Source organism: Pieris rapae, chromosome 11, assembly GCF_905147795.1.
Source record: "Pieris rapae chromosome 11, ilPieRapa1.1, whole genome shotgun sequence".
NCBI classification, from domain to species: Eukaryota; Metazoa; Arthropoda; class Insecta; order Lepidoptera; family Pieridae; genus Pieris; species Pieris rapae.
This window is the reverse complement of record NC_059519.1, coordinates 964,937-1,088,329: the sequence shown is the minus strand read 5'-3', so window position 1 is coordinate 1,088,329 and position 123,393 is coordinate 964,937. Positions and strand designations below refer to the sequence as shown.

Below are 123,393 nucleotides of genomic sequence, written 5' to 3'. Positions count from 1 at the left end.
GATTATTACAGCCATGCGCGCATAGCTTATAGACTACTTTATACTAGTTTTTAATTTATTTACTTACAATTTTCGAAGAAATTGCATTAAAAGAAATGTATCTGTCGATAAACAGTAAGTGATGAAGTTAAATGAGGTAGGCACTTCTTATGTATATAACGAGTAACGATTTCTAATCTTATACATTTAAAAACCACGGATTTTATAGAAAAATTCAACGGAATTACTTAGCTAAGTGTCATACTAGGTACGAATAAATCAATCTTAACTATGATGCAGCTACGCCGTAGAACTTCGTAGCGGATATGTAAAACTTAAAATAAAATCCAAAAGTATATCCTCATTACATGATTATTCCAGTTCGCTAAAAAGTTAAGTTTGTAAACTAGCTTATGTCTAGATAATTCGAAGCGTTTTGCATCAAATTCATCACGCGATACAGCAATTTTGCAATAGAAACTATTTTTAACTGTGTTTCAACCTACTTTAAAGTTGTAGGTTATTTTGATAAAGTGTTCTCGAGTTTGTAGCTCACGTCGGGTTCAGCAGGCAGCAGGGTGGCATACGTAGGAGGGTATTTTTTTTCTTCTATTCTACGGTTACTGTGATAAATTCCGACGTCTTGTGATGATTTCTTTGATAATTGAAATGTTTGCCATTAGACAACCAACAAATATGGTTGTAGATTTATTTTGTAGGTTGTTTTTTATATAAAAACTAAATAAAATGTTTTTACGAATTTAATGTGACCCAAGAATATACGATAACATTTAATAGTTATTTTTGCCTTTGAATACATTTATTAAGTTATCTGGTATTATAATTACTATTAATTATAATCTATTATAGAAGAAAAAATATTAATGTTTTTACTATGTTAATAAAACTGATAGCTAATATTTTTTAAGTAGGCGTTAGGAGAAGGCCTCCTCCAACTTTTTCCACCCTAATTTATTTTGTGCCAACGTCATCCAATTTCTTCTAGCTACCCTCTCTCGATCCCGTCAGCCCATCGCTGTATTGGTCTTCCTTTGTTTCTTTTGGGCCAGTCCATTCGGTTCCTGCTTTAGACCATCCGTCATCTGTATAACGCGCTACGTGGCCTGGCCATCTCCATTATTTAAAAATAATTTTTATAACTATTTTTTGGTTTATCTCTTCGTGTTTATTGAAGTGAAACTGCTTAAGGCGTATGAGGGTAAAATTTTTACAGAACATCACGAAGATGTGCAGCATTTTGTCCAAGAAAAATGAGAAAGCGATCGAGATAGAAAACATGAAAGAAAAAAAAATGCTATTGCTTGATGTATTCGGTTAGTAGTTACATATTAGAACTTTAGATGGCAATTCTGTCGCATTTATTTACAACCTGACCCAGCGAACTTTGTTCCGCCTTAATGGCAATAAATAAGCAGTTGTTTTTTAATTGGAAAAAATACAAAAAAATTAAATACCTACATTAATCATTCATTATTATTTCTGTATTTTAGTACATAGGTTGCTCTTCACTTAAGTACCTTGTGATACACGACATTTTTTGTTTTAATATCAGGCGCAAAAACAAACAACGCAGATGGTCTTCCGACCGGTGAACATGCCACGTATAATTGACCATGGGAAAAACATGAATGTCCTAGTAAATCTAGAACCACAAACTTTTAAGGATTGGCCTTGTGATTTGTTGCTGGCCATGGCAAATGCAAGACGAATCGGAAATTGAAGTCTTTTAAATTCAAACGGCATATCGGTTGGGATCATCGGAATAAGATCTTTCTCACCTTTGAATTTTCCTACCATTATCGTAGCGTAAATTACATTGTTCATCAATTTTCTAAGCACCAAACGCGTACCGTTGCACAGTTGATTATCTATTGGGGCTTTAACCTTAGTAAGAATAAATAAATATGTAAATGAAAACGCACTTTTTTATAGGTTTTCTAAATAAAACAGTAGTGGCTTCAAGGTATAAGTAACTTGATTTCTGTTATTAGAAGTTCACCATGTGGTTGATATGAACGCAATTACAGGCCCAGAATCAAAAACAGTATTTGTTTAATTTCCCTTATAGTCAGCGTATTTGAAGGGGCAAGAAGACAAACCAAATAAAAATCATATTAAGCGTTTCTTGTCACGCAACATGCTTGCGTGTCCGTTTAGTTGGTACGGATTTAATAGCTCTTGGTTCACCTCAAAATTTTACATAGCTACCGAGTTAGTAATAGGTGATGAGTTTTTTTACATTTTACATTTCTAACTGGTATCTATATATTTACTAAGTATGGCTTACTAGTTAACGCATATAAGAGATTTCTATGCAAAAGGCTGATAATGTACTTGCACTTAAATGCATATACATAAAAATGGATCGCATATGTGGTTTAATTTATTTATTTTATAATTAAATATTTTTTTTAATTTATTCCTTGAACTCTGAAGTTGTTATGTAGAAAAAATCGCAGTATGAGTTATGTTCTAAGGAATTTAGGAATTGGGATTTTTCAGTCGACAAATAAAACACTGATGAATGGGTAATTTTTATAAACATAAATGTACTTTCACGGATACAACAGTTAGTAAATTCGATTTTAATGAGCTCTTTAAATCTAATGATTTTACGGCACTTTACGCCTTGACAATGGTTCTAACTATAATGGACTAACTGTTAACTCCATCTGTATTGATAGTGAACAGTTTATTATTTAGTAATATCTGTCTGTTAACTTAAACATTTTAGTTCACTTGCGATGTAAAAGGGCAACAATTTCAGTTTAAAATAATTTCTGACACTTGACACAAGTCAATGACTTTGAAGCTACATGACAATTAACACCATTGACATAACATTTTGCTTAATAATAAAGGGAATGTTACAACTACACCATAACCAATTAAAATAGCTATGCTATTATCACAAATATATAGATAAATAAGGTATTTGAAATATCTTTCAGATCTTGCCGAAAAATATCTCAGTAGACAATAGTGTTCAAAGTGCTGTTAAACCAAGTTTACTTAGGTGATATTATTGGCATTAAGTAATAATTATGTAAAACTTATTTATCGGAAAATAACGCGTCATTTGGAGTACTTTACAAACTACTGTTAAATTTTATAGGTATTGTTGGTTTAATAGAATTGATATACTTCATAAATGCGGCACGCTTGCATTAGTCTACCCTTAAAATCCTTATTTATCTAAACCGTGAAATATAACTGCTGTTTAACAATAACAATATCACTGATTAATGTGCATTGCACGAAATATTCAGATACAAACAAATAATACTGCTTATACAAGGTAATTCATATTTCAATTAAAAATCCTCTATGATGTTATTGCAAGATATATTCTAAAAGTGCTAGTTAGCGTAAGTATTATATATATTGGATAAAATGATATTATTTTTAGACAGTGAAGTATTCGTATCCCATTTTCTAAATCAAGCAAGCATGAGTAGACGATTTTTGACAGCTGTCATCAGTGATTGATCAATGATTACAATTTTATTATTTACAATTATTTGACAACTGCTATAAAATGCCTATTGAAATTTCAAACTAACGTTCTAATTTTACAACAAAAAATAATTAATAATAATGATAATCTATTTGTCTGAGGACTACCAGTGTCAGTTAAAATAAATAATTATTAAGTATCAATATAAAAAAAATATAACTTCATATAGAAAATAGGAGCTCTCCGCAATTTTACACACTAGAACTTTACGCTCTAGATTTATCAGATTTAATGTACTTATCTAAGTCGGCGTCGCTGTTAGGATCAACCTGGGACAGCTGACGGAAGCTCTCATCATCGACGAAGCAAATCTCGTGATCATCAGGGTCCGCCAGGATAATGACCCTGACAGTGGCTTTCCCGGGGGTATCCAGGGAAATTAAGGGTGTTAGAATCTTGCCCTTCGCTTCTTGAATCTTTTGATCGATGATTGGCTGCTCCTCAAATGGGCAGGAGAACGCAATACGGCCGTATGCCTTTGCGTGGTCTACTGGGGTACCTGTATAATTATTGTGTTATTAATTTTAGTCGATGATGATGATAGTGAGTGTTGGAAGTGACTAGCGGACTTTAAAACTGTATACTTCGATTTCAAAAGAAGAATTTAATAAATTATCAAATTTTCTTTGAGGGTCCCACTCGATCTGAAGTATAAGGTCAAGTGGTAGAGTCAAAAAATCGTCGTAGGTATAAAAACGCTGATATTCAAAATGTTTTATTACTCAGCGTGACATATCACCATAATAGTATTATCTCTGGTACAATTCCAAGTGCAATGGCTGATTGTTTATCTATGTCTGTCTCGACTGTCAATTTATTACAGTGCTTTATATATTATTATACATATTATATTTTATTAGGACAGGGCTCCCACACATATAATTTGTACATAGAATTAATCTTTACGGATAAATTCAGGTACTAAACAAACCTAACATTTAAATATATATTTTTTTACATTGACATGTTGCTATTTTCTTGATAGAATATAACCAACAACGAAGTATCTAAACAAAAATTGCTAACATAGAACCGTCAAAAAAAAGAATAATACATAACATTTTATCAATGTAACGTAGACTTCAGTTGTCAATGGAAAAATATCCTAAGCAAAATCGGTATATTAAATCGCGAGTGTTCAGATTTTAATTTATTCAATATTCAGGTGTACATTTTTGACATAAGCCACACGCCAGCGCTTTTGCTGTTAAATTATTATTATTACACATTTATTTTCACACATCTTTCTACGTTTATAGTTATTATTAACGCGATAGGAGTACATAATATATACCTACAACTGGAGAATATACCTATATCTAATTATGAAGCATTTGCTAGAAAGGGGAAAGCATATTCAGAAAACCGGCTTGCCTTAGACCCAAAAAAGTCGACGGCGTGCGTCAGACACAGGCTGATCACCTATGACAAGTGATCAAGAAATAAATACAGTAATCTGAAGCCCTGACCTAAAAAGCAGCGCCACTGATTTATTACTTATAATAAATCTAGTGCATTTGTGTACTCAGCCACAGGACAAGAAAATAAGTGTACCCAATTGAAACCTTATTAATAATATATAATATTGATCGATCATGCATAAGCTTAAGAAGTTGATTTCTGCCGGAAGGTTCAGTAGTCATTCAAAATAAGCCTCACGTCCGTCTTATCTGACATACTAAAAAATTCAGTCAGTCGAATTTTCATATCATAGGTATATCACGTGTTATACTAAAATTTTCCTTGCTTTGTTTGCAAATGAATAATATTTTTATGTTGGCGATTCTACCCTGGGACCCCTTTATATTTTATTCCGCAAACATCATCGATTTGATGATATGACAAACGCGTACAGACTAATGCATCTAGGCCCGCGTGAGTTTTGTCTACATTTACGATCTTTTCGGGCATTGTTGTTCTGTTGGGAACAGCGTGCGACTCTCACTCCTGAGGTCGTAGGTTCGATCCCCGGCTGTGCACCAATGGACTTTCTATATGCGCATTTATCATTCGCTCGAACGGTTATGGAAAATATATTGAGGAAACCAGCTTGCAAACATAAAAAGTCGATGGCGTGTGTCAGGCACAGAAGGATGACAAATGACCATCAAACAGAAATCTGAGGCCCAGAGCTAAAATAATAAAGCTGTAAAACTTTTAGGTTAGGTTTTGTTTCTCTAAGTGGCGTTTGTGTTTTGGTGAAGCTGAACACAAATGATACAAGAATCGCAATATGGTAAAAACCGTATAAAATGCGTACAGAGTACAGACGCGACCGGCGCGATACCTAAATATGCCTACCTACAGTTATAACACGGTACGTACCATACACTCATGCACACGTGATAACTATCAATAGGAATCATAGGATATTCTAATGATAACAAATCTTATCACATCTTGTTGATCACTAAATCATAATGTGATGTTCTTGTTTATCGTAACATATAAATTATGACTTCATTAGCAATGCATTAGGGAAAATTTTATTTATTAATAAACACATATACATTTTATGAAACCTGCCTTATTAGGAAGATGAACAGATTTAAAAGTTAAAGAATCATTAACTCACCAATATCAATCAATTCAAGTTTTGATTGATCGTCGCTGAAACCTAGAGTAGCAGATTTATCGGTTTTCTCAAAAATGTTCAATGTAAGCAAACCATTCCAGTAAGCTATTGACTTTGCTAAATTTGAACTTGCTAGTGATACTTTGACAACGGGATCTGAAATGAGGAAAAATTGTTTGAAAAATATTCCAAGGAAAACAAAATTTGGAGTATTTCACAATAATATTATCAGTCAATGATAATAATTATTTTATTGTACTACAACCATATATAGGACTTTATACAAAGTAGGTGATTAGGGTAGAATATAACCTGACATTTGGTGTAGATTTTTGGGTTCTAAAAGACTTCCGCAGAATATTTATTCTTTACCAAAGAAGCATGTGTTAATTGGTCCATTTATATCCCATTCCACAGCCCCTATTTGAACTCACACCCAACATTGCTCATGACAATAATTATGACAACATATAGCAATATTATGGTGCAATACACATTAATACAATTTTAAAAATTTATCATTTTTATGATTTTTTACATATTTGAAAGAATACTTAAGACTTTTCAGACCTTAGTAATATTGTCAACTCACCTTTGTCAACTGGCTGGGGCTTATCAATAATATAGAATTTGTATCCTCCGGGTGCTTCAACATACTTCAACCCATTTTGTTCCTTTACTGGCCAGTTTGTAGCTGCTGCCCTCTTTAGACTTTCACTGGACTGAATTGTAATACCAATGAAATCATTCCCCATTTCATAATGTGTAATACCATAGTTATATGTGAGCTCAACTACAAAGTGGTTGTCTTCTGGACCATATCCCACCATAGTCTTACTCCATCTGTTTGCATATGGTCTGAAATATTATAATTTATTAAAATTTATTCTCTTACAGAGGAAAGATCGAAGTAATATTGAAAATATTACTTCAATTTAAAACTAAAACGCTTCACAATTTAAAAGTTAAATTCATTTGCAGCCATTTAAAAAAGAAATATTTTTTATGAATTACCCATTACATGCTGCTTCACATCCTTCAGAGAATTCTTCATGGCGAAGAACCTGAAATAAAGTATTAGAAGTTACTAGAATTATTAAAATTCAGACTTCCATGGTCGGGACCGGTCATAAGACCTTGAAAATAATTACATTGCGATAAATGCAGGTGTAGTAAATTACAAGTTATTTATAATTGTGAACCACACCACACAAAATAAGAGAAAGTACACAATAAAACTATATTACCTTCATTCCCAGGACATCACGGTAAAATTTAGCAGTCAGTGTTCTATCGGCAACTTTAAAGACAAAATGTAATGCACGTCCGGAAACCATTTTAATTATATGTATTTCTCACAAAACCTAAAGGAAAACACTTAACTCACTTACAGCGTATATAATACACGATATCCAATTATTGAATAAACTAAGATCCCAACTATAATTTTATATACGTTACACAAACCTTTCACCGTAACGAAAGATGACAGACTGATTCATTAAAACTTACGACAACAAAACCGAACGATGTGACAGTTGTCATTTTAGTAATAATTATTGTAAACTACAAATTTTCCCGCTAGGAGTAGTTTTTTTTGTATCTCATCAACAATAAAGTTAACAAGTTAAAAATATTCAGCTTAATTGTTTAAATACTTAGCTGTACCTTCCCAAATTAAATAGGATCATTATCTGAGAATCTAATGATAAATCCACTTTGTGTTTATCATGATGCTATGGCCTTCAGGCCATAGCATTCACACATAATTTGTGCACGCTAGCTGCACGTGACATTCGATATTTATCATTTATTATGACAATAGTAAAGGATTAGTTTATTACATATAATATACAGTTTTTTTCACTATTTGAGAATTTGACTCCAACCTACTAATGCATATTGCTTCCTTAGGATTTTAACCTACTATAATTTCCCGAATAATCAAAAAATAATTATTGCTTCGCTGAAAATCGAATACAGGGTTCCTGGGTTGGTATATGACGCAACGCATACGTTAACAAGCTGCCTACAATGGCATTTCATTCGCATTTAGACTTCAAAGGGGTCGAAATAATAATTCTAAGGGCTTCACCTACCTAAGTGGCTAGACCTTAGGGAGATGTCCCTTGTAAGTATGCCTGTACCCCCGTGTCTGCGTGAAATTTCCTTCAATGCTTTCCAATCTATTTGATTTATACGTAAATGCACCGTGAGACGATAGACGATTCAGTCGGGTCTTCTTACCCACCTGCACCGGCAGTATGTGTAATAATTTGCTGTCAGCATACATTAAGATGTTTAAGGTTTATTTAAATTTTATTTATTTAGTTTCGGAACTTGTTTAGAAACGTAAATTTTACAATTGCAACGTACTATAGCCTAGTCCACATACGTAAAGCTAGGCTGAGTTTATTACTTTTTATTTCTGTATTTTATGGATGTGTAAGGGACGGGATTATAAGGATACTTGAAGTAACATTAACCCTAAAACATTTTAATAAACAAAACAATTATATCAATTGATTCACATAAAACTACATATAATTTCATACAGAAATACGATTAAATATATTTTCTCTTACATCTAAACTACATGGGTATGTTTTATTTTTTTTTACATTTTCTTAAAATATGCAATTAATATTAAACCTCTATAGATATACACAGATCGTTAGACGAATTTATTTTTGCATAGTGTGTAAATATTTTTTCTGATTATTTATTTCAGGTATTCAGTTATTTGGATATGATCATGGAAATATTTTGAATACATCGATTTCTATATAATAAATAACGGGTGAACGAAAATCTATACAACAATGCGGTTACGTAGAATATTTAGTTGAATATTCAGTTGAAGTAAAAAAATATTTTAAAGCTATGTATTAAGCCACAATTTAGTAGGTAGCAACGACAACAGAGTTTTATTGGCCAATTCTCTTGTATCCGGGTTATGTAAATACATTTAAAAAAGTTTTATATTCGTAATTAAAAGAATTATTCGAAAATATTTGGAATAGTGTCATCAATGGTCGTAATGCGGCTTAACACACATAAATGTAGATTATAGCTTTTGTAGCATAATAAAAAATAGTTATTGACTAGACCGCATCATAAGAGCTTAGTACCCATTTATCTAACATGTAAAATGGCTAAGTAAATTAATTTATTTAGTCCTTAGGCTTTTGGTCATATGAAAAATAATAACATGGTAGACACCCCAACAATTGACCGTGTAAAAATAGATTTTTCAAAATAAACTTTAGCAGAATTAACTTGAAAAATAAATATTTGAGATAAAAGCAGATAATCTATAAAATTACTACATTTACGTATATGTGATACTATAAAAAGTATCAATAAAATAATACACATATTAAAATGTCTGAGAATTTCGCGCCCAAATGTGTTTCGATATTTAAAATGTCTTTCAGTCTTGCCAACATGAAGAAACGAAAATTAGTGCCTTAATGTTGCCATAGCGAAATTCTCATCATTTGTAAATTTATTTAAAAAGCGTTAAATCGGTGCGTAATATTTCAGTTGTGTTTTTCCTTTTCAGAGCCGTCTTTGTCTTTTTCTTTGTCTTTTTTCTCTTGTAGTTGTTGTAAATGCGCCGGCAGAGCTTTCAGGATTGCATGGACCTTTGTAAAAAAAATTTTGGTTACCAGTTTATATATTTAGTATTATCTTTTATTAACATAACTTTTACATATTTAAGGAAAAACTGTTTTTTAACGGTTGAAGTTATGTATTATTGTTATTCAAATTATATTTAAATAATTATAAGTTTATATATTTAATTTTCATACTATCTGCAATATTTATTCAATTGTAAATTATGTATATTACTCTAGTAAGTATCTATCATGGCTTTATCATTATTATGTAATCTGAAGTTTGAAGTTTTGTTACTTTTAACATTTTATCAATGTCATTTATTATCTGTATCGCTCTAATTCAACATATTGATTATAAATTTAACAGAAGTCGGTGTCTAATCAATGTATACAATTCAATTTTGTTGTTGAAATTTTAATCGCGCTACTTTGAAACACCTCGTAAATATAGTTACAATGAAGCGTTCATTACAGTTACCATGAACTTTGATTTCTAAGAAAATAATATTGTTTCAATTTAAAGACATACATAGTTACTTGTGTATTTTGTCTTTATTGTAAAATAAATAATTAAATTTAAAAGGCAAAAAATGCTGAAATGAACACCCATATAGCAGATTAAGCCACATAAGGCATGGGACATTGTTACCTCTTCAGCAACGGCCATCAGCACAAACTCGAACTGTTGCTTCGTGGCGACCATGCGCGGGCGCTGATCGCGTATGTGTTCAAGAGTCGCCGCGATGTCAATCTCCTTCGCCCCTTTCGCCATACGATTTAGGACCATGTCGATCAAGCAGTAGGTACCGGATCGGCCGGCACCATCACTAATAAAAAATCGTTAAGTAAAAGATATTGCATGTTTTTTTTTAATCAATGGCATATAACTTTATGCCAGTTTCAATTAAATTTTAAAAGTAAAATAAAAATTGCTTCGTTTCGATTTAACAAACCTGCAGTGGACCACAATAGGGCAGGAGCGTCCCCTGTACGATTTGTTCACTTTCCTGAAATTAAATAAATTAAGTAAGTAAATTATGTTAACATCGCTGAAGTATTTGCTACAATCAATTAACTAAGACCGAAGAGCTATTTGGTAAAATGAGACGAAATCATAATAACATTCGACATCACAAGTAATATGTATTTACTTAAAAAGGGTCTGCCCATTGCATTGTTTAGTTCCATGGTATGAAATAAACAATTGTTCTATAAACTAATCCAGTTTGTGTCAAAAAATAGCCAAAATGCCCATGAACACGCAATCTTCAAATATAAAATTGAGGTAAACTGAAAGATAATACCTAAAGTAAATAATAAAAAATACTTTCGCTAAGATTTGGTTGATTTTGTAAAAAGGTTTAGAAATATTTGAATTGGTACCTTCTGAATTCCAGCAAAGCCTTAGTGGATGATGGTACACCGTTCTCTGGCCACGAAAGGAAGTGGAACTGTGTGACAGTGCGTGTCTCGCTTGTTCGTTGATTTTTCAAGTAGAAGCTGCGGACCAAGTAATCATCGCACCAGATGTGTTCACTCACTAAGTGGACCTGGTGACGAAAGTAAAATTATCCTTAATCAATATCGATCTTTAATTAACTGCCTAGAGATTCAATTTATTCTCTGATTTAACTACTTTACTGCGACATATACAAACAGCGTGAACCTATTATCACACTGTCCTGCTATTGCTCTTAGGGTCATCAACTTATTTATTTTTTTGTTTTCTTTGTACCGTCGTAGATAAAATGGTTTTATTTGTATCAATCCATTTAACTAAGTACTTATAGTTTATATGTGATTTTTTTATCGTACCAAGTTATATTTAGTAGCTGTAAATATTCTTGGCACGATAAAAAAATTCTTAATAAATAAAACGGAATATGTGAACAAAATGTTCGTACAAATCCTTTTGGCAGTAGTGTATCACGCCTGCCGTAAGAAGCGAGGGCGAGAGAGAAAGGGAGAGTGAGTGAGAGAGAGAGAGAAAGTCATATAGGTTCTATGATAACATTACCTCATAAATGTGATACAACTCCGAACCCTCTTCAGGCCAGTACCGATGGCACAACTGTTGCCCGTTCTCCGTAAGACGTGTCAGCATCACCATGACAACGCTGCCTTGCTCCCATACCATTTGCCAGAAGTCAGACGATGTGTGAGGCATAGGTCCGGATGCTGCGATGTACGCTGGGTTTCTAGGGTCATGATCGGTCTGAAATAAAAAGTATGATTTATTTTATTTATTTATTTATAAAAAACTCCTGCCCTAACAGGCAACCCTAAATTGACAAGAGTGAACAATAAGTGAATATAATTTAGGAAATTAAGAAAAAAGAAAATTACATAATAAAAAATACAAGAAATTAACCAACTTCTATAGGCACTAACAAATAATATAACATTTGCCAGTTCACTCAACAATGAAAAAGGTCCGGTAACCTAAGTATTTCGTCAAATGAATTAATACACCGAATCACATGTGCCCATTTCAGAAGGTGATTCCTAGCTTTGGGTACATGAAGTAACGGCGGAATGATATAACCGGCTTCTATTGGTAAGTACATGTTTAAGAGCGTGGAGACACGATGCGGTTACGGTGCCGCACCGCATCGTACCGTCACCGCATCGTGTGGCCGCGCTGTAATACATATTGATAATCAAACGAAATAATAATTACACAGGAGCAGAAGTTTGATAATGTGGGGATTTACACCCTGCGCCAACAATAGCACCACGATGTCATGACATGAAACGCGCCAAAAAAGTTCTCGATCTTTGCCACTGGACCATTTGTGTCGGCCAATCAGTGGTTAGACTAGTTAAGGGTAAAAAAAGCAGAACCTTCCTTTTATATAAGTATAACCTTACCTAATGTTAGGTGATACCGTGGACGCTTCATAGGGCTCGCGAGTGCGTTGGTGGCTTTTAAGAATCGGTACACTCTGTTCTTGATGGACCCTAAATGCTAGAGCCTGCAGAATTTACTTACAATAGTGGAAGCGTTGATGTAGTCGGATCCAAGATGGTTCGACAGCGGATTCAGAGTCACCCTTGAATGGTCATAGGGTAGGCAAAGTGGGTAACGGTTCTTTCCATTGTTGTCGGGTTTTACGGCGGCTGTTGTGGTGTTTGGCTCCGCTTCGTAAGCGACCAAGGCTTTCCATTCTTGCTCGAGACGATCTTTGTTACGTAAATGGTCTTCCATGTACGCCTAAAATAAATTCAGTATGATTTTATTTATTAGGTTACATGAAGGAAAAGAGCGCTTCTAATTTGGGTTCACCAGTCGTCAAAAAATCATCCATTTGTAGTATATGCCTCGAAAATGTCTTATAAAAATATTTAATTACGAGATAATTCTGAATATGGCAACTGTTTACAAAGTGGAAAAAATTAATAAACATTTCCAAGAGTTACAACATTAAACATTTTAGTACTTCATGTTTATAAATAAATAGTATACTCTTATTCTTAGTTTATATATGTGTGTTTAAAAGGCCTAAAACTGTTTGTAAAATATATTTTCAATGTTACTGTATATTATAAAAGATATATAAAAGAGGACATACCAAAACCATATGACCAGTAGATATATCCATGTTTGTCAAGGCAGGCTCTTCGCTCCTGTAATACATATTGCTTATGATGTTTTTTCAACACACAAAAATACAGTGTTTTGAATAAATGATATTAATAAACTCCATAGTAGTAATATTCTTCACCTATTTAGTAATATAAAAAGTTGATAAAAATATATATTGCACCATATTATAGACCAAAAACGAAGACGATAACGCAAAAGTTGGGAGGACGAAACTAAACTAAAAGCAGGCTACAGAACAGTGAAAAGGGTAAAAGCCTTTGTCAAGAGGCACATCGAGCTCCGAGTACTGAGATACTTTAGTAAAAATATATTAAAGACCACAGAGATTCGGAAAACAAAGGCTATCATAAATTATCATAAAAAAATAACACAAATTTATTGTTTGCCAAACCTTTTGTTGTTTACATACTTGTATTAGTAATGGAAACAATATCATACAAAATCTTACCAGGAGGAGGTACTGGATCGAGTAGAAGGCGAGTTCCCGTCAGGCTCTCGGGATAACGAGGTAATCCGTTGCGGGGCATCCGTAGGGTGAGCGGCCGTATTTTGACCTGTCATTTTGCCTGACATACGTGCACGACACAGCTCCTGAATACGTTAAAAATAAATCCCCGTTAACAAAGACACTATCAACATCTTCATATGTTCGCAGAGAGAGTTCACAGTAACGATATTATGTATATAATATTTTTTCGAGATTATTGTATTGTATTGTAACTTCCCTGTATTTTTTATAGGATAGACGAACGAGCAGGCAGGACACTGTAGATCCGGCAACACACCTACAATAAAAGGATTTGCAAGTGTGTTGCCGGCTTATCCGTACTCATCTTAGTGCCTATGGAAGGCCTAACCATAAAGTCGTACGTACGATGTTTCACAGAAAGTTATTTTTTATTATTTTTTAGGTTATTTTTCACCCTTACAATACTTACAATCGATTGTATGAATCGATCAAATGTATATGTAAGAAGATTGAAAAATCCGGCGGGATTTGTTAAGAAGAACTTGAATAAATAAACGCAGTTGCACTTTTATTTGAAACAAAAATATTTTTGTTTTTTTCCAAAAAATAAAATTAATGATATTTCACTGAAAGCTTAAGCATCGATAACCTAATGTTATTTTTTTTAGATGTTTTTAATCACAGTCATAGAATTCAATTGGTGGTGATAACAACTACCTGATAATCCCGAGTCGCTTCTGCATCGATCTCAGCCGCAGAGGAGAGTCCCTGCATCTTCCTCTTGGAACTCATATCACGCTTTAGAAGAACTGCAAATACTACGATGCCAGCTATAAAATTTGAAATTTGTTTATATTAAAACCCTCTGTGATTTCTTTAGCCTTGACTCCCGAATCAAGGAGAGTTCAAAAGACAACTGCTAATACAACATTTACTTATATGAGAAAATATACTTAATATAATACATTACACTAATTAATGAATTGTGCATATTACAGTTGAAAAAGTATAACAGGCAAGAGCAGAAGACTTATCAGATAATTATTTTTTAACTGTTACACAACACACGAAAAACAACATAATACAAAAAACCATAAACAGAAGTAATTTAACAAATAACATACAAATATCTAATTAGTATTCCCAAAAGATTATATAGTAATATTTATATTATGAAATATTTAATATTGTAATTGTGTTATTCAAGTGGATCGAATGATTGAATTAGGTAGCTAATTAATTTAATTTGCTTTTTGAAACTGATCCTAAAATATCTTACCAATTAGCACAGCAAGACTTCCCACCAATGCCAGGAGTACTGGCAACTCCAGTCCAAAGTATTGCGGTTCTCTTGTCATATCCTGACGCATTACATGATATTGAGTCTGAAATACGATGTAACTTTATCGTACCTACTTTATCATTGGCATATATAACCTTACAGTACCTGGATGGCCGAGCTTTGCTCGGTATTTTTTATTTTTTTATAAATTGTGTTTTTGGATATTATATATAAGCACGAATTACATACTAATAAAATGATGAAATATGAACAATATAGATTATATATGCTGGAATAGCTTTAGTGTTGTTGTGTCGTTAAAGCAATTTATTGCGAAAAAAAAATAGTATTATTATTCGCCGATAGATGTCAGGAAGATACATTTTTCAGTTTGAATTGGGGCTTCTCAAACACCACCTTTTTGTTATTTTCTATCATTTATTCCTAGCTAGATCGATTTATCGCCCCCGAAACCCTCCGAGATTCCAATTATATATATATATATATATATACAAGAATTGCTCGTTTAAAGATAGGAAAATTACCGTGGATAAGATTACAAACTAAACAAGGCAATGCTAGTTTTTCTTGTAAATAAATATTAATTATTGAATGACGTCATAAATAACTTAGTTAATGGTCTGTAATTTTTATTTTAAAAAGAGTGACCGGTGATTTTTATCTGTACGGCAATAACACAGGTTATTATTACTTTAGGCAAACTTCAATAAAAGATTAATGCCGTAAACACTCGATAGTAGGCTAAATTTAAATTTCACAGGCTTGAATGCTGAAGACAACTATTTTCACTTGCTAGGTATATTATACGTTGTTCCATTTAAAATGTACGTCATTTAAGTTAAATTTTTCCATGTTGTAGTCTATATATTAGAATAAAACGTTATTCTATGGAAGTTAGCATGGTAAGGGAAAAAACATTTTTTAGAAGTATGTCTTAGTAAATATAAATAATATTTATTTTAACTACTTACTCTATCCCCAATACCACTAGCAACTATTTGTGCACCTGTTTCTTTCCTCACTTTTTCCTTTATAGAACCTGTAATACAAAAGTCAGATACAAATCACTGCTGACATTTATTAGAGCAGTTGTTCAGAAGTTATTGTTTACATATATTAACGTCATATAACCTGAAGAAGGCTCAAGAAACTTTCAATTGGATTCTTACTTTTCTCGTATCACAAGAGCAGCCACAAAAGATTTCCAAGTATTTAAATAAACAAATTCATATTTATTATGTTATTAGATGTTTCGAGTGCTTTTCAGCAATTTTGTTTTGTATATCTAATTTCTAGTTGAAAACATTATTGAAATTATTCATTTGGTATTAATATAAGCTTTGTACAAAGTAAGTCAATCGATGATACTGCTTACTATGGATGATAACAAATATTCTTCTGATTCAAAAAATGGTAGAAAAATAACTATAGAATCTTTATGATAGGTTATGATTTATAATTTAGTAATTACCTATCTGTCGTGCAACTTCTTCAGCATCCCAACCTCTGTTATTCTTCTCCACTTTGAAAGTCACCTCAGTTGGATCAACACTAAAAATAAGAACGGGATTAAATCATTGTCACCCATTGATATTAATTAATTTAAAAGCAGGAAAATTACCGTGGATTAGTAAAAGTATCTTTGTCTAAGCCGAGCATTTCTTCAAGTCTTGCAATGAAAGAGATGCCTTTTTCCCAGTTTGTAAGGAATCTGAGGCAGAAAGCGAAAGATTTTTATTAGTATGAAAAAGCGAATATTGTAAATATAATAACATACCTATTTTGAAATTTGACGAAGGCGTACGATGGATCATATTGATATTCATTGTGGTTGTCAGCTTTACCGGCTGCCTCGTTTTCTGGAAGAAAAATGTATGTCTTACTAGGCCCTTCAACAAGATTAGATCAATTCAATACTCTTCAAACAATATATTCCACTGTAAGGCAAAAGATGTTTCTTTCTGTCAAATTCTGATGATACTGTGATAAAAAGTCTTATCATTGCTTTACTTGAAGGGATAGTTTTGTGGAATTTCTTCTCATTCGTATGTTTTAAGTAATTACAGATTTAAAGAAATACAAATAGTGATATTTTTAACCTATCGTCATAGTTTTACTAATCTGTATATTGTTTAAATTATATTGTGTCACAAAACGTGTCTAACACGCTTAACATCGATAACAACACGAACGGAATAAAAAGCAAAAATAACATGAAAACAAAATGTGTACACAAATCGGGTGTCCACTAGGGCACATCGTTGATGGCAAATTTCTTTATTGTAGTTTAGTCGTGCCGACGCCGTGGCTACCTAAATAAACGGGTGGGTCATGCGAATTATGTGAATTGAAAGCATGTGCTAAGGGTACAGTTAGTGCTATAAGACTTTGCGGTGCTCCATTCGTACAATATTTAACTGACGCAAACTTCGAAGCCCCACACACCGACGCTACAGGCCACGTGACACTAACCTGTCACTTTACCCGTATTGTTGTACAAAATCTTTAAGGCTTTCGCGTCCAGCCTCGGCCCGGGCTTTTTAACATCGTCCCTTTCCCTACGCTTAAATCCCAATTCTCTATCAAGTAAGTCTTGGAAGTCTTCAGATAGATAAAATTTGGAATTTTCACCTGAAACAGTGACGCAACCTATATGGCCTTTCGATGGTTTGTTTTCGAAATCAAAGAACTAAAAACATGGATAAAATAAGTGTAAATTATGGAATCCCGCTTGGCAACACAAATAGGAGACTTTCCAGTTTGAAATAATAAAAATTCCAACCTTGCAATTCATCGGGGCCTAGGGGTCCTCCTTCAGCTGCGATGGCATCTTGTGGCTTCAGTTTCGATCCAATAATCTCACGCCAATAATTCATTAAATATGCCATATTATTCTTGTCATATTTTGATTTAGATTTTCCTCCTAAAACATTAATTTTAAAATATACAAGTTGCAACTTTTACCAATATATATTAGAAAAAAAACCAACTTGCACCGCGGCAAACATTTTCAGAAGAACGTCTTTCACGTTCGGATATATGTAGTTCAAAACTAAAATATAATTTTGTTTATCTGTTTTAATTAAAAAAACATAGATCTGTATTGCATACTAGTATTTATCAATTAATGGGTAATTACCGTTAGAATTATAGGGACCTAAATCTCCACTTCCAGCATCAAGTAATTCATCTTCCGTACCATCTTCGAAATAAATCCTCGACTCAGGCATATCTTCCGGATTTTCATATTCAAAGGGGAACTGTTTTGCGGCAAAACTCTGTCTATACTTTTCTAAAGCGTTTGAATGTACTTCGGCATCCAAAAATCGATTGCCAGTCAAATATTCAGCAGTGTATGGTGGAGGTTTAGTTTTGTACTTCCTGAAATGAGCGCCAAGACGTTGTTCGTCGGTGAATTCATTAGTTTCAGTATTAGGTTCAAGTTTAGGTTTTAGTGATTTCTTCTCTTTTTCTATAAGATCAGGATTTTCCAATGTCTCGGTCCGAAGCCTTTCACGAAACCCTTGGAACGGTACTACTGGTGAGTCTTCGACTCCGTTCATTAAAATCAGGTCACGTACTTTATCGCTAGGTACTCCTAAATCCAGGTTATCTAATAAGAAAATAGGAACGATTAGTTAGTCTAGAGATAAAGTGTTCATAATTATAATAATTAATTATCCACGAGAAACTAAAAAGATGGTAGAACTTACCTTCGGATAAATATGGTATGGGCTCGTTATCTGGCGTCAGAGGAGGATTAAATACTTCATTTGCATAGTCCGAATCTCCTAATGGAGAGTTGGGCGTAAATCGAATGTAAGCTGTCTCGTCTGGTTCAACCTACGAGAATGTGTATTATTCTGTTAAATATCTGAACAGAATAATATCTAATAATCACCAAATGGATCTGTATGCATTTGTATTTTTCTTCCAGGAATTTTAATGGTTAGTCTAATTTTCCTGTAGTTTTAACCATAATTGTTCCATCTAATTTAAGACAGAACAATGTACCGTCTGTACGAAACGGTTTTAAATTATTAAAGTCTTTTAATGCTACTATTTTGACTGTTGTATGTATAAAGGCAAAATACAAAAGCCTACATTAAAAAAACTTACAATTTCGCTCATTTCATCGCCATCACTAATAGGCGCAGAATTTAATTTGGGGTCAGCAAATTGATCACACAATTTCGCATTTACATTCGCTGGATCACTGTAATCAAATTTTTATTTTAGGTTCGTTATGTTCAATCATAAAATATAGGTTTCCAAATCGTACTCTATTATGTTTATAAATTTGATTTTGAAGAAATTACTAAATAGACAAAGGTTTTTATAAATAGGATCATAGCTTTAGTGTAAAAAATAAATTTAACGCTATGTGCTAAAAATATTAAAACGGGTGTGATTGTGTGAGTGAACTGTGAACTTTGGGTGTGTTACTTACAGCCTTTGGCGTAATGCGTAAAGCATGCTTTGTAAGATACATTGGGTATAGGCATGCTCCCAGCGATATCCCTGCGTTGCAAGTCGTTGCAGTTCTCCCTCGAACCACTGCAGCTGACCGGAACTCATATCATACCTATGGAAAAAACGAACACAAATCAGTTTCAATTTGAATACAATTAAGACTTTTGAATCACCGTATGTGACCAACCTTTAAAGGTTCACGACTTGATACGCTATTGGACGACTTTAAATATCTACGATACTTCAGCCCATATAGACATAGTTAAAGAATTTGGTACGAGTATAATACATATTGATATTCTACAATTTTTTACTGAAGTATTCAGATGATCAAATGCCTCATAGCCTAGCGGTCTTATTAAGTGGCAGCTAGTTCTAGGGCAAGTTTTAAATTTGTTATCGGCCTTTGATAGGGGTTGTACTAAACGAGTGCTAAAGCCATACATGGAGGGCACGGTTAAATTTCTATACTATGCAGAGGGCATCGAACATCGAGATAGGAAACTGTAGGTTTAAAGGTAGCAATACGTTATAATATTGCTTAGGCAAAGGATGGAAATTACAAGAGGTTAGAAATTCAACGGTCAATTTGGTTGATTATTTTATATAACAAAGTCGGATAAGCAACTTACTGGTAAAGAGAACCTTCTTCCACGTCGCTTTCATAGATAGGAATGCATTTTCCGAAAGCGAAATCTGCACAAATAATTTAATCTATATATAATATACAATCTATATAAAAATTATCTGTAACACTTATTAAAAGGCATCGATTAACATCAGGTCCTCCAGCCCGTTTGCCCTCTGTTATATAAAGTGGGAATTCCCTTGACGCAATAAGCAGTTGCCATATTGGCAATGACGTCAAATCCAGTCCAGGCCTGTCACTGGTATGGAAGTTTCAAATTTTAGCGCCAGTAATCTGTATTTAATGCGACCATTTTCAATATAATTTAATATCCGATGTCTTTAACTTGGTCGCGTAGTAACTCAATACAGTTTTTCACTACCGTTCAGTTACAAACTACGGAGGGTAGGTGTCACATTTCTGCGTCACAGTAAGATTGGTTTTCCTTTCCTCCCTTCCTTTGTATGTTGTATAATTTTTTAACATTCTAAATGTGTACAATATTGTATACGTTACAAAATTATTTAGTGCAGGTATTAATTTATACAAATACGCAATGTTTAATATTTATTATGCTTTTTAAACTTGCTTTTGTAACGTTTTTTTTTAAAGAAATATTTAACTAGTGACTTTTACTGCATACCGGCGCAGAATTTGAACAATTGAAAAAATATTGAAAATGTGCGAAATAATTTTAAACTGATTAAAGTAATTCTAATTTAGGCTTATAAAAACGTATTCTTACCATCAAAACACCATTCCACGCCTTCCACGCACAATGTTGAACTGAATAAACAGCCTGTTGACAAATGGACGACTTTTTAGCTCTGTTTTAAATCCCAACCTTTCATTTGTTAATACATAAAATCAGGTCTCAGTCTTCTGTATATGTTTCACCATCATTTGTCAATCTAACGCAAGTAGATCATCCTGTGCCTGACATACGACGAACGTCGACTTTTTTTTTCTAAAACAAGCCGATTCACGATGTTTTGCCTTCACTGTTAGAGCGAATATTAAATGCGCATATAAACACAGCCGAGGATCGAATCTAAAGCCACGCTGATGCCATTTGCACCATTAATTGAGAATTAATAATACTTTAAGTGTTTCGCAGTACTTCGATTTTTTTTTACAGTTTTCTTTAATTAGGTTTACCTTAAAGAGTTCGCTTCGTAGCGATTCGGACGCCCGTTGCACTATATAACTTTCCTAAAATCACTAATACGTAGTGGTTTATATTTTTTTCAAACATTCACCACCTGCATCAGTCCTGGAGTCATCGGTACCGTCTTCTACTTAATTGTTTAATTAGCGCCTGTGCCGTTGAACCTCACGGCCTAAGAGGGGATAAATAAAAGTTGGACACAATCCTCTAATATTTGAGTCGTTTGTAATTGTCCGCCTATTCTGCGACCGCACTAGTTTTTGTTATTGACCGAGCGAGGTAAGACGGGGCTAACTCGTTCACAAAAGTATTATCCCATTCCTAAGTATATATAAAATCTATAATATACAACTCTCGTGACACGGACATTATCTATTTTTCATCCCCCTAAATGTTAAGGGTGGTAACCCTAATTTTTTTTATGATACTCCATACCAAAACACATGCAACCGTTATTTTGTTAATTAAAAACTTATGACTTGAACTCTGAGGTTTGTACAGACAAAAATTTAAAGAAAAATCTAAAAAGTTTTCAGGCCGGAAAACTGAACAGTTTCTGGGGTAGCATAGCTAAATGTTCCACATTGGTATTTACTAAAAACGTAAGAAGTTCGCAGGGGCAGCGAGTAGTTTGTTATAAAATAATTACTTTCAATAACTGCAGCTTTATGGATAATATTCAGATTGCGATTTTAATATGAGACGAGAGGGATGTATTCAGTAAGACGACAAATTAACAGCATCCGGGTTTCAATAGCTTTATATTATAGACATCTTGCCTTCATGATTTATAATTGCGACATAAAGACGTTTGAAACGTTTTAAATACTCGCTAATTATTTTACCATTCTGTACTTGATATTTTTGCGGAGATTTTGCGGTCAAAATTTATTTATTTATTTATTTATTCGGAAACCAAACAGAAACATCCTTACAATAAACAAAGACAAAAAAAAATAAAACACAAAACAAACACACTAGATGCATCCACAATGGGTTACACTAAAAGCATGTTATTCTATGATGTATCTAGAACTTTTAAAGAAAACCCCTTTTTCGGCCTCAGGACTTAAAAGCTCACTGACATACGATAAATATTTAAGAACCTCAAGAGTACTCTATTGAATGTTATATTTAATACATAGTCATATACAAAAACACACACAAAATAACAATAATTAGAGAAAAAAATAATGAGAAATAACAATTTTTTTAAAGAACTAGTTATGTTTGAAGTATGTTATGTGTGTGTGTGTGGTTGAAATTGGTCCTGGCTCAGCATTATACTAAGAAGCAGAATGTTTCACAGCGCTAGTCATTCTGCCAGAGACCACATCGCATCTAGATAGAAGTCACACATAATTCCTATTATTCATTAAGCTTGTTATCTTCGTAACTTAAGATAAAGACTTATTATCTTCATAACCTATCTCCGAGTTAAAGACTGCATCGGTGATCTTTATAGTGTCATAAAAGTCAATCAACTTTATATTTCATGTATTTCTTTTATAGTTCCATTTAGGTATGAGCCTAAATGGAACTATATATATATATGTAGCCTCAAGACTGAGTGTGTTTGAATGGTTCTGTTATCGATTTATTTCTATTGGTGCCATCCGAAAACCTACTAATATACAAATCCTACAAAAAGAGCCTACAAACAAGACTATTGATTTCTTCGTTTATTTGTTTCGCTTTGTACATATCTTTTTCGAGGCGTCTCGGGTCCTCACGAACTTAATAAACATATATTAGTTCAGTTAGAACACTTATCTAGCTTACGGATTTATTTATCTAAGTCATTAAGACATATGCCCCTGACCCTCTGTAGCATCTTTCCTTTACGACAAGATATTGGAAACTAAAGGAACATTTTCTGGAGTCGAACACAGTACATAAAAATTTAAAATAAAAACATTAATACATACACTATTTTCCTGTCAATGCGAAACTAACGAACAAATGCGTTTTTGATATATGGGAGACTCAGGTACCGTTAAGTCTTGACTTTTACCCTAAGTAGTAAGCGATTATTTATTTATTTATTAATAAGTATACAACTACCATAAAACAATGTAGGCCTATGACTTCAGCGTACGACTCTCATTCTGTAGGTTCGATCCCCGGCTGTGTACCAAACGACATTCTGTCATTGGAAACATTGCGAGGACACGGGCTTGCCTTTGACTCAAAAACTCGACATCGATCAGGCACAGGACGCACACATATTAGATTGAGAAATGATTATTATATGATAAGGTTCCAGTGCCACCGATTTTTTATACTTATGCAATACCTTAACAATAATGAAATCAAAATCATAAATATCATTATACAAACGTCAATAAAACAACTAAATTTACTTTTACTACCACTTATCAAATCATGGACGTAGAACGGACGAGAAGTATGTACTAGCATGAAATTATAAATCCTGATAATAAATCGTCTCCTTAATAAACATCTATCTGTCCTAGGCGCGACAGCCCCATGTGCAGAGGCTGTTTCAGCGCAGAGGAATCAGTCATCCACGTAGTCCTGGAATGCGAGGCTGTGGCTAAACAACGAACGGAAATCCTCGGAACAGTGAGGTTGCTCCGTGAAGCCTGTGAAGTGCCCAGAAGACTTCTGTGCTTCTGGAAGGAGCTGGGCTGACTAAAGTAGCCAGGGCTTTACGCAAAACGGACCAAATTTGAGTCTAGTTGCGGAAAATGAGTCCACCTACCAAACCTAACTCATAAATCGCTATATTAGGCAAAACTCAAATGTGGTTTAGAACTTACCTATGTTTCCATCAGCAATAGAGGGCGCCAGCACGCTCAATAGCGCCAGCGCCCAGACACTAAGCCGAAGATTCATTAGGACCATTACATCTGCAACAAACGTGATAACTTTGGAAATCTTTACAATAATAATAATAGCCTTTATTTCCAAAAAACTTTAAAATTTAGGGATGATGAAACGTCATTCAGTTAAGTTTTGGTTTGTCCACCGTTGGACATAGGCCTCCTCCTTCGGGTTCCACTCGCGTCTGTCGCGGGCCAGGCGCGGCATATTCATTTATCATATCTCTTATTTTTTCTTCACAATAGACAATGTTAAAGTTACGTTGATAAGCAAATAAAAATATATGCAATAAATAAAAGAATTCAATTAGACAAATGTCAGTATTTACTGACGAACTCAAAGTGTACCGCAAAGAATTTATAGAATCAGTTAGTGTAAGATGTTTAGATATGGAAGACATAGTAAATGGTGGATGGTGGTTGCTATGCAAAATTCTCGTATCACAATGTTTGTAATTAAACTCCTCCGAAATGACCAGACAGATTTTTATGAAATTTATTTGTATGCATATGGGTTAGGTCTGCAAATCGGACAAAATCTTCTAATATTTTTTTACAGACAGACAAACATAACACAAACACACATAACCACACAAAATAACAATCATCAAAGAAAAAAAAGTTAAAAGGTTATAAAAAAAAACATTACTTAAAAAAAATATTTTCCCATTCGGCTCGTTTCAAATGTGTAATGCATGTGTACTGTGGCTGTAATTGGCCCTGGCTCAGCATTATGCTGAGGAGCAGACTTTCCCACAGCGCTGGTAATTCTTTGATACCAAATATGTATCTACAAGTCTTAATTTTCACCCCGCTAGGATCAACCCCGATTTTTTTTGTTAATTAAAAAAATATGACTCTAAGGTTTGTCTAGAGAAAAATGCATAGAAAAATCTAAACAGGTTTCAGTCTGGAAAACTGCACAGGGGTAGCATAGCAAAATGTTCCATGTTGGTATATAGTAAAAAGGTAGGCTAAGTAAAATCACATTAAAGAGAAACAAAGTTAGCGGGGGCAGCTAGTCTGATAATAAATATCAAAACATTGTTAATTATCGAATCATCCTTCATTCGTCATTGACATATTACGATTCATAAAAAAAACCCTTCAGGATTTTCAGTTCTAGTTCATAAAGGTAAATAAAATCAATCAATAATTTAATCCAAATCGGTTTTATTAGCTTCAAAATCCAATTTACAACGTGATATCTATTGTTAAAGCTTTGAAATATTTAATATTGCCTGTTCAATTAAAATTCAATCACAGAACAATATTCAAAGCATATTGATATGTATTGTGAATTTATGACCTTAATCTCGATGGCGGAGACGATTCAGAACTGCAGTTCATCTGTTTTAAATATCCAATGCTTGACACAATTACATTAATCATCATTATCAATGAGAAAATTAAAAAAAACGCAGCAATGGGCCACTTATGGTGGTTGATTAGTTTTAATAATTTTTCTGTTTTATGAGCAAAATATACCTACACGAGAAAAGTCCAAAACACTTAAAGTGGGCCTTCAAAGTGGGATTTCAAAAAATCTTTTTTTTTAAGATCTCCGATCTCTGAAAATAGCTATGCGTTTCGACTAATCCGCGAATAGTATAAAAACGTGCACGACGAATGGAGAATCCCCTCATTTGAAGTCGGTTAAAACATTTTGTTTGTGATTGCAAACACATATGTATCTTTAAAAACGTGCAAATTATATCGCCTATGAGGACTGTTAGTAAATTATTTAATTAATACTTGAATGTTTCGTGATTAATATGATAGTAATACACAAACGTTGAAAATCTCTAAACAAGCACAAAAATTTACTGAGCTTTGTAAATCTAAAACAGATAACACATAACTTAATTGATAAAGCTCGTACCTCACTTAATTAAGCCAATGGATCCAACCTCAACTCCTCAGGTATACCTATAATAATGACGTATGTTCAGACACCTACGCAATTGCCTGAATATGCCTGACGTTAAGTAAACCTATAAATAGTATTAAAATCGTACATTTCTGTAGCCTCAGCCACCTACGCAGCTTCCAAGTATAATGTCAAAGGGTTCCCGATTCTAAAAATAGCAACAGCTACCAATCTAGGTTCTGAGGGGTGGAAACATCAAAAACAAACCCAACCCAATAATAAAACGCGCGTGAAAGGTACAACCATTGGAAGAATAAACTAAGAATGTTTGCACACATACCGTTCACAGGCCCCAATGATAAGAACAGTGATCCAGAAACACGATACTGTCGGGAGGTCCGACGCGAGATGCCAAAGCAGCTGTACTGGCAAGTATCAGTCGGGCCTGCGCACTCCGCTCTATCGATCACCACCTCATTCAGAATTCCAACAAATTCATTTAGATGTTATTCTTCAATCATCATTAGATAAGGTATTATTGGTCCTCCACTTGACGAAATGCGATAAAACAATCACCGATTATGATGTTCGACACAGAAAGACACTTGGAGAGATGCAATTTTTGCTATATTCGTGAGGCGTGCGCCGTATTGTGGCGCGTTCGCATATTAATGACGTTGTTGCGATAAGGGGAGACGAGTAGATAGGAGCTTTGTACCTCCGCCCACATACATTAGTTCTAATGAGATAATTATAAATGTAATCGATAAAATTTTGTCTACTGAAATTGTATATCATGCTTATGTAGTTGACTCCAAACATTATTTTCCTTTATTAATAATAAAAAGCTTGGTCTAAACGCTTTAACGTCGTAATTATATTATTACAAGCATCGACTTTAATCGGCCATTTTATTCCATTTACCGCGGCTTAAAAAAAGGTTATTATTTGATTTATTAGAATAACAGCTGTTATATAATAAATAAGAATTTCCATTAATAAGTTCTGTAGTTTCAGGATACATTTCTGCTTCGGTTTTTTTAACTTATTTTCATTGAAATTAATGGATTTGTTAGATAACCGAATGCAATATAGACAAGTCAACATATCTGTCATGTTTATAAGGGGAACGGTTTCTCCTGAAAGAAAGTCAGGTGTAACTAAGCTGTTATTTTAGTCATGATCCGGTCATATACTGTTTCGGTAATTCATGCACATTTTCATCATTTTATCCGCGTAGCCAGACCAGACGGAGTTCCTGTCACTTCCTCCACATCAGCCTCTTACTTGTTGACATTTTACGCTTCATGTCCTCGGTACCACCGGTATTTTGCAACAAGTTGGACACATCATGTATTGTACACATAGATGGATTGTAGTCAACAAGATGGTTCCCGGTGCAGTGTGAAAAGACAAATGAGATTATGCGCTATGGATGCGTATGGATAAAGTGCCAAATAGCTATGCAACACATAAATTATTCGAAAGATAAAAGTTCCAAATAAGATACTTCACATTTCATGACGTATAGCGCTATCTGACAGTCGTGAAACGCAAAAATACTGTTTATCCTACAAATAAGTAACAAATAGCTTATTTGTAACTTATCCGGACATTGTGAAACAGGCCCTTAGCCATAAAATCTATCAAGGAATACCAACAAACTAATAGTTTTATTACAAACAGTACTAACGTACATACGCTGCTGATGTCGAATCTGTTTTCATTCTGCAGAAGAGGGCTATTCGTGCAATCTATAATTTAAAATGTAGGGAATCTCTCAGAGATAAATTCAAGGAAATTAATATACTTACCTTTCCCTCGCAATATATTTATGAAAATATTATGTTTGTATACAAAAATAGTGATAAATATACTAGATTAGAACATACGCACAATGTCAATACTCGGAACAAACGCAGGCTGCAATTTCCCCGTACTAGACTATGTAAAGTTAGTAATTCTTTTTGGGAAAAGGGATACTCTTCTTTAATAAAATCCCAGAGGCTCTTTTATCTCTGCCTTTTAATAAATTTAAGAAATGTATTTAAAGAAAAGCTGTGTAAAAAGACTTACTATAAAGTTATTGATTATCTAGTTGATAAAAGGGCCTGGGACTAGTGCTGGGCAGGCTACCTCTAATTAATTTGATATATTTGTTTTAAATATTGTTTGATGATTTGCTTTTTTAAAAGAGTACTGAGAGTTTTTTACGCCGACTTTTTCTCTCGGCCTACACCCTCTGTCTTCTTTGCCGATGAGTAGGGATGCCTACAAGTTCGAATTGATTGACGTGGAATAAGTGATACCTAGATGATCTTATGTTCCAAAATAAACGTATTTTATTTAACTTAACCTAATTCTACTAACCTAATTCTTAAACGTCCCTGCACTGTCTGCTTAGTTGTCCCATGTATGGGGTCGCGAGGCACGAGGGGGGGGGAGAAAACTGGAATCTCATTAACGGAAGACCAGCTCCCACAGTTCGTGTCCCGCGGCGACCTGCGGACATGCCTGGAAGAGTTTTGCAACAAGATCGTGCAAAGTGTCCGCAGACAGAACAGGGGCTGTAACACCCCTGCGACACTGACGGATGGCTCGGTGTCGCGTTCGGACGCGGCGTGCTGTTTCCACACTGGAAACTGTTAAACTAAGTGTAATGAGCTAAAACATGTATAAGATAATTAGACATTAAGTATTTAAATTATATTTTACTACAATTTTTTTGAAATAAAAATTACACAATCACGCGTTTCAATCTAGATCGAACTTCCACGGCCCGGGGAAAACTTCGCCCGGGGTGTAAAAAAAAAAAAAAAAAATGTATAACGAATACTTAAACCTACAAATATTTGTGTAAAAACTTTATTTAACTAGGTACGTTTTTTTTAAATAATTTGTTACTTAAAAGATTTATTACTTTTTTTTTTCATTCTCTTAATTGGTATCAAAAAATTAAAAGCAAAATACTAGGAAAATACAGTAACTTACTTTTCAAAATAAAATAAGTGTTTTTTCAGCAAAATATATATAATATAATAATATATAATATATATAATATCGTAGATATTTAAGGTGCCGATATTTTGCTGAAATATCTACGATATTTAAGGTGCCTTGAGATTCCAGTCTTGGGACGCCCTGTATGTCGTTGGCTTTTTTTGTAGACATTATGAAGCTTCTTCAACTCTGATCTTTAAATGTTCCTAAGAAAATTCAACAGTTATACCCAGATTTCTTTGCAAGTCTTCTGGCTGGTAAAAATTATTAAAATCAGTTCAGTATGCTAACTAGCCTTCTATATTGTATTAGTAAAGATACAAAACAAATTAAATGTAATTATAGTTAATGGGATTATAAAATAATTATATATAAAATAATAAACACACGAAAATCATAAGAATCTCTTTATTGTGATATAAGCGTTATACACACGTATGGGTATTAAAACTGCCAATAATTACTTACAATACTGTACATTTTTACATTTAAACTAAAATATCAAATTCGAGTTATATCTATATAAAAATAAACATTCAAACTTAGGCAGGTACATAAAGAGGCACCGATAAACTAACAGTGGAAGGCGAAACGCGGCCGCATTTTTCCGTACAATATCTTTAAAGACAAGCTAATCTATAAACCCGATATACAAATTAATAACGAACGATATATTTTGTTTACAGGCAAGCTAATCTCTTGTTCCGTTAGATCAATAACAAACAAGATTTTTAGATCGGAGACATGCTTATCTATTGTTCCGTTAGACCAATCACAAACGAACAAGATCTTTAGACCAGAGACAAGCTTCTCTATGTTCCGTTAAAGAATGATATATTTAATCCAGAGACAAGCAAACCTCTTATTTGGCTAGACCAAACGTAAACAAAACAGATTTTTAGACCGGAGAGAAGCTTATCTATAGTTCCGTTAGACCACTTAAAAACGAATGATATATTTAGTCAAGAGACAAACAAATCTCTTGTTCCATTAGACCAAGACCGTTAAACAAACGAACAAGATCTTAAGACCAGAAACAAGCTAATCTATTGCTCCGTTAGACCTCTCAATTACATTATTATTAGCCTTCTTAGCAAATTGCCATAACTTTCATTAGCTATACATCAATTATGAACATGTTTTAGTATTAAAATAATCTCAAAAATACAATACTTCAATATATTATATTCTTTAAAATAAGTGTCGTATTGGAAGGCATAATATAAATTATTGTCTATACTAAAGATACATGTTCCACCTGACTGGCTGTTTTTTCTGCGCGTCAATTTGTTAGCTTTACAAAAAGACGTAGTCCGAATATTAAACAAATTTCAATAAATCTAATATTTTTATATTTAAAATAGTTCATGCACTTGCCTGTTATTTGTTACAGTTTCATTACTTTATACTGTCTTAATACGAGACAAAAATCCAGGAAGATACAAGAACCTTTTAACAAAAATTCTTAGCGAATTGCCACAACTTAAACTTTTTTAGTATTAAAATAATCTCAAAAAATACAATACTTCAATACATATTCTTTAAAATAATTGTCGTATTTGTAGGCATAATATCATTTCTAATGTCTTTACCGAAGAAACATTTTTATTTCGACTACGTACCACTCCTATAAATCAGCTATTGAGTGTCATACGTAAGTTAAACTTTAGCACTGAAACTATACTCAGAATATCACGTATACCTGCTCCGAAGTTAGTCACGAGTAAAGAAATGCGAGGTATAAGTCGGGGTGTTGTATAACTTTTCCAATATAATCAGCTGCGCCGAAGTAGATTTTCTCTTATTAAAAGTGCATTTTCTCTCGCCATGTATGGGCAAAAAACGTACGATGTAGTTTCATTAACATTTTTCAAACTAAATTTGCTTTCTATTCATTGTTACGTAATCCGTTAGAGTAATCACAAACGAACAAAATCTTAAGACTAGAACCAAGCTAATGTATTGTTCCGTTAGACCAATCACAAACTAACGAGACTCGCCGGCCGCGGCGTTTTAAAGTCTCACTTCCAATTACATTGAATACTTTTGGAGGCAAGGTAAGTTTTTAACATAGCTTTACCACGATTTGACCTACCCTCGAATTTAAATAATTACCCTCAATAGTTGTGTCAAAATAAGATTCATTAATTTTTAAATAGTTCGTTTTTTGTTAATAACCAAACAGAAAGTATTTGAAGCACCACATAGTAGCTTGAAGAACATGAGAAAACATCGGCATTAGTAAGAAACATATATAAACACTACAAAGACAGGATAAATGAAAACGGAAGTCAAACATAAAAGTTAGTATAAATATAAAAATAGCTATGAGAACACACAAAAATGTTATTTCCTACGCGTCGTTTATTCACAATTTTTTTTTTCAAGTACCAAGACGATCGAACTATACGTTGATAGAACTACTGTGACATACTATTAATTAAAAAAAATACCAGATCATTTCGGTTTGGAGGGGCAAGGCGGCGCAGGTCGATGCGGTCTGGGCGTCGGTTCGTACACTTCGTCGTACAAGCACGCGTTCGTATACGTAGGCGCGTAGTACCGACTCTCGATTTCACTATACACGTTATCGCCCACTTCGTCGTAACCCCGTCGAGACGTAGACGCCCCGTACCCATACCCCAAATCATTCTGATACTTAAAAGCCGAATAATTCTTGGAATTCTCCAGCTGTTCGCTGAAATTCCTCAATTTCTCGCTCTCATCATTCGGCACGTATATGTTCTTCTCGTAATTTGCGCTCTGATTATTCGACTTCGAGTAATAATCAAAGGTCTCCAACGCAAACTCCGGGTTAATATCGAAGTTATTGTACACAGGAAAATCGTCAGACGTAGAGGGACCGCTGTTTTGAAGATTCGTGTTTTTCGATCTGAGATTCAGGGAGTCCGATATTCTATCGTCTAATGAGATTTGGGCCAAGGAATTTGTCACACTTAAATCCGAATTGGGATTTGTATGAGTGGATACGGCGTTATTATAACTTAGATTGGGATAGGTATGAGATTCTTGAGTATCATTTATATCATAATTCGGTCGAGTATCGTAAGGTCTGGATATTGAGAATTGTGACGTGTCGAATGGGTCGTTTCGTATAGATGTACTAGGCGTGGAAAAATTGAGATTGTCTAATGATTTAGCACCAAATAGATTCGGTTGGGTTTGGACATTGGATGAATAGGTGGGAAGGCTTTCTATACTTTGCTGACCCCAGTCCGCTTCTTGTCCTGCAAAATAAAATATACTTAATATTAGGTTTAAGACTATTATGTTTTTTTCGATAATGAAAACCTGTTAAGTAAACATGTGACTAAATATGTGAGGTGTGTTGAGGTAGCTTTAGCACATTTAATCCTTGAGGTCGTAGGTTCAATCCCCAACTGTGCACTGACTTTCTCTCTTTATTTGTAAATGCAAATATCGTGAGGAAACCGGCATGTCTTACCTAATATCAACATCTATCAGACACAGAAGAAAAAAACAAATTAACACTAAATAGATAGTGGAGTAGATAATAATAAAATAAGTTTAATTGCATTATGATCCGTATTTTCGCTAGAATTTGTCGAAATTAAAGCGTGAATCGCGAGCCACTTTGAGTGTCCACAGTATTTCTTATCAGATAAGCACATTACACTTTTAATTTGTTTAATAAATTAATTTAATATTTTAGTTACCTGAAGTTCGTTAACAGGAACCCTGAAACGTCATTGGAAAATATAAAAAACTGCGAAAGAAACTTACCAACTTCAGGTACATCAATGGGTTCGTCGAGTAACGAGAGATTCTGATTGGCTGATTTAGTGGCGCCACCTGTCACCGGCGGAAGGTCTAAGTCAATGAGGAGGTCTTCCTTCACTATAAAATAGCATATATATATTTATACATATACATATGTATATATCTTTCAGAGTTATCATTTAGATTGTAATTTTACTAAATAATGATGAAAGTTAATGTTACAGTTAGAGTGGTAATAAATAAGTCAAAACCGTTTATAATAATAATAATTTATTACAAGAATATGACACAGAAATGTGTAAGTTTGTTCAAATGTCCCCTTTTCTAAAAATCTTGTTCCATCTCAGGGCTGTCTGAAGGAAACCTCTTTTTATCGATAAAGCTGGTCAGCTTTGTCTTTGTCTCATAACTTATGTAACCTGTTTATTTATCATGCTTTCGTGGTAACTAAGTGTATATAAATAAAAAAATCTTGGCCAGATCCGGGCGACAACTAAAGAAAAATCCAGAAATTTGTCGACAAAGACTGAAAGAAATGTACATTAAACTGAATATAACCTCCTTTTTTGAAGTTACCTTGACTCAGGCTCTTCGCCTGGTTGTCTCTGGCTGCCCTCGCATTCCTTTCATTCTGCAATGTCCTGTCATTCGTAAGTTTATTATAGTTGAAGTGTTTGCTAGCGTTGTTCCCGGCTCGTGTTGTCGTCGGTTGAGTCGATTCTATCGTTCTGCGCTTGCGAAGGATCACAGATTCATCTGCCGTCACTGGTGGAGTGTTGGTAGAATCTGTACATGTTTAAAAGCACTGTTTACAGTATTCCACCGTTTCTTTTTATCATATTTTTTTTAAGTAGTATTAATAAATTCTTTTTTTTAATTTTGCAGTTTTTTAATTTTATTCTTTTGTTTTTCTTTTAAACGTAACTTTGTCTTTTAATGCTTGTTTTCTGTTTTTTTATATATGGTTTGTTAATCTGTGTAATCTGTTTTGGCTTTGTGTGTTGTGTTGTGTATTTTGTATAATAATATGTATTAAGTAAGCTGTTAGATTACTTATAATTAAATAAATAATTTGATACGAATATTTGTGTTTCATTAAAAAAAATAAAAATTCGTAACATTATTTTAACGTTCGAACGATTTTTATTAGATTTTATGACAATTTCGTGAACTGTTCCTAAATTATACGATAAATATTAGTTTCGACTCTCCAAATCTGCCCACTGTACGATATGTGTCAGAGCTTATATTGTGTTCCAAATACGGCCACGAAGCACTATACTAATCCATCTATTATGTATCTATACAAAGACCTAACGTCATTTTTTATCTTACGTATCTGAGCGAAACAAAAATGAAACACTTATTTAACGAATTTATATTAATTGTATAAGAAAGTTTAATATAAATTATCAGGCCTTCCCAACTAGCGAGTAGTGGGTCGGGCTAGATACCGCTGGATCGACAGAGTGGAAGAGGTCCTGCTGCAGCGGAACGGCAATTGGCGGGAGGTGGCACTGATCACTGAATGCTGTAAGATTTTAATTTCGGAGGCCAAGACACTTTTGCGTCGCAGACCTATGTAACAGTATAAGATTCTAATTGGCATTATTTGAGCAAATAATTTGACATCCACTCATTTGGACCACGGATGTCAAATACCTGTCGAAATGTAATGTGTTCGCATTTTTCAAAGTCGAATTTAAAATATGAGTCCAGATCAATAAATAATACATCATACGTACTTGTACATATATATTCAAGTTCACAACTCATTATGTACAAGTAACACGTACAACAAGACCTTGATTAGCACGCTGTAGAGAAATATCACCTGTTTCATAATATTAGCACAGCTTATGTAGTATTTAGCAGTATTGGCCTAGTAGTTTCAGGATGCGATTATAATCCTTGAGGTCATAGGTTCGACACCCGGCTGTGCCAACTTTCTTTCTATGTGCGCATTAAATTCACTCGTAAGGTGAAGAAAAACATCGATCCAAAAAGTCGACGACGTGTGTCAGGCACAGAAGGCTAATCAACTTATTGCCTATTAGATTGACGAAATATATACAGAAATCTGAGGACTGGACCTAAAAAGGTTGTTGTCACTGATTTTTTTATATTATTATTTACGAATATTAATTTTCAAAATAAAATTATCTGACATTCTTAAGCAGTGATTAATAGGGTTTTCCATAGAAATAATCATTGCTTAAACTCTACCTTTATTTATTTAAATAGATTAGTCAACGTAGACACTCCCACATTACTTTTTAAATAAAATAAATAATTGCTCATTTATTTAGATTTTTATTATCGTAAGTTTTTAAAAAGGGTTTAATTGTGCAAGAAACTACAGAAATATGTATTTAAATCCAATATTCAAGACAAGTTCAAGTTGAGTAATAAAATATTTTTTAAATGGCTTCGATATGATATAAGACAAATCTTTGTTTTTCATTTATGTTATTATTTTTAATTACTAAAGACATCATGTGGATCGTGTGTAATAGTTGCACCTGGCCAAACATTGTGTAAAAAAAAACTTGACGATGGAAGAGTGGCAGAGAGTTTATTGCCAGTTCTCCTCCGTTCCTACGCCCTTGATTTGAGAACTGACTTTGATTTGTAAATGTAAAATTAGAAGCATTTCAGATATATTTCATTTTTGACGTACATAAGTGTACATTGTGTTACTTATATGAGACGCCAAATATCTCCTTTTTAGTTAGGAATTCCAAATACAATTTTACAGCTATTTACTCGTGCATTTGTTTTTCAAAATGTATGTTTCTGTTTCCCGTTTTTTTCTTTGTCGTATTTATATAATGGAAAACATGAAATACCGCCTAATTACACGTACAAGTTCCTCCGTGGATGGCGTGATATAATAATGTGTATGGCCTATTATATTACTGTAGGATCTGATCGTAGAATTATAAAAAATCCCGACTAGTTAAGTATTAGTTAGGTGTGTGTGATCTGTGTGTGTGTATCGTATGTATGTGCATAACTTACTTCGTCTGCTCGGCGACAATGTTTGAGCTTTCTTGACAGCTTGGACATTCTTATTCCTCGATACTGTTACGATTGTACTGAAAAAATATACTCAAACTATGTACTTAAAAGCATTTTGAGAAATAAACTGATTTATGTACAATAGGTAACGAGAGATGCATCAAAGCCTGTCAGAAGGTAACACGAAAATACGAGAGTAAATATATAATTTGACAGAATATATTGATTCTAATTTGAGTTAAACATTTTATAGATTACAAACTTGAGAAATATACTATATTTTGCGTTGCGTGCTTCATATTATTATTGATTCTGTTAATATTTGTAATATGACAACTGATAGTTATAAAAAACCAGTCCAAGCTATTAAAGACAAGGTGTAAAACAGCGAGCTTATCAAAAGCAAAATCAAAATGTTTAATTCAAAATAAAATTACTGACCAACCAATAAGCAAAACAAAAATGACGTCATCAAATTCACTTCCGCAACTTTGGGCGCAACCTAACCTTTTGTAAATATTATTTATCAGCTTTTCGTTTAACATTAAAAGTACGGATACAAGAAATCATTATGGTACGATACGATTACGATAAGGAAAAATAAATAAGGTGTGCAAGACTAAAGATATGTAGCAGTCAGGTTTTTTAAATAATACATTGTTTATTTGTATTGACAACAATTGTTTAACTGTTCGTATTGCCATGATATTTAATATGACATAAACCAATTCCTTCTTTATTTTTTTTTATAAATATTTAAATTTTATATACTATATTATTTACCTAGGAAATAATCCAATTTCTAGTGTTCGCTGATTCTGCCCCTTCCACCAATGCAACTCGATACGTTTATCAATCAGAATAATGGCGTCGCCTGCCTCTATTGACATCTGACCTTGCTTTCTGTAGCTGTAACAATGTATACTCAAATAGAGGCTAAAGGGAAGCTATAATATCTTTTTTTCTACGAGTTATTATATGTATGAAACTCAAACTCAAAAATATCTTCATTCGTATAGGTAAAAAACAAATTTAATTAATCGTAAATTTACATTTACCATCAGTTCGCAAGTCAAGGGCGTAAAGCGAGTAAGGAGAACTGGCAAGAAACTTTCCGCCACTCTTTTCAATCGCCAAATTTTTAATACAAATTGTTTAAACTGGAGCAAATCAATACCAAGGATTAGTACTATTAGTAGTAGTATCATTTAAGTATTCGTCACATTTATAAAAGGCTTCAATAATTAATTTACTTTAAACGATTATTGGCCTAGTGGCTTCCACGTGCGAGTCAATCCTGAGGTCATAGGTTCGGTTCTCTTGCAAAAATCGTCTATGTGCGTATTCAACACTCGTACGATGAAGGAAAATATCATGAGGGAAATGGCATTAAAGGAGAAAAGGCGAATCTAAAAATCCATAAAGAATAACTCACCTTAAATCAGCAAGAGCAGTTTCGAATTTATTCACATCCATATACTGTAATATACCGGAGAATGTCGGTCGTTCTTTTGGGTTTAGGTCCCAGCACTGCATCATCAACATGTAGACGTCAGGTGGGCAGGCCACGGGAGCCGATAAACGCTGTCCTTCGCGCATTATCAGACGCAATATCTCCGAACCATTTAGCCCTATTAAAAAAAGACTATTATATATACAATAAATATATATTCATATTTTTTTCATTATTTTTTGTTACTACGTAGGTTATGAAAATTGTAAATACTACAAATAGGCATACAAGACAAAAAATGATATACATATATTATATATGTATATAGTCAAAATCGTTTAGAACAACATACTGGTTATACCAAAATCAAAGGTCCCAGCTGAATTGATTGTATTAGGTACTTTAAAACATCTATTCGTTATAACATATTTTGACTGCTACTGGATTATTATTTATGCCTTCTATGTATGTATCCACTAGTTTTCCGCGGGCACTGAGAAAACCTGTGCCGGCAGTACTTGCAAGCTTTAGCACATTTTAATTGAAGTTGTTAATAAAAACCAAATATATTCATGTAGGTAACACAGATGAACGTCAAAAAATACAGAAAAAGAGGTAATAACTTAGAAATCATATACACGAATTTGCTGATACTGAATATGTAGGTGTGCCGGGGGACCTTGATTGGAACAAGTGATTTCCACTGCAAGAGTTGCGTATAAGTTTTTTTTTTTTAATTTTGTGTAATGTATTGAAATAAGTAAACAAACCGTCAAACTTTTACTAGAATTATTTTTTAAATAAAAATGTTTTCATTTATTAAAACAATGCATTATGTGTAAGAATTTTTAAAGAAAAAAATACTCTCCTATAACAAACTCATTAACTTAATTTCAGCACATTTATTTGTTTTTTGAAACATATTTTAGATTTTTTTTTAAATGCTTACTCCATCTTCTGCCAATTAAAAAAAATGGCACGATGTGATTCATTCGGTTACTGGCGAGGACGACGAAGGCAGACGTTTTACCAAAAAAATAGTGCGTGAATACAAAGTACACACATCAGAAGTGAAACTTCTTTGTAAATTAATTATTACAAAAGTAAAAGTCCCAATAAAGAATCATGTTACAGTATATGATCGCTCCATGTATGTGTTTATCTATATTCACAATGTTTACACACTGTATACGTGTGATAAATAAAAAATGCGTTTACGGCACAAGACGCGTTATACGATAGAATTGCTATCTAAACCATATACATATAACCAATACATTGTTCAATAGCCTGTATTTTTTCACTTCAAAACATTTTCAGTGTTAAGTAATGTTAAAGAGTGGCGGAGAGTTCATTGCCAGTTCTCTTCCGTTCTACGCCCTTGATTTCAGAACTGGCAATAGTAAAGTAAAATTAACTAGTGGTAAATATAAAATTAGAAGCATTTAAATACATTACATTTCTTTTTTTGACGTTCATAAGAGTACATTCTGTTACCAACATGAATAAATGATTTTGAATTTGAATTCGAAAACATCCTGGAGTCTTGGATGAGCATGCAGAGGCATCCGTCTCATAAAACTAGGACAGTTCAGGAATGGGTACTAAGCTTCGAAGGACGAGCGTTGGTAGGCTTCCGTATATCAGATTTGACAGACAGACAGACATATCATTTATTACAAACAAAAACACACACACATAACCACATAAAATAACAATAATCAAAGAAAAAAATCCCATTTTCCCTTCGATTCATTTCAAATCTGTAATGCGTGTGTGCTGTGGCTGTAATTGCCCTGGACCAGCATACAAGGAGCAGAATGTTCCACAAATGTATATAACCATTGGTAATATAAACCATATATGCTTTAGAAATCATGAACGGTCCCACGATCTATTAACGTCTATTGTTGTACAAAAAATATACGTCTAATAACATGCTTTCCATTTAGCTTATGGAAATTTCTTTTTACATTGATGTTGACTGAAGATATTATATTTTCAAAAATCTTTCAAAAAAAATTAATTAAATATTATAACATCACACTACAGAATGAATTAAATTGAGAATATTTTTTATTGGCATTTGATTTTAATAATTTTCATTTAATATTTAGATTGTTGAAGCTTTAACACTACCAAATGCGGGTAAAACTACAAGTGCTGTAGGCCATGTAGTATTTTTATATTAATTCTTACCTATCCAAGGTTCATCCCCAAAAGTATACATTTCCCACAATGCAACCGCAAACATCCAAACATCCGATGCATGTGAGAATTGTCGCGACCTCAAGGACTCTGGCGCACACCAGGGAAATGGCACACGCCGTCTCTCACTCATCACATAACAATCATCTGCGTCTGGCAATGCTCTCATCAAACCAAAATCACCTATTTTAACCTACAATAAATGTACATAACTTAGGAAACAGTTAATAAATGAGTTTAAATACATAGCACTATAATCACAGCTCTGATAGATATTTTGTGGCTATCCTTGCAATTAACAGTAACATTCAAAAGAACATTGTGAGAAGTACTTTAGATCCTTTAGACAAAATCAACATATCAGGCTTAAGCCGGTTCCATGTATTAAAATAATTAAGGGATAGATAGATTAAATCTAAGACCACATAATAAAGCCGTAATATGAATTTAAAGCATGAAATCTAGAACATGGATCAAACATAAGATTATAAACATATTTCAGATATGAAGTTTGAAGAGTTGAAACTTTTGAGATCGGAGCCTTCTTTTCTGATTAAGTCCAAACAACTTATAGGCTTTAATGTAATTCATAAGTAGTTCAAAGCATATTCTATTTGAAAGAGAATATTTATAAGGAAAATTTTAATAATTGTATGTAGGGACTCCGTTTCCGCACTTAGACTCTCAATAGGTCCGTTGTGCGTGATTTAATAATCCTAACTATGCCTAATTAAAGTAATAACATTGACACTTACCAGATCTAAACTAGACAATAAAATATTTCTACATGCAAGATCTCTGTGTAGAAATCTGCTTTTCTCCAAATAAGCCATGCCAGCTGCAACTTGTCCCGACCATTTTGATATGTAGTTCAACGACACTTTTCCATTTTGAGCTCTAATATAATCAAGCAAAGCACCCATTGTTGCTAATTCACAGACCATCATCAATGGATGGAAGACTACACCGTGTAACTTTATGAGATTAGGGTGTTTTAAGCTGTGCATAGCCTCTACTTCTCTTCTAAAGTCATCATATATTCCAGGCTGTGTAAATGCATCTGCCTTTAAGACTTTAACTGCTACAGCTATGGTTTGATTTAGTTCCGAGACTTTCCATTCACCTCTGCGTACTACCCCAAATGATCCTTTTCCTAACTCATTGTGTAATCTGTAGAAAAAGTATTTATGAAATAATATAATCGCCGTGACTCATTTAGTCAAGTCCAGCTTCGTCAATACATTATTCTTTAGGTTCAAGGCTCAATTTTACATAATATGTATTTCAAGGCTCATGGCTGATACTGTTGTACTAAAACCAGTAAAACAGGTGCACTATGTATTTACTCATATTCCATTGTTATAATTGGCTTTATATTGAAACTAAAATTTCACTATTATTTGAAGAAAAGAAATATTGAAAACTTTTAAGCATATAATAGTAAAATGAGTCAGTTTAACATTCATCGAATTTATGTTACATCTATGTTTGACCTTGAATTTGATGGAGAGATAAATCTTAAAAGCCTTTTTCTATGAATTCACAACTTACACAATATCTTTTTCTAATATAATGCATGTAGTTCTAGCTTCAGTCTGTGGTTGAGGTCTTAATATATTCTCTGTCTTTTCTTTTGAAACTGAACCTGAAGAGCCAAAGAGTTTATTCCAAAATTTCCTGTTCCATAATTGCAATTTCTTTTTTCGTACAGCATCTAGTAGTCGACGAATACCAGGTTTGCTTATACCAATTCGTTCTAAATCTTCAGTGTGGACATAATCAAAATGTGCAAGCCTAGTGATCTGAAACAAGTCATTTCATATAGAAAAGCTGTTAACCAAGAATAAATATTGAGAGGTGTGATGAGGAGCAATTTCATTGTTCATTTCACATCAAATATTAAAATGTAGCAACTGAATTTTAAATTAACATAAGGAAACACTGAATTTTACATACAACACAACACTGGTGAGAATCTAGGCTATAAACACTCCTGTTGAATTAAGAAGATGTAATATCTTAGTCAATATTATCACCATTACCTTTAAAACAAAATGTAACTCAAGCAGAGAAATAATTTTTAATATTTAACGAATACGTTAATTAAACCGAAAAAAAAATCATTGGTATTGTATCACTTACTTGTAGTTGATCGCGGATGGGTAAATAAAATTGTTCGAGTTGTACATTTTGTAAAATTTCACATAACCAATCAGTTCCGGAATCCATTTTTATACCATAAACATTTCTTGTTTCGTAAATATCTCTTTTTATGGAAGCATAATAAACAGGATACACAAGGTCTGGGAATAAATTTATAGGAAAATTATAATGCCAATCCAACTGTACTTGGATTTGACATGTTTTATTTACTATCAATACGCAACACAAACAAACTTAAGATAAAATTTATCTTAGTAACGTAAAACGTTTATCAATTCAGAAACGAACAAACCACTTTAAACCGTAGCATCAACTTTTCTTTGCACAAAAAATGCTTGTTTTTTTTACATACGAACTTCGATGCAAAAATGACAATGACATCATTAATCATGGATTGACAGTTGACAGTATGTTTCGGAAAGGTTATTTTATTCTACGAGTATGTATTCTAATTTTATACGTCTTCTGAAAACATAAGGCCTTCTTATAAACAACAACGCACAATTTATTATTTTTGCCGCCATACAAAGAGTTTACCGTTGACTTCAAATTTATTATGAAACTACAAAAGATTTATTTATTTAATGTTTTAAGTTGTGTTTGGCATATGTCAAGAAATATGAATGAATATGTCTAATTATTACTATAATCTTATTTGTACACTATAGGATATATTGTGCTAAAATTATTAAATATAAATGTTGTGATAAAAAGCTTGTACATTCCGTATAGCGTTCTTATTTCCTTAAAAAAGTACCTACTTAATAGGTTAATATATGGGTTCAAACTTCAAACATAAAACTGAATCTGTTACGTCTTTTTTGACGCAATCGAGGTTTCTTAAATTATATTCCTTTTAAATCATTTTGATTGGACTATAATTAGGGCTTTAAAAAAATGCAAAATACTTCGCTAGAAAGCATCCCGGATTCTAGGACTGTGGATTTTGGGTGTGTACCACTTGATACAAAGTTGGAGAAATTTATTACTATACAAAACACTAGTTCGGTAAGCTTTCATATCTTATATGCCTACTTATAAATCTATGTATCTAGTCAAAATCAACAACATTCTATAGATACAGGGATAGACCCTGTAACGTAACCCTTGCGAAGGTCAAGAGCGCGCAACCCATTTTTTCTGAATATCATCCTTAGTCCAACCTATTTAGGCTTCTGTTAAGAGTACAAGTACTGTGACATTATATTGCATGCGCGGTTTTGTATTTATTTTTCAGAAAGCGCTTACATACCGCATTTCGAACATGTACATACAAAACAACGTGGATAGAGTTTTTAAAGTAGCAATAACAACAAAACCTGTGGAGTGCCTTAGCAGCGCGGAAGTAACAGTTACCTTCAAGCCAAATGTACCGGGACAGTCTTTTACGGAGTATTATTTAATTGACGATATTTTGGGAAATATTTATAGACTGACTGTCACTGGTAAATGCTTTGGTAAGCAAAACTTCCGATATATGTCGTCCGTCCAATGGGAAACATGAGACCGAGCATCTCCAAGCATAATTGATTTTATGGCAAATAGTGCAGTTAATTTTGCAATTGGTAGATACGCTCTTTTCTTGAAGGACCTTAGTTTGAATTGATTCTAATGGCAGCTTGGTCCCGATAATGACACGACCAAAAACTACCTTAACAATGCTTAGTTATGGAACGACGGAAATCGAGGTCGAGGACGGATGAAATTTCGTATTCTGCCTTGACGTCCGCTGATGAAACTCAGCTGCAGGTATTAATTGGACCACTCAATGATAAATGCAAAGTTAAAGATGCAGCGAGACAAAAGTTTAAAATTGTTATTTTTACACTAAATCAAATAACGCGGCTTCGGGGTGCATCTGCCTCTATAGGCAGATTTGACAATATTACTGTTATTTTTATATAGAAAACAGTTTTACAGTGTGATAACATCGTTATCGTAACGAAATGAACCAATTCGACTTAGGGTCCTTCAAGAAAAGAGCGTACCAATTCTTAAAAGGCCGGAAGCGCACTCGCGAGCCCTCTGGTATTGAAAGTGTCCATGAGCGGCGGTATCACTTAACATCAGGTGAGCCTCCTGCCCGTTTGCCCCCTGTTCTATATAAAAAAAATGAAATCATTTATTTGCTAAAGCAGACAGTTTAACCAAAACACCACTTGTAGGCCCCGATGTTAAGTTAAACAGACGAAAACTTGTGTTTCGGATTTGTAAAAACGTGACGGAACAAAGGACAGAAACTCTAAGCATCATCAATAAGTCATCAATAGACGCGCCTTATCAATGGCTTCTACCAACGACTGGACAAGGATATTTTCAAGTACTTAATTATATATTAATAGAAATGTTTTGGATACCAGCCAGGTCATGGCTACAAGTGGTCCCTTGTGTTGTAAAACAATGTGTTCTACAGTATTTATTTATTTATTACTCATCGTTACCTTATACAAAAATATATATACATTTAAAAATTAGGTTACATAAGCCGCAATCGAATGGGTAGCCAATTTTTCTACCGAACTCGAAATATAGAAAAATTAAAAAAATTTATTACATGTATATAGGCACACTTACAAACACACACATTATGCAGAAACACAAAACATGCGTCAATGACAAGTGTGCACAAGATTTAAACAAAACGTTACAATTATTAAGAAGATACCAAAGAATTTAGAAATCAAATATTCATTTTAAAAATTAATTTTATTTTGCAATTGTTATTGGTGATGGAACTGCTGCAGCATCTTATGCTTGAAAACATGGACTGTCATACAATTGCCCAGCCTTGCAAGTCCATAAAGTGTCGTTTATGTAATTTTTTATCTTTGCAGATGAGCTTTTGATTGTCGGTAGCTAATTTGACTAGGTATTTGGACTAGCGCCAGATTTTGGCATTCGCAATTATCTAGCTACTCGTAATTGCTACATCATACTTTTTTCTATTTAAAGCAATTCATTTATTTTCTGTGGACATTTTCAAGTCGTAATTAAAAATTTTCATAAGTTCCACAATCGTCACAGATCTAATGATAGATATTTATTAAGTTCATCACATCATCATCTATAGTCAGGGGCGGATTTACTTAAGGGCTTTTTGGCTTCAGTCCAGAGTCCCGTTGATACAAAGGGCCTCCACTGAAAACCATTGGCGATATTTTTAATTGAAAAGTATCTGACACTGAATACAATGATTATTTTGGAATCCCCGAGATCAATTTGCTTATGTGCGAACGAGGATTTCCTTATTTTTGGTCGTTGTATTTTTACGCGTGTGCCATAGCTCAGAGCCCAACTCACAATAACAGATACACAATCCAGCCATGCCTACAGTATGATACAAGCTAAGGCTATTATGTAAACATAAGTGTTACAAAAAAAAGTAATTTTTTGCCTAATAAAAAGTAAAAAGCACTAGCAAAATAGGCACTTATCAATGTTTTTTTTTAAATTGATCAGCCCACTACTAAAAGTGTTTAACTTAAGTAGATTCCGTTATGTTTAAAGATTTCAAATGAGAGTTGCCTGAACTCTGTTCATTTTTGGAGGAGGTATAATGCTGCTAATTTTAAACCTTGTCTACATTTTCTTTTATAGATATCAACGGGCGACTGCGGTGTGATTCGTGCATTCGAAACTATAACAGCGACCGTAACTTTTTCGGGTATGGCTCTCGGCATATACACAGCTGAGATTGTTTGTCTTGTTTTAAACCAGGTATTTGATGCAGCTTTATGTTATGCTAAGTCGGTCATTCATGAGGCAACCTTAACAATCTAATAATAAGAAAAAAAATATTAATTTATATTTATCAACCCAAAAATGTACCTATTATTCTAAATTTACAATCACTGTCACTTCTTAAATCAAGAGCGTAGAATAAACAGGTCCCTTCGTCTCTGGTTTTAATCGCCAATGTTTATGCAACAATTATATTTATTTATTTTGTAATCCTACAGCTAACATAAATTATATATAAAAAAAAACAATTATACTAAAGATGGATATAAAACTTATTAAATACATTTAATTAAGTAATACTTTTACTTACATCTGTATTGTGTGAGGTGTGAATGTGAGCACACACATACACACCGTATGTGTGTGCTCATGATGCTATTAAGCTCTATGGGTATTCTTAATACTGCATATTCGGCAAATCCAGTCAAGGTTTAGTGAACGTTGTATGCGCCTGCGCCCAAAGCTCTTACAAAAACTTGCATTCCATAATATAATTTCACAAGAAGATAATTTAATACCAAAAACCTCAAATACACGACAATCACTGTCCGTAACAATATTTTGTATTTTATATTTCCTAAGAGGACAGGTTTTAATTAAATATTAATTACAGGAACCGTTATTTCTTAGCGTTATAGCTGCAGTGGTATTACCAGGAAACCCTCTATACAATATCAACGATCATGTCTTCGAAAAGGGTTGGAAACGGAAGCGTCGCTCTGTCCATCTGATGGAGAACAGCCTTAATCGCCCAACACATATACCAGCTGCATCGGTGTATGAGACATACTTAGATTTTGGTACTGGCAGTGTTAAGGACATATCTTTGAATATATCGCAGACTTTATGTGTGACGAATCATCAGCTAGATGATGCTTATGTGACGTGGCTTTTGGGTAAGTTTTGTAACACACAAACATTTACGCGAGGATTATACTTTTAAATAGTAGGTGTTTATAAAAGGCTTTTATGACTTTAAATTATTCCCCTTTTAATGGTTAATTTTTATTTACTGGCAATACTAATCCGTGAAAGGGACGCTCTTACCGGCAAATAAAAGTATGTGGCACTATATTTTTATTGAGTTATATTTTAATTATAAAATGTAAGTATTATGTTGAAATTATTGTCAAACCGTTAACATGTGAAAAGGAGAAACTGGCTGCTCAAAGTACAGGGAATCCTAGTTACTTTTTGAATTAATATTCATTTTTATTTTTAAATCCATATAGGTATTCCATACTGCAAAAATTCTGTTTCAGACCCAGACAATGTCTTCTTAATCGATCCACTTGAATCCATTATTCCTCCCAATGAGTCTAGATTATTTACTATCAGATTCAGGTGAATAAACTTCCAATATAATTACGACGTGTGTAAAAATTAAAATTAATCATTTAGAATCATCTTAAACCGTCAAATTTAACTTTATTAATCCATTATAAATGTAGTGGAAATAAATAAATAAAACTATTATTGGATTCGAAAGCAGATGAAAGTTTGTTCTGCCTGTAAGACTAGATTTGTTTTGTTTTTTAAGATTTTTGATTTTTTTATTTATGAATTTTAGAGAATAACACAATCTAATTAGTATTAGATTGTATAATTTGTATTTTTATCAAAACCACTGTGGTAATTATTAATGTAACAATAGCAGTTTAGGAGTGCCACAAATACACAATAAATAATTATTTGACTTGTTTTTTTATATTTCTTATCAATTGGTTATGGACTTTCTATGTAATGTTAAAAACATTAGCTCAAACAGTGATTTCCCATGAGTAAACCGGCATGCCTTACACCCAAATGATCATGAAATAGATGCAGAATCTGTCCAGATCTACAAATGTTGTTGCATCATTGATTTTAGCTATATAATAACTGATCGGGTAAAAGACGTAGTAGCAAATACGTCATTGCTCTCAAAGTACCGAGCCGAACTTGCCAGTATCAGGTCTGTACGTAATGCTCAACTCGTTGTATATCATTTTTTTTGCTGCTATATCATAATTAAAACAGTAACCCAAAAATCGTTAAAGGAAACTACGTAATTTATATAATGTTGAATTATTCAGACACTAAGTTGTTATTTTCTAATATCATTTGTCAAGTTACGTAAGCTAATTGAAATGTCCAGGCCAAATTACGAAAACGAAGCATACGGTTTTCTATTATGTGGAGATTGTCAACATAAAGTGTACAGCGAGAACTCGGAAGTTAAGATCAAGCATTCGTGGTTTAGGATTCCATGCGTGGGAAATACATTAGCACCCTGCACCGAGTGGATTACAGAGTGGGACTGTCCAAATGAAGTAACGTTAAAAATTACTAAATTAAGTTAAACATTCTTTTATTTTGCATTTAACATTTGCTCGAACGGTGAAGGAAAACATCGTGAGGAAACCGACATGTCTTAGACCCAAAAAGTCGACGACGTGTGTCAGGCACTGGAAACTGATTACCTACTTGCCCATTAGATTTAAATATGATCAGGAAACAGATTCAGAAATCTGAGGCCAAGACCTAAAAGACGTTGCAGCACCGCTGATTTATTTTTTATATATTTAATTTTAATAACTAGCTGACCCAGCGAACTTCGTTCCACCACAGTTTAATTTTTTTTTTTTTTTTTCTATATACATGTGTCTTCACTGAGACATCATGGAACATTACGATCTAGCCTAACTTAAGACTAATAAGTAATTTAAGTCTAACCTAATTTACTAAAAAGGATTATTATATAAGTGAGTGTCCAATAACACTACTTACAGTCTCTATTAAAGGGAAGAAGACACTCTGTTCTTGTGTTCTATGTTGCAGACACTCTTTAGCACTTGATATTTACGTACATTATCACTAAATCACTAGTTCAAATGGTTTTGTCCTTTTCAGTCTTCTCACTAAGCCCGTGGTGTCAAGGAGTTGGATAGCCTCGACATTCACGTGATGGTGGAGCCTATGTTCGTGTGCTCCAGCAGTCTTTTTTATTACTGTAGCGACGTCCTCAACATTAAGGTCCCGGTGGAGGTCGTAATTGCGAATGTACCAGGGAGCATTGACTATTCCCCTGAGCACTTTGTTTTGGAAACGTTGGATCACTTGGATGTTACTATTACTGGTGCAGCCCCACAGCTGGCAACCATAAGTCCATACAGGTGTCAGGACTTGTTTGTATATCAATAATTTATTTTGTACTGATAAGGTGGAATGCCTTCCGAGCAACCAGTACAATTTGGTGTAACGGAGATCCAACTCTTCGCGCTTCTTTTTAACATGGACCTTCCATCGTAGTTTAGTGTCCAGCGTCATACCTAGGTACTTAGCTGAATTTTCGAACGGAACTTTGTCGTTATCAATGTATACTGGCAGGTAATTTGATGTCTTGTTGGAAAAGTTAATGTGAACTGATTTCGACTGATTTAGTCTTATCCGCCACTTCTTGGTCCACAAGCCAACAATATTTATAGCTCTTTGTAGTTTTGCTACCGCTTCCTTTTCAGTAGCTGCCGTAGACATGATAGCAGTATCATCGGCAAAGGTCGCGATTATGTTATCTTCTAGTTCAGGGATATCGCACGTGTATAAGAGGTACAGGACCGGACCTAATACACTCCCTTGCGGCACCCCAGCTTTTATTTGTTTCAGTTCTGAATAATCATCTTCTTGTCGTACCCTAAACGTTCTTTGTGTTAAATATGACTCGAGGATATTTGAAAATTGACGAGGCAGTAGTTTCTTCAATTTGTAAACAAGTCCTCGGTGCCACACTTTGTCAAAAGCCTGAGCTACATCTAGAAAGACCGTGGAGCAGACTTTTTGTTCTTCTAGTGCTATTTCAATATTATTTGTAATTCAACAGTTAATAATATCTTGTTAACTTTAGTTAAACTTAATTTAGAATTTCATTTTTTGCAAATACAGAAATGTTTTGTCAGAAGATGGCACCACATGCTGTTTGCATTTGTTAAATTGATTAATTTATTGTTATTCGTTAACTTCCGATGTTTTATTACTTACTCTACTATTCCAAGCGGAGAAGAATCCACCAAAAGAGAGATAACTAACTTCTTATATAAAAAATATAATAACGATCTTGAGTTATAAGTGGTGTAACTAACACAACTTTGTTTTATATAATTATTAATCTTATAAAATACATCCTATTTATTGGCCTTAAGTTTACTGTCTATATGCGCATTTAATACTAGCTCGTATTATGTAGAAAAACTCACTGTCACGTTTTCGCGTAATCTGTTAATAAGAATCTGATTTACCTACTACAGAGTTGTGTCGCCGAGAATCGAATCCGACATCTACACTCACAGTTATATATTTAGTACTTAATATTTGTGTGAACAACATGGGGTAGAGTGGCCATAGAAAGGCCAGAATGGAGAAGATTGGACACGCAAAAGTTAAAGAAAAGAACAATCTACGTAAATAAAAATAAAATAATGATAATAATAAAAATAATAAAAATAATAATATTTTATGTTTGGCTATTATATTATAATAATATTTGTGTTCAAGGTTGTGATGCCACCCACGGTGCCTGGGCGGACTTCGTTTGCGAATTTTATGCTGTCAAATAAATATGACACACCCATGCAATATAAGTTTGAGGCTCCAAACGAAACGTAATGTCTTTGATAGTACAGTTTTAGTTATTTATAGTAATGAAAATATTAAAAGTTCTTTATTCTAAGATTTTATTGAATTCTCATATAGTTTGAATTTGTGTAATGTTGCAGCCAACTAGCTTTATTAGCCGTTCAATGAAAAGCCTAGATTCTGAACCAAACAGCGCCGTTTAACTGGCGGCCTGAAAGATGTTCAGTCAGTTGATCAAACAGCTAGGCAAATGACTTGGATCGATGACGTTTCATGATAATTTTTTTATTGCACCTTCTGCCAACTTGCGGCTAGTGTCGAAACTCTTCATACTGTCAATATAGCGTCGGCAAACCATAACTTTGATATGGTATGGCTGACTCAAGAAATTTAATATTCATAGAAAAACACATGTGCCTCCTGCCGAATTACCTCTATATTACGTAAAAAAAATAAAAAAGGTGTATACGATTTGTTTATACAGAAACTACGTGTTGTTACCCATGTGCGGGATTGTACAAGGGCGAGGATGGCAAATTATATCAGTCGCTTTGGAACCGAAATCATTTGGCCAGTACTGCGAAACCTGGGATGTAGTGATTAACAAATATCAAAAAGTAAGGGTTTTAAGCTTGGATTACGTTACATTTTCCATAAACACATTAAACTCACACATTCACTCACACACTCACTCATGGACTTACTTAAACTCATCACCAGGCGTGTATGCGTCGCTTAATACTTTTTGTTTAAAAAAATTAGAAGAGTTATAAAATATTCAAATTTGTGAGTGCAAAAAAAAATAATAACTTTGTTATGGAATTAAGTATTAAGTAAGTCTATTATTGAAGATCTTGGAACCCTGACCAAGGTATGTTTTTACTAAAAAGTGTTCTTAAATCTCACACATATCCATTTTTATTTTTTTTTATTTGCTTAATTATGTATAAATCTAATCTTAGTGTTCTAGTATTGTACAACGGAAACTTCGTCTCAAACTATTTAGTATTTAAACTATGGAACTCCCTTTCTGGGCCTCTTCTCTTCAGGGTTTACAGTTATTATGATAAGTTATATGTGGCTTAATGTCCTTGTATTGTAATCGTAGTCTATCTCAAATGCATTTTTGCGTTGCTTTAGATATTGTCTTTGGTTTTAGGCGCGTCTTTGTCTATTTGGAAACGCGGAAACCAGCGACGTGGAAGTAATGTCTCACGGCTATAATCCAGCAACGCACGCAATGTTTGAATTCCAGCCAACCATCACTGGCTGTACTAATTATTGCACGGCATATCTACATAATTTGACTAGGATGAGTGTTCAGTAAGTATGACTTCAACTAGTAAGGGCCTTCAAGTAGTGGTGGGTGCGCTTGTAATACGTTACGATGTGGGGCGGGGATTGATTACGCGTTGTTGGTAATACTATTTTTCCACAATTTTTGCAAGTTACGGAGCGCTTCAGGGGGGGGGAGTGACGCAATACTTTGACGCCCCTAAGCATGGATTGTGCTTGAAGTAGAGGTAAATTTAAGACAAATATTGATTTTGGTGTACGCCAGCACTTCAAACGGCGTTTCGAGTGCTTTAATGCACACACAAAGAAAGATGACACTTCATATAAAAAATACGTAGGGTACTCCAAGAAAAGAGCGTACCAATTCTTAAAAGGTATTCGCGAGCCTTTAGGCAATATGAGTGTCCACGGGCTGGTATGGTGGCGATGGTATTACTTGCACATTTGAACACACTTATCGCCCGTTATAAAAAAAATCTTTGTCACAGGTTTTTTGCGCACTTTTAAAGAATATTGTCTTGCTTCCTTATAGCATGCGCATCCTTAACAGCGTGTCTTGGTTGGGAGCAGACAACAATGGTACGATTGTGTTGTCTCCGAAGGAAATTCTTAAATACCATTGGTGGTTCTTCCCTAAGAAACACGATAATGTCTATGAAACGACGGTCACTTGTTCATGCATTTGTCTGATTGATGACAGGTAATTTATACAATAATTATTATTACTTTCTTTATTCCTACATAATTGTGTATTTACATTGTATATTCGCGGATGCTAGCCATGCCACTTCTTCATTTTAAACAGTCCCCTTTTTGTGTGCTGGGATATCGCGACCTACTCGATTAAGAGGAACTTGCATGGATCTCTTTAGGGCTGCGCCATAAGTTCTCATGTTTCACTCATGTTTAATCTCCTCCTTGTAACATTTGTGATGTGTGAGAGCAAAAATTCCAAAAAGACATAATAAATAAAATAAGCCTGTAAATTATTTATTACCACCACTAATCTGCTTGTCTCTCCGCAGTTCTGTACCAAATGTCCCCATGTTGATTTGTCTTTCTATTCTAATCCCCAGCTAATCTTTTGACGCCCTTCCAAAACCTCACCTGCTGTCTCTTACTTTTCTTTCTATCCCTAAGGTTCTCTGTTAATGAATTGTTGTTATTTGTTGTCAATCTTTTTAAATAGTGATATTGATTCTGATGTGCAGAATTTAAATTAAATTTAAAAACGTTACTTATATTGAGTGTGACACGACGTTTTCACTAGAGATAGTTACTGTATCTTCCTAGTCGTATTCTTCATTGTGTTGAAGTGACAACTGTAGGGTTCCTACTATCCTGCGTGAGAATCGTTGGTCAGACCAGGAGGTTGGCGAACTGTGCCGCAGATTTTACCTTGCTAACAACAACCATCTTGTTCAGGTTATATGGTTCGCATTGGGCGATATGACCAAATATTAATTTAAAATCAAACATCTAATATGGTAACAATAAAGAAACCAATTATTCACTAGGATTACGAACTTTGCAGGCCAGTGGGAGAGCCAACTGAAATATTCATACATATAAGTGGATTTTCAGAACTGCCTGATCTGAGGGTAAGATTCCTGTGAATTACGCGTCAGTATAACGTTATATAAAAGTGTTATTATATATATAGTCTGTCTTATCAATCATAATTGCCTAAAAGAGATCATTTGATAATCCTATTGATTGATTTGATTAAGCGGATCTAGTGAGATTAAAACATGATTGGACCAATCGCAGTCAAACATAACGTTTTGTTATTTCAAAATTATACAAAAATACAAAATTCCACTAACGGCCCTAACATTTTGTCATAAACGTATAGTAAATGCCCAACGTACAGTAAAGGACATACTTAAATAAATGTATTTAGCAATACTGCATTGTTGTCTCCATTTCTGTACGCAACTTGATGAAAACAAAATGATATCAGAATAAATGACTACGGGCATTTTTTTAAAAAAGGTTCACTGAGTTTTAGAATATATATCCTTATTATTTTCTTGCCATATAGCTTTTATTTATCAGTGACAATGTAGAAATCATGTTGAAGGAATTTTTAAAATTGGTCCAGTACTTTTTGGGTCAATTCGTGTGGCCGCGATCTTCGTCTATAGAGCTCTTCGGGTAATGTGATGCCAACAAACACTGCTCTGAAATTTGTCCAGAAAAAGTTAGCATTGATAATTTGTAATTCAGGTATTGCCAAAGAATCTGAATCTTCACGACGCAGTGGTTGGAGAGAGTGTACCGTTTATAATCACACTGTATAATTATGGTTCTTGTTATTTTACATCGAAGTTGTATCACGTGACAGATGGAATGGGGGATGATTATAGTGGCGACAAATTTGAAATTGATTCCTCTGTTGTAAGTTGAATTTTTTTAAGCATACTTTAAAAACTTAGAAATTTATAGCTGGCTATAAAAAATTGGTAAAATAACTTGATTTCCTTTAGATTTTTTAAATCTTTAGCCGCTTTGGAAGGGCATGAATCACATTATATACTTTTACACAAGACTTCATTACTTACACTACTAACTTTTTCTTTTTCTACTAAGTATTAGTATCATACATTATTTTTGGAACTGAAGCGCAAACTAGCTGCTGTGGTCTCTGGCAAAATGACCAGCACTGTGGAACACTCTGCTCCTCAGCATAATTCTGAGCCAATTACAACCACAGCACACACGCTATAACATACTTAAAACCTTCTTTGTTCTTTAAAAAAATAGTTATCTTTCATTCTTTTGTATTTTATTTTATTATAATTATTTTATTATTGTTATTTTTTTCTTTGTTTATTGTTAGGTACTTCTACTTAAATATTATGTCTGTGTCTATATGTATATGACATTAAATTAATGCTTGTAGTGTAAATGTTTCAGAGTTAGTTAGTTAGTTGTAGGTTTTATAATTGAAATGTTCTTTTAAAGAATAGTTTAAAACCATCAAATCACTGTGAAGTGAAAATGGCGGTGACAGCCAACGGAGCGGGGCCAAGGCAAGTGGATGTAAAATACACAGTTCTATTTAGAACGGAATTTGACGAGGTGCAGGAGATACAACCGATTACGAAGACAATTTGTATTGTTTGGTACGACGGTATCTACCCGACCATAAAGGTTATTGCATTTTACATAAACTGAGGCAGTTAGATTGGGTCAAATAGCTAAAAAGTTTTTTTAAATCTAAAAAGTTTTCATTGAAAACCGAACTGTCTCTGGGGTAGCATAGTAAAATGTTTCATGTTGGTATGTACTAAAAAGGTAGGCTAGGCATTTAGGAGAAATGAAGTTCGCTGGGGCAGCTAGTCATTTATAAATCTACTGTACATGTGTGGTTTACTGAACTGCTCTTAAACGGATGGACCGATATGATTGAATTTTTAATTGCGTGGGGCTCCCTGGATGGTTTTGATTCACTTATCAGCCCGGCAGATGGCGTCGAGTCACAACGTTCATACTTAAATATCGTAATCGCTTGAAATATCTCCATTGAAATCATTTCAGATAAAGCGAACAATTTCCGTAAAATGTCCGGTAATTTTAAGCAATCATTGCGTTTGGAACATTGTCAATGTCAAGGAGTAAGTGTTAACTTAACTTAACTTAATATGTAATTATACTAGGCGGTATGGTCGAAAGACTATAGCCTGTGCCAGGGGAATTTGTGAAAAAAAAAACAGAATTCAATAGAAAATACTAGATGCTTTTGCTTTCAAGGAGAAGATGATTAAATGTAAAGGCAAGTCTTTATACCGCGTGCGAGGAGACTATAAGTTTTGACAAGAATTATAAAAAAACTGTTCTTGTTATTTTGACATGATATTTAATTTGATATGCATGTCTATGTTTATATGGCTGATGCCTGATTTTGTAAAATTAATCAATTTCATTTTATTTTAATTAATAATTTTATTTAATATTGGATGTAGGATTCATGGTAAAGTTCTACTGGATTTGTCTCCCTTAGGAGGCAAGAGAGGCCTCGAACGCTAAATCCTAGCGGAGTCGTTTTTAACATTCACTAGCCGGATTATTACAGACTCAACAAAGCATTAGAGGACTGTCGACCTAATAAAACGATGAACGTGAATTTATACGGACCCGACCTGTGTCTTCGACCAGATCCAGTGGAATTCATTTTCGTAATGGGGTGCGTGTATAACGTTCCTGTTCCTTGGAGTTTGAAACGGGAGAAGATATGCGACTGTGAGATGGTGGAGGTCCAAGTTGGCATTTCCACATACGTCATGAGGCATACATGCATCCATAGACCGTTGGTGGAACTGACACCGGATAATGGTATTGTTTCGGTAGGTGGAACTCTACAAGTGAAAATGATTACTTTCTAGTTATTGGTTGGTTTATTTGACAAAATAAGCTGCCATTACAGATTTAATGCGGTAATTTCATCACATACACAGAAAAAAAACGACGCAAAATTTAACAGTAATTGATTAAAATGTTCATGTGAACAGGGGGCAAACGGGCAGGAGGCTCACCTGATGTTAAGTGATACCACCGCCCTTGGACACTCTCGATGCTGGAGGGCGCGAGTGCGTTGCCGGCCTTTTAAGAATTTGTACGCTCTTTTCTTGAAGGGTCAGTTAGTCTGACCACTGATAAAACTGGTCATTTATACTGAGATGCTGAATCATTATATGTTTGCAGATGGAGTTCACACTAGCGATATTTATTATGTATGACATTTTTATATTGTAAATTAATCTATATTGATTTTTGTTAATAAAAATTTTTTCTCAGATTCGTTGATTATTAGACCAATTGCAGTTGGTTATTAGCTTTATCTTCTTGTGTTTTCATTCTCCCTCACGAGTTGATAAAATATGTTGATATAAAACCTTTTTTTAAGCAATAAAATTTCATTTATAGCCCGAATATCCTGAACTCTTACGTCTGAAGCTATATTATACCCTTGAAGGGAAGAATACACTATGTTATGTTCTAAGGATGCCAAATCAACGTATACTCAATATATTCATACATATATACACTCATTCTAAGTCAAAGGGCGTTCTCGCGCCATTAAGACGGAATACAGAGAATAATGAATTTTTGACGATATTGGATTGTGGTAGAGTGCCTATTAATAATCTCGATCCAGTTATACGGGTAAGACATCTCTGAAATATAGCAATTTTTTTGTATGTAAATATTTGTGAGTTTGTTAGGCGTATTAAGTTCCCGACTGGGAATAAGGGATAAGGTGGGCTGAATAGTTCTTAGGTTAACACATAGATGGCGCTAAATCTGAATTGTACTAATGATGATGTGCTGGACGAGGAAGAACATCCATTGAATCACGAAACTTGGCAGAAACCGTCATGTCCAACTCAAAAAAAATAGAATTTTTTTGGACAGCTAAGCTTGTGATTTAGGTGTATGAATTAAATATGAAAGAGAATAACGCCTAAATAAAATTACTTGATAGGAGATAATTGCAAATCCCTCCCTAATTATTACAATTGAACCTGTCTGAAACCGTTATTTTTCTTTTAGAGGCACGATCGACTTATAATTAACATTAGTTTTTTCCTAACTTTAATTTTATTGTACTCTAACATTTAAATGGTTGTAGCGTTTAAAAATATTATGTAATATACATATAATATGCACAAACACTTGGCGACAGGTATAAGTAACCCTAGTAGAACTTGCAAACCTTTACCTGTTATATTTAGATGGCGGGTGTCAGAATTTTTTCTCTAACGCCGTAAACTTTCTCTGACTTTGGTATTAATAAATTATAATTATTATCAGACAAGTGTGTGTAACTATTTATATACATAAAACAGATTTTATGGTTGTACAATCCGACGGACGTATTTACAACATGGCGACTTCTCCGAGGTAATACTACGTCACCCGATACAGTCATTCGATGCTTGCAATACTTTGCTGAAGTGCCTCCGCTGGATAAACTAGCCATTCCATTCGCCTTTTTGCCCTGCGAGATGATTGATTATGAGGTGAGAAACGAATGAAAATATCGTCACCATTATGCTATCCATAAGTACTTTTGTTTTCTAAGAATACAGCAATTAAAAGAGAATTGATAATTAACCATTTTTTTAATAATACTCATCTGAAATAAATGTTATTATAATATCGATGATAAGATCCTGTGTGTCACATTTCTGTGTTTTTATTCCGGACTTTAGTTTTTAAGACGACGCGCCGAAGTTTGCCTCTGCGAGCAAGTTTTGCTGCGCATAGCATATAGGAATTATTGGCACAGCCGGGGCTTGAAATCGCCCCATTGCTCTAAAAATGAATAAATAAAGAAGCCTTTTATTCTATAATCTTTTTTACATTATTTTTTACATAAACTATATTTCTTGTATACCTATAATATTAATCTAATTATTATAATTGTTATCCTATGTCACCATACTTTGTAATTTTTCTTATTTTTTATTTTTATTTCCTTATAGTATTGTCTTTTATTAACATAGCTTTTACACATTTAAAGAAAACACAAAATTGTTCAGCAAGAACACAAAACACTTCCAATGATGCCTATTTGTTCGCTTATATGCTATTTACCTCTAGTTCGGGCTAGCTATACTTTCGTTCTCATCGTCCTATCGAGGATTGGTTTTTCTATATTTCTTTTTTCCTTAAGGTCTCTACAAAGTTGCTTTTATTGTCCTCCTCCGGTCAGACCTCTAACACTATATGTAATTTATCAAATAGATGACGTTCTACTGCTCGTTTGGATACGACATAGTCAAGATTCTTGTGAAAGGACAAGGCGGTCTTCCCAACTGCATAGAAACAAGACTAGATATACCCAGCTATGTTGAACAAAAGGTTCGCGCAGCGTATGCAGATGACGTTGTAAGTATATTCTATTGTTAAAATCGCAATAGTGTAGTATATCATTCGGAGTCGAGATTGAAAACGAAATGTGTCCAAAATGTATTGGATTTTGCCTAACAAACGAAATTTTACACCTTAGGTTTTATTTATCCATTCTAACTGTAAGTTAAGCTTAAAGTGGAAACTTGAGAAGCACTGCGTCCGCGAAGTACTTAAGAAAAGTAAATGACGTAAGTATTAGGCGAGTGCCCATGGGAGGCTGTATCCCTTATCAAGGGGAGCTTCCTGCCCGTCTGCCACCCGCAATATGAAAAAATGTATATGACAAAGTTCTATAGTATTATGTTGTAGAGCATATAATATACTATTATTATTAATAGTATAATCGCTGAACTATTAATAATATTAGTATTATTAATAGTTTACCATTAATAATAATAGTATTATTAATACTTATAACGAATAAGTCAGTTGCTCTGTTTCAAATAAATTCACTATATATCTCGTTTCATCCCAGCGTAACTACTATTTGATGAAACGCAAGAGCAATTTCGTTTTGCAATTTAATATATCAAGAAATTCATATTTTAGGTCGAAATTTGTATAACAAATAAACAATTACTGATGTAACAATAGATTCGCCGCTCACAATTCAGTGTTCGTATAATAAAAACTTTTTTACAGGTGTACTTATCCAAGGATCACATTACATTGCCAGTGTTGCCGACTCATTCACTATCTAGAGATATTTTAGCCATTAATAATGACACAGACCATGTATTACGATTTATTTGGATGCCGTAAGTAAAAACGTATTATTTCACAGCTCCCCCTTCCCCCAAATGGAGTACTTCTCACCTCTGGACTCCCCAGAGTTCCCTTGAGCGTATTCAAGGAAGAGCAGATCGAATTGTCGTCGACAACTTGATACGTAGAGATGTGGGGTCTGTCTATATTCTACCCCATTTACCATGGGAAATGTTTAGACGAGTTGTTCTGATTAATTCCGGCAGTTTCAACATCGGACGTCGAGGCAGAATACGAATGTCCAAATTCCCCCCATATCATCTCGATGTTCGTCGTTCTTTTGACACTACTGTTTAAGGCAATTTCTACCCCCCAGCTCTATGTGGAACCTGCTACCCACTTTTAATAAATTATAACTGTTTCAGCGAAAGAATTGCGAATATAGTCAACGTGGTAATGACACCGTGGTGGGGTGTTTTGCAGCCGAAAACCAGTGAGTGGATCACCATGACTGTATACACACTGCAAGAACCAGCGACATTTACGTAAGGCTAAGACGATACAACCAATTTTTTTTCTTCAGCTGTTCAGCCATTTATACCACAGTCAAATCGTATCAATTATTATTTAAGATTACCGAGCAGATTTCACTCCGGAAAATGCTGGAACTACATTCTGATTCCGTAAGGGTCTCTCAAACAACGCTCATCTAGAAGCACACGGAAGTTTCAGCCCTTCGTTGTTGTTATCCCCAGCAAGATTTGGTTCGTGGTTTCTTATAAAAACTGCAAAGGAGTGGCTCCCTCTGATATTCCCTAGATAGTATAATGTGGGTTCGTTACTAAGGTTAAATAGGCATCTTCTGGATTGGCGTGCCCTTCAATAGACCTCATCTCACTTCACGTCAGGTGGGATTGTGGCTAATCGTCTGTCTAGGTCTGTCTGGTCTTGCAATTCTCAAAATGAGTGAATGATTACGATAGAAATTGGATATTGAATCAGCAAAATGTGTCAAATTAAATTTCTTGCAGAACGACAATTTCTTGTGAAATTTTGGACTTAACTGAGCGAAGGCGCTATCAACGAAATGAATTGTTGAGGCGAAATAAAATTGAAAAATGTAACCAGGAATTTATAATAACTGAGGAGGGGACGTTTCATCCTGTTAGTAGAGATAAAATATTTTTAGATCCTACCGTCATTTTAGGAATGCCTCTAGTAGCCGTATTTTTGAAATAATTTGATTTCAGTAATGTACAATTGTACAATTAAATTAACTAGTCCTTTTTATCAAATCATTTTAGTATATTTTCTGTTTGTGTGTAATTAAATTCCTAAACGGCTGGACTGATTTTAATAAGTTATGTGTATTAAGTGTATTCAAGAATGGTTTAGATTTACAATGAGTAGTTTTTTTTTCACAACCTTTAGACCTCTTTTTTTAAGTCAGTTAAAATTAGTGTTTCTTCATAGTTCTCTTGTCTTCTCTGTTCACGATCTTGATTGAGAACGTTTTGCCAACTTTCATAAGTTTCTTTCTGCTTTGGACGTCTATAATAATGGCTTACTTTACTTAAAGTCCTATGTCCATGAATTGGGGCAGAGGGCATCCAAGAATCAGCTTGATCGGTCCTGGTCCTCGTCATTCCAGTTCCTTCGCCTCTGCAATGATGCTTTCATTGCCAGGTCTGTTTTGGGAGGCCACATTACATATTGCCGGTCGATAGTCGATATGTTAATAAAAATGAAAATGCCGAGTAATAAAAAGGCTTTCTGTTTTAGGGCATAAACGATTTTCCACCCTATGTGTTGGATTTGAAGAAGCCTCAACCGATATATTTATCCTTTACCGTGTCGGTGTGTTCCAAGGGTCAACGCGACGGGGTTCCTAAAATGCTTATTAAAGAAATGTGGGAAAAGGTAAGTATGACCTGTTAAAAATTATAAATTTAACTGTATTCGTTTTTACAAGAAGTCACAAACGAAATTAGAGAATTATATACAATTTATTAATTCTAAATTAATGAACAAAGCTTTTTATAAATGTAACCATTATTTTAATGACCCTAATCCTTGATTGGATGGATTGATTTGCTCCAGTTCAAACAATTTGTATGACTTAAAACTTAGCGATTAAAAAGAGTGGCGGAGAGTTTCTTGCCAGTTCTTCTGCCCTCGACTTGAGAACTGGTAGTAATTGTAAATTTAGAATCAATTTAACATCTTTTCTGTTGAAGCTCGAAAGTGTACTTCATTACCTAATTAAATAAAGTTATATATTTGAGTTTGTTATAAAAAAACATGTTTTCGAGTAGGTACCTACTACATCATTAGGATTACATTAAGACCGTCAAGAATCCGTCAAATTCTTGTATTTGCCACTCATTCTCGCCACGATTTTCTTTCCTATCCGCTTTATTCCATCTTCCCAGGTTTCTGTTGGACGCCCTCTCTTATTTCTTCCCACTCTGACATTCGAAGTAAAGGTCTTTTTGATCCATCTGTTATCTCAAACGCGGGCAATGTGTCTGGATTATTTCTAATTAATTTTTTTTTATTTTTATTACATCATCTGTTACCTTGTTCTTCTTAATTTTGTCTCTTCTTTTCTAAAGAATAAGAATTTATTTTTCTTTGGACTATGATCTAAGTTACTAAATGGCTTAGGCCTTTAACCATTGAGTAACGAAGATCGAAAAATCGTATAGAAAAATTTCATAGAGATTTTCTATTACAGACACCTCCGTATGATTTGCAATCGTCGGATTTTAATGACTATGGTTTTTCCGGAAGCGGAACTAGCGGAAATAATATGACTGTGTCCGATATTATTCGAATTATTGATGGAATACTTTGGTATGGCACTTATGATAACTATAGCAAGCTAAGGTAACATTAGTTATAGGAAATCATATTTTTTTAATAACTACAGGAGATTGAGATAAAATCACATGGCGATAAGCACCATCCAATAAAGCCAAAGAAATCTATATGGAATTTTTGGAATGCGTGACCTGACATTCCAAAGTTCCTTCGATTTTTAAATAATTGATTTGAAAGACAGGAATAGAGTGGCTACTTGCTAGTGAAAATATATTCGTAAAAAACAAAACTCATCCCGCAATAGGCATTAGCCTTTTCGAGTTAGGTTAAAAAAATATTAGACACTTGTTAATTATCTTTTATAGGGATGCAATGCATTGTAAAATGTTCAAGTACCACTTAAAATATTACTCCAAGGAGGATATCCCGACTTACGGACATATTCTGAAAGTTATGGACAGTGATTCGAAGCCAGATTTGAGTAGAAGGTATATACGAATTCATATAAACTTATAATTGCGTGTTATAAATAGGTAAGATGCAATGCCAGTAATACTAACTGGCTGGAATCAGGGGCGGATCTCTTTGAGGGCTTTTTGGGTTGCAGCCGAGACCCAACTGACAATAGGCGATACCTTAAATTAAAAAAAAAATTGACATTTTATATCAGGAATTTTTATTACGCAGGACTTCCCCGTAATAGACCAGAGCATTTAACACTATGGTTTTACTGTGTAAAACAAATAAAAAAATACAAATATTTATGGTTATATTAATTTTTAGGGTTACTTCAGGAATATGTGATGCTATTGTTAACAAAGCAGTGTTTCATGTGTATGAACTCAACACGAAGCATGAAGTTTCTATCTTGGAAGCGGAATGAGTGAAATAAAGGAATAGTTTTGTTGTACTTTGTTGGCAATTGGGTCTTTACTTTTTCATGTGCATTTTATGATAATTTTAGTTATAGATAAAATAAATAGATTACAATTTGTATGTAATTTTATTATATAGTTAATAAATAATTTTTACATGAAGTAAGTTTGGTGGCGGTTTTTGTATGGATATGTTCATAAAACACTTTGGCGTAGCAAAGTGGGGGTCGGGGTTGAGCGGGCCGTACTACGTGACACCCACTTTATGAAAAATTTACAAACAAAAAACGCTGGCATAAAAATTTTGTTTTTTAGGGATTCCTTCACTAGCACTAGCTCAGCTCTATGTAGAATCCGGGGATTCCCGCTAAAAAAAGCCTGACGCTGTCGTGGGGAATTCCCCGTCCCATACTCCCGAACTTTAATTAAATAATCAATGTCCTTTATCATATAAAATTTATTGCTTTTTATTTTCAACACAACAACTTCCGCAACGGGTGCCACCAAAGGTAGCTACGCCACTGCAACTGACTATAATGGTTTAAAATAGGAGCTTTAACAAACTAATTACTTTTATGTTATTGGACAATATCGGAAACGAGGATGTTAAAACTTATGTGTAAAGACTAGAAGGTTAAATATTGGCTTCAAGTGTGCGGTGACTTTTTTGTTCCCAATTATTTTATTAAAGTTTATATGTAACTTAACTAAAGTTAGGCCTCAGATTTCTGAATCTGTTTCATGATCAATTTTTCAATCTAATAGGCAAGAAGGCGATCAGCCTCCAGTGCCTGACACGTCGTCGACTTTTTGGGTCTAAGACATGTCGGTTTCCTCACGATGTTTTCCTTCACCGTTCGAGCAAATGTTAAATGCGCATATAGAAAGAAAGTCAAAGTCAGAAATGAGTTGGAAAGGTTATAAAAATCATTACTATTATTATTTAAATAAAAGTCAATGTAAACACGTATATTTAATATCACAGCAAAAATCACAGTCAATCAAGTATTTTATCCAATTTTAATTGTAATTTCTTCGGTTCCGGCGTGTTTATAACGGTGACAGCCACTCTATCGCCCAATTTGGGAGAATAATTTCCTAGTTGACTCTTATGTATTAAGCCGTTATCGCCGACACCACAGTCCACAAAACAGCCGAACGGTACCACATTTCGTACTACACCTAGAAATAATATTAATAATTTAAAATGGTAGTTCGTGATACATAGTAGTGATACAGCTATCACAAATGGACGGGTGTCAGGCACATGGTACTTACTAGTCCATACACCACACACATACACAAAGAAGGAATGGATACTAGCGATAATTATTAGTGTTTTAAACGAATGTTAAATTAATTAAATGTGTAACAAGAGCATTGAAATAAATGTTTTTTTTTCAAACTGGACAGACACGGCTTCAAGTATTTCCGAACCAATCTGACTAAGACTAAGTGATACCTAGAAGATCTTATGTTCCAAAATAAACGTATTTTAGGGTTCTTCAAGAAAAGTGGGTACCAACTCTTAAAAGGCTGGCAATTACTTGGGAGCCTCCTGGCTATGTAAGTGTCCATGGGCGACGGTATCACTTAAAAACATTTCAAGACTAGGAGGGTAGTTTAAAATACATCTACAATCCTACCCTCACTTTAGATACCAAATAGTAAGAATGCTGCACATCGCCGATTCCGTGATGATTAAAATTTATGTACGTTTTACACACACAAATCGTTTGACACACACACATTGATGCAAATTACCTGTCAAAGACGTCCCCGTAACCAACTGTTCGTTACTTTGCACTGACACAGAGTACACAGGTCTACAGAATGTAATAACATTGTCTTCGTAGGATTTTTGTTTAAAAGCGGTGACAATTAACTCCAGTGTACTGACATCTGTGGCCAAGTCCTTGCTGAGTGATGTAATGTCAATTGTCAAAATTTTTCTCTCTACTAAATCCGGGAAATTCGGTCGAGTCAAATGTTTTATATCCACACCGATTTTTTTAGCAAATCTGAAAGACAAGAGTTATAAGTCCCTCGACTAAATAGAGTATAGGGAGAAGATACATTTTTGTATTTGATTTCATTTCTAACACAGAACTTGACGTTTTGAGTTCTTTGCAATCGTGGTCAGTGAAATTCTGATTAATACAAAAATAAATTAATCAGTCAGTACAACTTTTTTAGACCTGGACCTCAGATCATATAAGACATCTGTGTCTGTTTCATGATCATTTGTCAATCTAATAGTAGGTATCAGTCTCCTGTGTCTGACACACGTTACAGACTGTTTGTCTAATGCTGGTTTCCTCAGAATCTTTTCCTTCAGAATCCTTTCCGTTTGAATATTTTTGCGCACATGAATTAAAAAAATTACGAAGCTATGTAAAAATCCGTAGCAAATATACAATACTGAACCCAGTTCGGAAACGACTAGAATGAAACATAATATGTAATATTTCCCGCCTCAATGAACACACATAGTGTAAGCCAAAAATATTTTATCTAAAAAAAAAACACTTTTTACGCTTTATTTTTTGTTATTTTTAGCAACTCTGGCCTATCTATTATCTATTAAACAGACGAACACATCTGCTCTACGTTAGGTTACGGTATAACTACTCACAATTTAGCCACTCCATAGCTTTCTGGATGGATAATAGTGCTATCCAAGGGTTCTTTTCCACCGACGATCTTTAAAAAACCAACACATTGCTGGTAAGTAATCTTTCCAATGCCGGATACTTTTAAAATTTCAGCACGTGTAATGAAAGAACCATTTTCTTCTCTGTAAGATATAATTTTTTTCGCTCTACCGTCATTTAGGCCGGATATTCGCCTGTAATATTAAAAAATGTTTTTAGATTACCAATCCTATATTATTATTGCAAAGAAAACTTTAGTTTAGACTATTATAAATAAAAATTGTTATATAAAGCAATATTGTTACCTAAGCATAGCTTGAGAAGCGGTGTTTATATCGACTCCCACCAAACTAACGACCTTTTCAACGGCACTGTCTAAGGCCGCTTCTAACATTTTCGGAGGTATGTCGTGTTGGTACAAACCTACGCCAAGGTTCTTTGGATCAACCTGAAAAGGCCACTAAAGTTTACAACGTTCTGAAATTACCTTTTACACAAGTATGAGTAAACGAAAAATATATAATCAACTAGCTGACCCGGCAAACGTTGTTTTGCCATGTTTTTGTGCCAAAAAATTAAAGTTTATAATTAACACAAAAACATAAGCAATGATTGTAGAGGGGTGAAAATTTAGGGTTGCATGTATTTTTGTATGGTGTATCGTAAAAAAATAAAAACGACAATTTTGTCTAAAAAATAAATAAAAAAAATTAGGGGTGGACTACCCTTAACATTTAGGGGGATAAAAAATAGATGTTGTTCGATTCTCAGACCTACCCAATACGCACACAAAATTTCATGAGAATCGGTCGAGCCGTTTCGGAGGAGTTCGGTTACTAACCCCGTGACACAAGAATTTTATATATAAGATAATAAAAAAACATGAGTTCATTTCGGTGGCGGTTTCTGAAGGGATGTTCAAATAAATGAAGATTTGTTAGAAGCCGGGTGTCAACGGGCTTCAATCGTTCCATGATAGAGCGTTCACGAGTATGACGCATGGCCAGCCATCGGCCGCCTCCCCATATTTTAGGGACAGACAAGCCGCCGCATGGACGCGCGTAAGGTTACATAACTCACAACATTTTGCTTAGGAACATCATTTTGTTTGATTTTTATGAACCAATTTTCTAAATCTTATTATAAGACACGTACACTTGAATTGAAATTTTAATGAAACACGACAATAAAACTTACCTTAATAAGTTCTCCTAAAGGATCAAGTACTCTCCTTGCAATCGATAAAGCTGATATCAAGTTCGGATCCATGTTTGGATGTTCCTGATAAAAAAATACTTTCTAGTTGAATCTATACTTTCTGCTCTAACAACTTAATTATAAAAAAATAAGTATTTAATTTTTGCATGAAAAATTATAATAAAAAAATCTTGACAAGATTTATGTCGATGTCGCGATCCTTTTTTTCTGTATAGGTAACTTTCTGTCCCTGATTACGACGACCTCAGAGAGTCAAAATGAAGGCACTAGGATCTTACGTAAAGTACTGGAATAAAGAAAAAAGAAAGTGAAGTGAGAGGAAGAAAGAGAGGGAATTCAGGGTTAAAGACGAACACACCTTCTGAGCTTCCTTACTAATGGAGTATATAGATGCCCCCTGCTCCGGTACAATGATGATTGGTATACCATCAGATATGTGATGGCTCTTCAACCATGTCTCTGTTTCCCGACACGCTGTACCATTTCCCAAACCTATTAATTCTACTCTGAAACCAATTTTTACTTAAATTATCGCATTCTAATATACAATCTCCGCGACGCCAGCAAAGTATTCACCTCTCTTTCTATTACAGTATAAACACAATATGAGAGAAAGAGGCAGGTGATTAGTTAAAGGTTTATTACACTTAGTTTTTAGAGAGGCCCAGTAATATAATAAATTATTAAAAAAATTGGTATATTCGATTTTCTTGGGGCAGCTGCCCCTACCTGCTTCCGAAACTAAAAAACCTGTGTTTAGTTTTGTTTTGTTTTAGTTATCCTTCTTATGCGTAACAAGATGAACATCTTTTAAAAAAATTGTTCTACGTTTGTGGAAAAAACGACACTAACAATAGAAAAAGGGTATTAATTTTAATTAGATTGAAGGTTTTATTATAACGCATTGTCTAATTAAATAATGTTTATTTAGATATCACAAAAAACCTAAACTGTTGACTATAGCTAACTTCAGTGTGTCGGTTTTTTTTAACGGAGTGCGCGCGCATTTTAAAAATTTAGTCTTATCATTTTACCCTAACGCGCCAAAAGAAGTATAACTTTAAAAAATCGATTAATATTCACAGGCTACTAATATTTGACTATAAGTAATTAGTTTAAAATTTAAATTGGTACTAAAATAAGGTCCTATTATTATAAGATATATTTACCCATGTTTCTCGAGCAAATCTACCAACTGCTTAGCTGCCGGGTCATTTTTGTTTTGCTGCCTCAAATTAGGGTATATCGTACACGCTTCTAACATCGCGCCATTTATATCTATAATACCGACCTATAAAAAAAACCACTATATTTTATGTGTGAAAGGAACGAAAGCGCCTTTTTTTCTTTTGCTGGATATATTTGGTAGTGAGCTGATCGGTTGGGTGCCTTTTTCAAACCTACTTCGCTATTTTGCTGATGATTTTTTTTGGCTTTTAGTGCCAAAAAATATCTGGTAAATTAATTTTTTGTGTGCTTATCTTATCTTATATATGTTTTAATTGTACTTTTTCATTTTTCGTTTCTATTTTTTGTATAAAATTTAGTCTAATTGTCATACATTTTAGATGGAAAATGTAATCAGTAGACTTAGTACTATGTATGATGCCGTAAACTTAATAAATACATTAAAAAATAAATAAAACAGCGCGAACGTGGTCGAAACGAAACGACAATGCACGTGCAAATAATAACACACACACACAATATGTAAATTTTTGGGTCTAATGCTTGTCTTCACTTCAGGACTTTTCCGATCACCAAGAAGTACATTACTTTCAATTTTTGGTCATCGTTTCTTAAAGGGCAAATGGAAAAAATATATGCTGGAGTTGAGTAGTTTATGAATTCATGTCGAAAGGTCGATACACAATTAAAAATATAAGCCCAGTAACCCAATTCAGAAAAAAAAGATAAAATTGATATTGTGGCCCTTAAGCCACTAGGCTAACACATGTTAAATTTAATGAATATACTTTATAAAACATTGAATTTAAAAATGTATAACTGACTTCAACCATCTCGGAAGAGCATATTACTAACATATAGAAAACCAATCTCAAAAAATAATTAAAAAAAAATCATCAATGTTATTACTTACAAATATCTAAAAGAAAAAAGCTTAAGTAATTAAAAAAACGAAATTCACCTTACACCCAGCTTTAAATCCAGGATCTAGGCCAGCTATTCTCCTATTTTTAATAGGTTCTGTTAATAAATATTTCTCCAAATTGTTTGTGAAGGTTTTAATAGCCTCCTTTTCAGCAGCTGTGGTCAGGTCTGACCGTACTTGTCTCGACAGCCAAGACTTTATCAGACGATTGTATGCATCTTGGAGTCCTTTGCGGACCCAATGGCTGCTACCCCATAGTGGTAAACAAAACCTTGAAAATTATATTTTCCTTTATATAGAATATTCACACTAAATAACACAACTATCATTTATATCTGACACATGACAACTGATTTTGGTTTGAGAAATGGCAGTTTAATTTTTGCTTTCTTCCTAAGAGTAACTTCATAGGTCATTGCACATAAAGACAGAAAGTCCATTGGTACACAACCCTCGTTTGACCTATCTAAGGGATGATGGTGGCATGCTAAAGCCAATCAGGACAGCAGAGCTCACACACAATTTTTATGTAGATAACTTTGTAACAATATGAATATCACACTCTTTCATTAAACTAATTTATTTTCTACAATGTATGGAAGGAGCTGCAATGTGCAACCTCGTTCTACATAACATGTATATAGAGAACAAATATTTAGCTTAAATCAGTAATTGTTATAAGAAAATAGGAGCAAATACATTATAGTGAGAATAAAATGTAACATGGAAAATAAGACAATCTTAATCAAATTAGTGCTGAAATGAAGACTTATCTATTGATATTTTAATATTTAAACAATTAACAGAGTCTATTTAAAAGGTTTTGTTTTTTTTCTGCGAGATATATTCATTTTACAAAGTTAATTCATATCCATGTGCAAATACTTAAAATGTATATGGACATCACTTAACATCTGGTTAAGGTCCTGCCTTGGGCATGGGGCAAACTACATTTTCTATTAATTAAAATCTTTTTCTAACTACCTTTCTAATTTATTATAAAACCAATCTGGTACAATAACTTTAACCGACAATATCTTTTCATCTTCTCCTCTGTTAATAGCCAATGTTTGATAACTCTTCACAAATTGTACAGGACACTTCCATTCAAAATATAACTTATAGGTGTCTGGATCTGATTTAGTATCATATTTTTTGTTTGCATCTTTCTTTGTATCCTTTGTAGAACTTTTTGTTCTGCTGCTTTGTAATGTAAATTTTGTTTCTTCTTTTCTGTAACAGTTATTGTCATACATTTTACATGGACGATTTTGTAAATTTACCATAGATTTCTTAAACTTTAATAAATAAATAAATACATCAATTGATCAAAATTATTTTAAATACAAATCTTTCTAGGCAATAATTAAAAAGTTAACTGTATTTTAACTTAAGGAATTTCTATTGTAGTGTCTTTTTTTAATGTAATCATGTCAATATATTTCGCATTTACTACTGCAATACCATTATCATTAAAATGCCATTCATCTTAAAAATAATATTCTCAAAATTATTATATCAGCACATACATTAACATTGTTTATAAATTCTATATAGATGAAAAGTGCATATATAATTGTCAAATACATATATCGCAGTAAGTACTAGACTATGAATAATAATTAGTGCATGTCAATCATCTAGAATGGTTCACAGACCTGACATGACATGTCTGAACATACACACAAATACAGTAGTATTACATACTCACAATTTCCTCATTTCCTCTAGAACTCTTGTATCCTTATATATAATATCAGCAATAATATGAGTAATGTGAGTTTCCACTTTATCAACAGTAGACAATTCATCACTCCCATTGCATAATAATTGTAAATCAATGTATTCACCATTCAATGCTTTGATTGCATATGGCTCAATACCGAGGTTCCTAGCTCTTTCAGCAAGTGACAATGAATGTGATTTGAGAGGTGAGTACTAAAATCATTTGTCAGTACCTTAGTGGGAATTTGGATCATTTGTTGCAATGTAAAAATAATTTTAAAAAATGCAAATAAATTAATGAATTAAAATTACAGACAGGCCAGGCCTACAAGTATTTGGAAAGGAGGATTGGAAAAGAAAACAAGGCACTTACCACTAAATCAAGCTCTGATAAATTCCTTGCATTTAATATGCTCTTCTCAACTTCAGGTGTTAGTTTTTTGCACTTTTTTAAAGTTTCTAGTACAGACTTAACTTTCTTTTTAAAGTGATTAATACATTGATAACTATCGAATATTTCTTGTAGTCTGTAAATTAGTAATTACTTTAAGAAAACATAAAATATTTACTATTTAATTAGGAACACTCCTCTTTTTTTAAGTTGTTTAAAAATATAATATGCTCTAACTGCAACATAAACAATCTATGATAAACAAGACTTGTATTTTTTTACATTTGAATTCTCTTGAAATAAATGTTTTTATAGATAAACCATAAAGATTACCTGTCAGGTAGGAGATGCCCTATAGCTTCTTTGCGGTATCTTGCAATGAATGGTAAAGTACAGCCCTCAGTTAATAATTTAATAAATCTTTCTGCTAACAGTTTGGGCAGTTTTTCTTTACAAGAGAGCATTTCAGCTTCATTCCACACGTTATCTAAACTTTTTATGGTTTTGTCATCTTCAACATCTACATTATTATATTCTTCTATTGCTGTCTGCTCTTTCAGGGTCTTAGTCTTCTTATTTGGTATTTTTTTAACATTATCACTTTCTTCATTATTAGCAAGTTTTCTTTTGCGTACAACCTTTTTTGCTTTTTCCATTCTTAATTAGTATACAAGAAGTTATTTTGAAGAATACTTGATCACAGCGGCAATGATTCTTAATAAATAAATGCAAAATTAATTAATGTACATTTCATAATTCGTTAGCTCAAAAATCAAAACACAAAATACATATTGCATATACGATAGATAATAAATTAAATAAAAAATAATAAATTTGTAAGTTTGTCAATTGTCAGTGTGATATACACTAAATTATTAAGGACAGAATACCAAAATACTATTATTCTAAATCTTTTTATTAGAGTGCTTTCCTAAGGCACTATTACGTACAATTTTAAGAGTATTTATTGCCAGTTCAGGTTATTTAACTGCCGCCTGTTGCTCGATTGGCACCACCCAGGGGACACGTGTATGGTGGGCCTAGGGAAAGGTGGTAAATCCTTCGGACGTAACATCGTCCCCCAAAAAAAAATGCGATAGACAGGGCGTTTATTAAAAAAACGGAATAGGTATCATTTAAATTTATTTTAACAATACACTGATTAACTCTGGGATCCCACTCTAAATTAATATTTTCTGGCATATATAATTTTTCTTCTTTCATATTATAGTCAGCTGAAAAAGTATAAAAATTCAATATATGTTGTCTATTCCTTATTTAAAAAAACTGATGATCTTACCTAAGGTTTGGATAAATTTATTAAATGTTTCTTCATTTCTTATAACACATGCTATGAAGGCACTTATGGATTTATTCCTCAGGAAAAAAGATTGTAGGACCTTACATAGAGGCTCTAATATATATGGATCATATACTATATCTGCACCTATAATAATATCTGGAATGTCTGGAACTTCTATTTGATCAATATCATTCCAGTCTAACATCATTACTCCTAAAAACATTAAAAAATTATAAGAGTTACCTCAATAGCCTACTTGATAACTGACAGTGCTCAATCAAAATTCTAGACTGAATATCATTAAATCTTTTCTTTAAGGCAGTATGCACAATAAGCTCAAAAGCTTATTGTGCATACAAACATCATTTCACAAGTAAGAGACATTACTTATATTATTCTTACTTATCAATTTGCCATCAACATCATATTCTGTATATTCTTTTGCTAGTCTTCGACTTGTTAGAGGAAAGTTTATTACTATATTTTCATTAATTGCATTTAAAACATCTTCATGGCAATCAGTTAATGTTACAGAAGTAGGGTCACAGAACTTTGTAACAGTTATGCCAGTAAAACCAATGCCAGAGCCCAATTCTAATATTTTTTTATTATAAAAAAATTTTTTGTTCATAAGAATCCAATCTGTCAATAAACGAGCTGCCTGTAATGCACATACAGAAATATTAAAATACATAAGTAAATAATAAAAACTTTGAGAAAATATATTATATACCTCCCAAGTTTTCATTCCTGTAGTTCCATTAACAACCATATTATTTGATTCCTTCAAAGTAACAATTTGGCTAAAATTTCTCCCAATAACATAATGTCTATAGTAAAAATCATCTATTCCTTGTTTGTTACTCATTATGGTACAGAGGTAGTCATAGATGTTTTCATGAACATCTTGCCTTCCCTCTAAACATTTCAAAATATTTTTTAAGTATAACCTACAGAAATTGCTGCTTACTGGATACATTTTTAAAAGATTATTATTTAATGTTAAGTTAAGAAGCTTTTCTTGTGCAGACCATGTTAAGGACTCTAATTCATGCGGCTGTAACAAAAATTATATTTTACTTAGAACAGTAATCAATTGATACCAGTCAATGTTGATATAATAATAATATTATGTCCTACTTCTACCAATAGTAGCAATCATACTTTTAAAACTTACGCTTAAATAAAACGTATAGAATCCATTGTAAAAACATTTGGCTAATTTGTAAATAGCGGTTTCTTCTTCTGTGTTACTCGTCATTGTTTGAAGACCAAGAAATTATAAAAACACAGTTACAATATAGTCTATTAAGATTGCATTAAAAATGTCACCATAAACTGTTAAAAACTGTAAAGGTACAGTCTTTAACAGTTTACCGAGGTGTTGTTTTATAACTGTAATCCGCTATATTATTAGTGTATGTTATTTATGCTAAGCAATAATTATAGTGTAATCTAATAAATCTAACATAGTTTTTAACACGCCTTTGGCATAATAATATGACACTTGACAGTGACGACACGCATAATGCAAAACCTAAACCAAGTACCACGATGATGATAATTGATAACTGTCAATTGTCATATCTTGTTTTTCTTTCATTCTAATTCCTAAATAATATTAGGGTTATGTTTTTCTTTAACCGTTTCGTTGCAATAGTTATTTGCATGCGTAAATTAATTTAAAGTAAATAAGGTAAAAATGAACGCAGAGTCTTCGTCGCCACCGCCATCTCAAAATAAGGCAGATACAGAATCGGGGAAAAAAGATGATCCTCAAGGGGAAGCTTGGGGTTACGATTTGTATCCTGAAAGGAGAGGAACATTTACTCCAAAAATAACCAATATATTATTAGGAAAAGAGGGTAAAGAGAGCATAGAAAAGTTTAAATGCGAAAAAAATGTTTACCATTGTGTAAAAAATAGTAAGTAGTAAATACTATGTAAATGCATAGTTATTTAAAATACAACATTTTCTGTATTGTTAACGTAAGCAAAATGTTTAAATTTTTAGGTCCAATTGTGAAAACGATGATGGCAGCTCTCAAAAGTTCTGGTTGGTTAGTTTTATGCTTCTAATATTTAATGTCTAAGCTTGCGTATAAAACTTTTAATTGAATGACTTCTTGTTTCAGTCCTATTGATATTAGAAGACACATATCATGTGAAGTTTGTGACTATTCTGTTAGTGGCGGGTATGATCCTCAGTTGAATCAAGTAAGAAAAAAAAATTCCGAACTAATATATTGTCTAACCCTAAAAATGTCTAATGTAAATAAAGTTTTTAGTACAAGGATCTTACCATGAACTTATATTGCAATTTTTAAATAATATTAGATTGCCATTGATTATTTTCTGTTAAGTTACAAACTACCAAAAGCATATGGTCTTCAATCAGATAAACTTTAATAATATGAACATTTCCAGATTGTAGTATGCCAAAACGTATCTACAAGAAAAGGAATGGTACAAGGTGTATTGACCCATGAAATGATCCATTTGTTTGACTATTGTCGAAACCAATTGGATTTCAAAAATATGGAACATTTAGCATGCACAGAGATTAGAGCAGCTAACTTGACTCACTGTTCTTTTGTGAGTGCATGGTCACAAGGAGATGCTTCTTGGGGGAAAATAAAAAAGGCACACGAGGTATATTTAAAACAAAAACTTTTACAGATAATAATAAATAAAATACCTTAGAGATGTGGCCGACATTATTTGTAAACATAACACAATTTCTTTTTAATATCATTCACATGATAAAGTATAATGTAAATGTGATATCTACTTAAGGCCTAACTGCATGCTAGATTGTAGGATTATTTATAAACATTTTTATTTTATATATTCCAGGATTGTGTTAAAACTAAAGCATTGTATTCAGTACTTGCTGTAAGACAAATTGGGAAAGTAGATGCAGTTGCTGTAATTGAGAAAGTTTTTCCAAAGTGCTACAATGATATGGAGCCCATTGGCCGCAGGATACGAAGAAACTCTGAAGACATATTCAGAGTACAAAGAGACGCATCATATTATGGTTATACATAAATATTTATTTAAAATAATGTTGTTAGAGTAGAGTTTAAGATTATAGTGACCTTTATGAAAAAATAATAGTATTTGATAATTTAAATAATGTCTTTTATTTAATATTTATTTTACTATTTACATTTTTAACAAACATGTTCTGAAAGTCTTATTATCTGAATATAACAATAACAAAAATGAATGGATGAACAAAATGATAAAAATTTTTTATGAAATCATACTTCAAACATTTTGAGAGTTAAAAGTATTTGTGCATTACGAAAATTTAAATGATGGGAACTGCTATCTGTTAGATTACTATAGTTTTACACTGATATATAATATGATTCACTGCTTATGAACATAAGTCTTATAATAATAAAAACATAGAGTTTTTATATAAATTAACTACCTATATTGGTGTAAATAAAATTAGTTTGATTCAAATTTACCATGGCATATTATGATAAATTATTATTTTTATGCATAGATAAAGTTTTGTTATTTTCCCTTATAAAATAAATAAGCATTATTGTTTTTTTTTGTTTAATATTTTTCATGAATAAAATGTTAGTCTAGTGACTTACTAGCAATAATTGCTACAGCCTTAGTCTGGCATTTTTATTGATAAATGTTGACAAATTTCAATAGGAATTAATGTTATATTGCATTTTAAAATATCAACAATAGAATATTCATATAACATAACAATATTAAGGTAGTTTCTAAATGTACAGTACATACATTAATTTACACAATATGGTAGGTATATCTATATTTATATAGTTCAACAAAAATCCTGTGAACAATTTAAAACATTTAGGTATTCTTTGATTTCATGATTACTGCACTTATCCAGTTCATGAAGACCGGTCATTATTCTGAAACTCTCTCGTAACTCAACATATTGTGATTTTACTTGTACCTATTAGTTCACAGGGTGTTTGGTGTCTTTAATAAATCATTATTAATATAAGACAACTAGCTGACCCGGCGAACTTTGTTACGCCTTAATGGCAATTAATAAGCAGTTTTTTTTTATTGGAAAAAATACAAAAAAATTAAATACCTACATTAATCATTCATTACACGAATGGGCAATGGCACTATCATTTCATTATAATTTATAATTATTTATTTAATATAAATAGTTTGAATATTGATTTCTTACAACTATCAAATTGTCATCTATACGTCATTACATAGCTGTCATTATACGTCAATTACATAGCGTTCACAGATCATTTGCGTTTTGTTATTCCAGGTCTGATTCTTTTTTGTTATACCATATTTTATAGTGACTGACGTTTCATGTCAAGTCACACGGGAACGCTGTCGAACGGGATAAAAAGTATCCTATGTCCGTCTCCTGGCTCTAAGCTACCTCCATACCAATTTTCACCCAAATCTGTTCTGCCGTTCTTGAGTTATAAGTGGTGTAACTAACACGACTTTCTTTTATATATAAGACAATGAAAACGCCAATTTTACGATTGATCTTGGACGGTTAATGTGGACGGTACTGATTAATTAATATTTGACTAGAATAAGATTTACCTATTTTGAGGTGACTTACATTAAGTGCCAAATATTTCTCAATTCTTAGTTCTTACCCTAGAGGAAAAAAGATAACCTAAAACATAATATGTCCTTGGTCAATGTAGAAATAAAAATTAAAACGGGTATACAACTATCGTGCCTTCTAGTTTAAATATAAGAGTGCTATGTTATTTTTAAATGGCAACATTAAATCTATCTTAAGAATATAATTTCGTCAACTTTTAAGTACACTTGTATAGATAATATTGTCTTAGATACTTTTTCAAATACTTAATTTCCTATATAAATCTATGCCATATAATATGTACAATATACCGAAATAAAACCCTGTTAAATATTACGAAACAAAAATGTTTAGAAAAGTAAACATTCATCGCGCCTACACATTAGGTACACGTAACACGAGTGGCATGTAAGAAGCTACACACTACACAGTATTAACGAACATAGAAAGAGCGACAAGATCCCGACTTCTATATTGAGTTTTGGTACAATGCAATCCCCAGTTGGTGATATCGTACAGATATTGAAATAATAACGAAATTGCATATAAACACTTCGGATCGCTTTTACAAGTTACAGGTCACCAGTTAAGTGTGGTACTTATGCAAGATCTTTAGCGGAATTTCAAATGTAAATTTGTACAGATTTCTGTAGCTAGATAGTTCTTGTAAATTATCAGCTAGATTTAAATAAAAAATAACAGGGTTTCATGTTTTGTATACTATGATATTGACTCAAATAGATATGGACGTTTTTGAATGCACCTATAAGTAACAGTTTAATTTTAAATTGAACTGCTTATCAGGCACTTTTCACATAAATATATATGTATTAATCTAGGGTCACCCGTAGCGCGTACTATGCATCGCTCGATGTGCCTCACTGAGGTAAGTGGTCCAATAAATCACTGTGAAAAGTATGAAGCACAGTGGAAACACAATAAGCGCGTATCTGTCTAAAGCGCCGTGCTGTGCACCACAGAACATGACACCTTTTTCGGCAGACGTGCAAATGCGCGCCCAAACGCCGTTTGCGCTCCCAGATTGTGGTATCGCTTCCAGAATTGGTGAGTCCTAAAATAAATGATATACTTTCTTAGAATATTCAGAAATGACGCTTATAAATTAAATTTGTACAAATTCCTGACGTCTCAGTTCGTAAATTTATTATCGAATTACATGTATCGTGCAAACAAAAGCTGTCGTGTATAGCTACTAATCTCTTTCTACAGGGTACTACTATTTTACCATATTCACTACGAACACCAAATTAATACCTACTTAATCAGTACAATATATCTAACTTCACTGATTGTTGATTTGTCAATACACAAGTTTCTAGTCGTGTTGCAATCTTGTACAAAAAAGAGAGCAGTGGATAGCGATACCAATTCACACTGTGCGGGGCTTTTGAGATCTGTTACCTTACTAACGGGTCTCGTCTCACATCCAACTCTATTTCCTCTCCAACTCCTTCTTTCCGAAGAGGTGGACTAGAAATTTTGTTCAATTTAGAACCGACAAATCCAATTACCAAATAAGATTCCACCCAGAACCTTTTGTTACAAGGGGTTTTATGAGGGGTTGTTGCAATCCAACACAGAAGCAATGAAGGTTAGAGGGGGTATTACTTGATCATTGTCCAGGCAAAAACCACAAGTACGACAAGTGGAATGTGCTTTGTGACTGTCTCCTAACGGAATGAGGGGTGAAACACATCTATGCTCTACATTGTATGAAGCTTATTCGAGTAAAATATTTACCCTCTGAATAGTTTGATGTGAAAACTGTTGTTTGAGGCCCTCGTCTTCGACACTCAGTTGTGGTGAGAAGACGCCGCCTTGGGGTGTACCAGTCACTGGGGTACTTAACCTCTGTGAATTTTTTTCTTCTATAAGATATTTCTCTAAAACATCTAGAAATAGCTGAGCCTAAGGGTCTGATCGGGCGTGGAGTAAAGGGCACAAACCCTGTGAAGCGCTCAAATATCTATCGGAAAAGAAGAACAGCTTTGGTGCAATTCTATCCAAATATGAAAGCTGTCTACGATCTCCCTACTTAAGTAACGAGGCTACTTTGAACATGCACTATTTCGTGTTACCTGTGAATGATTCATATGTAAAGGTGGTGCAAGTTGCGCTGCGGAGGCAGCTCGCCGTAAATCCTGCCGCCGTCGACTCCAGCTCTTGTCGTACCGGATCCCGAACAAGACCACAAAGTATTCCAGCAGGGCAAGGAACACGAATAACGTGCATGAGATCAGCCATACTTCAATGCATTTCAGTTCTAATGCATCAGGAGAGTTCGTGCTAAAATTTAATTAATCTCAAATAGCGATGTTGATAGTTTTAAGACAGAATCTTAGTGTGACATAAAATTTAATTTAAAAAAGTACCCGCAAACAGTGCAATTAATTAGCTTTAGAGCTTTCTGCCGAAGAGCAAACAGAGCTATTACTTAGCCTCAAGTTAATGAAAACTGTCAATTAGTTATATAAAATATATAATTAACAACGATGTATATTGTAACGGTATATAACGATGTATGTAACTCACCTCACTGTATCGAACATCGTGACGAGTGAAAGTAATGTAGTCACCAGGAGTACCATTCTTCCTGGTACAATCTCGGGAATGACACAGAAACTTCCCCAGGAGATGATAACGAACAGCGAAGAAGGAAGGTAGCTCTCCAGCAAATAACCTCTGAGCTCTCGCGAGAGCTTGATTTGTAGCCGTGCTGCTGAGTGTTCACCTGTTTAGGTAACGCATTAGCCTGGGGATTGTTAGTCGATTCATGGGCCTATCAAGCCGCGAAGACTACCAGTTGCTCTTTCCAACTAACTTTGTAATTGTGCCTGATCTATGTATTATTTGATGAGGAATGAAATATAAGATTGTTGCTTGGTAACTGGAAAGCAGACGTATAACGTATCTCGCAAGATATAAAAGACTGTATTTGACTGTTCCATTAATCTCCGACTTAATACGCCCATGAAAATTAACGTTCGAAGTAATAACCATTTTTCATGCATGCACTATAGTGGTTATATAGCTGGTTTGGTTTATACACACCTATATTAAAGTGTTATACGACATTTACCCACACATGCAGTGATGTAGGTAGCAACAACATAAAGTTATGTCACAAAAACATTCAGTATACAACAAAATATACGTGCAGCATACAAATTTTGTGTCTTGACTGTTGACATTATTAGTAAATGTAGCCGTTGTTAATGTAATAATTTAACACCTTATTTTTGGAATAATGTGTGTGCTACAAATGACAATTCGCTATAAACAACTGTTATATTTTAAAAACGTTCATTTGATTTGCGAGTTTTTATTTTAATTAGCTTTTTTATTAAGATAGATAAAATAAAATATCTAGCCATTTCAAATCTAATTAGCGTTATAGTGCTTACATAATGCTTTGTAATCTATGTACATTTGGTAAAAGTACTGTTGTATAGTCTCTAGCATTATAGATAAAATTCGTTTTATCATATAAATCAATTAGGTACTACCTGTATACTTAAAATGTATTTAATGATTTGCTTATAATCTGTGTCAAATTTTCTAACGTTAAATAATAGATCTAGGTTTTTGTTTGGCTGGTGGCTAAAAATTTTCATAATATTTAAATATAATTTTTAAAATATATATATATATATATATAAATCAAAACAGTGCTAAACTATACTACAACCAAGCCTACTTCCGTGATTAATAAAATTGCATACTTATGACGAAGGGCAAATGACAATCGCCCGAAAGGGCGTACCACCTCGTAGCCCTGCACACGCGAAGTAATCATAGCACTTTCACAAAAACAGTTTCTTTAAATAAACATCTTAAACCACACCTATAAAATAAATCGCAGTATATTTTTAAGGTTTATGTGTTTTTTATCCTTGATAACAAGAACAAAAAATTTGAAAATAGATTGTCTTCGTAGGGTTTGGTTATTGGGATGATCGATCGACTGTCACGGTCTGATTTCAGATTATTTCAATATGCGATTGTGGATTCATTATTGGGTTCAGGCGTTAAACAAGTATATTTTAATATTATTTGTCAAGTTTTATTTACTTTATTTGTCTTATATTGATTATCAAATATGAGTGTAAAGAACGAAAAGATTGCATTCAATTCGTCGCCAAAAATGGATTGTCTTCGTAGGGTTTGGTCATTGGGATGTAGATAGGAGATCGATCTACTGTCACGGTCTGATTTCAGATTGTTTTTAATCTGATATTATGGATTAATTATTGGATTCGGGCATTATTAGTCGCGTCGCACAAAGCGCGTTATGCGTGCATTGCGTAGCGTTAGTAAACATAACAGGCAAACCGAAGCGCTAAGCCATAAGTATACATTTACCTTCACCAAAATTTCGAATATGATTACTTTTGTCCGTGACGAAGGTGACCACGTATTTCGGCAGCCGGAACTCGTGTCGCTGCTCCCCGGCGATCCCGAACCATGGGGCGACTTCCCTCCACTCGAAACGGACGTCCTCAGTTGTGTATTTGTCTAAAATATTAATCGATCGATGGAGAAACTCACCACCTGGTGAGAGAAAACCCGGCAGACCAAGGCTGTGTTGGTGATCGGGTTGTCATCTCGAAACAACAGGTGTTTGAAATTGGATTTACGATGCATCTGGTGCATTAGGCAAAAGATGATAACGGAGACTAATGCCCATAAATAGCCATTAATGATGATGATGATGAAATAGTGAAAATATTTTTTTGTGGAAATGGTTGTGGAAAAACTGTACCCAAGAATGTACGTCACATTTTTGAGGCTGTTCCATGTATATCACGTTCGTTAACTAATGCAGGTGGTAATTTTTACAGTAGTAAAATCAGGAAGAATACAAATACGAGTATTAAAGTATTAATAAAAATACTTACAACTGCTAAAGTCTATTGCGCAGTTCTGTACATCTAAGGGGTAGAGCACGAAGTCCATCTCGCATTTTATTGTTATTGTGGCACTGTAACATATAACATATATATCACAATTCATTCTTGAATCAAGATCAATATATATTATACTATGTAGGCACTCTTAAGATATAGTGGAAATAAAACAACATTCATTCCAATTGCAGACAAGACTGATTCTTCTCTGATAAGATAACTCCTTCTCTATCTCCAAATTTGACGTTACGATGTGCTTTTTAAAAAATATATCTTTACGTGAAATACGTTCGAATATTCTGTGTGTAAAAAGAAATGTTCAAAATACACAATAGACGAACCCAATACTGACTGACACGGTGCGATTGGCATAAAGCCGTAAAGAGGCCATCTCCTGTAGAACAGAAAGTATTCTCATAGTCTGAAGCTGCCAGATGTACAGGTCCGGCGTCCATATGAGCTGACGAAACTCCCATGGCAGATCGATAAACGGCCTTCCAGGCGGCACATTCAGGCGTATCTCCTCCCACGAAACTTGCAGGAATACATCCAGTGTTATCTCCTAAAATAGTACTTATATAGAAAAATTTAAAGTAATTAAGAAACGATATCAAGGATTTGCCTATTCTAATTATATAGTTTTATATATATTTTCGGGTTGCTTAAATATAATATAATATATAACCCAAAATCCTAGTATGGGAGCCAGTGCACTTTGCTTTATCTAAATATCCTGTATAATAAACTTTTTTCCTTTTATTTATATAGACGTTATAAAGATATTAAAGTATTTACGAATTCGCCCTAATTTCTCTTGACAGGGCTAAAATTATTTGATAGTGCAATTAAAACAATTAAAAAAAGCGTTGTTAAGCATCCTTATTATTTTTTTACTAAGTAAAAACTAAAATTTATAGTTATATTGTTTTTCTCAATTTTGAAAGTCATTTTTTATATTTTCATGTACATAAAATGTATCGTATGTTTGTTTACCGTAATTGTCATATATTTTATAATATATTCTAAAATTGTAGAAAATTAAGTAATGAACTATCATAATTGAAGGTATAAGAAGCCACACAAGTTTTTTTTGTATTAAATAATAATTAAAAATTAATAATGACTTACCTCTCTATTTTCATCGACACCAGACACTCGATTCACGTTTATTCCTATGTATACAGTGGTGTTCTTGCCTGAAATTTTATAAATAAATAATAAGAAGATATCGAACAACTACCCCGGCATGGTTGTGTTACTAAGGGATAACTATATAAAAATACAAATGTTTTCTCTTTATAATATAATATGGGACATTATCCTAAACGCAAATGATGTTGAAAAATAAATATTATGTATATTTATTTCGTTTCATTGAATTTCCGTCATCTATTTAGGACACTCTGGATCAACAGACCGTAGAAGCGTTAAAAGAAATTAAATTGACTCTTGACTCAGCCATATTTTAATCTCATTTTGTCTATAAGTATCAAAATTGTAATGCAGCAAGAGAAAAATGTGTAGGCGGGTCACTTTGTAAAAGTGGTATTCGCCGCCCATGGACACTTGCAACGCTGGATTTTTTTTTATAGAACAGGGGGCAAACGGGCAGGAGGCTCACCTGATGTTAAGTGATACCGCCGCCCATGGACACTCTCGTTGCTAGAGGGCTCGCGAGTGCGTAGCCGGCCTTTTAAGAATTTGTGCGCTCTTTTCTTGAAGGACCCTAGGATACTAGCGAATGAGCTGCCAAGCTTTCTGGGATTGGTATGTTCTTTTAAAAATGCTGATATTTTTGTCCCGTATTGCAGATATGCGGTTCTCATTGAAAAGCCATAACGTGTTGCATAGGTTGTTGGAATTATCAAGCTTATTGTGGGAGATATCCCCGATCGCGCCGCTCACCAACAGTAATAGCTAACTGAATTTAGTATGGTGTTTTTACATAATCAATATGACTATAATTGGAATGCGCAGAGGCGATGAGAACTTGGAGAAACTGATCGTAGTTGGTAACACAGAAGACAAAAGATCTCGTGGCCGTTCACCAACTAGGTGGACTATACATTGTTATAAGAGACTGGACAGAAACCGGTAAAAACAGATAGTCCGCTCCGGTGTCTTTGCCGACCGCAACGCCTAGACATGAGCTAACGACTGAAGAGAGAGATAATTGGAACGCAAATATCTTTTTTAGCCTTTGTGGCTATTGAACGGTTTGTTAATATTTTGAGTTACAATTGAAACAATTAATGTTTATGTATTTTTAATTTGAGAGGCGTATACTAATGTAGAACTAGGGTCTAGAAAGTACAGAGGTAAGTTAACATAATAATTTTAAACTTAAGTATATTTTTTTATACGACAGAGAGGACAGCCGTAAAAGGCAGCTACCGCAGTCCATGAACCTATATGAGTGGTCTTGCCTTTACGACTTTTGCCTTTGGGGCGGAGTATGCTCTCTTTTTTTAACGTTGAAGGTGTATTTCCCAGAAATGACCTCTGATGTAAGCCGATTCCACAGCTCGCTAGTTTGCAAAAGAAAATGTGTAGAGAAGCAGACTGTCGAAGATTACCAGCCAGCCAGAAGTAATGCGGATGAAAAAATGGTAACAATATGTACCTACAATTAATTATTGTAACTATGCACAATAGCCTATCGCCTACTTTCATACAAAAATATTCAGTCATCAGTGTTGGACTAGTGGCTTCATTCTCTCATCCCTGAGGTTGTAGGTTCGAGCTCGGGCTGTGGACCAATGAAATGTCTTTCTATGTTCTAGCGAAATTTAAATGCGCATTCGCTCGAATAGTGAATGAAAACATCGTGAGGAAATCGGCTTGTCTTAGACCCAAAAAGTATGCCCCATAACTATTCTATTAACAAAAAAAAATTAATTTTCGCAAACACGGCCTTCATAACGTAAACATTAAAGTTTTATAAATTATAACCATACATCATCATGGCTTAACTAATGACCGCCTAAGTTAACTATCTGTTATCTGCCGACTAATATCCGTCCCTAAGTGGACAGGTCATGTTGGCGCAGCAAAATGGCTAAAAATAAAATTGCTAAAAATATACGGTGTGTAAAACTGGAACACCCTTTTTTCGTCACGCCTAGATTTTTGAGTATTTCGTTGGGTCTAAGTGAATATTAAAAAATACGGCTGCGAAACAGGCTTTTACCCTGTAACTTCCAATAGGGATAGCGATCAATATTATATCTTAATAATGAGGTTTTGTTCCCCATGATGCCAAGGTGACGTCATCAGTACTATGTGTTTACGCGTTGTTCAGCGGACGCTTCAGAGAACAGGTGTTCATGCGTACAAAAGAAGAGATGTTGACGCATTATTGCATCCGATCTCCTCCAGCTCTACAAGTCAGGGCGTATTGCCTTGACTGCGCCAAGGTCCATTCCACATAATTTATGATTTTAACAGGTGATCGCGTGGTGGGATGTGGACAAGGCAATACGCTGTTGCCTGCCTCATACGAATGCTGTTGCCTGCCTCATACGAATGCTGGTGGCGCAGTTTTTAGTGTGTATGCTACTGCGCAAGTCCACAAAACTCTCCACCCAAGGCAGTCGCAAATGCGTACCGTATTTCCAAAAAATAACATCGCCACCTTTGGACCCTCACTACCAGAATGCTATATCTGCTATAAATGCTCTAGCGAGTGTATTTAAAATATCGGAACTTATTTTTGAAGGACCATGACTGTTATAGTTTGAAGGACTATGACTGGTTTTATATAATATTGGTGCGCGATCGGGGGAATTCTAATATCCAATGTTTGAACTTACCTGGTGGAATGTTTCTGCTGTAATTGGTTGGAAGCTGATACGCGTATTGGTCCATGTATAGTATCTGGCTGAAAGAAAGTTAAATATATTAAATTTCAATTATGAACAAAGATAATAGTTCAATAAAACAAGGTCATAAAATCTGCGGCTTAAAATAGTTAGCTCTGTATCCATAAACATGTTGAATCTGCTTACGAGATCTGTCAAATTATTTCTTACTAAAAATTTTGACATTTGAAGTAAAACTGACATTTGGTTGTTAGTTGATGTACATATTTAATAATGTTGTGATGTTTTTCAGATTAAAGCAAGGTAAGTTATCTGTAATACGCCTTTAATGTTGTATTATGTTGCTGTTGAAACTATTGATGACAACAAAATCAGTGGCTTAGTTTAACTTTGAACGAATGGACTACGGCTATAGACTGTCAAGTATAAGTTGGCGTTCCAGTGGCGGCGCCTCCTACAACCCTCTGTGTTGCCACTTTTTTTGTTTAGTTTGGATTGATGGATATTCTTAGATATTACATTAAAGGTAAATAAAAAACTCAATAACAAAAAATTATTTTTTATAGTAATTATGGTCTGTTAGAGGCATTATTCCTTCCATGAATTCTTCAGAGTCATCTGTGTCAGAAGAATCTGAGTCGCTGCTATTCAAATCAATTAAAAATGGTTCCATTACTGTTTCAAGGCGGTTGTCTGTCATACGATAATTATTTTCAACATTTATAACGTGATTACAGTGTTTCTGCCATTCTTCAGCAGTTATTTTGGAAAATGCACTATGGATTCTCTGTTCCATGTTTTCAGAGAGGCCAGTAACATTTGTGTCTGCAAATATTCTTTTGAACGAACTCCAAATGAATTCTATTGCATTAAAGTCACAATGATAAGGCGGAAGTCTTACAGCCTTATGACCATGTTTCTTTAATATTTCATCAATTAAGTAGACATTCTCCTGATTGATTGTTTTTATAATTTCATACAATTCTGCTTTTTTCATGGTTTCCAAGTATGAAAGATTGTTTTTTTTTATGAAATCTTGCATCTCTTGTTTCTTACTGTTCATTGTCACGCGTTTATTTATTTTAATACAGTGATATGACGCATTGTCCATCACTATTAATGAATTGGGCTCTAAGTTTGGGATAAGCTTTTCTTGTAGCCATTTACTGAAGTTATCTCCATTCATCTCGTCGTGATAATCTCCACTTTTGATCTTAGATTTGAAACACAAAAGACTATTGGGGATAAAACCTTTCTCACTTCCGGCATTCACTATGATCCATCTCTGACCTTCTGAGACTTCTGTAAGGACACCTTCAGTTTCCTCAGACTGCCAACATTTTTTAACTTTATAGCCAGGGTGTAAATAAGTCTCGTCCAAATAAACGATTGGCCTCGGATTGTCACTCCTTCTATTATTGTCTATTTCTCGTAAAAATCTTGATCGCCAGGCAACAACATCATATCGCTCCATGAGAACCATCCTTTTGGATTTATTCTTTTTATAACTAAATCCCAACTTGTGTAGTATTTTTCTGAGAGATTCTATACTACCCTTGAAATTGATGTCTGCCTTTAGATCACAATGTAATTTTCTGAGAGTAGGGACGGAATTATTTAAATAATAAGATTGGATTTTGCGTCTAATAACACAAAGATCAAAGTCATCCAAATCAGAAACAGTTAATTTTCTTTTTCTACTTTTACCTGGAGTGACTAGTTTTATCGTCTTAGCCTCGGAAGTAGTGTTCTCTGGTGTGGAATTGTCATCACAAGCTGTGGATGTGGAAGGTCCTTGAGCTGCTTGATTAGGGACTTCAGTTCTCGCTGTAAAATTACTTTCCATGATTTTTCCCTCTGAAACTATACGGTTCACGGTTCTTTCAGAAACACCTTAAATAAAACAAAAAATATTTTAAGTTATCCATCAATCACATTTACTTTCAAAAGCAATTATTATTTTTCCCTAAATTTGGGGATATAAATATCACTTTTAACTGGCAATACTTTACCTGTCAAAGCCGCTGTTCGAGCATTCACTTGTTGAAATGGAATAATCGGCCCATTGTTACGTTTCTCCTCTTCACAAAAACGTTTTACAGCTAGAATAATTTCTCTAGCTGCACTCCGCACTACTTTTGGCATGATTCGTAATGATTTTTACACTTTAAAACACAAATTGTTAGCACCGACACACGTGAGGCTACCAAGCTGTTAGAACTGTCAACACAACTGTCAAAATTAGTACCTTTTTCTGCCACACGCCAACTTACACATGACAACCTATACAAAAGACTAGGCGGTATGACGGTCAAAAGACTATAAGCCTGCGCCTTGGGCGGAAAAAAAAGAGTGGACTACGGAAATCGACTTTGTTTCATACTATTTAAAAATTATTGTATGTTTTGTATGTATTAAAATATGGTGCGTAGTTTAATCTGACATATGTAAGCTAAGTAAACAGCTTACATACGTCAGCCGTATAGATTATCAAATGTTGTTCAATACAACCTCAAACAATGCAAAGATGTTTGTAATAAAGACTCGATTTCATGTGAAGTTAATTTCAGTTAATGTGCGGTTAAACAATTTCGTATCTGTTTGCGGTTTATCTTAGGAAATTGTATGAAATCATATGAATTATCCGTTAATAGTAAAATACTATGTATGATAGATATATCTTACCTGCACTATATGTAAAAATCTCTTCGTATATAAGACAGATCTTCTCGACGTATATAAGAAACAAAAAGGTCTTTTTGTTTCTTATATACGTCGAATATTTTATGCTTTTTGAAGAGAAACTTCTTTATCCGCGTTGAATAAAATTACCGTCACATTTTGCCGTTACGCGCCATATTTTTCTTGTCACTACCACGGTTGATTCGAAGCCATTAATAACGATAACAATACTTATAGTAATTACCAACCGTGTAAAAATTTGTTAATTAATTTACAAAAAATATATAATATATTTCAGAATTTATATTTAGTTTTCTTAATTTAATTTAATTTAACCAATTTATGTAAAGTTGCTTATAGTAGATCATTTTTCGAAAAATAAGGTAATAAAGAAGTTTTACTTCTTACGTGTGCACATTTTTTTTATAATCACATTTCTTTAACTCAAAATAACCCAAAATAAAACTCTTCAATATCCAAAATACAAGTATTATTTGTTTTGATTTTCTTTTTGATTATTACTTCGAAGACTAAGAAAATCGGAAATATTTAATTTTAATCTTAATATATATATATATTTCTTGTGTGCGTGTGTATGTGACTGAACTCCTCCTAAACGACTGGACCGATTTAGACGAAATTTTTTGTGTGTGTTCAAGGGGATCTGGGAATGGTTTAGATTCACAATTTTGTCCGTGGACAATGTTTTTTTAATTAATTTTCAATTTATTAGTTGTTGTTGATTTTGGAATGTTTTACATTGGATCCGACAAACGGCGCTACCATCGCAGTGTCAAATTTTAAATAATATTCGAATTTTAATTTTAGTCTGTCCCGAAATTTAAAAAAAGTTTTGTTATCATTGTGTTATATCGTGTGTGACCATGTGCTGGATCGTTAGATATTTAAAGAAAAACACTTTTAACGGATTATAGTTATTAAATTTAAATATATAAAAAAAATTTATAGGTTTAAATTTAAAATTATGTACAAATAATTAATAATTATAAGTTAAATTAATAATTATAAGTTTAAATACAATAATACATAACTATAATCCGTTAAAAAGTGTTTTTCTTTAAATGTGTAAAAGTTATGTTTCGTTAGATATTGTCATAACATTTGAATAATAATTTTCATCAAAATGGCTTATTAAAAATTGAAATTTTGAAATTAAAGACGTGTAGACAGGACAACGTCTGTCGGATCCGCTAGTTTTATTATATATTATTATTAGTTTAATTGTTTTATATATATATATATACATTAATTAAAATTATAAAGTTTTTAAAGACGTTCCTTTTATTTTTCCTTTATGAACTAGGTTTAGTTAAAATATTTTCGAAACTGTTATTCTATACAAATAAGTTGAACAAAAAGTAACTTTTAAGAAACGAAATTATCGCTTGGAAACAAAAACGGGTTGATTTTTTCGACATGTCAATATGTGATGCATCTCAGTTGCAGGTTATCAATAGGCACCCAATAAGAGCTGATGTTAAGCTCCAATGTCTGTTTTAAACAGACATTGAAAATGGACAACAAAATGTTAAATATCTAACTAAATAATAACCGTTGGTTTCTGTTTAAAAGCACATAAAGTCAGAAAGTCCATCGGTGCACAGCCAGGGATCGAACCTACGACCTTTGGGATGTGAGTCGCACGCTGATGTAGTTAGTGACTTCACTGCTAAGAATGCTTAAAGAGCTTCTTAAAGTTTATTTCTTCTTAAATTGATTTTATTTATTTATTATACAATATAATATATAAATACAGTTTTGCATGTTCTCCCAAAGCTTGAAAGTCCATATGTTATAATGGATTCAGCTACTGCTTTGTATAGTAGTAGCAGAGTTTTAAGATTTATTCTATTTTTTATTATAGTGAATTTGGCAAATATCGCTCTTAGCCTTAAACAGATGGAATAAAGTGCATTTTTAGGTTCGGTCATCTATTGTAAGCCCCAGGTACTTGTGGTTATGAACTAATTGTAAGGCGTTGCAGTTATAGTTGATGGAATCCAAGCAATTTGAACATTAACCAACCGCTTACATGCGGTTGTCTTAAATTTAGAGATGCGTTAACACTACCACCAACAACAGCTCACAGCGATGACGTTGTAAACGAGTTAATATGTAAAAGTAGAATATACAGTGTTATATATAAATATAACAATTGAATATAGCTCTATCTTGCTTCCTCACAGTGTGGCAAAGACTAAGCCCATTATGCTCGATATATTTAAGAAAATCCCAAATCTGCTGTACTTCTTTCAATGTCTACATCCTTACAAATGTCAGTTAATTGTTACATTACTGGCAGATAATGTAGCCAGTTAAAAACTTCGTTAATGGTAGGGAGGATCATCTCACTTAAATACCTAAGAAAATATGTTAAGGAAAGGATATTCAATATCAATCATCTATATACAACGTAAATATACGGAAGAGAAGAACCGGCAATAAACTCTCCGCCACTCTTTTTAATGCCAAGTTTTCGTTTTACACAACGTTCGTAAGGAGCTGCAACCATTACACCATGTTCCACATGTCGTTTTATGTAATCAATAATAATATAATAAATTAAAAAACAAAGATTTGTCCTCTATCAGCAAGAAGCATGATGAAATAGGGGTACGCACTTACATTCTTATGGGAACAACATGCATATGCGTAGTCGAAATAACTAATATCACCGCATACACGAATTCAAGTACGACTAGTCACCACAAGTAGCGCCCGTTCACGAGTATGACGCATGGCCAACCATCGGCCCTCTCGCCATGTTTTAGGGAGAGAGACAACCCGACGCATGGACGCCGAACGTAGGATTATAACATGAATTAAGAAAATAAAAGTAAATTATTAACACTGAAAAAATTGCTAAAACGAGTCAACGAAAGTTCTTTCTGGAGTTGCTGAAATATGCACCGAATAATTTTTCATCACAGCAGGCATTCAATAAATAAAAGTAGTTTCTTTAAACGTTACGTGTAACATGTATCGCATGGTTGAGTATTAAAAAATGTCCAGCTTTGAATTAACCTTGAAGCATGTACGAGCAGTAATTACTAATTGCAGCGGTTGGAAAATCGCATGTCTTCAACTTGACACGTTCAAGACTTGACTTACAACAAATTAAAGACATTTTATTTATTTTCATTTACTATATCTAGTGGTTAGCAAAAAAGTGATACATTCAGATTGATTAATTTTTTAACCAAACAATCAGTCATATAAAAATGGGCACATGTCATAATAATTATCATTATGTAAATAAGGACAGTTAAGATATTAATAATTGTTGTCAATCAAATCTTATAGTCTATCTAGAGTATTTACTCTCTCATACTGTAAACCATGCCTTGAAAAATTCAGCGACCCCTTGAAATCACACTTATTCGTTGTGCGAGGAAAGCACTAGCGCTGGGGTCACTATTCTACCAGGGGTCACCTATTTAATTAGCACCTGTGTTCTTAAACCCCACGGCCCAGGAGGCCCAACTCTACTCCAAAGGGAAAAAAATCAATCTTGACGAAAAGACTTATATTTAAGCCGTTTTTTATTTTCCGCCTGGTCTGCGGCCGGCCCAGCTCTATTACTTTTCCGAGGGAGGTGAGACGGGGCAAACGTGTCCACACAAGTACCATCCAATGACCGTCCCATCTTCCAGGGGATCAATGACATCCAATCCGGCCGCTTGCCATCGTCTCTAGCGATGTATGTTAGCTGGAACATGGAATCATAAAATCGGCGTATGATATCGGCGAGCGCGGTGTGGCACGAAAAAATATAGTTTTGGTTATTATTGTTTTTATTTTTTAATTTGTGGTTGCTTGTTTATTTTTTTCCTTGCTAGCTCGCCTTTGTTCTAATGTAATTGTTGTATATGCGTAAAATTTGTGTTGTCATGTTTTCTTGTATAATTAACTTAATAAATAGAAAAGCACATACCTTTAAACGACTTCGTCGACTTCGACTTAACGTAATTATGAATTATGCATTTAATTCAAAAAATAAAAGTACGTGCATATATTTCACAAGAAGACGAAACATTATTTATTTTTATTTATTTATTTCTTGACACTTCGTTGCAGTACTTTTTTACTAATAAAAAAATACAAATAACAACGATGCAACGGGTGACCATATCGCTAATAAGCGATCTCTTCCAGGCAACCCTAGTAAGAAAAGAAAAAAAAACATGAGTGCAAGCAGTGCATAAACAGAAGTTATATAAAAAAAGATTTATATATAAAACCTTTCTCTGGAACTAACTAAAAACTAAAAAAGCTAATTTTAAGGAACCATGTATACCAGCGAATAGCGATGCAGTACAAAAGAAGAGGAAATTAAAACAACGTTTTAGTCTTTAGACAGCCTGTGAAGCCAAAGTGCGTCTTCAGCCCCATAAGCAGACCTTGACCATTCAGGGGTACACCATTGAATATGGCTTCTAACTAGATATTAATACTCTTAAGAGTATATACGTAATTACGTGGGCGTATTAGATGTATGAACGATAATAGAATAATGCCATAACATTCATCTTCTATTTAAATTATGCGTTATCTGAAACGTTCATATTCAATACGTTTTGTTTTTCATAAAATGTTTTCAAATTTTTTATCTTTTGCCTTAATCTACTGTTGTGTAACGACACTAACCATACAAAAAACTAAAATGTTGACTATAGCTAACTTCAGAGTGTCAGTGATTTGTGACGGTGCGCGCGCATTGTAAAAATTTACTCTTATCATTTTTTCCTAACGCGCCAATAGAAGTATAACTTCTAAAAAGTATATGAGAAATGTAAGCTGTAACTCTATTTTTGTAATTATTGGAAATTGAATAATTATTTTATTTATATGTATAAGTCTAATCACTTACTATAAATTTTCAAAATAAATTCATTAACTAACGGAATGGATGTGATCAAGATATTGAGAAGCGCATTAGTTTAAACTATGTAGGTATATGTTTAGTATGTAATCCAAAACGTGCAGTGGTGACATCTAGGAATGTCAACAACGAAGTGGTATAACTATAAATTAAGTTAACTATGCAAGGCAATATTTTTAAAAGTTTTTAGTTCTCATAAATGAGATAGTTATTGCATGTTACAGTGAATTAAACCAATTGTTTTGATTGCCCCTTGCTGAAACTTTGTTAAGATAAAGAAGAGCGAAGCTTCCCTGTCACAGGTCTCTGACTTACAAGGGAGGTCTCTGAATCCTATTGTATATATTGCTAAATAAATAAATAATTTTGAATTTTGAACAAATATTACGAATAAAATATATCTATTAACGTAATATAAATGAAAAGATGCATGTTATAATGAACACAGTTGTCTAAAATTAAGACTACTTATGGCGACGTGTATCTCGTATATACATAATTATTAATATTAAGTTTCTCATGTAAATAAAATATATTTTTTGTAATGAGAAATAAAGTTCCTTAAACATAAAATCTAGAGATGTGTAATTGCTTAATTCATGCTGTGCGAGTAAATTAAAAAATTTCCGCATATTAAAAACAATTTTTTAAAGAAATATTTGTTTTAGTGTTACATCGTATCAAAGAAAAGTCGTATACCCTTAAGTATGTGTAAATGTCTGAGTATGTGAAGATAGAGACAGGAGATAGTTTCCGTATTAGTCTCTCCCTTTTCTTCGATAAAAACGCTGCACATCTTCGTGACGTTCTTTAAAAATTTTACCATCATGAGCCTAAAGAACTTTCACTTCAAAAAACCTATTGAGTCCTATTCGGAAGTCATACCCGAAGTCTTACCTTAGTAATATTAACTCCAATTGAACTTGAACATCTCTTCTCCTTCTGTTTTACATTGTTATCCATATTTATCATGTTAGGGCCATATATCAAAAGAAATAAATTGTAAAAGGGTTTAAGTACACCGTACAGACTGAACATCTGCTATATTATTATCCATCAGTATTTAATTCGCTTACTATAATTACGCTTGCATTGAATATCTGTGCGTATCTATTCTGACTACGACAGACGTAAATCCGTTAGGTATTCGGGGCAAGGGTCTATTTTAGTTGTCACAGTTACCACTATGTATATTTGGGTTATTAGTGACGCACATTGTCTGATTACATCTAATTTTGGCGTGAATCTATTATTAATTTTGGTGGTCATACGCTGATTTTCATTGTGATATAGATCGTAGGTAGCTGCTATCAATATACTTTATTGACAGTTGACAATGACAGTTATTGGTTTTCTTTTGTTTTTTGATATCGCTGTGGTCTATTTCTACTACCGCCAAAAGTAACATATTCACACTCCAAGCTTTGATAAAGATGATTAATTTGATTGAGAAAATACATTTTTGACTTGTTCCCTTACAGAGATCGCGGTCGAGAATACATATACATATATATGTTTTATATATATATATATAGACCCGTTTTATTTATACACTTACGAACAATCTTAAACAATATCTTCTTAATATGTAATATACAGAAACGGAGAGTATTCTTACTGTGCAACAGTAGTTTAATTATAAATTGTCAGTATTATGTACAAATTATATAACGTCAAGTAAATATGTCAATTCAAAGAGACTGCCAACGATACAGGGAAACATAGAGTGGGGGGTGGTGCACTTATGTTTTTACACTAACCCTCTTTTGTGTTATTCCCACGAGAATGTAAGTGCGTGCTCCTATTTCACCATGCCCATTCCTCAGAGAGGACAATTCTTAGCTCTTTTTTCGTTTATAATATTCTTATTAATATAGTTATTTACTGAAAGAAGTCGTGTGGTACATGATGTAATGGTTGCAGCTCCTTACAAACGTTTTCTGAAATATAAAACTTGGTAATTGGAAAGAGTGGCCGAGAATTTATTTTCAGTTCTTGTCGTCCGTTTTACGACCTTTAATTGAGAACTGGCGATAAATGTGAAATGCATTTAATTAATATTAAATGCATATTATTTATTCATTTTCTTTATTCAAGTTCATAAGTGTACCTAAATGAATTATTACCTAAATGAATAAATGATTTTGAATTAAAATAAAGTATTTTCTTTCATTTTTCATAAACCATTGTGTATGTCTTGTGTGTACAGATATAATTGATATTTTTATCTACCTTGCTGAATCCGTGTTCATCATGGTCGGATTTTATTTTTTATAATAATGTGAAAACCTCGTAATTTTATACTATTAAATTATTATATAAATCATCTTACGTATTTTAATTTCTTCTATACTCAATGGACATATCTTTTATTAATTTAGAAGACTATTGTTCCGACCTTGCACCCTCACTTTCATAACTTCTAGTTAAAAATAGCATTGGTCTTCCTCTATTGTTTTCGTTTCTTTTTATCAAATATGTCTGTATGGGTCTGTAGTTAATAGACAGGTAAAGATACAAGAATTTTAATAACAAAGTCGTTTGTGTCGTCTGTGGTTGTCCACTGTTGGGTTTTTTAACCCAATCGGTCGGGAGTCGACCTGGTTTTTTGCGAATATAATAACAATCAAACCAAAAGCTTCAAATAAATCTCGGTATCGTATGTTTATCTGTCGACGTAATCATGAGTATTTCTAATCTAAGTACTGGTACTAATCCCAGCTTAAACTCTGACTTTCTCACAGTGAATTTTGTTCTATTTATTATACTGTTTGCTAGGTTTTTTAAATTAATTTAAAGGCTGGTTTCATAAAAAATATATATACCCTGATTTACTTACATAATTATAATGTTTAAAGAACTTTATTTCTCATTACAAAACAGAAATATTTTATTTACATGAGAAACTTAATATTAATATGTATATATTATATACGAGCGAGATACACGTCGCCATTAGCCGTAACAATTTTAGTCAGCTATGTTCATTCTAACATGCATCTTTAATGCCTTTTTGAATTTGTCAAACACTCCAATATTGCGAATTTGAGATGGTAATTGGTTAAATAATTGCACACCCTCATACCTAATAGATTTCTTCAAATAATTTAAATAAGCAAACTCGCTCGACGAGTATTGCGTGTCGTTGTGTGTTTGATTTTTTTAAACGACAAGCAACTATGGATAGAGTTTTATTGATTATCTGACTATTCATATAATTATGTAAGATTTAAGGTTTCTTACAGCCTGTAGAAAATAATAATACACGATAATTAAAAAAATATATCAATAACACTAAAAGGCTGTCAAACCGCCCAACAGGGATAACTAATTACATTTCTTAAGCCATAATTCCGATAGTTATAGCTATTGTTAATTGTCCGTGTTGTATGAAAAATGATACGAAGAGATTTTTACATAAGTTGTACATAAACTTGTAACAAAAAGCGGCCCATGTGCGTCATATTGACGTTGACTATTTAGTGCACCGTCTTTACGTTGCCAAAAATAATTCTAATCTAGTTAAAGTATCTCTCGCATATATACTTCATTTTAATTGTGTTTTGAGCACGATGATATTTGTTTTTTAGCTTACGACACATAATACAAAAGTCGACAGTGTCCTTATTACACGAACAGTATTGAAGTCAATGAATTTCTTACTATGTTGGACATTTTATTTATTTAGGGGGCAAATGAGCAGTCTCATCTGGTATAAAGTGTTTCTGCCAAGAACACTTTCAATGCGCTGCCGGACTTTTAAGAATTGATACGATGTTTCTTGAATTCGAATTGGTTTGGTTATACTTCAGTAGGAGGCTGATTCCACATTGTGGTAATGCGCTGCAAAACTGGATTTAATAATGGTCAGTTTAATGGAAGTAAGGGAGACGACAGTATTTCCTTTTCAGTACCAATGTGTAATCATATCCGATGTCTGGTAAAGCACTTTAGATGTTTTTGATTCCCTTCAATAGGCCTTACTCCGTGACTTCAATGTAGATTCCAATATCTTTCTCAACGCTACTTCGGATCGGAATATCAGGAATCAGTACAGTAGAAAATGCGACTTATAATCAGTTATTTAATAAATTCATTGAAAACTTAAGAATTTTTTATTTATTTACTTGCGTATGTGCGTGATTTATGATTGAAAAATATTTTTTATAGAACAACAGAAATGTTCATATTAATATGAATAATATAGATTAAGACTTAAAACAAATTTATCTACCTCTTCTACTTGTTTTCGTCTGTAATATTTCTGTTTATCCTAACCTAACCTGTATTATTTCTGTTGTAATATTAACAGATTAAGACGCCACTTCTTTATCATATATGCAATACAGAGATGTTTAGGCTTTGAGGCATTGTGGAGAAGAAAAACTGCCTTCCTCAGCAGCTGAACCCTCTTATAGCAGTTTAAATATGATTGTTATTAGAACTGGCTGTTCCGAAAACCGTTTCAAGGCTATTGTTGTTTACTTATTGTTTATGTTTAATTCTGGAAGTTATACTCCTTTCTGCGCGTTATGGAAAAATGATGAAAGTAAATTTTTAGGCTGCGCGCGCACACCGTCACAAAAAACCGACACCCTGAAGGTAACAATGGTCAAGATTTTACTTTTATCTTTTGCATGTGTCGTATTTTCTACAAATAGAATAAGGCAAAGATAAAATTATGAAAAGATTTTTAATCTTGTTACGCCAAAGAAGTATATTTACTTACGCCTGTACATAGTACACACGATGTTTTTTTTATTTTATAGAATAATACAAAATGATAATGTGTTACATTAGAAAACCTTGTGATTTGTTTGAAAGTAAATCTTATTTAGCGTCGCGACAAATGCATATAAAAACGGATTTTTAATTTACTTTTTATGTTAGTTAACGTAAGGCCATTTAATAACTGACTGGGTAGTCCATTATTACTTCCTACTTGCACCATGCAATAGATTGCAAATAAATAATCTATCAAAATTTTTATCATTTTAGAGTTTCATAAGTTTTCAAAGGATAAATTGTAATTTTATTATATTACATTACCATCATTTGGATCACGACATATTTCTAACTAAAAAGGGTAAAATGAGTCCATAACTTTAGTAGCTACAGTCCCACAGACTTGTCAAATTATAACACCCTATGTGACAAATTTCATTTAAAAAATTTTCCTTTCATTTGATAGGTCTTTTTTATTAGGAAATAATTATAAAATGTGTTGGATAACACAAAATAATTATTTTGAATCAAAATATGTTGTGATTAGTAGTGTTCATTGTTTTAATCATATTAAAATAAGATTTAATTCTGTAACCGTAACTACTTCAACTGAAAAACGTAATCATTAATTAACTTCATTATGTTGGTCACTAAATCTGTCAGAAATGTGGCAGATCCACGCATCTGGCCAAGATCACTCCGTTGGCAATCCCAATAAGACGTGTTTATGTCAACATCAGCCTTGCTAACCAGCCAAAATTCACTTTTACTAATAGCTTTCTGTTTATACGTAAATACCTTAGTAAACTCCAAGTAACATTTATTACTTGTATTCAATACCCCGTCACAGCCTGACACCAATATAAAATGCCAAATAAAATCATACACAACTGGCTAGACACCGGTAATCACTGGTTATCGCTGAGATTATTTTTATCGTACCTAGCACAATCGAGGAGTTCCCTGTTGGGGGAAAAGGATCCGCCGCCGGGCGCGACGAGCGCTAAAAGGGGCATCAGCAATCTCCACATGACGGCGGACGGCGCTCGCCGCTCGCACACTTGTTCACAACACACACTTCTCTCATGTTCACAGGCACATCACTGGTATCGAATCCGAGGTCCGAGAAGCTGCGAGCGCGGTACGAGACTGACGGCTGAGCGGGCGGGCGGGCGGTGATGGGCAGTCGGCAACCTTCACTTCCGTAGAGCTCACCCTGTGATGCTACGCGATTTACGCGCCTTGCATAGCTATTACATACGTAAACAACGCATTTTGTAGGCAATATTCTGTGAAGAATTCAGAATAGTCTGTATAAACTTTGAAATTCAGAACTCTAAAACAATTACAATCAAAGTTGGTTTTTTTAACGTAGACATTTAAAATGGGTGATGTATCTAAAACCTAAAGAACATATTCCTAACATATCTACGATTAAATTTATTTTATTGTAAATGATATCTTTTAACATTGATTTGTTTGATTTAAAAAATAATAATTACGAAACAGTTATTTAGTAGTTTTTATATACAAAGTGTTTTTATAGTTATATAAATGAAAATAATTATATTTTTTAATCCCTAATAACAATAGTAACTAAGAATAAAGTTTGTTTTGTCGCAATCGCGTGACAGTAGCTGCCGTGCCCCGTTGGACATTTCAGTTTTGCGAAATAAAATCAACTATAATACAAGATTAATTTGGTAAGTTTAATGATCTTTCACAAACTTTTAATAATGTTATAATCATTATAGTAATGTTAATTGATTGAAATAACCAAAGGGCATCAAGATGTATTGTACGCAGTTAGACCAGACATTGTCTTACTTTAGCTATTTAGATTAGATATATAATAAAAATTAATTTAAATTATTCACGCGTAAACAGGGTGTGACTGTGCGTGTATCGTTATTCATTTTATTTAGTTTTTACTTTTTAGCAAATTAAAAAAAACATTGTAATATTTAATTTAAAAAAAGTATGAAACAGCTACATCGTTTTGTCTGTGGATTTAAGTTTTCGTCTTATATCATACACGTCAATTTTGAGTAGTAGACAAGCGGTTTCGTCAGTATCAAAAGACAGAAAAATCCAGATTACGTTAGACGTTTTTTCTCATGAAAAACATATCACTTACATGAGAAAAATGTAAACGACGCTGTTATTGTATTAGAGTCTACATATCTTACAAAAAAACTTCGCAGGCATATTCGAAACGGATCCACTGCTATTTCCCGCATCTCAGGAGGCAAGCTGTTGTATTTACTCGCTAAATAGGTTATATTATTCCGAAGATACATCTTAAGGGATGACAATCGCTTGATTGGACCAAATTAATGATAATAGAACCCTATACAAACCTATCCTAATATATGTTGAATAATTATTGGAAACTATAGTTGACCGACTTGTCGATAGTAATGAATACAGTCAAGTGCAGCTTATGTAATTGTGTTTATATATACATGCACACCAGCACATATCTCATTTATTGATTTTGGTTTCCGCTCAAAATAGAATTGGAATAAACATGGGTAACTTTCAGATGGCTTTAACATTGACAGTGTTCAGAGGAGTTGTTCGCATCAATACCTACCTGCTGCAAAGTGTCATCAGCGGACGTAAAAATTCCACCCGTATCACCTCGATGTTCGTTCCACAACTGAGCGATATTTAAACATACCGCCACTGTGTGGAGAACCACTGCTGCCTACTAAAGTATTTTAGAATCAATTCCACTTAAGAGCGTACCAATTCTTAAAAGGCCGGCAGCACACTTGCGAGCCCTCTAGCGTTGGGAGTGTCCATGGGCGGCGGTATCACTTAACATCAGGTGAGCCTCCTGCCCGTTTGCCCCCTGTTCTATAAAAAAATTAGTTATCTATGTGAAAAGTTATTTCGAGTTTGACGTAAGAAGAATTTGACTAGAAGGACCTTGACGGCTCACCCCGGGCATGAATCTGCTTTTATTATATCGTTAATGATTTGAAAATCCCGCTACGCTAACCACCTACTCGTTTTTGAGTATAAAATTGCAGTAATAAAATCTATGTTATTCTTTGAGCTCAATTAAATATCCATAAAATAAACGAAGCTGTAATTATTACGAGAGAACGTCTGAGTCGCGTCGAGCCAGATAGCAGCGCTAAAAATAGCAGGAGCGCAAATTTCCTGCAAATGTGTGAAGTGTCGTTGCGCTTGCGCAGGCCTAGACAAATGTATTTATTTCATTGTCTGTCCCCATTTTGAGGATTAATTTTATAGATATATTGAACTAAATTTAATTTATCTTTTTATTCGTTTTGACTTAAGTACGTCAAAGTTTATTACAGATTGTTGATATTCCTCTTTACCTTATTCTTACCTTACCAAATCCTTAGCAGTTTTTTGCTTCGTCCTATAGTTCTGACGAAAATCAATATTATAAAATGTTAAATCTACTTCAATAACGAGAAAACAAAAAAACGCGTTGATGATCCGTTAAGTTTTATTTTAAATTTAGTTTAAAACAACCAAAATACCAATTCTATCAAAAATGACAGAGGGAGCCGCAGACATCTTGGATGAAGAAACAATGTTTGGGCTGTCGAAAACATTGGTCAGAAACTCTTTAAAAAGATTAAATGTTTTCGACAGACCAGACATTGTTTCTTCATCCAAGATCTCTATGGCACGATTCTCGCCAACCTCGAAAAGATGATTGCTCTAAGAACAATTTTTTGCTGAAACTTATTGTCACCTAACGACGGTGTCAAAAAACAATTTTTTTCCATATTTTTTTTCATGCGTTTGAAGCTTAAATCGCAGTAGTACAGCACGTGCGTACATTTTTTCTGTTTGGCCAGCAGCCAGGTGTTTTGGCGGTCTTTGTCAATGTTGTATTTATTAATACATCTTATTGTTGGTTTTCTGGCTCGTCTGATCGTCTGTCCTCACACATTTTGCTGACGATAATGATGACCTACCTATTTGAGGAAATAAAACTAGATCAATAAATGAAGAGCTAATCGCTTGCAGGCTTCGTCTGTATTAGGTATTAGATTTCAACATTGACATTTAGTTACACTAAATTACGAGATTTAGATAAATTATTTATATTTAGAACACTTACTCTAACAACAGATTATTTTAGACACAAGTCTCAAATCAAAATTACACTTATCGTCGTGAACGTCAGCAAAAAAAAGTACTAAATGTATATTTACTAAAAAAAAATTTATAATATTCAAAATGGGTATCAGTTTATAGAGTAATTTCTAGGAATATAATGACATATTTCATAAGTTAACATAGGAATTTCAGCGCTATGTTGCTCATTTGTATGCTCTTAATCATGCTCAGCGCACAGCAGAAAGCACGTCAAATAAAAATTAAATAATTTATCAACTTGATGGCAGTTTCATTCCAAGATTGTCGAAATGCTCTCAAATCGCTTTATGTAAAAAAATATCTAAAGCTGTTAATAAATTTTATTTTTTTTATTATGTAAAAGTAATTATACGTATCCGATTGGCTCAATCAGGTCTTTTAAAATTATTGTTGTGTGTAATAAAAATGCAAGGAAATAGTTTAATCTAGAAAACATCATCGTATTGTTGTGTTCAATTGAGCATGTCTGGGATGTCATAAGATCAGTGATACCTGCTTCATACAACTTCAGGGAGTAAGAGTCATTGCAGAACTGTATTCCTCAAAACGTTTTTACAAACATCGTGGAAAGCATTCCTAAATTCCTAAAGAGATTATCAAAAGTAAATTGACAGGCTTCATTTTACACCCACTTTTGGACGTTAAATAAAATATAAAGATGATTCTAGTTTCCTATGGAGAGGAATGGACAAGAAACTCCACAAGTATTCTTTTAAAATAGGAATTACAATATTTTTATACATTAGTGTAATAATTATACGTGAAGACAATGTACTCCTAGAATAGTAGTCTACGTCAGTCAGCATTGACAGTCTAACACCCGAACCCAATAATTAATCCACAATCTGAGATCAGACCGTAACAGTCAATCGTACTCCTATCTGCATCCCAATAACTAAACCCTACGAAGGCAATCCATTTTTGACGACGGATATAATGCAATCTTTTTGCTCTTTACACTCATATTTGATAAAAAATATAAACCCAATAAAGCAAATAAAACCTTACTCAAGACATTTACATTGTTTCCTGTTTATAAAACACGGACAACTTACTGTGGATACCTTTTTTTTATTTTCTTTTGGTGAAGAGATTGTAATAATAAAATTTGTAGGAAAGACTAATGTTAATGATGCGTGAAGCCATGGCCATCAGGTCAAAACACCGAACGTTTAATAAAAGGTTAAAAGAATGAATGTAAGGATAAACATTGGAAATTATTACGTTTCGAGGATTCTTTTAATAAACGACTTTTACCGTTCTAGGGATGGTTTCATTCAAGTTCAAAATTATTCGTATAGGTAACACAGTGTACACTTATGAACGTCAAAAAAGTTATATACTAATATTTAATACTTCTAATTTTACATTTATTGCCAGTTCTCAAATCAAGTGCGTAGAAGGAAGTGAAGAACTGGCAATAAACTCTCCGCCACTCTTTTTAGTTTTTTGTTTTACATAACTTTTGTAAGGAGCTGCAACCATTACACAATTTTTCACGTGACATCTTCGGTAATTTATAATAATAAAATAAATTAAAAACGAAGATTTTCAAAACAGAGACAATTAAATTATATCGATTGTATGTTTCTGCAACAAAGTTTTAATAAATAAATAAAGAAGTTTAATTTATAAAACGTAAGACTCGTATATGAAATGTATAGGACTTTGAGGATGGTGAGGCATTGATGAAGAATAGGGCTGAAGTATTTTCGAACCAATCCGGCTTAATGTTATTCAAGAAAAGAGCATACCAATTCTTACAAGGACGGCAACGCACTTGCGAACCCTCTGGCATTAAGAGTGTCCATGGGCGGCAGTATTAACATCAGGTCATTCTCCTGCCCAGTTCTAAAATAAATCTATAACATTATAAGACAACTTGTAGTTGAAATTCAATGAACGTAATAAAATACAAGGATTTTTTTTATTTTAAAATGTATAATTTTTTTTAATGTTTGACAAAGTTTAAAAAAAGTTAGGTATAAAAGTAATTTAATTTTTTTGGCATCACTAAACATCAGATGAGCCTCCTGCCAGTTGGCCCCTGTACTATAAAAAAACATAATAGAAATGTTTTTCTTTATAAGTCTTAAATTTATTACTAACTTAGGAACTGTAACGTAAAGCTAAGTTAAACATAATGTGTGTTGCGTTCAACTTAGCTACATCGTTAGGAGCACGCAATACGAAAGTTATCGTTGCAAAAACTTAAATTGATGCAAATAGCGCATTAATTATTCTCTTTAAACTTTGCCAGCTTTTTTTATTAGAAAAGAAATAGCAAAGGTTCTTGAAAAGCTTTTGTATTTATTATCTATAATAGAAGGTCCACAAGAAGTATGTAATGTCTAAAACACCAGAAAAGGTTAAAATTAAAGATTGTCTGCCACGATCACAATTTTAAAATGGGAAAAGGCTGACAACGCACTCGCGCGTCCTTTGGCATTGAAAATCTGTAGATTATTCAACCGTAGTCGTTCTTCAAAGAATTATTTATTTAATGGACAAAGGCTACAAGAGCTATGTCATTCTAATATACCAGAAAGAGTTTATCGGACAATCGACATTTTAAAAGACCTACAACGCCCTCGCGAACCCTGTGGTGAGTGTCTACGGATGTCAGTATCAGGTGAGACTCCTACCCGTTTGACCTGTGTAATATAAACAATATTATTTTAATACCGATATTCTACGTAATTTCAAAACCAGCCCTAAGTAACGTTAACTAGAAAAATTTTGTAAATATCGATTCAGTCTCAAGCCTGAAGTTAACTGAATTTTTTAATTTTTTGACTTTGATTCATTCACAATCACAATTCGTGGCACACGAACATGGTTGTTAAGTATATTGTAACAATTTGTTGTCAATGACGAAACCTACAATACTAGAGCTAGCATTATTGTATGGATGTCGCAGTAAAGTAGTTAAATCAGAGGTTTAATTGAATCTCTAGACAGTTAATTAAATATTGATATTCAATCAAGTCTCAAAATAGAGCAGCGTCGAAAACGTTTAACTATCTGTCTGACTGAAAGCCAGCGTGTTGAATAATTATGTAAAACAAGACGGCGGTCGGATGGCGGATGGAAATATTTCCGAACTAAGAGTCCTTCGCGTACCTTTTAAGAATTAAGAAAGGCTTAAAGTCCGGCAACGTACTTGCTAGTCCTCTGGCAATGTGAGCGTCTATGGGCGGCGGTCACTTAACATCAGGTAACCCTTTGCTTTCTCCCTGTTTAATAAAAAGCTAATTAAGTCAGTCGTTTCGTTGTCAATTATTTTAAAAAAGGTAAATGAGGCCCGAGAGCGAATGCGATTGAGACTAACTGAGGAATAAACGGGTCATAGGACATTAAGTCAAGTTAACTAAGTTAACACAATTTAACAGAAAGAGTACATGTGGTACCTTAGTTAAAGGGTGTTAATTAAGATGATAATTAATATTGGTTTATACCTGGTATGCGATAAACTGAGCCAAGTATTTATTTTACTTTTTCAAAATTTTAAGTACAAAAAGGCCTAATAGGATTAATTTGAATTATACATATATCGTAAATCCTGTACTAAAAAATACAATTAAACTTTCGTGTTTCAAACAAAACACGTGCCATATAAAACCTACTGCAGTGAAAAGTTTTAAAAAAGAAAATAGTTTATTGGCTAAAACGAAATTTATGTTAATGTTTGACTGACATTGTTTTTACGATACTTCCGTGTCCTTGGCAAAACCTTTGTTTGCTCCGTAATTTGCGTGTTTGGAAATATTATCGCGAAATTAATAAAATGAAGTTTTCTTTTAATAGTTTAAATACACTAGTAAAGTATAGGTACCGAGTAGAATGCAACCTTCTAGTATGTATAAACACATATTATAGCAGTAGCGGCGGTATCACTTAACATCAGGTGAGCCTCCTGCCCGTTTGCCCCCTGTTCTATAAAAAAAAAGTATCACTTTTTTCACAGGTTATTCTCATATTCAACCATGCAACTCTCAACCCGGTCGCCGTCGACATTTAGCCGAAATGTTAACAAGCTTCGGGTCGCGTATGCGTATAGAAGATTTGTGCAGTATGATGATGCGTCACTCAATGCAACAACAGAGCAGCGGATGGGAGATGACATGGCTCCACTCGCCTATGAATATAAGAATGGGAATAGTAAAGGAAATTTCTTAATATATATATTCAAATTCAAAAAGTATTTATTGATATAGGTAACACAATGTATACTTATAAACTCTTTGCCCATATTTTTAATCGCCAACTTTTTTGTTTTACACAATATGTGTTCACTGCTAGCTGCAAACCTTACACCATTTGCCACATGACATCTTATCCGGATTCGGATATAGTCGGGCTTTGCACAAAAAGAATTTCTTTCTTTGTGCCCATAAAACACTCTAAAGGCAAACATCTTGATGCTTGTAGAAATACAAAAATATAGATTTTGTGTTAGCAAAAAAAAGAAACGGATATAATTTGATCAATTAATCAGAGTTTTTCAATCTTTTTTGTGCCCTAAGATGGGCCCAGTTTTTATATATGTAATATAAAAAAATCGTCCAATTAAGAAACTTAAATGATAGGTTTTAGGAGTGTATTACTAGGAAATTGTGAACGAAACACAGTAAGTAAATTTTCAAAAGATATAATGAAATACTGAAATAAAATTCCCCCCCCCCCCCCCCTTTCGAATAGGCATTAACAATCAAATTTTTGGCTCATGGGCCGTGGGCCGTTCGGAAACAATGGTCTAGATTATTATCTAATATATAAAATTCGACGATGTTTGTATTTTAAATCCTCCGAAATGGATCGACAAAGTATCGATCAAAATACACTTATTTTAAAACAAATATTTAAATTATTACGCAAATTAATTATAAGTAGCCTGACTAGCACTAGTCCCAGGTCGTATTATCAACTAGATAAGCATCAACTTTATATAAATCCTTTTAACACCGCTTTTTTTAAATAAATTTATTAAATTCATATAAGAGCTTTCCCAAAAAAGAATTAGAAACTTTAGATAGTCTAGTACGGGGTAATTGCAGCCTGCGTTTGTTCCGAGTATTGACATTGTACGTATGTTCTATTCTAGTAAACTTATTACTATTTTTGTATACATACATAACATTTTCATAAATATATTGCGAGGGAAAGGCAAGTGTATTAATTTCCCTGAATTTATCTCTCAGAGATTCCCTACATTTTAAAATATAGATTGCACGAATAGTCCTCTTCCTCAGAATGAAAATAGTTTCCAATGTCACCACTGATAAATCCTAACCTAGCATTTTCTAAATATTTTACATAAATTCTGATACACATACAGATATACCTAGTTAACTGGAATTTCAATGGAAAATAACATGCAATATTTTATGCGGGTTTCTTTGTGTTAATATTCTTACCAAGGGAAGACCTTTCGTTTGACCTCGCTTGATCGACATTCGTACCACGAAATTTTAAAATTTCACGTGCGCCCATCACATTGCCTTGTATTGATATTCTTCGAAGATTTTGACAGTTCACCTTAAACATTGAAAATGTAAATGCATTTCCCGGTACGGTTCATGTAAATATGTCAAAGCGAACATAAGGTTTTATAGATTTTTATATAAGAATATATACTCAAATTCAAAATAACTTTATTCATATATGTATACAATTACACTTATTAACGTCAACAGAAACAATGTTAAATTAATTCTAAATTTAAATTTCTACCAGATCGCAAGTCAAGGGCGTAGAGCGGGCAAGAAGACTGACAACTGACAAGAAATCTCCATCACTCTTTTTAATCGCTAAGCTTAGTCATACAAATTGTTTAAACAGGAGCAATTCAATCCTAACCCAACATTATTGTGTGTTGAATATTGAAATGCTCTGTCTTTGTTAATTTTGAAGCAGATTGATGCCAGGTCTCCTTCTACTTAAGCTCGTATTTTTTAGTGTTACGTAAAACGTGTCTGAAATACTCATGTTTCCGTTTCTTAACCATCAAAAGCATTTCTTTGTTCTTCTGCACTGTGTTCAGCGTGCTTGTGTCTGTGTGTCTGTCTAAGATAGTTTACGCATACTGGTATATTATAACCTTGCATCACACTAGTGCCTTCTTCTTCTCTTATCTGGCTGTCACACTAGTGCCTTCTGTTAAGTCAGCATTTCCCACTGAGAAGTGCAACGATACTTAAAATATGATATCATTTTGGCATCATCCCTCGTCGTGGACACACATTTGTTGGCTTTCATTTTATTATATTGTTCTGTAAATTATTATAATCATATTCTACTCACAGGGAGAACACTTGAACACTCCACCCATACTATAACTACTTCTTCAATAGATTACATTAGTTTTTTCAATGAGTTGATGCTAGCTTTTTTATCTGATATATTTAAGGGATTTATTTCACACCTAGTTCATCGTTAAATAAACCTAACTATTTTTGTTTATATTACTAGCGCAATTTAGTTTTAAGGTTTTCTTGTGAAAGAAACTTGAAATAAATTATTATTATTATTATATAAAAGTTCAATTGTATCCTGAACTCATCTTTTTTTTTTAAGCCCATTTACGTCTAATACATAAACCTAATCTAATAATCCCGATTTTCTTCTGTAAACAAGCGTACGTATAATATGAGTTTCCAAATAGCGCAGTAATCAAGTGATTTATTCTCATAGCTAAGGGGATTATTAAACCTTAAAAATGCACCTTCTATACATGACAAGGTTGGTGACGTGTTTCGTCTTGCAGCTGTTTCGTTGAGGTGCTTGTGTTCCCTCAAGCTCACAGATATGTGGTATACATCCACCTCCATAAACGTAAGACGAATATGACGGTTACGAGAAATGTGGTGATTAAAATACGAATTTGGTAATAAAATATATTTTTTTATGTAATAGGAGGCAAATGGGCAACGGTGGAGGCTGATCAAATGCAATGTCGTCGACCATGGACACTCACATTGTCTGAAGGCTCGCAGGTGCGTTTCCGGCACTTCATGAATCGGTAGGCTCTTTTCTTAAAGGACTATCACTTAACATCAGTTGAGCCTCCGGCTGGAGGTACTGTAAAATAATAAAACATGTATACATTTTACAAATAGTCGTGTTTGTTTATTGATGGATTACATTGACCAATCCGTTCATTGTTGGTCAACTACTGGTAATGAATTTTATTCTTATTATTTGAAAACTACTTAAATTTTAGGATTTTAGATTAAAAAAAAACATACCTAAATCAATCTTAATTTTAATTAAAAATAAACGAAACGCTGTCACAGAAACCTGTGATATTTCTATTGTATCTTTTAATTAATAGTAACGATCTGTCTCAGCTTCTCAAAGCTGAACCGTTGCTGAATTTTTTTTATAATATCTATTGGAAAGCGCATAAAAATGCGTATATGAGTTTATGTACTTAAATTAAAACTTTAGTCAACTTCAAGTCTACGTTCAAATACGCTGGATTTGAAATCAATTTATGACCATTTGCTTTTGTGGTTCTAAAAGGTTTTGTAGATGTTGATTAAATATGAGAATGCTTATCATAAAAAAATTTATAAAATAACAGCAAGACACTGATAGCGGCAACTGGATCCCTCCACTCTCTAAAGAAGTAAATAACCTTATTTTCATTATAATATGTTCTGGTCTCAGATACAAAATTTTTGTAACTTGCTTGAATTTTTAAAAGAAAGTTTTAAAAAATAATAAATTTTAATTTAATGCCATCTATCGCTACTTATTATTACTAACATGAACAATTTCCAACACTTTATTATTCTTTTCTTTTATGTATTCGTGACATCTATTGTCATTTTAAGTAATTGATATAGAAAATTATTTTGTTTAATGCAACGCCATCTGTTGTGGAAGTTGAAAACAACTTCAATGTTCAGTACGGGGTTCACATGTATAAAAGTTTAGTTTAAAACACATCGAATAAAAGATGACATGTTAAAGATATTTGTCCTGTAAAATTTGAAATACTGATTAGGGCCGATGTAGGGAATCTAGTAAACACGTTCATCTCGTATGATATATCGTGTATAATTCCACTTAATAATTATAGTACCTCTTAGACTGAAGCGTTACATATATGTATGTATTTTATAGATATCTTTTTTTATAATGGCACTATATATTCTTTATACTCACACACAACCAGTGACAACTTTCAATTGATAACTGTTCCTTCCTATTAATTGAAAATTTAAAAAAATTATAAATTTGCAACTTCAATTATCAAGAGTAACCTATCCCAACCGTAACGGTGTTTATACTACTACAGTACTACACTACACTAAAACTACTACAATTTAAGTAGTCTATTCAAGCATATAAAAGTAGTCGCCTGTAAGAGATCGCTAGAAACAGGCTCCCAGTTGCCCACCTTATTATTTAATTATGTCAATTTTATTATATTTCTGTCTGCAACGAAATAGTAATGAATAAAATAAATAAATAATTGTTGATTGTCAACTGAGCAATTGAAGCAAATTGATGAAACATAAATATTAGGATAGCGGCGTTCAGTAAGCGCCATCAATACATGTCATTTGTGTAAACAATTCGATGGAACTTCATTAATTTACGTCTAATTTAATGATTATTTGGCATGCCTTTGTAATAACATAATTTTCGTGTTTTATTTTTATTTGTCATTATGGTGTTTCTAACGCCCGAATCCAATAATTAATCCACAATCAATGATGATGAAAACAATTTGAGATCAGTCCGTGACAGTCGATCGATCTCCTATCTGCATCCCAATAAACAATCCGTACGGAGACAATCCATTTTTGGCGACGGATAGAATGCAATCTCTTCAATCTGTACACTTATACTGATAATCAATAAAAACCAAATAAAACCGTACAAATAATATTAAAATATACATATATTTTTTTAAAACATACCAAATAGCTTTTTAATTATTTTAAAATCTGGTGTATGTTAAAATCTTAAGATAGGAAGAATATTGGCACAGTCAAACTGATCTATCCACATACACCGATCCGACTAAGCATGCATAGCTTGTATCGACAGATGGCAATTACAATCTGTATATTGGCACACTTTTATCAATATTTTGATTAAGATGTCTATCTATGGTCAAAAGTGGATTGAGTTATTGGGTCTGTATATGTATGTATATAACTTGATGACAACGCATGGGAATTTGGGTTGCTTGGGAGCTCCTCGTAAGGACCGGATCCTCAGTACTCAGACTATCGCTAAACTAGCTGACGTCATGTTGGAGACATATCTGCATTTAAGGCCGCCGCGTCTATGTGGAACCAGCTGATGTGTTTCCTAACCAATTCGGCTTAGAGACCTTTACGAAAAGCCTCTCCCTGAATGTGAGTGTTTATGAACGCTATCATTTAACATCTGGTGTGCCTCCTGCCCTAGGTAGATTGCCTAGAGTGAGTAGACACGTTAGAAGAAACCCATGTTAGAAAGTAATTGTATACAGATGTATAATAATTGAAAAGTAATAATCAAAAGTGATAGAATAAGCCCTGTTTTCAATTCAAATTTCATAGGCCGTTAAAGTTTTGATTGAGGAAGGTTTACCGAACGAATTAAGGTCAAACTGTTTAAGCTGTCTAACCATTCACGACTACAATTTAACTTATACCTCTGTTTATTTAATTAATTGTATAAGCTTATACAGAGCTTTCTTAGGCCTCATTCTGTCACATTAATTTTATTTATGCTGTACTGATATGCAGACACATCTTTTCCCTTACTGATAAGTGATTGTGCAAATAAATGGTACATAGCAAAGGCTAAAAAAGTTCATTAACAGCCTCATAAAAATTAAATTAACTTGTAAGTTATGATTTCTGTATAACCGTTATATGAAACGCCAAAATAAAATTACATTCAAATCAAATCAAATCAAATATCTTTATTCATATAGGTAAACTTTTACACTTATGAACGTCAAGAAAAACAAATTAAATTAATCGTAAATTTACATTTACAACCAGTTCGCGAGTCAAGGGCGTAGAGCGGGTAAATTTAACTAAGTATAGATTATTTTATTAATTGAAACGAAAAATATTGTATTATATAAACTTGGTACTCCAATCTATGTTTCTTTCTTCATCGCTGGGGCAGTGATGTCGACAAGCTAGGACATCAAGGACTGTCATGCTAAAAAGTGCTGGCCGCTTCTACATGCCGCACTGAACGATATCATTCGCTGGTCCCTTGCCATCGTCAACGAGCCAAGTCTACTTTTTTTTTCTTTTTTTTTATAGAACAGGTGGCAACCTGGGCTCACCTGATGTTAAGTGATACCAGAGGGCTCACGAATGCGTTGCCGGCCTTTTAAGAATCGGTACTTGAGCCGACTGAAAGTTTTTTTTCTTAGTGGCGTTTTTTATTATGAATGAGGGTATTAGCTTAACAATAACAATACACAGAAGTATAAACTTAACTATTAACGTTCATAAGTGTACAAGTTTACCTATATGAATAAAGATATTTTGATTTGATTTGATAAAGACTCCAGGAAGACATAAAGACATGAAGGTTAGGAGGCTCACCTGTAAAGTCAGCCTATGCTGTCATGTCTTTAAAATGTCACGCAATTACCTTCAACCATTTGTCAAGGAGTACCTTGGGTCACACTGATATATTTTAACCATGATCACTGGGTTCCAGACCCCTGGCCACTGCAATAAATCTTCTCTAATCCTCGAAGTTTTCTGAGATAAATTACGGTCACGTTCGGCGTTAAAAGTACGTTTTTGAAATAACATATTAAACCTATATTATTTGCGAGTCGAAGCCCATTTGTAATTATTAGGTTTTTTTAATCCTCAATAGGACGTTTTCATAATCTTAACTAACTATATCTCAAAGATGTGTGTAGTGTTAAATCAAATAGTTTTTTTACAGTGTTTTTTGGTTCTTGATTTCAACACTATAGACATAATAAAATGGAATGTTAAAAGGAACGTTTTATTTATTTATTTATTTAGTACTTCTACAGCTAACATAAAATAAATATAATTACAAACAAATATACTGAGAATATAGCCAAAGATGGAATACATAATACATTTTACAACAAAAAGATTTATAAAATGGAACAAACAAACAAAAAGTATTTAATACATTGAAGTAATTGTGATTTAATTTATGTAACTAAGCCTAAATTGGTTGTGTTGTGTGATGGTGTAAAAGTGTTTTTTGTGTTTTTTAAATACAGTTTGTGGCGAATGCTACTATGTGGAACCAGATGAAATATTTGCGAACCAAATCGATTTAGGAGCCATTAAAAGGTGTCCATGGGCGGACCTGACTTAGTATCAGATGAGCCTTCTGCCCGTTATCTCCCTGATAATTAAAAACATTATAATTATTTTGATAGTAAAAAGCCTTATTCATTTTTAAAGTATTTGTAATGAGTTTAAGAATTATTATATTATCTCGTCTGGCGACCTCAAAATTCTCCCCGTTTTATTACATTTAACTTTTCTTTGTTTTGACAACCCAATTCACGGACTTAGTTTGATTAAAAACCTTTTTAACGAACCTTATTCTAGACGTAGTATATTGTGCTTTGTTTTTTAGCATCGAGAACGACTCATTTACACAGAAGTACATAATAAAGTATTTGCTACTGTACGAGCCAAAGCTGTATATTTTCTCAGTCAGCCTTCCTTAGTTTTGTAAGCGTAGCGATTTACTAAATCGTCACAGTTACGCCCGGGGAGTATAGCCAGACGTAGGCACTCCCTTCAACTGTTATTCGTTACATAGCAATTAACATGTCATTATTTCGCTTATATTTTATTGTTGTATAATATAAAGTATTGTTCAGGTACGAGGGGTTAATTTCTTTATTTCTAATTCAATTTAATAACATAATAATGTTAGTTTTGAAGAAAACTAATTTAAAATTGTTCTGTATTGCTTTGGATTGGTGATTCTATATTATTTTTATAAGATTTGGTTACACACAACAACAACATTATAATAATAATAAATCATTTATTTGCAAGAACATTTATAACGAACAATTATAAAAATCCACACAATCAGCCACACAAAAATAGGCATGCAAATGATACATTCGTTTTCATCAAGTCATATAATAAGAACGTCAGTCATAATGTCAAGCTATTTACAATCAATTGTTGTCAAACTTATAGGCCAAATATACGCCCAAGCTATAAAAACACCTTGACTTTAAAGATCTAATCTTAACCCATCATATTTTTTTTCAGTTATTTACTCACTACCTGAATTATATTGTTTTTTAAATTTCCTCTTTTAGGTTCGTTTAAGTATTATTTAGCAAATTAAGGTTATGTTTCAGGTATGTATGGTTTTAATGAAATTGATAAATATTATTACAGAATGGAAACTGCAAGATGGAAAGAGGAAGACAAGAAAAAGATGGGCAGACGAAATAAAGAGAATAAGACGTACAACTCAGACAAGAAGAGCTAACATTAGAAAATAGTGCGCGCATGCAATGCAACAAGACACGTTGATCTCCAAAACCATCACATCATTAGATGAAGTTGCGTTGTGTAAATTTAAACAAGTGTTTATATATATTATACTGGGTGCCAGCAATAAAGGCTTAGTAATAATAATAATAAAAAAGCAATGTTTCAAATTATAAAACCGATGTGAAAAGCAATTTCCAGTGTGCATTATTCAGTTTCCATCAAACATAGATCTTTTATGCAATTCATGCGACCCATTGTACCGTGTGTGAAAAAATTGTCGGCCATATTGTGTGAGGCTGCTCTAATTCAATAAAGTTTTATGAAATATAGGACAACGAACGCCTACTAACTGTATACGACATTAGTGTTTCGATATTACTTTTATTCTGTTTCCAGTAATTAATATATTGCGAAAACCTATTTCGTGGTGTGTTATTTATTTGAATAACTCCCGTCAGTTAAACAAACATTTTAACAGCTCGCATCAAGTAAAAAATGTCAGCTTGGTCCTAATAAACGCGGTAACCTGGAGCACGTGTATTACCTAGGTATAAACTATAAACTTTGTTCTAATTGAATTGAACATTATAAGTATTACACTGACATAGAATTATTATGTAGATTTCTTATTGCTTATATTATCTTAAAAATTATCTAATTTTCTCAGGTCCTTATAACTATACTATACTTATATATGTATACTAATATGTTACGCTCCTTTCCTTTTTTTAGGCTTCTTCTTTTTCTCTTTCCGTTCCTTCTTGTTAGGCTTCTCAGCCAGTAAGGAACAGGCTGCCCGAATCTTCTATACTCTTCTTTCTGTATAGACAATACTTAACCATATCCTGCCCAATCATGACTTTTGTAATTCTGGTTTTTCCTATTCTTTTGCATTGCATCGCAATTCATAAATCCGTCAGATGTCCTTTTTAGTTACTTTTATAACATTTTTTGTATTATTTTGGTGATTCTATATTGTTTTTATAAGATTTGGTAATGCAATTTTATCATATTATATCTTTTTCAGGTTTTTCCTTACTAGGGTAGCCTAGACGAGGTCGATTGTTATATAAATAAACAAAATAATACTAATTATTATATATATTGTATGGTTACAGTCCACTATATTATAAATATAAACACACAAACTACGCATTTAGAGACATATTGCTTAGTATTGAAATTAATTTACATGTAACTGTGATGGGTTTGAAACATTTGCATTATTTTAATGAACTGTGAAACTGTGCCCACGCCGATAAGTTATTCTCTCTCATGAGATTTACGAAAATGAATTTGTAAAGTACAAGGTGGGTGGCAATTGACTTAAAACGGGTTTTCAATTGCCAAACGAAAGTTGAAATGAAAAGTAAGTAAGTATGAAAAGTGATTTGTATTGTTAAGCCCCAATCTGGTAGGAATGACCCAAGAATGAATGAGACACTAATTATTAATAATTAACAGAATAATTATATAAAATATTCGGGTCAGATTTGTAATTTTAAATAAATTATTAATTATTACAAGATCCTTGGTATGGAGAACTCGGCAGAACAAAACACCTGCTGCCCACCGACTGGCACTGACAGAGTGGAAGTATAGAGGTCAGTGCAGGGCGTATTGGAGGAAGATAAAGGAGTGCTATATGATGATGATAAATTATCACATTTGTTAATCAAATGTAATACCTATGGTGTTTGCTTAAAAAATAATTTTACTTGAAAATGCATTGTAAGTAAATAGTTTTCTGTTAAATTTTCCAATAAATTAGTATTTACCAAGAATGGTATTTATTAACCGCACAATGTCCTTTACACACGTCTATAGTATAAAAAGATATCTAATTATAAATCTAAATTTCTTTAAAATCGGCCGAAGGGTTTATTTTTAGTCCGACGTAATCTTATTATATACGCGAACTTAGAATCAAATATATGTTCAGCCCTCTGTAAAGTCCATCTATCACTGTACTGAAACATATTAAAATCATATGAGCGTTAAGATGAAACATATTTGCGTATCTTACGATACGAGTATTAGGTATATTCTAATACGAATAATGGCTGGCCTATGCTGGGAAATGAAACATTTCACTAAATAGACTCGGTCGAGTACGTACATTAACGCAATTATCAAAGCGATTAGGCCATACTATCCGCCAAAATAAATTTAAGATTTTGGAAATTTAGCTACAGTTTATTTGAAATTATTTTTACATACACACTGATAAATGACAACTGTGGGCTATCTACTCGTAAATTAAAGTAGTCCATGGAAAAGGGTTATTAAAAAAATGTTTAAGATAAATATACTATATTCTTAGTATATTGCCGGCAACGCACTCGCGAACTCTCTAGCATCGAGAGTGTCCATGGGCGGCGGTATTACTTAACATCAGGTGAGCCTCCTGCCCGTTTGCCCCCTGTTCTATAAAAAAATAATAATATTAAGACAACAATACATTTTTTAATTACAATACATAAAAGACAAAACAGATAACAATTATGGCGTTTTAATTTAATAGGAAAATATATCAAAATTTATTTATCTATACTAATATTATAAAGAGGAAAGGTTTGATTTTTTGTTTGTTTGTTTGTATGAATTGAATAGGCTCCGAAACTACTTGGCAGATTTGAAAAATTCTTTCACTGTTGGAAAGCTACATCATTCCTGAGTGACATAGGCTATATTTCATTTTCAAAAAAATAGGCATCCTTACTAAAATTACGATAACATTAACATTTGTTTATTATTTGATACAATTCTAACAGATGGCGCTGAGTTAAAGGTAGTAGTTTGGCAAGACGACGTTTGCCAGGTCAGCTAGTATGTAATAAATATCAGTAGTATCTGTATAGTATGTAGTATACGTGTCAGCAAACTGCACTAGGTAACTAAATTTGTGTGAGAGTGAGAACTAAGAACTTAATAACAGTTCTCTAAGCCCTACAGTTGTATTCTAACACAGGATGTCTGCACCAATAGGCCTAAGTTTACAGACAAGGCCTACGGGTAGGATCAAAAGTTCAAGGTGGTGTGATTAACTCAAAGCTGTCGGCCAGGTTCACCATGATAATTAATGGCTGGATGTTGAACTTTGACGGGAAGCGAGAAATGAATAAGACAGAGCCAAATTCAAATCTGATTTATTGTTACAAAATAATATAGTAAATACACCTATTCACATATACATAATATTATTCTTTAGAATTGTTTGTGTATCGCTTCTTCAGCTATTAGTTATTACTATACTCAAGATGTCATATGGAACATGGTGTAATGGTTGCAGCTCCTTACAAACATGTAATAAAAACTTGGCGATTAAAAAGAGTGGCGGAGAGTTTATTGCCAGTTCTTCTCTTCCGTTCTACGCCCTTGATTTGAGAACTGGCAGTAAATTTAAAATTAGAATCATTTAATTTATAATTCTTTTTTTTGACATTCATAAATTTATATTATCTTAATATGTATATATAAATCTCCTGTCACGATGTTTGTCCACGATGGACTCCTAAACAACTTAACCGATTTTAAATTAAATTGGCACACCGTGAGCAGTCTGGTCCAACTTAAGAGAAAGGATTAATTGCAAATTATTTGATACAATTCTAACAGATGGCGCTGTGTTAAAAGTAACAATGTTTCACATAAGCTATCTACCTTTCTTTATTTCTTTTTTTATATGTAATAAAAACTTAGCCACAACAACGCTTGGCCGAGTCTGCTAGTTTGTTATAAATATCTACAAGAAATGGGGAACAGTTTCTCGACACTTATACACACGAGCAGAGTTCGTCTTGCGGCTTTAGCGTGCGACTCTCATTCATGAGGTCGTAGGATCGATCCCCGCCTGGGCACCAATAGACTTCCTATCTATGTACGCTCTATCTATATCTATATTCGCTCGAACGATAAAGGAAAACGTCGTGAGGAAACCGGCTTACAACCATTCATGTGTCAAGCACAGATTGCTGATCACCTACTTAGTAGTAGTACAAATAATCATGACACAGATACATAAATCTGAGGCTGAGAACTAAAGTTTTTTAAAATACACGAAGCCACTGTATATAGGCTTTTAAACCCCATGTATTATCAATTCGCGCTTGAAGACAGGTCTATTAAAAAGTTAAATTCTAAGACAATCTCAGACGAACTGTTTCATTTTATATGCTAATAGGGTATTCAAATATTAATTCGTGTTTTATAGGTTTTTAAATTGGTTTTACTGAATTTTAGACGTAATATAAATTGCTATATCCTAAACTCGATAACGCAGTATAAGGAGACGAAAAGCGAGGGTTTATATAATATTTTTCTGTGTCAACTACAAATGCGCTACTATTTTTGAGTTGAGTAGGACGCATATGACTAGTATCTTTCATTTACATACTATGAAAGTTTACAATGTTAGGCCGCCTAGAATGTATGTAACTATGTATTGAATGCTTGTTACATGTTAACCATATGAGACATTAGTGTCGGGGTTCGACTTATTACCTTTTTTTTTATAATACTCTACTCCCCGGCCATCGTGTCCAGGGACCTTTTCTAGCTCACATTTTTTTAAAACTAGATACAGTTCATTGATTCCAATACGCTATTTCACGTATGGCGTGTTCCGCGTCCTGAAATACGCTCCGGCGACAAAAACCAAAAATAATGTATTCATGTAGGTAACATAATGTACACTTATGAACGTCAAAAAAGAAAAATACATGCTTCTAATTTTACATTTACTGCCAGTTCTCAAATCAAGTGCGTAGAACGGAAGAGAATAACTGGCAATAAACTCTCGGCCACTCTTTTTAATAGCCAAGTTTTTTTTTTCACAACGCTTGTAAGGAGCTGCAACCATTACACGAGCATGACGATCGAGCACTTTACATTTGAAAACGTTGTAGATGTCGACGATCGCCCTATAGTCTGAAAATGCAGCCGAGAGATTCAGTCGCGTTACCTCTTTATACTAAAGCAATTCATATCCAAGCACTATTTTTTTTAAATATTAATTTATATTATAATAGGCCTTAGCAAGCAGTTTTACTTTAATGTACGATTTGTGTGATAAATTTTGAGACTCAGAAGGGTCAGTTTCTTATATTTGCTTTCGAACAATGGGAACTAATAAGTATGATACAAGTAACATAATTTCTTTCATATCTCGAATAATTTCCTTGACAATAATAATGCTAAAAGAATTTCACGAAATTTACCAAATAATATCAATCATTCATTACATTTGATATGTCGATATTTCTGTTGAAATGTTTACGTTATATTTATTACAGTTGAATAAGATTTTACTTTTGGTTTTATTTTATTTTTGCTCTCACACATCGCACATGTTAAAGGACAAACAAATACTTATCAAAATATGTTCTACAAAAATTGATTTATTTACTTACAGCATAAAATATAGTGTGAAAGTGACATATCTTAAGAAGGCCCAGCGTTAGCGCTCTAGTTAGCTAGATCCTTATTACATTTTAAATTGCAATTCCAATGAACTACAGAGTAGATTTTTTGATCTGTTTAAGGTTGGGGTAGGTTAGGTTATCTAAGGTCTTCCTTGGGTAGAAGGCCTTGCGAACCCCGAGGGCCCATCTTAAGGGCGTGTGAGGTGTTTTTAGTGGGTGGGGTCTCGCTACCCCTCTGAATAGCAGAGGGATTTGAGTGTAGATCCAGCCCCACAGTCCCCGCGTCAAGTTCGACATTATTGGTGCGGGCCTGCATTAGTGCATTTCCACCTCATTAAAAAAACTCTAAGGTCTTATTATTTGTTATAAGGGGTATCGGATTCGATTACCGTTTCGAGTAGAAGTTTTTTTAACTATAAATTGGTCCTCCTTTAAACCATATACCAGGCACATAGGCTGTGATGTTTAGGGTTAAACTCATAGGGTTAGTTACTTTTTAAAGCGATAGAGAAACCCAGTCTTCAAATAAACTTCATAATAAATAAATAAATAATACATTGTATACACATTTATCTGATACCAATAATAACTCTTAAGACTCGGTGAATATTACCGAAATTGAAAACTCAATTTTCTGATATTTCTAGCTAAACGAAATGGAAAAATGGTTGTTTCGCGTCGTTGTTTTGTTGTACTATGTATTTTGGACGGAGCTATTTTTAACAGATCTGAAAGAAATGATATAGTTTTTTATTTTGCTATTATAAGATTCAAACTCTCAAAGAATGCGAATTATGTAAATTCACGCTCGAGTTACCAACCAAATCGTTGGTCCACAAAAATAAAATAAATAAAAAACCACAGGTATGTATGCCTTTTGGGACAAAACCTTTCCTTATCACGTGTACTCATATCGCGCCCCTTAGGGTATTGATATATACGATTTCGTCATATTTGAACACCTTTTGAAAAAGGAAAGGAAAAAAGGAATGCTTTTAAGTTCAAAGGGTTACATTGAAATGTAAAAATATGTCATATATACATAGAATGTTATCTGGGAAGGCTCCTGGTAATTCATCCAACTTAATTTCAAAGCTGAAACAATGCAGACTTATGATTTAATTATGTATTGGAAGACGGAAAAACTTAAGTTTTCACTATACTATATATAAATATAGACTATACTAATAATAATAATAAAAATTACTGTAAAGAGGAAAGATTTGTATGTAACGAATAAGGATCCCTACTTAAACTACAATAATGTGATACTAAAAAATGCCTATAAAATATCTCCACAATATTAAAGAACATATCAATAACTATAAAAATTTACCATGCCTACAGCTGATAGAGATGTTTGTTTTTTTTTATTTTTTATTAATAATTAACCATTAATTACTTAAAGATGACATCTGGAAAATGGTTTAATTTAAAATGTATTGCTTTATTGACGTTCATAAGTGTACAATGTACATTGTGTTACCTATTGTATTGGACTAGATTTATTCTGCCTGTTTAATAATTGACTAATCGTATAGATACAGGTATTAATATTTGACAGCCAGTATGCAAAACCGGATAGTATTTAGATAATGTAACATCGTGAATTTTGAAGTACGAATAATGGCTTAATCCGTGTAAATGGCATGCAGGTAATGAACTCTGTGAGGTAATGAACGGAAACCTTGCCAGGTAATTAGCATAGACGCTTTATTAGGTCACACTGCGATTAAATTAGGTTACCTAAACATTTGATTAACGAAAATTTTTATTTTATTTTGCTCTCAAACATCACCCACAAAGAGTTCAATCAGATGATTATGAAATTATATTATAGAACTGATATGGTAACTAAGATCCATGCAACTTCCTCACAATCGAGAAGCCAGCAATCATGCCAGCCCCTCATGTAGCAGCAGCTGGGCTTTTTGTATTAAGAAGAAGTTTCATGAGAGAATAAATCAAATAATAATAATCAAATAACACTGCAAGGATTTTAAAATTAGTTTTATTATATTACATACATTCCCAAGGTTCAAAATCATCAGAATCTACAAAATTCCGTCAGTAAAAATCAACATAAGAATTCTGGGAACTCTCATTTGAACTTCGTGGACAGTAAACGCTACTTAGAGCTTGATATATTCGGTAGTGAGCTGTCCTAATCCTTATTGTTAAGTAAGTATTTTTAAATCCTAGTATAAATTAAAATTTGTAGTTGCAGGTGGAATATTGTAGTACTAATTATATTGTGTAAAATTTTTGTTCACTACAATTGTAAATAGAAATAGTACTTATGTGATACACAGTAAAAAAATATTCATGATTGTTGCGTATTTTAATTGTAATGGAAATTAGAATTTCTGAGTCAATAGCAAACAAAAACAAGAAGTATTTAATTTTTTTATTTAAAATTCGAAACATGTGTTTGTTAGTTTGTTTCTTTAATATTAAATTTTATATTCTTTAAGTTAAGAGTATATTGCAGGTAAAAAAAATTATATATAGTTAGAAATTAACAAATAAAATTACTAAAAATAACCAAATTAAATTACACGAAATTAACCACAAATTTAACAACAATAGTAACGTCCTATATCTAGTGCGAGCGTCGAAGAAGTGCGCCCGACCATACAGCGCGCCGTGCTTATATAGCCTGAAAACCAGTTTAGTCTAGTATACCCCACTGCTGCACGTCACTTGACTTTTTACAGCTTATTCGGCCTCTCCTGACGACGGTGCGTCCTCGCCCGTGTGATGATAGGCAGGTTGGCATGTTGAAACTTGACCTGCTGATGACTCTTGTATCACGTGCGGTGGTTGTGGTGAAGGACTATCGTCATCATCAGCGCCACCTAAAAATTACATGATTTTTGTTATTATAACGTTAAATTAACATAACTTCATCGAAAGTAAGAGCGCATCCATTACTCTAGACACAACATTAGTTCATTTTTTTTTTACATAGCAAGAGCGTCTCCATTGCTATCAACAGTAAGAGCGACTCCATTACTGTACATCACACTAAGCAAGAGCGACTCCATTGCTTTAACAGTAAGAGCGACTCCATTACTGTACATCACACTAAGCAAGAGCGACTCCATTGCTTTAACAGTAAGAGTGACTCCATTACTGTACATCACACTAAGCAAGAGCGTCTCCATTGCTTTCAACAGTAAGAGTGACTCCATTACTGTACATCACACTAAGCAAGAGCGACTCCATTGCTTTAACAGTAAGAGCGACTCCATTACTGTACATCACACTAAGCAAGAGCGACTCCATTGCTTTAACAGTAAGAGCGACTCCATTACTGTACATCACACTAAGCAAGAGCGACTCCATTGCTTTAACAGTAAGAGTGACTCCATTACTGTACATCACACTAAGCAAGAGCGACTCCATTGCTTTAACAGTAAGAGCGACTCCATTACTGTACATCACACTAAGCAAGAGCGACTCCATTGCTTTAACAGTAAGAGCGACTCCATTACTGTACATCACACTAAGCAAGAGCGACTCCATTGCTTTAACAGTAAGAGCGACTCCATTACTGTACATCACACTAAGCAAGAGCGACTCCATTGCTTTAACAGTAAGAGCGACTCC

General features: G+C 33.4%; 8 protein-coding genes across 19 annotated transcripts; 2 read left to right on the top strand and 6 right to left on the bottom strand.

Moving 5' to 3' along the window:
- Positions 1-2,521: 2,521 nt before the first annotated feature.
- LOC110995571 (glyoxalase domain-containing protein 4) lies at positions 2,522-7,737 on the bottom strand. The gene is made up of 5 exons (XM_022262781.2): positions 7,340-7,737; positions 7,107-7,156; positions 6,685-6,950; positions 6,093-6,248; positions 2,522-4,016 (listed from the first exon to the last, which is right to left on the bottom strand). Exons 1-5 carry the CDS (start codon positions 7,427-7,429, stop codon positions 3,724-3,726), a joined length of 855 nt encoding a protein of 284 aa, XP_022118473.2. The 5' UTR covers positions 7,430-7,737; the 3' UTR covers positions 2,522-3,723.
- Positions 7,738-9,471: 1,734 nt separating this feature from the next.
- Positions 9,472-26,742, bottom strand: LOC110995581 (receptor-type tyrosine-protein phosphatase N2). 6 transcript variants are annotated; one of them, XM_022262800.2, is made up of 24 exons: positions 26,420-26,742; positions 24,147-24,236; positions 20,941-20,994; positions 20,200-20,263; positions 19,545-19,679; positions 19,214-19,310; positions 18,808-18,937; positions 18,234-18,707; positions 17,877-18,017; positions 17,567-17,725; positions 16,872-16,953; positions 16,716-16,805; positions 16,566-16,645; positions 16,066-16,133; positions 15,071-15,176; positions 14,506-14,621; positions 13,771-13,913; positions 13,288-13,342; positions 12,708-12,929; positions 11,733-11,930; positions 11,099-11,265; positions 10,669-10,722; positions 10,365-10,542; positions 9,472-9,739 (listed from the first exon to the last, which is right to left on the bottom strand). In XM_022262800.2, exons 2-24 carry the CDS (start codon positions 24,229-24,231, stop codon positions 9,635-9,637), a joined length of 3,003 nt encoding a protein of 1,000 aa, XP_022118492.2. In that variant the 5' UTR covers positions 24,232-24,236; positions 26,420-26,742; the 3' UTR covers positions 9,472-9,634. The 6 variants fall into 6 exon arrangements, with proteins under 6 accessions (XP_022118492.2, XP_022118493.2, XP_045486075.1 ...); XM_022262801.2 differs by having other exon boundaries at positions 14,509-14,621; XM_045630119.1 differs by lacking the exon at positions 26,420-26,742 and adding an exon at positions 26,092-26,110.
- A 2,729-nt stretch (positions 26,743-29,471) lies between these two features.
- On the bottom strand, positions 29,472-42,045 carry LOC110995575 (activated CDC42 kinase 1). 2 transcript variants are annotated; one of them, XM_022262789.2, is made up of 11 exons: positions 41,979-42,045; positions 41,666-41,826; positions 41,075-41,325; positions 40,279-40,693; positions 39,515-39,716; positions 37,298-37,493; positions 36,646-36,771; positions 35,863-35,939; positions 33,418-33,627; positions 32,845-32,958; positions 29,472-32,327 (listed from the first exon to the last, which is right to left on the bottom strand). In XM_022262789.2, exons 2-11 carry the CDS (start codon positions 41,750-41,752, stop codon positions 31,537-31,539), a joined length of 2,469 nt encoding a protein of 822 aa, XP_022118481.2. In that variant the 5' UTR covers positions 41,753-41,826; positions 41,979-42,045; the 3' UTR covers positions 29,472-31,536. The 2 variants fall into 2 exon arrangements, with proteins under 2 accessions (XP_022118481.2, XP_022118480.2); XM_022262788.2 differs by having other exon boundaries at positions 41,666-42,029.
- Positions 42,046-42,519: 474 nt separating this feature from the next.
- LOC110995579 (cilia- and flagella-associated protein 65-like) lies at positions 42,520-62,716 on the top strand. The gene is made up of 26 exons (XM_022262798.2): positions 42,520-42,694; positions 42,924-43,143; positions 43,852-44,006; positions 45,284-45,403; positions 46,041-46,323; positions 46,690-46,771; positions 47,565-47,739; positions 49,958-50,064; positions 50,523-50,655; positions 51,198-51,361; positions 51,867-52,034; positions 52,869-52,935; positions 53,564-53,734; positions 54,302-54,490; positions 54,878-54,954; positions 55,413-55,683; positions 56,264-56,503; positions 57,187-57,360; positions 58,088-58,231; positions 58,898-59,013; positions 59,386-59,505; positions 59,992-60,124; positions 60,743-60,880; positions 61,698-61,816; positions 62,149-62,271; positions 62,567-62,716. The coding sequence occupies exons 1-26, from the start codon at positions 42,584-42,586 to the stop codon at positions 62,664-62,666; spliced, it is 3,900 nt and encodes a 1,299-aa protein (XP_022118490.2). The 5' UTR covers positions 42,520-42,583; the 3' UTR covers positions 62,667-62,716.
- An 896-nt stretch (positions 62,717-63,612) lies between these two features.
- LOC110995583 (S1 RNA-binding domain-containing protein 1) lies at positions 63,613-71,531 on the bottom strand. The gene is made up of 12 exons (XM_045629997.1): positions 71,093-71,531; positions 70,742-70,895; positions 70,355-70,581; positions 69,628-69,876; positions 68,680-68,914; positions 67,700-67,821; positions 66,889-67,036; positions 66,510-66,593; positions 65,618-65,760; positions 65,294-65,506; positions 64,423-64,679; positions 63,613-63,840 (listed from the first exon to the last, which is right to left on the bottom strand). Exons 1-12 carry the CDS (start codon positions 71,413-71,415, stop codon positions 63,656-63,658), a joined length of 2,340 nt encoding a protein of 779 aa, XP_045485953.1. The 5' UTR covers positions 71,416-71,531; the 3' UTR covers positions 63,613-63,655.
- A 182-nt stretch (positions 71,532-71,713) lies between these two features.
- LOC123689545 (protein-lysine N-methyltransferase EEF2KMT) lies at positions 71,714-73,533 on the bottom strand. Of its 2 annotated transcripts, none has more exons than XM_045629999.1 (5): positions 73,227-73,533; positions 72,796-73,119; positions 72,465-72,723; positions 72,060-72,275; positions 71,714-71,994 (listed from the first exon to the last, which is right to left on the bottom strand). In XM_045629999.1, the coding sequence occupies exons 2-5, from the start codon at positions 73,039-73,041 to the stop codon at positions 71,744-71,746; spliced, it is 972 nt and encodes a 323-aa protein (XP_045485955.1). In that variant the 5' UTR covers positions 73,042-73,119; positions 73,227-73,533; the 3' UTR covers positions 71,714-71,743. The 2 variants fall into 2 exon arrangements, with proteins under 2 accessions (XP_045485955.1, XP_045485954.1); XM_045629998.1 differs by having other exon boundaries at positions 73,240-73,532.
- A 118-nt stretch (positions 73,534-73,651) lies between these two features.
- LOC110995578 (mitochondrial inner membrane protease ATP23 homolog) lies at positions 73,652-75,316 on the top strand. Its single transcript, XM_022262797.2, has 5 exons — positions 73,652-73,987; positions 74,077-74,122; positions 74,198-74,279; positions 74,490-74,714; positions 74,919-75,316. Exons 1-5 carry the CDS (start codon positions 73,765-73,767, stop codon positions 75,111-75,113), a joined length of 771 nt encoding a protein of 256 aa, XP_022118489.2. The 5' UTR covers positions 73,652-73,764; the 3' UTR covers positions 75,114-75,316.
- A 1,240-nt stretch (positions 75,317-76,556) lies between these two features.
- On the bottom strand, positions 76,557-98,884 carry LOC110995577 (glycine receptor subunit alpha-3). 5 transcript variants are annotated; one of them, XM_022262793.2, is made up of 11 exons: positions 98,658-98,884; positions 85,397-85,464; positions 82,713-82,780; positions 81,926-82,146; positions 81,576-81,658; positions 81,067-81,192; positions 79,210-79,408; positions 78,756-78,963; positions 78,418-78,528; positions 78,079-78,147; positions 76,557-77,728 (listed from the first exon to the last, which is right to left on the bottom strand). In XM_022262793.2, the coding sequence occupies exons 1-11, from the start codon at positions 98,744-98,746 to the stop codon at positions 77,498-77,500; spliced, it is 1,473 nt and encodes a 490-aa protein (XP_022118485.1). In that variant the 5' UTR covers positions 98,747-98,884; the 3' UTR covers positions 76,557-77,497. The 5 variants fall into 5 exon arrangements, with proteins under 5 accessions (XP_022118485.1, XP_022118484.1, XP_022118487.1 ...); XM_022262792.2 differs by having other exon boundaries at positions 81,040-81,192; positions 98,658-98,882; XM_022262795.2 differs by having other exon boundaries at positions 81,040-81,192; positions 85,397-85,460; positions 98,658-98,882.
- Positions 98,885-123,393: the final 24,509 nt, after the last annotated feature.

Excerpts from the sequence above, each read along its gene's own strand:
- LOC110995571 (XM_022262781.2), bottom strand. The coding sequence starts at position 7,429 with ATGGTTTCCGGACGTGCATTACATTTTGTCTTTAAAGTTGCCGATAGA. Across the intron at positions 7,157-7,339 it reads GTGATGTCCTGGGAATGAAG|GTTCTTCGCCATGAAGAATT; the intron begins GTAATATAGTTT and ends ACTTTATTTCAG. Across the intron at positions 6,951-7,106 it reads TGTGAAGCAGCATGTAATGG|ACCATATGCAAACAGATGGA; the intron begins GTAATTCATAAA and ends ATAATATTTCAG.
- LOC110995581 (XM_022262800.2), bottom strand. The coding sequence starts at position 24,231 with ATGGTCCTAATGAATCTTCGGCTTAGTGTCTGGGCGCTGGCGCTATTG. Across the intron at positions 18,018-18,233 it reads AGGTCCCTATAATTCTAACG|GAGGAAAATCTAAATCAAAA; the intron begins GTAATTACCCAT and ends TTAATGTTTTAG. Across the intron at positions 11,266-11,732 it reads AGTTGTATCACATTTATGAG|GTCCACTTAGTGAGTGAACA; the intron begins GTAATGTTATCA and ends TTTCGTCACCAG.
- LOC110995575 (XM_022262789.2), bottom strand. The coding sequence starts at position 41,752 with ATGGATTCCGGAACTGATTGGTTATGTGAAATTTTACAAAATGTACAA. Across the intron at positions 32,959-33,417 it reads GGCGAAGAGCCTGAGTCAAG|TGAAGGAAGACCTCCTCATT; the intron begins GTAACTTCAAAA and ends GCTATTTTATAG. Across the intron at positions 32,328-32,844 it reads CATTGATGTACCTGAAGTTG|GACAAGAAGCGGACTGGGGT; the intron begins GTAAGTTTCTTT and ends TTTATTTTGCAG.
- LOC110995579 (XM_022262798.2), top strand. The coding sequence starts at position 42,584 with ATGCAAAATACTTCGCTAGAAAGCATCCCGGATTCTAGGACTGTGGAT. Across the intron at positions 59,014-59,385 it reads TTACGATTTATTTGGATGCC|CGAAAGAATTGCGAATATAG; the intron begins GTAAGTAAAAAC and ends TAACTGTTTCAG. Across the intron at positions 62,272-62,566 it reads AAGCCAGATTTGAGTAGAAG|GGTTACTTCAGGAATATGTG; the intron begins GTATATACGAAT and ends ATTAATTTTTAG.
- LOC110995583 (XM_045629997.1), bottom strand. The coding sequence starts at position 71,415 with ATGGAAAAAGCAAAAAAGGTTGTACGCAAAAGAAAACTTGCTAATAAT. Across the intron at positions 66,594-66,888 it reads TTAGTAAGGAAGCTCAGAAG|GAACATCCAAACATGGATCC; the intron begins GTGTGTTCGTCT and ends TTTTTTTATCAG. Across the intron at positions 65,761-66,509 it reads CTTTAGGAGAACTTATTAAG|GTTGATCCAAAGAACCTTGG; the intron begins GTAAGTTTTATT and ends TGGCCTTTTCAG.
- LOC123689545 (XM_045629998.1), bottom strand. The coding sequence starts at position 73,323 with ATGACGAGTAACACAGAAGAAGAAACCGCTATTTACAAATTAGCCAAA. Across the intron at positions 72,276-72,464 it reads TGTTGATGGCAAATTGATAA|GAGTAATGATGTTAGACTGG; the intron begins GTAAGAATAATA and ends TAATGTTTTTAG. Across the intron at positions 71,995-72,059 it reads TAAATTTATCCAAACCTTAG|CTGACTATAATATGAAAGAA; the intron begins GTAAGATCATCA and ends ATACTTTTTCAG.
- LOC110995578 (XM_022262797.2), top strand. The coding sequence starts at position 73,765 with ATGAACGCAGAGTCTTCGTCGCCACCGCCATCTCAAAATAAGGCAGAT. Across the intron at positions 73,988-74,076 it reads TTACCATTGTGTAAAAAATA|GTCCAATTGTGAAAACGATG; the intron begins GTAAGTAGTAAA and ends TTAAATTTTTAG. Across the intron at positions 74,715-74,918 it reads AAATAAAAAAGGCACACGAG|GATTGTGTTAAAACTAAAGC; the intron begins GTATATTTAAAA and ends TATATATTCCAG.
- LOC110995577 (XM_022262792.2), bottom strand. The coding sequence starts at position 98,746 with ATGTGGAGATTGCTGATGCCCCTTTTAGCGCTCGTCGCGCCCGGCGGC. Across the intron at positions 81,193-81,575 it reads CGCAATAGACTTTAGCAGTT|ACAAATACACAACTGAGGAC; the intron begins GTAAGTATTTTT and ends TTAATATTTTAG. Across the intron at positions 79,409-81,039 it reads TATTCGAAATTTTGGTGAAG|GTGAACACTCAGCAGCACGG; the intron begins GTAAATGTATAC and ends TTACCTAAACAG.